This window comes from Herpailurus yagouaroundi, unplaced genomic scaffold (assembly GCF_014898765.1).
Source record: "Herpailurus yagouaroundi ecotype Mexico unplaced genomic scaffold, PumYag 29, whole genome shotgun sequence".
Taxonomy (NCBI): Eukaryota; Metazoa; Chordata; class Mammalia; order Carnivora; family Felidae; genus Herpailurus; species Herpailurus yagouaroundi.
Genome location: NW_024412377.1, coordinates 28,993,531 through 29,137,709, shown reverse-complemented (window position 1 = coordinate 29,137,709; position 144,179 = coordinate 28,993,531). Strand labels below are relative to the sequence as shown.

The 144,179-nt window shown below is 41.6% G+C and overlaps 1 protein-coding gene, 1 long non-coding RNA gene and 1 pseudogene across 3 annotated transcripts in view; 1 reads left to right on the top strand and 2 right to left on the bottom strand.

Moving 5' to 3' along the window:
• The window catches only part of LOC121043580 (uncharacterized), a 51,083-nt gene extending 40,747 nt beyond the window's left edge, over window positions 1-10,336 (top strand). For both annotated transcript variants that reach the window (XR_005796927.1, XR_005796926.1), the window contains exons 2-3: window positions 2,820-2,987; window positions 9,902-10,336. This is a non-coding gene — a long non-coding RNA (uncharacterized LOC121043580). The remainder of the gene's footprint in view (window positions 1-2,819; window positions 2,988-9,901) is intronic.
• Window positions 10,337-43,235: 32,899 nt separating this feature from the next.
• Window positions 43,236-122,084, bottom strand: SLC1A3 (solute carrier family 1 member 3). Its single transcript, XM_040495483.1, has 10 exons — window positions 121,913-122,084; window positions 120,021-120,293; window positions 101,672-101,809; window positions 61,129-61,333; window positions 58,235-58,277; window positions 54,748-55,040; window positions 51,794-52,027; window positions 51,034-51,228; window positions 47,733-47,867; window positions 43,236-45,478 (listed from the first exon to the last, which is right to left on the bottom strand). The coding sequence occupies exons 2-10, from the start codon at window positions 120,199-120,201 to the stop codon at window positions 45,274-45,276; spliced, it is 1,629 nt and encodes a 542-aa protein (XP_040351417.1). The 5' UTR covers window positions 120,202-120,293; window positions 121,913-122,084; the 3' UTR covers window positions 43,236-45,273.
• An 18,438-nt stretch (window positions 122,085-140,522) lies between these two features.
• LOC121040943 (L-lactate dehydrogenase B chain-like) lies at window positions 140,523-141,571 on the bottom strand (annotated as a pseudogene).
• Between the last annotated feature and the right edge of the window lie 2,608 nt (window positions 141,572-144,179).

Genomic DNA, 144,179 nt, shown 5'->3' with positions numbered 1-144,179 from the left:
GACTGAATCCACCTATGTTTTCCTATTTCAATAAGATACTCAGTGGCAATAAATATCCTTGAAATATTTGTTTAAAAGGGCTATAAAGAGCTCCAAAAAGAAAGACATCTCCATGTACCCTCTGAAACATTGCTGGTGCCTGATAAAATGACGTATCTGAAGCCCTGATTTAAACAAGCTCTTGTTGCCGATAAACAAAAACCAGCGGCCATGTGAATGTTAATAATTTGGAGATGTAGGTGGAGGTATCAATATTCTTGAATAACACATGTTCACACTTCATCTTTTTAATTAACAAAGTTCTTTTCCTTGTAATTTCAGCAGGAGGGATCCCAGGAAAAGAGAACAAAACTTGGATTTATGTGAATAGGATTTTTTTTTTATTTCATCACTGAATCCAAATAGTGTTTTCCTAGTGTGAAAACAGATGGCAGAGACTTTATTTGTGGTCAAAGGCATTATGCATGAGAGTGAACCTTTCTTCAACAGGCAGATTTGAATAAATTCAGGAAATGATTTAAGACATGATAGGTCTCCTGGAATCTGATCTATAGCAGGTGATTTTATTAACAAAATTTATACACTCAAACCCACTGAATCAGAGGAGCTAATTTTCATTCTGGCAAATCATCAGGTTTTTGTTTTTTTGTTTTTTTTTCTGTCATTGAGTACATGTCTGGACATTGATGTTGTCTTGGGAAACTCAGACTATGAGTCAGAGTTTGCATGTTTCTCCATCCTTGCTGAAGAATGTCTTCTCATCTTGTTTTCAAGACCTCATTGTGTTGAAAAGAAATTATTTGAGGGTCACCTGGGTGGCTCAGTCAGCTAAGCATCTGACTTTAACTCAGGTCATGATCTCGTGGTTCACAAGCTTGAGCCCCAAGTTGGGCTCTGTGCTGACAGCTCCAAGGCTGGAGCCTGCTTCAGATTCTGTGTCTCCCTCTCTCTCTTCCCCTTTTCTCTCTCTCTCTCTCTCTCAAAAATAAATATTTAAAAAAATAAAAAACTACTTGAGGAGACAACCAAATCCTGGCTTGCTGTTAACCTTATTAGTGTATACATTATAATTTGGGTATTTCTAACAATGCAAAGTTTAAGTGGGGTATTATCCTTAAAAGATGTAGAAACCATAAATTACTTTGCAATTGTAAATTGTAAAATGGTGTTATTATAACACATAGCTTGGAGATAAAGCCAAATTTCTCCTGCATTCCCAATGGAAATTAGACAATTGGGTTAACTCCTCCCTGCTTCCAGAGTATAAGTTGGATAACTACAGTTTTGGAGCCAAAAGGGGATACCTGCAGGAAGTTATTGAAGGCCATACACAGATGTGGGAAATAGTTGGAAATATGTGTTTTCTGTGACTTAACTGTCATGGTTTATTCTTGGGGCAATTTCCTCCTGAGTTCATCAGTGAATTTCTTGGATTGTAGTACCTTGATTTTTCTTCTCTTCTCAGTTTCTTTTCACCCCTACCAATTCATTGACTTAAATTCATGTAATGAAGGAAGATTAAGTGATACAGTGCCAGAACTTGCCTGAGGGCTCTGAACTGGACAAGGCATAGGTGATGTCCACTAATGAAATCTTTGTTTGGCCATGTAGGGCATGTAAGTCCTCATACATCTTGGGGGGGTCTTAAAGTTTAGTGTGATGAGAATATCCTGGTTAATAATAACCTGGTAAAAAACCAAAACCAAGTTCTGTTACATTAAGTCTGAGAAAGAGTCCAGGAATCTCTATTTATAATCATGGCAGGGAATTCTGATGCAGTTGGTCGAAGGGACTGCAGTTTGAGAAACACTGCATAGAGTCCTAACTCTGTGGCATCCTGGTGCTCAAGAAAATGGATTAAAGTCCCTACTTGTCTTTATTTTTAGACTTAAAAAATTTTTTTTTATTGTATTTTAAGTAGACTCCACACTCAGCGTGAGGCTTGAACTCACGACCCAGAGACTGAGTTGTATGCTCTACCAACTGAGTCAGCCACATGCCCCCCTACTTTTCTTTGTGTAGAAATAATGTATTCTGTCTCAATAAGTGAATGGATGAATGTGGCATTGTCTACTCTGGGAGGTTTAATGATTCTGATCTCTTCTTCACCAAGGTTGGGAAATGCTAGGTGAGTGGATATTCCCAGAGACGACATGGTCTCTGACCAAAGAAGCTGTGTAAGAATATAGATCCAAGCCTTCAATACTCTACACTTAAATCACTTTTTCTGAGTTGAATTGTAAATCAATAGGAAACAACTAGAGCCAGCCAATTAGTAAATAAACACAAAAACAGGAAGAGCACAGAGGATGGCACAAAGCAGTGGGATCTGGTTAATCCTGTATAAGCAATATAAACAGTGGCAGCTCAAAGAGCTGTGGGTTAAGAAGCTATGTGATCACAAAGGAGGCCGGCGGTTCTCAGTCTCAAAATGCTACTGTGTGACTTCGGTAAATGTGTTTAGATCCCTGTTATTCTGGGGTCTGGCATGTAAAAGGTACAAGTAGGGCTCGGTGTAGAGAGCATAGAGATGTATTACGTGGCCCCCAACAATTTACTTTTGGCAGGCACTTGGAGGGAAGCGGAGCCTTGGCTCTCAGAGCTCACGGGTAGTTTGGCAAATGTTTCTTGTGTACCTACTGTGTGCTCAGCATTGAGCCCCGAGCCATGATAGGTCTGACTCACGTTCTGTGTTCATTACTGGCCAGACAGGTGCCTTGCATTTCTCAGAGCCAAACTGAAGCCGGCTTTAAATCCCTGGGTGTAGCATACAGACATAAGCAGCTTTCTATGTTCTGAACTTTCTCTCTTGCTTAAAGGGACAACTCTATGCCACAACCTGGAGAGATTAAAATGCCACCTAATTGCTGCAGATCACTGATTTCGAGTTCCCAAACTGACAAAACTGAAAGATGAAGACCCCTGACGCTGTTGAGAAACAGGCACCTAACCCCAGGCATGAATTAGTACGTGGGAGAAAACATCAGGTAAGTGGGCAAAATATGGACTTGAGAGTCAGACTTGAATTCAAATCCTGATTCTGTCACTTCTTGCTTGCTGAGCAGTTTCCTCATTTCTTACAAAAAAAAAAAAAAAAAAGATTCTACCCACCTCATCAGGTTTATGTAACAGTTGATAAGATACAAACATATAGCACAGTAGTGGCACATAACGGGGACTTGGGAAATATAAAATACTCCCTTCTGCTCCTCGTCCTCATATCCTGGGCCTTTGGGAATTATAATCCTGGCTTTGGCAAAACCTCAGATGAAGCACACAGTGCATTTTGGTTTGAACCTTCCTGAGATGAGTGTGCTTGGGGGAGAAGGCCTGTGTCAGAGTTCCCTGCAAATTGAGCATAAAATATCAGGAACCAGAAACCATTATCTCTCTAGGAGATTGTTTATACCAGGGTTCCTATCAGAAATAGGGCATAAGACAAGGGTTTGTATGCAGGTGGTTTGGGAAATGAGGTCAGCGAATGGGAGTGGGGGATGGGGAAGAAGGAAAACCAGACAAGCGGCAAAGCCAGTTGGTAAAGAGTTTGTTATCAAGTGTGGTCACTGCTGTGAGAAACTGGGGCCTGTTCCTTCTGGGACTGAGAGCCATGAAAAATGCCTCTCAGAACTGTCCACTCAAGGGACACAAGTGGGACAGGCACCCGCAAGTTCTCAGCCCTGACATGTCGAGGATTGCCCCCAGGTGTCATCTCCCTCGCTTCACCAGTTTCGCACAAGTGCTGGGTGGTTCCCGTTGGTGTCCTAGCCCAGTGTCTGAGAAGTCGAGGCAAGCGTGTGGCAGAAGTGAGGTGCACTCTGGAAAATCAGAGTTAAATGTTAGGGTCCAGAGCATGTGAATGTGACCAAGTCCAATACTGGGATCAAAGGAAATGCCGACCGACAGAAAAATGACCAAGTGTGTTTCTCCTTTCACACCTCAGACGCCTCTACTGTTTACAAAAGTAGCTGCTAGAATATTCTTCAAGTGCCTCCATGTGGCACTCCACAGCCTCACTTGTCTCTTGGTTTCCTGAGCTCTAATTCAGGTACCTCCTCATTAACTTTGTACTTGATGACATATTTTCTTCCTTGTCCTCCAGTTTCTTTACATGTTTTAGTTGTGTCCCTCTTCTTCACAAGAGACACTTCTCTCCTTGGGTGGCTTCGGATGGAGTCTTCTAATTTTTTTTTTTTAAATTCCATCAGCACCTAACTGCGCTCAGCAAAAACCTGTTGACTTGAACTCACTTGATACAAGATGATAAATCCTTTCTCCAGTGAACACAGGCAGTAACTTCTTTGACATCAGCTGTAGCAACTTCTTTCTAGATATTTCTCCTGAGGCAAGGGAACAAAAGCAAAAATAAACTATTGGGACTACATTAAAATAAAAAGCTTCTGCACAGCAAAGGAAACAATCAACAAAACTAAAAGGCAACCTATGGAATGGGAGAAGTTATTGTCAAAGGACATATCCGATAAAGGGTTAGTGTCCAAAATAGACAAAGAATTTATAAAACTCAACACCCAAAAAACAAATAATCCAATTAAAAAATGGGCAGAAGACATGAATAGACATTTCTCCAAAGAAGACAGACACATGAAAAGATGCTCCACATCACTTATCATCAAAACTACAATGAGATATCACCTCACACCTGTCAGAATGGGTAAAATCAGCAACACAAGAAACAACAGGTGTTGGTGAGAATATGGAGGAAAAGGAAGCCTCTTACATGGTTGGTGGGAATGCAAACTGGTGCAGCCACCGTGTAAAACAGTATGTATGGAGTTTCCTCAAAAAGTTGAAAATAGAACTCCCCTACAATCCAGCCATCACACTACTAGGTGTTTATCCAAAGAATACAAAATTACTAATTCAAAGGGATACATGACCCTGATGTTTATAGCACCATTACTTACAATAGCCAAATTATGGAAACAGCCCAAGTGCCCATAGATAGATGAATGGAGAAAGAAAAGCAACTGGGTGGCTTGGTCCGTTAAGCATCCAACTTCAGCTCAGGTCATGATCTCATGGTTTGTAAGTTTAGGCCCTGCATCGGGCTGTCTGCTGTCAGCACAGAGCCCGCTTCAGATCCTTTTTCCCTCTCTCTCTGCCCCTCCCCCACACTCCCGGTGTCTCTCGAAAATAAATAAACTTAAAAAAAATTTAAGGGCGCCTGGGTGGCGCAGTCGGTTAAGCGTCCGACTTCAGCCAGGTCACGATCTCGCGGTCTGTGAGTTCGAGCCCCGCGTCGGGCTCTGGGCTGATGGCTCAGAGCTTGGAGCCTGTTTCCAATTCTGTGTCTCCCTCTCTCTCTGCCCCTCCCCCGTTCATGCTCTGTCTCTCTCTGTCCCAAAAATAAATAAACGTTGAAAAAAAAAATTAAATAAAAAAAAAAATAAAAAAAGAAGAGGTGGTGTATATACACAATGGGATATTATTTACCCATACAAAATAATGAAATCTTGCCATTTACAACGAGATGGGTGGAGCTAGAGAATATTATGCTGCGCAAAATAAGTTCGTCAAAAAAAATGCCACATGGTTTCACTTTTGTATGGGATTTAAGAAACAATACAAATGAGCAAAGGGGAAAAAAGAGAGGCAAACCAAGAAACAGATTCTTAACTATAGAGAACAAACTGATGGTTACCAGAGGGGAGGGGGGAATGGATTAACTAGGTGATGGGGATGAAGGCGTGCACAGGTGATGTATGGAAGTGTTGAATCACTATATTGTACACCCGAAACTAATATTACGCTGTATGTGAACTAATTGGAACTTGAATAAAAAATTTAAAAAATCCTTTCTCTAGAAGCACAATGATTTTTTTCAGGGGCTTGTGCATCTTTCTACTCCTTAAGTATATTGGGACCCTCACCAATTAATGGGGCTTCGAAAGCAACATCTATAATGAGGGGCAGGGAGGTGGGAGCGCAATGCTAGTGCCTCAGGGTGTTGTAGGGTTTTCACCAGCAATTCATTCTGTGCTCTTTGTATTTGCTTTCATTCCAATTGCTTCACAGCAGTAGCACTCAGAAGGGACATATATTTAGACTAGACTTCAAGCCTCTTGTTGAAGCTTATAATGAAACACAAATGCACTGGTCCTTTTTCTGCCTATCCTTTTCCCTCTCTGCTTTAGTCCTGCCCAACTGTAGACACCTTGTTAAGCATGAATAGTAACTAGGATCTGGGTGGATCAGCAGGGAACTCATATTTGTTGGATTCTTTGAGATGGCAAAAAAGGAACATATCTAAGTCACTCTCCGTATTTCTTAGTGTGAACTTAGAGCCACTTACATGAGGACTATTCATGGCCACCACATTTAGGTGGGCAGGTTGTGCACTGCACAACTCTCAGGAAGCATTCGCATTGTCGTCAGTATGAATGTGTTCCTGGAGGAGTACGGTGAATAACCTGTGAGGTCACAAATAGTGACCCTCCCTGTCTGAGGCTCCACTCCAGTTCTACTGAATCAGAATCTCTAGGGAACGGGCCCATGAGTCTACATTTTAACAAATTTTACAGGTTTCTATTAACACTGAAGGTTGAAAATCACCACTTAAGAGATAGGTTTTATTTATTTATTTATTTTTTAAGTTTTTTTTTTCAACGTTTATTTATTTTTGGGATAGAGAGAGACAGAGCATGAACGGGAGAGGGGCAGAGAGAGAGGGAGACTCAGAATCGGAAACAGGCTCCAGGCTCTGAGCCATCAGCCCAGAGCCTGACGCGGAGCTTGAACTCACGGACCGCGAGATCGTGACCTGGCTGAAGTCGGACGCTTAACCGACTGCGCCACCCAGGCGCCCCAAGAGATAGGTTTTAACACAAAGATGCACCAGAAAGATCCTAATCAATTGAATGGAGCCTACATGATCTGAATACAATATGCACGGTGTTGTCAGTCCTGGAAATAGTCTTTCTTTTTTCGTAAAATATGTGAATGAAGCGTTGGTGTCTTCACCAAGAGGTGGCACACCTAAGGGTTCTGAGGAAATAAATGTATAGACCCTATGTATAGACTTGTGTATAAACAATTTTGTATATACATACAGGATAGCTTTTTTGAATTTATACAGCTGTACTTAAAAGTAGCTGGTATTAGTTAATCCTATGTTAACAGTTTGGATATTTTTCACTTGTACATTTGGGACTTTTTCTTTTGGTTGATGAAAGTTGCATATGTTAAGTGTGTGAATGAAGTGAAAAAAAAATGTGGGAAATTATCTCACCACCTGTGCCATCACTGGATCCTCTGCTTCCCAGGCTTAAAGTTCTTCTGGCTTCGTGAATAACTCAGTGAATAATTGCCGTTCAGAATATGGTTGCCCTACTAGTGATCTGGCCATTTTTTCAATGTCTTTCAAACAGGCCTCTATTGTTTTCTTCCCTGTGTGCTTTTATATTCCAACTTTCCAAGAGAGAAATTCTGATCGGGCTGGGTTGTCACCACTCAATGTGGAGTGCTCCAATTAGGTAGCTTCTTAGGTCAAGTTGTCTCCTTGGCAATGTCTTGCTCACGTTTATCTTATGGACATGTGGTTGCCTCAGTCCTGGGCACTCATTTTTGGTTCAGTGACCATCAGTGATAGTATCTTAATAAAGAATAAAGAATATCCATGACCACTTCCTCTGAATGGAGATGTGGGCATAGCCAACATCTAGTACTTTACTGTTTGTTAGAACAGGAAGGAAATGTAATTACTCAATATGCCATCTAGATGCCACATCCTGTAACAATAAGAGCTGATATATATATTGAGTACCACCTTACGCCAGACATTTTTTCTGATCACTTGAATAGCATTCATAATTTAACCTTCAAAAGCAACTTTTTGTGGTAGATGCTATTATTTAAAAAATTTTTTTTTTCAACGTTTATTTTTGGGACAGAGAGAGAGCATGAACGGGGGAGGGGCAGAGAGAGAGGGAGACACAGAATCGGAAACAGGCTCCAGGCTCTGAGCCATCAGCCCAGAGCCTGACGCGGGGCTCGAACTCACGCACCGTGAGATCGTGACCTGGCTGAAGTCGGACGCTTAACCGACTGCGCCACCCAGGCGCCCCGGTAGATGCTATTATTAACTTCATTTTACAGATTAGAACATTGAGGAATAGAACTTGCCCAACAGTTTGTATATGGTGGAGCCACAATCAGAGCTGACACTATTTAGCTCTGAAGTCATAGCCTTTTATGACTATGTTGGGGTTGTGATAGAGGATCATGTGTGTGTGTGTGTGGCGGGGGTAAGACAATTAGGGAGAATGAAATGCACAAATTAGGTCTGGTAGGCAAAGCATAGGCAGAAGCCTCCATTGGTGCATGTTGGGGGAAGGAGTTGTAAGACAATGACAGGCAGATGCCACAAAGGGATGAGACACAGCTGGACTTGCCTTGAGGGCCAGACAGGATTCTAAAAAGATATCCTGAGAGGTTATTCTTACTCCTTCCTTGATTTCTTAAAAAGGAGTATAAACGACATTTAATTGCCCATGGTTCCTTTTAAAAATAAAGACATAGTAGCGCCTGGGTGGCTCAGTCGCTGACTTCAGCTCAGGTCATGATCTTGCGGCTTGTGAGTTCAAGCCCCGCGTCAGGCTCTGTGCTGACAGCTCAGAGCCTGGAGCCTGCTTCTGCTTCTGTGTCTCCCTCTCTCTCTGCCCCTAACCCACTCGCATTCTGTCTCTGTCTCTCTCAAAAATAAATAAACATTAAAAAAAAAATAATAATAAAAAGGCATAGTAAACACCTTCTTTTGGGGCCATTATCCTCCATCCTGGCCAGTTCCTCCAGGGGGCGCCTAGCATTCCTTGATAGAAAAGCCTTGAGAATTTAGGGTTAGACAGGAAAGTTTGGGTCTGACTGTCAAAAGAAAGTGAAGGGTATTATCCTGTATTGCTGAGGAGCACGAAGTTTGCAGCGGGGACGTGGAATGGAAGATCGTTCCACTCTGAAGAATGCTCTTAAGGTCCATGACCAGAGCAGCTACTAAGCTGTAATCAGTCTCCACCAAAGTTTGAGGCAAGGATTTTAGCATTTCAGGAGGAAAGGGGGCTATTGAATTACTACGATAATTATCTTCATTTTCTTTCTTTCCCTCTTTGTTTGCAGAGAGAGAGATCTGGTCTGCTCAAGTCAATGTGTTCTACATTGCTTGCTGTGGGCTGTCTCCCAAATCCTTAACTTTTTGAGTAAAACACAGTAATCATTGAAAAATCATTTTGAGGGTCCATATGGGTTTTGTCAAGGTCTTCTTGGTGCTTCTGAAGTGGCATCTTTTTTTGTTTTTTTTTAAAATTTTTTTTTCCAACGTTTATTTATTTTTGGGACAGAGAGAGACAGAGCATGAACGGGGGAGGGGCAGAGAGAGAGGGAGACACAGAATCGGAAACAGGCTCCAGGCTCTGAGCCATCAGCCCAGAGCCCGACGCGGGGCTCGAACCCACGGACCGCGAGATCGTGACCTGGCTGAAGCTGGACGCTTAACCGACTGCGCCACCCAGGTGCCCCTGAAGTGGAATCTTTTCACCTCTCATTAGCTACTTGTTTTTTTTCAATCAATGCCTTAAGAAGTAACACAGGAGACCAGAGAAGAAAATGGCTATTTTATGTCATTCCCAGGTTACAATCAGTTTCTTGTAGGTTGGGATTAATTTTGCATAGTCCTGACTGAAAACAGGATGACCTTTGCCCTCCCAAAATCTGAGCAGGCCAAGGGGCTGTGCAAGGTTTGGGTTCTGGCCAATACTAGGCACAATGAATGAATTGGGTATTTATATACCCAAAACCAGTACTCTGCTGAGAATAGAATTTGAAGGAAGGGCCTATAGTTCTCTGGGTCAGTTGTTCCTCTGAGAAACACTCACAAAGATGTTCTCTGTTTCAGGCAAAACAATTACTCTAGAGACTTTGGGAGTTTCAAGACAACTGAATGCACGATAAGAAAGGGGATATCTTGGAGAAGACAGACTGCTCATCTCTACTGGGATTCTTCTGTAAGTCACATTATTGACTTCAAGAGGCCATGAAAGTGTGTCTTTCCTTGAGACAGTAAACTCTCTGTTTTCTGAAGTGAATGGAAAATAAGGGGTGTATTGGTTAGCCATGTCAGTTTCCAGAAATGAGTATACTGTACAACGTACTTCATCTACAATGCTACCAAATATAATTTATTGTTACTCAGATGATTCAGAAGACCTTCTGGTATCTCATCAAGGTAAACAGCAAATATTTTGTGCTGCAGCTGTGTGGAGGAGACATTGCCCAGTGATTTCTAGAAATGAGTCAGAAAAATAAAAATAAATGCTTTTCTCTGTTATAACATATTCTAAACCAGTCATTCAATCAATTGGAACTTACAATTTATTTATAACTGTTGAGGAATTAAAAAATAGGTATGTGGGGAATATAAAGAAATGTAAGTAGTGGACCCACTGGTTGCAAACAGAGTTACATCTACAAAAGTTCTTTGTCAGAGCTTAAGACTAGAACTTAGTATTTGGGGTTTGTGATGGGTTTGCTAGATCTGCTCCTACTGTCTACGCCACCTGCCTTCTAATATGCCTTCTTGTACTGTAGTGGCTGAAGAGCCAAACACCACATTTTCCAGACTACCCTACCCACAGGGCTCTGGATGTCATTTAAGTTCTGCCATTATGTTGCACTGTGCAATGTTTAGAAGGTAGAAATGAGGCAGAGGCCATGCTTTCACTGCTTCTGTGTTTTCTTTAAAAAGTTTGGTCATAGAGGCATTAGAATTTTCTTGTTTTAAAAAAATTTTTTACTTGTTTATTTATTTTTGAGAGAGAGAGTGTGAGCAGGGGAGCGGCAGAGAGAGAGGGAGACACAGAATCCAAAGCAGGCTCCAGGTTCTGAGCTGTCAGCACAGAGCCCGATGTGGGGCTTGAACCCTCCAGTTGTAAGATCATGACCTGAGCCAAAGTCGGACACTTAACCGACTGAACCACCCAGGCGCCTCTCTCTCCCTCTCTCTCTTTTTTTTAATGTTTATTTGTTTTTGAGAGGGAGAGAGAGAGTGAGAGTGGGTGAGGGGCAGAGGGAGAGGGAGACACAGAATCCAAAGCAGGCTCCTGGCTCTGAGTTGTCAGCACAGAGCCCAATGTGGGGCTTGAACTCAAGAACCGTGAGATCATGACCTGAACCGAAGTCGGACACTTAACAGACTGAGCCACCAGGCGCCCTAAGGCATTTGAATTTTCTGCAGCAGCATTAGCAGAAGTGTGTGAATGTCAGGAGACAGTCACAGAAAACTCATTTGCAAGTGAGGATTAAAGCATGTCTGGTTTGGTGTGGTGTCAGCTTCCTGTCCATGAGGGCCGCTCCACTGTGATGGCTTCTGGACTTTGGTAGTTGTAACGTTTAAGAGGTGGCAGTTTCTTAATCTTGGGAGAACCAAGAGCTCCCCTGGTGACCCAGATCTACCATGTAGTTTGGGGAGCCGTTTCTGAAATGTCAACCTAAATCCTTGACTCTCCTAATGATGCAGTAAGCTTTAAAAATTTTTTTTAAATTATTTCTTTTTAAAGCTTATTTATCTATTTTGAGAGAGAGAGAGAGAGAGAGAGAGAGAGAGAAAATATGAGTGGGGGAGGGGCAGAGAGAGAGGGAGAGAGAGAATCCAAAGCAGGCTCCTCACTATCAATGCAGAGCCCAATGCAGGGCTCAAATTCACAAATCCCAAGATCATGACCTGAGCCAAAATCAAGAGTTGGACACTTAACCAACTGAGCCACCCAGGCGCCCTGATTCAATAAGCTTTCTAATGCCCTATAATAAGTTTTTTCATTCTTCATTTTCTTGCTAGAATTGCTTATGTTCCCTGGAGTTGAACCCTGTCCATGACTGTGATTGGTACCAGGAGGGTTATAGGCAACAGACTCTTAAAAAATTGGAAATTTGGATTTTTTTTCATTTGATTGGGTTTGATTTGAAAGTAGCAATGATTATGTTAGCATTAGAATATGGAATACTAGCAGTATATGACACGTAATGGTGAAGTAGTTTCTTCAAATATTGATCACTTAGAATGAAGCGCCCAGTGAAGGCAAAGACTTTGGTAGAGTGCCTGCTGACCACCATGGTGAGAATAAGGAATACAAGATCTGTGGAGTTGGGTGGCTGTTTATAATTACATCGGAGAACTTCAAGAAAGAAAATGATATGATCAGGATTTTAAGGTTATTGTCATGAGACATATCAGAGGACTAAGGAGCTTCCACAAGCTTTCTAGAAAAACCATTTATTTCATGTAGCTGCAGAGCTGATGCATTCTAACATCAAATGTCATTTGATCCTGTGGGCTGATGATTAAAAGATAATCTAAACTCATAGAACCACTAGTTCTTTTATGTAAAACTTTAAGTATTGATTGGGAAAGAGTAGGACCCTGTGAATTGGGACTATTTGGGTGGGTTCCGTTGAACCTGAGTACCAAGTTCCCCAAAACTCCATTGAACCTCATTGCCATAAAAGCATCTTGTCCTTCTCTGTTTGATAAGGCTGGTCAGGGCTTGCTTAGAGACTCTGTAATGACCTTACTGAGATAAGTTCCTTGCTAGGGGATTTCAGTTTTCTTCCTGCCCCTATTTCCCACCACTCATTGTTCCAGATCTGTAAGCAGAGTCAGACACCAGCATGTCCCCAGAAGGACAAGTACAATGTCTATCTTATGAAGCAAAGGTTTACACAACTGAGGAATTGCAAGAGCTTGCTCATTTATATTGGCAAAAACCTAGGGAACAGGTGTGGGAATGCATTATGAGAATCTAGGCCAGAGAGGAAGAAGCTTAATTTTAAATCTGGCTTAATTTGTTGGTGTGGGTGCATTTCCCAAAGATTCTGGACTCATTGTTCTAGTTGGTGCAACCGGTAATGGTTGTAACTCTTGGCCTGGCTGAATGACTGGAAATGGGACTCAAAGGTGGCCTACATGGAAGGAAATTCAGGCGTCAAAAATCCATGGTATAATGTAGGGGGAGGAATCCTGAGAGAAAGAACTATTGAAGTAGGTATTTCACATATGACGTATGACCCAGTAACTAACTAAAGAGGTCCAGAGGATGCTCTTTTCACCAATGCACTGAGAAACAAAATTGTGAGAAATATATCCTTGGCAAATATTGCAGTGTAATCCTCTCTAGGTCAGGGCAGGGGTAAAGGTGAGAGATGCTGCTATTGAAATGGGAATTTTGATTGCAGTGGGCTTGTTGAGATCCTGGAGTGGCAGAAGACAAGTAGCAATAGTTAAATGCACAATTCAAGGTGGAAGCTGCTTCTGGTAAGGGAGCTGGAATAGTTAATTGGGTAGTTGATTGATCATGAGTAGTTAAGGATCATGATGTTTCCAGGAATGGAATAGATGACTGGTCTGTCAGGATCCCACTTGATATACCTAATCAAAAATACTCCCTTTGGGAAATAGGCCTGGCTTGTTTTTAATGGAATACCAAGTGACCACGTGACCTGAGCTGTCCATGGGCTTGGTGTTATCTGATTAATCAAGCTATAAGAATGGGTCTTCTCATTCTTCATTCTTCAACACTTCATCATTAAGTGGTCTTGAAGGCACAGGTACATTGCCTGAACAAAGGGCTCACATTCCCAGGGTATCACCTATTGTTGCGTTGTCCTCTCCCTTAATCCCTACCTATAGATCCTTGGGTGTGGGCCCAATGAACGTGTTAACTGGGTAAAAAAAAAAAAAAAAAATCAAGCCTGGTTTATAGATGTGTTCCACATGACACGCTTATATCAGCTGGAAGTCAGCTTCTGTAGTATGATAGCCCCACTCGGTGGTAATTTTGAAGGACAGTAGGGAAAGAACAATCTCTTAGTGGGAAGCACTTGTCAATATTACCTGAAAGTAAAGATGTTCAGAGGTCGAGGCTGAATCACTGGTGATGGTTAATGGGCACTGGAATAGCTAGATGGTTAGACATACAGAGGGAAAAACATAGGGGGACTGATGTCAAGGACTGAGGAAGAGGTATGTGAATGGAACTGTTAGGATGGTCACACATATCTTCATGTTCAGGATAGGGCGTGTTTTGAGGATTAGTTGCTAAGAAATAATTTGGACACATTGACCTGTTTTGTGGATATCTGTAAGCCTCTTTCCACGATCTGACAGTGTTTCCTCATAATTAGATTCAGGTTATGCATTTTTTGGCAGGAATATCACGTAACTAATATTGGGTCCTCAGTGAAAATACCAGGAGGCACATGATATCAGTTCGTACCATTAAACTGAAATTTGAGATTGCCAGTCACCATTTGGGCACCTCATGCAAATGAACCAACAGACAGAAGAGGGGTCATCATTAGGTCAGCTGGGTGATTGAGCCCCGTTGTCAAGAGGAAATAGGATTGCCATTATACAATGGGAGCAGGGAGAAGTATTTTTGGACTGGAGGGGATTCTCTGGGGCATTTCATAGTAGTGCTGTGCCCAGTGGTAAAAGTTATATCAAATTATATTTTTAATGTGTATCTTAAATATATACCTTTAATGGAAGACTACAGAAATTGAATATAATCAGGATCCTCTAGTGTTCAGATTCACTAGGAATAAAGATCCGGGTGACCTCCATCAGCTAAATAAGTTGGCCCAGCCGTGATGCTGACTGAGGACAAAAGTAACCTACAATGGGCTGTGTAGGACAAGAGTTGTAAATACCAACTATAGACTTGCACCTGAAACTGGAACTATCATAACCACCACCGATTTCTTCCTTGCTCTGACATGTATATTTTATATAATTAACCATTTCTCTTCCTCCCTTATCCCTTTCATCACAACTTTACATATGGTCTACTGATAGTGGTTAATTTTATAAGTGAATTTATATATAATAAATAACCTGGTGGAATTGAAACTAAACTAGAGAAGGAATGAATATCACTCAAAGATAGATGCAGACTCATGGAACTTTGAGTTTCTTTTGAGGGGAGGTGAGTACATGTTTTTTTAAGTACAGGGGCAGTTATGTTATTATTGTTTGGAAGTTTAAATATGGAGAGAATGTAAGTATGGATGGATGTTGACGAGCCAGAGGAACAGTCTATGGCATTTATGGTGGATCGGTGCTCAATATCCATTCAGGATTTGTTCTGTGAACTTTCATGATCTGCACAAGTTAGAAAGTAAAATACTTGTTGACTCTCTTGCAGCTAACATTTTGGATATCATTTAGGCTGGGCCAATCAAACACACTTGGGTAAGATTTGGAAGGTGGACGTGGAGTGGAGGCTATACTCTGCTATGCTTGCTTTTTTCTGAAAAGCAGAGTCATGGGGCGGGGGCGGGGGATTTATTTTTTTCTGTGGCAGCTTCAAGATAGGTACCAGTGTCTAGTAACCTAGCTGGTTTGAGTACTAAGAGGCAGAGCGTTGGCTCCTCCCTTATGCTGGTATGTATGTAGGCATGATACAACTTTCTGATGTGGCAGCCTTCCCACTGTAGCAGCTTCCTGATCACAGCAGTGCAGCGTGGCTCTGGAGCCAGCTGCTTCCTGCAGCAGAGGCAGAAACTCCTTTGGTGACCTGTTTCTGCATTGTGGCTTTTTGTTCCTGAAAGCTTGAGTTGGAGGCTATATCTTCAGCTTTCCCAATGATTCAGTAAGCCTTTGCAGTGGCCTGTAATAAGTATTTTTCCTACTTAACACAGCTACGATGGATTCTGTTCTTTGCACGTACAATCTGATCTCTATATATACGGGTTTAGGAGACCACTATTCCTATGCCCATACTTTACATGAGGAGCAAGCAAAGTTCAGGTGTGGCTTCTCCACTACTGCTGGTTATGTTCCCTACTTATTCTGGAGAGAAGTCTGTCAAAAATGACATGTTAGCTTGTATCTTTTATTGCTTTTTATCTGCTTTTGATTCTAATAAGAAGCAGTGTGGTCTGAAGAATCTGAGACCAAAAACTGCAGAGACACAGAGGGGTTAATGAGAACATATGTCACACCCTTTATGACAGTGGTTCTCAAACTCACCTGCACATTAGAATCATGTGGGGAGTTTAAAAAATTCCTGACCTGGGCTGTCCCCAGATCAATTAAGTCAGAATTTCTGGTGTGAGTCCCAGGATTCAGTATTTTGAAAGCTCCCCAGATGATTCCAATTGGTGTTTTCAAGGTTGAAGAATCAGTTAAGTCTGGGAAGAAAGAGAGAGGTGAATTTTGGGATTATGTAGGAGTTGCAGCTGGGGAGAAATAAAATACTAGTAAAGTAGCAAATTTACCATCTCACAGTCAAAAATCCAAAATGGGTCTCACTGGGCTAAAATTAAGGTGACTGTAGGGCTGGGTTCCTTCCTGAAGACACTAAGGGAGACTCTGCTTTCTTGCTTTTTCCAGATTCTAGATACTGTCTGCATTCCTTGGTTCTTGCCCCCCTTCTATCTTCAAAGCATGCAAAGGCTGGTTGAATCTTTCTCATGATGCCATTTTCCTAGTTCTGACTGTCTCCCTCTTCCACTTTTACAGACCCTGTGATTCCATTGGGCTCACTACAATAATCTAGGGTCATCCTCCCCCTCAAGGTCAGTTAATTAGCAACTTAATTCCAACTCCAACCTTAATTCCTCCTTACTGTGTAACCTAACATATTCACAGGTTCTGCAGGTTAGGATGTGGATGTCTTTGGGGGAGCCATTCTGCTTATCATAGGAAATAATGGACAAGGACGCTGGAGAATAGACACCCATGGGATTCCTTCCTCATACTTTTGAATCAGAAAAGGTAATTGGAGGGGCCAAGTCACTCAAAAACTATTACAATAAAATAAGACAAAAACAGAGAGGGAGGCAAACCTTAAGAGACTCTTAAATACAGAGAACAGGGGCGCCTGGGTGGCTCAGTTGGTTGAGTGTCCGAATTTGGTTTAGGTCATGCTCTTGTGGTTTGTGAGTTTGAGCCCTGCATCAGGCTGCTATCAGCCTGTCAGTGCGGAGCCTCCCCACCCCCTTTGGATCCTCTCTTCCGCTCTCTTTCTGTCTCTCCCCCATGTGCGCTCTCTCTTTCTCTCTCTCTCTCTCTCTCTCTCTCTGTCAAAAACGAAACAAAACATTTTTAAAAAGTTTAAAAACAGAGAACAAACTGAGGGTTGCTGGAGGGAAGGTGGGTGGGGTGTTGGGCTACAGGGGTGATGGGCACTAGGAGGGCACTTGTTGCGATGAGCACTGGGTGGGTGTTATACGTAAGTGATGAATCACTAAAGTCTACTCCTAAAACCATTATTACACTACATGTTAACGAACTTGGATTTAAATAAAATTAAAAAAAAAGAAAAGATAAAAAAACCACAAAACTTATTGCAACTCAGTATGGGAGCTATCCATCTTAAAAAAACCTATTACAATATTAATTCGGATGTGATGGGAAGCCTGGTACACTGTATATTCATACTTCTGGAAGAAGCAGGGTTAGCCAGAATGGATTGTTAAGAAATTAGATAATAATTTGGGATTGTTTAGTTTGTCACTTTTCACCTATGTGCAAAATTATATTTCAATGATTTGAAACTTTTGTGCAATCACCTGGATACCTGGCTATAGATAATAGGGTAATACAAACATGCAAACCTTCCAGTTTACTGATCTGTGCCCTCTTGTAAGGAACCAGGAGGGGTCTGCCACAAACAGGTGGTCCTGCTAGCTAATTGTTTTTCTCTTTTTAAGAGCCATTTGACATTAACTATTCTAAAATGATAATTATTCTTTTGGCAGATGTCCTCCAAAATGTATTGCTCTGTATCTAGTAACGACTGCTGCAGGCTAATTCGTGTAGTTCCTCTAGGGGCACGTTGTGCAGCTAATTCATCCAGGCAGGTTCACTGGGAAGCTTTTGCACATGAGAGCATTTCTGATATTTTTTTTTTTTTTTTGACCTTGCTGAATGATTGGTAACACCTGTTTTAACTAGAGTCCATGCCAAGAGCATCAGAGCCACGATCCATGGTATAGAATGCCACAACCTTAGCATTTACTTGTTGCCATGCTGGAGTAGACCATGTCTCTTGAGAAAATTCCTGCCTTTGTGGCAGGTATTCAACAGATGCTTCCTTGAGCACTTATTCATCTGATCTTAAAAGCATCTGGAAGCACCCTTAACCAGCATGTCGGACTATCTACACACTGGGTCTTTGGAAACTAGTGATCTGTGTTTCCCTGGGGCCATACTAGATGGAGAGGTGGGTGGGGTTGGGTTGAAATAATGGAAATAAAGTTGGATATTTCTGGCCCACTGGCTGTCCCCAGTCCAGACTTGCAAGATCTTCAGCCTTGCCCTGCAATCCCATTTTTGATTCCAGTGGCTCCTGCTGTTTCCTCCTCTCTAGGCTTGAGGTTGGCCTCATGGGCCCTGGCTCCTGGGTTGCTGCTCTGGTTTCCTGGAAACTACTCTCTGTAGCTGAATTTGAGGCACACTCTAGCCTCTCTATTAGCTGCCTTGGGCTTTCCTTAGGCTTGATTTTCTATTTTTGTTTATTTTATCCCTGCTGTTGATTCCTTATTCTAATTTATATTATGTCATAATATTATTGTACAGGTTCTTGCTGAAAAGCTCTTCAAGTTTCCCGAGGACTAATACAGGACACAAATAAATATTCAGAACAGTGACACTGATGTCCTTCTCCCCATTGAGAGACTGGTGATGAACGTCATCTATGTATTTTATTCCTGTACATCAAAAGAGCCTTGGGGATGATGAAATATCACCCATTTCACTGTGTTGATCAAGGGAGGTCTTGGTTGCCTGGGTCAGGAGAGGGGAGCTTTACCTTATCAGGCACATTTTCCAAGTATTCCAGATAGGCAAATGGCCCATGAAATGATCACATACCAGGATTTAGTCTTAGGACTGAGTAGGTAGAAAAAATTATCACCTGGGTCTTTCATTTTTGTTAAAAAAAAAAAAAAAAAGGAAGGAAACTAAATATAGCTAACTGAATTTCCAATCTGGCATAAATTTAAAATATACAATTTTAGCTCAATTGGCAGCATCTAACAATCAGATTTTAAAAAATGTCATTTTGGACTGTGGTCTAGGGTAGAAGTTATCCTGGGGAAAACTCGCAAAACTTGTCTGTCCGATTCTTGGTCTCTCTTTTTCTCTCCTCTTTCTCCCCCGCCCCACCTCTTACTGTGCATTTCTCCTCATTTTTCCTCCTCCCTTTGCCTAATACTGTATGGAGTTTCCACACGGGCCCCACTGCTGTGCTTAATAATAGCGGTAGCTGCTATTTATCAAGCCTTTACCACTTGCCAGGCGTTGTGCGAAGCACCCCGGATACATTACCTCACTCGCTCCTCCCCACAGCCCTCCAGAAGGATGGGCATATTTGTGTAATGAGCCCAGTCAGACGTGCTGGTTAATAGCTGCATTATGCCCGTTGTCAGCACTCCAAATAACAGTTATTGGTATTCTTGACTTTTTCATGCTTGGCTTAAAATTTATTGGTAAATATGATGCTGGCTACAGAAAGGAACTAGCAGGTGGACTGTGGGGAGTTGGAGTTATGCTTTATATATACTTTTAATCCTTTCCCTGAGCAGTAATCACTGGTGGTAAATGAAAGTCCTGGGAGCTGTCGTTCTATGTTGAAATGGCATTGCTTCTTTCCCTGGAGTTGTTTTAACACTGGTAGGAATGTGTCAGAGCCCACAAGGTAGGAAAGTGTTAACTTTTGTACAATTTTTTTTTAATGTTTATTTTTGAGAGAGAGAGAGAGACAGCGCACAAGTTGGGGAGGGGTGGAGAGAGAGAGAGACACAGAATCCAAAGCAGGCTCCAGGTTCTGAGCTGGCAGCACAGAGCCCGATGCAGGGCTCGAACCCACAAACCGTGAGATCATGACTTGAGCCCAAGTCGGATGCTTAACTGACTGAGCCACCCAGGCACCCTGAAAGTGTTAAGTTTTAAATTAAACTTTCCTAGTAGGCTCAATAGTAACCAACATTTTCAGTACTTAACCCTAAGAGAAAATAAAAGTACCAAGTGTTTGTGCTAGGTATTTCATAGGCAAGATGTTCCAAGCTGTCTCTGGAAGGTTGGAGGCAATGAATCAGGAAAGTGTGGCAGGTCCATGCTGTGGATCCCCAGGCTGGGGTGTTTGTTTGTTTTCTCTTTTCTTGGCATGTACATCACCTTCTTACCTTCCTGACCGTCATAGCGAACCCACCTGTGTGCAGAGTTCTCCAGAGTTCTTCTGCTTCACATGTAAAGACCTAAGGTTGCTTTCAAAGTCAGAATCTGGAGCTCTGGGGACTGGTAGATGTTCCCCAGCCAGGCAGCCGGGTTCTCACACAGGGGACAGAGTCAGCTTGTTGGGTGAGAGGGCACCGAGGGAGCACTGTCTTGCATCAGACGCTGTAGGTCTTTCATCATGCTGTTCTGACAATGACAATGAGGCTGGAACAACCACAGCTGGAAACTGATGCAACAGGACGGAAGGGGCTGGTAGCACGGGGAGTTAGGTGGCCCTTGCAGGGGGGAAGATGGGAAGGGAAATTGAAAACAATGTCTTGAGGCACTGAACTTAAATTACTGGCTGCATACGACCTGTGACCATCCCACATCTTTTAAGATGAGCTTAAAGGGGGTATACAGTTAAGTCCCTCACAGGGCAAGTGATAGGGATGTTAGAGATTCATCAGAAAATCAGCCTTTCTTCATTTTGTTAACATGAATAAGTTCTGGGCAACAGTTGGGTTCTAGGTATCGTCATTAATTTATGAAAGGAAGCTGTAATGTTAACCGATCCACAACTTACTGGAGTGGTCTGAACAGAAGCCCCCAAAGATGATTGGTCCTAATACTTGGAACCTGAGACTATTTCTTTATTTTTGGAAGATTGTCTTCACAAGTGTGATTCAGTTAGGGATCCAGAGAAGGAAAGATAGTCTTGCATAATCATACTGTAATCCTTTCAAGAAGGACACAAGGGGAGATTTGACATACACAGAAGAGGAGAAAGTGATGTAACTATGAAGGCAGAGATTGGAGGGATGTGGCCACAAGCCATGGATTGCTGGTGGCCACCAGAAGCTGGAAGAGGTGAGGAGCAGAGTCTACCCTTGAGCCTATGGAGGGAGCTCAGGCTGTTGACACATTGATGTGACCCAGTGATGACAGTGGTTTCAGATCTCTTGCCTCCAGAACTGTGAGGGAATAAGTTTTGTTGTTTTAAGCCACCAAGTCTGTGGTCATTTATTATAGCAGTCATAGGAACCTAATACACTTACCTACCTTGAACCTCGAGTTAGAGTCTTAAGTCATAAATATAGTTCTCTCTACTGAAAAATATGTCAGAACCTGCATGTGCTTGTAGAGAAGGAGATACGAGAAATTGGCAGCCATGGTTGCTTCTGAGAAGGAGAACCAAGAGAATAGAATCTAAAATAAGAGGCAGACTTACTGTTACATTTTATATATTCTGGTTCTGTTTGAGACTTTTTTCAAATGCATGTATTCCTTTTTTTAAAACATCAACTTTTTATAGACATATAGATCAATGGAACAGAACAGAGAGCCCAGAAATAAACCCATGGTCTTATGGTCAATTAATCTTCCACAAAGGAGGCAGGAATATGCAATGGGAAAAAGACAGTCTTTTCAACAAATGGTGTTGAGTCAACTGTACAGCTACACGCAAAATGATGAAACCGGACCACTTTCTTACATCACACACAAAAGTAAACTCAAGATGGATTAAGGACCCAAATGTGAGGCCAAAACCATAAAAATCCTAGAAGAGAGCCCAGGCAATAATTTCTCTAACATTGGCTACAGCAGCATTTTTCTAGATATGCGTCCTGAGATTCGGCAAACAAAAGCAAAACAAAAACAAAAACAAACAGCCATAAACAAACAAATAACCCCCAAAACAAAACTATTGGGACGACTACATCAAAACAAAAAGCTTCTGCACAGCAAAGGAAGCAATCAATAAAACTAAAAGATAACCTACTAAATATGTCTGTAAATGACATATCCAATAAAGGGTTAGTATCCAAAATAGATAAATAACTTCTACAACTCAACACCAGAAAAACAAATAATCCAACTAGAAAAACCAGGCAGAAGACGTGAATAGGCACTTCTCTAAAGAAGACATCCAGATGGCCAACAGATACATGAAAAAATGCTCAACATCACTCATCAGGGAAATGCAAATCAAAACCACAATGAGATATCACCTCACACCTGTCAGAATGGCTAAAACCAAAAACACAAGAAACAACAAGTGTTGGTGAGGAAGTGGAGAAAAAGGAACCCTATTGCACTGTTGGTGGGAATGCAAACCAGTGCAGCCACTGTGTAAAACAGTATGGAGCTTCCTCAAAAAGTTAAAAATAGAATTACCATATGATCTAGGAAATGGCACTACTCGGTATTTACCCAGAGAATATGAAAACAGTAATTCAAAAGGATATATGCACCCCTATATTTATTGCAGCATTATTTATGATAGCCAAATTATGGAAGCAGCCTGAGTGTTCATCAGTAGATGAATGGATAAAGATGTGGCATATATACACAATGAAATATTAGCCAGAAAAATGAATGAAATCTTGCCATCTGCAACAGCATGGTTGGATCTAGAGAATATAATGGTAGGTGAAATAAGTCAGTCAGAGAAAGACAAACACCAATATGATTTCACTCATATGTGAAATTTAAGAAACAAAACAAAGGGAAAAAAAGAGACAAACCAAAACCCAGTCTCAGCCATAGAGAACAAACAGATGGTTACCAGGGGGGTGGTGGGTGGGGGACGGGCGTATAGGTGAAGGGGATGAAGAGTAAACTTATCATGATGAGCACTGAGTGATGTACAGAACTGTTGAATCACTATATTGTAAACCTGAAACTAATATAACACTGTATGTTAACTATACTGGAATTATAAATAAATAAGTAAATAACTAAATAAAATATAAAAAAACCCTTTTAGATTTAGGATAGTTTTAGATTTACAGAAAAATTACAAATATGGCTCAGAGGTTCCATATACCTACATCCACATCCTCCTATTACTAGCATCTTATATTATTAATATGGTACATTTTTCACAATTTGTCACAATGAACCAATATTGATACAGTATTTACGTACTTTATTTGAATTTCCTTCATTTTTACCTAATGTACTTTTTCTGTTCCAAGATCTCATCTAAGATTTCACATTACATTTAGTTGTCCTGTCTCCTTAGGCTCCTCTTTGCTGTGATAGTTTCTCAGACTTTCCTTGTTTTTGATGACCTTGACAGTTTCAGTAAGTACTAGTCAGTAGTGGCTACTAGACAGTATAATACCTCTGAATTGGGATTTATGATGTTTTTCTCATGATTAGATTGTGGCATGTTTTCCTTTTTCAATTAAAAACTAGTTAATAGAAAAGGGAATATATTATTAGTACAATAAAAATACTTGTGTAGATTATTGTCAGTATTAAAAGAGTACATATGTGTATGCAGATACAAATATTGTTTAGGACATTATTTAGCATTTAGTCTATACTGCATGGGTATTATGTATTACCAGAACTGCTATTTTATGAGGTAAAACGTTAAAAGCATACACTCAAATAAATGTTTGGATAAAAAGATGTTACGTAGGATAATGCGGTAAAGTCAGAAAGGTCGATATTACAATCTCAGCCCTATCACTTGGTAGTTCCATGATCTGGGGCAAATAAGCTCTCTGAGCTTCAGTTTCAAAATCTGTAAAATGGGGATAATAATACGTGCTTAGTAGGGTGGTGGTAAATATTAAGAAAAAAAATGTGCAAAACTTGAATGCAGCTACATTAATTTTGTGGTTGTTCTTAAGTTTAATATTGGAAGATAAACTAGATACAGCGGATTGTGACTAATTTGCTGGTAAGACAAGTAAAGTACAAATAAAGCAGCCAAGTTATTGCTTTAAGTTGGCTGTATTTATAAACATCGTAGCCCTTCTAATTGTGATTCATCCATCAAATACCTGTTGTCTATCAGAGGTGAAATTCCGAGCAGCACAAAGTTACAAAAGACAGGGTGCTTGCTTACAGTATAACAGAGCCAGGAATGAAATGACCCATGAGTGCGGAAGAGGAGGGGGTATTTCTGGCAGCTGGGGCAGTTTTGTCTTGAAATACAGGTGGCTAGAATTTTTATACCTTATCTTCTCTTGATTATCAACATATTGGATGCATACCGCAGAAAATTTGAAAAAGTATAGACAAGTAGAAGGAAAATATTCAAACATAAGTCTATTTTGGCATAGTTCTTTCTGGTGTGTTTAACCATGAATTTGTTAAAGAATTGCTGAGATCATATTATACATACAATTTAGTATCCAGTGTTTCCCCATTTACTGTATCATAAACATTCTTTTGTGACATTCAGATCGCTCCTCAAAGCATCATTTAAAATAGTTGCATAATATTTCTGTGTGCTAATAGCAAACACGTTTGGCTCTTGTGAAAGAGACACAAAATAAGAGTGGGCTCACCAAGGTAGAAATTTGCGTCTCTGTGGTGGCCCTCCAAGCCAGTGGCTCGAGGCTCAGCTCCTTTATTGTATAGTTCTGCCATCCCCTGGGGTGGCCCTCATCTGCATGACCCAAGCGGTCTCACCACCCCGTTTATGTGAACACAAGAAGGAAGGGAAAGCAGATAGGGAAGACACACCCCTAATCTTTAAGGACACAACCCAGAATGTAGGCCTATCACTCCTGCTTACATCCCATTGACGAGACTGGTCATTTGGCTCTAACTAGCTGCAAGGTAGGACGGGAAATGTATTTATTCTAGGTGATTCTCTGCCCTGCTAAAAACCAGTGTTTCTACTTCTTTAGGTTCTCCTTCTGTAGAAGGAAAAGACTGACACTGAGGGTCGACTAGCAGTTTCTGCCACCCTTCGTGTGGCCACATACTGCTTCTAGACACCACATGCTGTTGCTAGAGGTTTTTGCATTTTCTTTTGCTGTAATGATAACTCCTTAACATTTTTGTGTTTACCAAGTGTCAAGTGTTTCACATATTAGTTCATTTAAGCCTCACAGGAATCTTATGGATAATACTATTATCCCTATCTTCAAATGTGGCAAGTGACGTTCAGGAGTTTGCACAAGGTTATATTACTGGTAAGTAGAGTGGCCAGCATTTGAACCTAGACTCCATGTTCCATAACCGCCACTTTATGCTTCTCATCTTTGACCATTTACTGATGATTTCCTTGAAAAAGATTTCTAGCAGAGGAATTACCGAGTCAATGGCTATGGGTGTTTTTGGGGCTTTTGATATATCTTTCCCAGTTACTTTAACTTTTTTAATGTTTATTTATTTTTGAGAGACAGACAGACAGACAGTGAGTGGGGGAGGGGCAGCGAGAGAGGGAGACACAGAATCGGAAGCAGGCTCCAGGCTCTGAGCTGTCAGCACAGGGCCTGACGCAGGGCTCGAACGCACAAACCGTGAGATCATGACCTGAGCCGAAGTCGGACACTAAGTGACTGAGCTGCCCAGGTGCCCCAGAAGTGCATTCTTGAGTAGAGAAATGAGAGCCGATGGAAAACTGTACAATTCATTTCCAGGCAAGTCGTTGCTCACGCTTGTTCTTAGGTTGTCTCAAGTAAGTTATCATGCAGTCAATCCGTGGTCTACATGTGTAGACACACCTGTGGTATGTAGGGTGGCAGCTCCATGAAACTAACACTCTTAACTATAGGATAAATGGGGGAGATGTCTAAGTGACCTCTTATTGAATTGCCCTAAAGTCTCTTCAAAGGCATTGAGACACTAACTGGAAAAAAATTCTTTCTTTTTTCCTCCTCTTCATTTCTGTCAAATTTAATTTTTTTGTTTTCTTTTCCTGGAACTCTAGTAGCTATCAAGCATGTATTGCTGGGAGCCAAATTGGCCATTTTATCTTCGTCCGTTGCAGAACTTTGATTTTTCTTTCTAGGGGTAATGCATTTCCACTTAGAGGACAGCTAAGTGAAAATGCACTCCGGAAACAAGATTTGTTCTGTCGGCTTCTTTCAATTTGTCAGAAGGACAAAAATCTCCCCAGCCTCAGTCTGTAATAATGCCCTCAGATTACTTAGCATCATCTTCCACCTGCTTTTCTTATCTGGATTATCTACCACTTGTGGCAGGGAAGAAGAAAATGAACACGTTTAGAATGTAACGTTCTGTATATCCATGTATTGCCAAAGCTAATTGTTTTCAACAAGGTGTCTTATAGCTGATTAAAATGATCAGGGCCTATAAGTATAAAATAAACAATAGAGTTTTACAAGCCTTTTACATAACTCTTTCATGTGCTGACACTGATTTCTAAAACACAAGTCCTGAGGTAAGCCATGATTATCCTTCAAAATAGAAAGATGAATGGCCCATTCATTAAGGAAACTTTTTGAGGTTCCTCCATGCTCTATCCAGTTAGTGAGAGGCATTTTCCCCCCAAAATCCTCATTTGCAGAGGAGGAAACTGAGGCCGCTAATCGCTTAAGGATTTTTGCTTTTTCAATCCAACTGGGTATGAGCAATGTTGAATATTCAACACAACTTTTAAGTCTCCTCAATCCCAGCACCATCTTCAAAGCACATAAGGCTTTCCTCTTCAGGCTGGCCATTTGCTCTGACACAGACCTGATGTCTACTGCTTGTATATTTGATGTTAACCATGGATAATGGAAAAGCAGAAAGAGGTTTTATTGTCTTCACAGAGTAGGTCTAGTAAAAAAACAAGGATACTATCTCATGCTTGCCCTGGCCATGTAAGTAGCATTTTCTTTTCTCTGGGTTCCTCCTCCTCACCTCACCCTCCATCCCTATCCTGGGCAGACCCATGGTGACAATGCTATTGCTGGGCAGTTCCAGTTCACTATCATCTGAGAGGTTTCCTGGAGGTCGAAATCTATGTCTCCCTCTCTCCCTGCCCCTCCCCCCCCCCAATCGTGCTGTCTTTCTCTCTCAAAAATGAATAAACATTAAAAAAAAGGTGTTATGAAGCTCTCAAAAATTTTTTATGTTTATTTTTGAGAGAGAGATAGAGAGAACAAGCAGGAGAGGGGCAGAGAGAGACACAGAATCTGAAGTGGGCTCCAGGCTCTGAACTGTCAGCACAGAGCCCCATGTGGGGCTTGAACCCATAAACTGTGAGATTATGACCTGAGCCGAAGTTGGATGCTTAACTGACTGAGACACCCAGGTGCCTCTAAGTTCTCAATTTTTAAAAAAGTCATTGAATTGTTTTTGTGTTGTATATGTTTGTTTATATTACATATATACATATATATATGTATACATATAATATATGTATACAAATACATACACATCGTATCTGTGCTACTGAAAGTCCCAGAAGGTAGTGCAAAATTAAACGAATTTTGTTGTTTTTTTTTTAATTTCATAAAGGAAAACAGATGGAACACGGTGCCAGGCTGAAAGGAGCTTACCATGATAGGTAACTGACAAGCAATGGTGTTAGAGATAGAATATCAAAATTCCAGAAACATTGTGAATGCCTGATTCAGGGAAATTATACTCCATCTAGAGTAAAACCACCTCTTAGCTACATTGGTTCTTGACCCAGGGAAGGTTCTTCTTAGGGGACATTTAGAAAAGTGTGAGGGTATTTTTGGTTGCCACAGCAACAGGAAAGGGAGGGTGGGAAATGGGGAAGGGTGGTGGAGAAGGTAGAGGGGTGGGGGAACAAGCAACATTTGGTATCAGCAATCCGGGATGCCCCATGCCTATAGTTCTCAGGGCAGTCGTTGATGGCTTGTCTCACCGAAATAATAGTAACCTGTCTACGAGAGACACCAAAAGGGAAGAGGATAGTACTCAAACAGATGCTAACACTGGTCGTTTGGAATTCATCAAGTTAAAGATGCTGCCATTGAATTGAGAACTTGCTTAGTGTTCGTTCTACACTCCCCTTGCCTTCAGACACTGGACAGGAAACACACTGAGAGTCTCCTGGGCTTTCTCTGTTTATCTCTCTCCTGGGGTTGCACTGTGATAAGTCACACAGGCTGGACCAGCCTCCCTTACCCCCTTGGCCATGATCACCACCACCATCATCAACCACCTGGAGAGGGAGTAGGTCCTGCAGACAGAGACCGCTCTGCCTTTGAGATCACAAGCTAGTTTGGGAGGCTGGAATTGTATGAAAGTCTGAAGGAGAAGTGTGTTCAAGACCAAGGGCTCTAGGGGCGCCTGGGTGGCTCAGCAGGTTGAGCATCCGACTTCGGCTCAGGTCATGATCTCGAGGTTCGTGAGTTCGGACCCCCCATCGGGCTCTGTGCTGACAGCTCAGAGCCTGGAGCCTGCTTCTGATTCTGTGTCTCCCACTCTCTCTCTGCCCCTCCCCCACATGCACTCTGTCTCTCTCTGCCTCTCAAAAATGAAGAAAACTAAAAAAAAAAAAAAAAAAAAAAACCAAAGGCTCTAGAATCAAATCATCTTAGTTGGAATTCCAACTTTACCATTTATTAGTTTTGTGACCCCAGGCAAGTTATTTAACCTAGTTTTCTCCTCTGTAGAATGGGGATAATGATAATAATTATCTTCAGAGTTTTCATAAAGATTAAATGAGACAATGTGTATAAAGAGCCCAGCACATAATAAGCATTCACTGAGTGTTTGCTCTTTTTATAAGGGAGGTGAAGAGCTAAATTTGGCTGAAGGGTTAAGAGTGCGCCTGCTGGACCCACACTGTTGAATTAAAAATGTTAGTCCCACAGCTTGTGGCCTTGGGAAACCTAGTTAAACTCACCGTACTTCATTTTCCTCATCAGTAAAATGGGGGATTATAATAGTCTCCACTTCAAAGGGCTGAAGTGACTTGATTTTAACCATGTAGATCTCTTAGAACAATGCTTGGCACATAGTAAGCTGTCCAAGAATCTTTACTATAATTTTAATGGAGTAAGGCAGGCAAGCAATGATAGGAATGAAATAGGAATCTAGATTTTAAAGGACAATTAATGAGTGCTTTATATAAAATGATGAAAGGGACAAGAGAAGCAATTTTGTTTGAATGCTTAATAAAGTACTTGTAACTTAACATCAAAGGAGTTGTTTTGAGCATTGAATAAAATAAGATACCCCCATGCCCACTGTCAGTGGTTGTTTTCTTATCCCAATTTTGCAGCCGAGTCTTACAGAGTTTTACCCAGGGTCTCATGATGAGCGATGGGCCCTTGGCTATATTTGCCTGTAAGCCCCTGTTGTTTTCCTCCTCCTTTCTGTCTCCAGCCACAGAAGGGAGGTGACGCAGGGGGTGTGGGCACATGAGGCATTAATTCAGCTGCAGTTAGAATTGGTACCTAGTTCCCAGGTTAATGCTTTCAAGTTCAAGATACTGCAGTGCCAGCCTCTTGATGACCACCAGATGTCAGTGCTAACAAGGAATTTCTCCCCTTCCTTCTGTTTCTAGAGCTAAGTGCCAGAGTAGACTTAAATCTTCACTTGGCAAGAAGCACCATCAGATACGTCTCTCTAAGAGAAATTTAACCTTGCCATGGAATCCACCTTCAAATTTATCCATGTGTAGAGTGATTTTGGAGGGCTGGGTCAGAGGCACATTTATTAGCAGAACCCAGAACTGAATTTGGAAAATGGGTAGTGGTTGAACACTTGGATCTTGAAGATAGAAGTCCAAATCATCACTTCCTAAGGAAAAACTTGTATTTCAAAGATAAAAGTTCCTTGAGGGTGGTCAGTTGTGGAAACCAAAAGGCATTTAAAACCTTGAATTCGTGAGTTACTGATTGGCTATTATTCAGCAAAGTCTTTGAAATGTAGCTTTAAACTTTTAAATCATGGAGTGCAATTTATTCAGGATGCAGGCCTATACACATACATACATGATTAGAATAAAAATTTCCTGAACCAATCCAACATGTAGGACGCTCTGATATTTTCTATTTTATTCTTTTATTAAAAAATGCTAGTGGGAATGCAAGCTGGTGCAGCTACTCTGGAAAACAGTATGGAGGTTCCTCAAAAAACTAAAAATAGAACTACCCTACAACCCAGCAATTGCACTACTAGGCATTTATCCAAGGGATACAGGTGTGCTGTTTCGAAGGGACACATGCATCCCCATGTTTATAGCAGCACTATCTACAATAGCCAAGGCATGGAAAGAGCCCAAATGTCCATCAATGGATGAATGGATAAAGAAGATGTGGTATATATATACAATGGAGTATTACTTGGCAATCAAAAAGAATGAAATCTTGCCACTTGCAACTGCGTGGATGGAACTGGAGGGTATTATGCTAAGTTAAATTAGTCAGAGAAAGACAAAAACTATATGACTTCACTCATATGAGGACTTTAAGAGACAAAACAGATGAACATAAGGGAAAGGACACAAAAATAATATAAAAACCGGGAGAGGGACAAAACAGAAGAGACTCATAAATATGGAGAACAAACAGAGGGTTACAGGAGGGCTTGTGGGAGGGTGGATGGGCTAAATGGGTAAGGGGCACTAAGGAATCTACTCCTGAAATCATTGTTGCACTATATGCTAACTAACTTGGATGTAAATTTTAAAAAATAAAAAATAAAATTGGGGTGCCTGGGTAGCTTAGTCAGTTAAGCATCTGACTTCGGCTCAAGTCATGATCCCACAGCTTGTGGGTTAGAGCCCCACATCAGGCTCTGTGCTGACAGCTCAGAGCCTGGAGCCTGCTTCAGATTCTGAGTCTCCCTCTCACTCTGCCCTTCCCCTGCTCACTCTCTTTCTCTCTCTCTCTCACACACACACACAAATAAATAAACATTAAAAATAATAATAATAAAAAATAAAATTAAAAAAATGTACATTTTTTGCATTGTTATATTGGCTAGACATCCAAGACAATGTTGAATAAAAGAAGTGAAAATAGGAAAAAAAAATGCTAGTGGGGGTGGCTGGGTGGCTCAGTTGGATTCTTGATTTTGGCTCAGGTCATGATCTCATAATTCGCGGGTTCAAGCTCTGCATCTGGCTCTGTGCTGACAGTATGGGGCCTGCTTGAGGTGGTCTCTCTCTGCCCCTCCTGCCCCCTCTTTTCTCTCTCTCTCTCTTTCTAAATAAATAAATAAATAAATAAACATTTTAAAAATGCTAGTTGGGACCCACAAAACTATGACCCATAGTTTGAAAAACAGTGACCTAGGAGATTATCCCACAGTGTGTTTCAGATGAAGTCCTGGGTTTGCAATGCTTGACCAGAATTAATTTCCAGGATTAGAGCATTCTAACAGAGAAAGCCACTGCTTGACCTGGACTCCAACTACAACTATTTTTAAGTTACTTATTCTCTGAAGCTCACCTTTCTTGTATATAAAATGGATGTAATAATGCCACCTCACAGAACTGTTGTGAGCTGCCTGGCACATAGCAGGTTTTGAACATATGCCTTCCCCGTCTGTACTGGAAGGGTTTTTATCTTCTACCTGGTTAGAGTCCCTTACTGTTAAAGTAAATGAGGGCATTCTGAAGTGGAAGGGGATTATTGCTAAGAGCACTGATTTAGGACTAGAGTAATCCTGCACGTGGAGTTCAGGCACAATTGCATTCAGAGGCCGAGTGCAGGAAACCTCTCGGAGGTTTGGGGAGAGGAAGACGTGTCCAGTTTACAGTGATGCTTTCACTGGAATTCCTCTCTCTGACCTTCTCCTAGTGCTTATTGCATGCATGTTATTACTCATTTAATGATTTTCCCTGCTAGGAACTGTGCTTGGCTGGTAAACAGTAGGTGCCCAAAATATTGCTGAATTAATGCAGATTATGGGTCAGACTTCTCATCTGAAGAATTTAGCCAAGAATCCCTGTGAGGTACTGAGGGAGGAGCTAGAAAGACTGAATTTTTAATTTTCAAGGTAATGAATAGTAATCACTAGGATGCTGTGATTTGCTTTATAATGGAGCTACTTAGACAGGTTTGTTTTCTGTTTTGTTGTTGTTGTTGTTGTTGTTGTTGTTATTGTTGTTTTTCAGTCTGTGAGAGCCTCCTACTTCTGTTACCTGAGGAATAGACCCAGAACATCTGGCATAAGAATCCATACCACCATTGGCATTGTTTTCTTGTGATGTATTTCTATCTCTCCTCCCCCATTAGACTGTAAATTCCTTGAACCTGTTTTATGATGATGCCTGTTGTTGTGTGATTACCTGTTCTATGTATGCATGATCATTTACCTTCAAAGCTACCATAGCAACGTAGAGGTTGTTATATCTCCATTTTACAGATGACAGGACTGACACACAGAGAGGGTATAACAATTCCTCAAGGTCACACAGTTAGGAAATAGCAGAGCCAGGATTCAAACTCATCCCTGTAAGGCCAGAGCTGGGCACATACCCACAGCACTCATGGCACCTCCCTTCTTCATGGCCTCCACATGCTTGCACTCGATAAATACAAATTGATGGTTAGTTGGTAGACCCAGGAATTTGTGATCTGATTCCTTACAGACAAGCGGGAGACTAACTTGTCCAGCTCCGGGTTGGAATAGAGCATTTCAGGATCCTGAGCCTGGTCGGTGGGGGCATTGCTTCGGAGCATAGAGCCTGAGGAATGGTGGTGTGAGAGATGATGCTTTAGGGGGACTAGAAATGGAAAACCAGGCAGCCTTTTGAGGCTAGGTGAGAGGACTAGGCAGAGGGAGAGAGGATGAGAGAGAGAGGAAAAGAAAGACAGTGATTACATGCAGTCACGGTGATGAGGTTTTGGGGTGATGGGGTTCAGAGCCGACGGCCAAGAAAGAATTCTTGAAGTCATCTTTGGTGCAAAAAGGTGATTTTATTAAAGCACAGGGACAGGACCCGTGGGCAGAAAGAGCTGCCCTGGGACCATGAGGAGAGACTGGTTACATACTTGGGAGTTGAGGGAGATAAATCCCAGGGGAAGTTTCCAAAGTGAGTTTCATATGCTAAAGAAGACTCACAGGATCCCGGAGGCCTGGCTATTGTCAAACTAAGGTTGTTTTTCCCTCTAGCAAAGCATTAACATTAAGACAGGAGGGAGTTCCTGGAGAAACATTTTACTCTGCCAGCCTCAAGTATTTGTCAGTGGGCTGTAGGTTATAAGGAAATTTAATTTCATCTGCCATTTTCTTCTTGCTTTTGTTTCTCATATCACAATGGAGGGGAAGGTGATGTTGGGGCTCCAGGAAACTGAGTCTATAGGCTTCTGGAGATTAGACTATTGATAAGATTGCCCTTTTCCTTGTAATTTACTAAGATATTGTAAACTGATGGAGACTCACGTCCTGCATGACTATGATCCCTATCAGTTAACCATTTGTTTCCTTTCCTTTGTCTTTGGGCAGCCAGGGGTGCCTGAGGAATATCACACATACCCCATGGAGGTGGGGGGTGGTATGCTAGTTTGTACTTTGCCCTCAGCCTGCCTTATGCTCCCTCATCAAAGGGAGAGCAGAGGATTAAAGAGAAGTAAGACAGGGAGGTGGAGAAACCCTCTGAGCCTCAGGAACAGAGCCCCAGACTCACTTAAAGACACCTGTGGATTCCTGCCTTGATGGGAAGGAGCAGAGACCAATGCTTCTGGCTCTGAGAACAGACTTGTGTTACAACCCAATCCTCTTTGGCCTGACTCCATTCCAGCTACAGAGAGAGCATTTTCACAGACCCATGAAACTTTAGAGCTGGAAAAGACAGCAAAGACTTTGGAGATTATTTGCTGCCATCATGTGGCAAGATTCTCTCTCTCTCTCTCTCTCTCTCTCTCTCTCTCGATAAAGCCACCCTACACACACTGTATGAAACAAAAGTAATAATAACATCAGTACTAACAGTAGCCAAGGGTGAAAGTAAAACTACTTTACCATTGCTAAAGCATGGATGCTGACTAATCAGAAGTAAAAACAGCAGTAAATAGCTGGAGTGGCTGTCCTGGTGCACTGATTTTCAGCTGTATTTCAGCCCCAGAAATTGCTACAGTGTAGTAAGCACACGTATGTGCTGGGCATCAGCTGGGTATTACCTAATTAAATACCCATAAAACTCCATGATGCCGATGATACTGATGAGGGAGCATGGGGCAAGCTGAAGGCAAAGTACAGCCTAACAGCAACCTGCTCCCCGCCACCAGGTGGGATATGTGTGATATTCCTTGGATGCTCCTGGCTGCCCAAGAACAGAGGAAAGGAAAGGAAGCAAATGGTTGGCTGATAGAGATCACAGTCATGCAGGACAGGAGTCTCCTTCAATTTACAGATAACTTAGTAAACGGCAAGAAAAAGGCAATCTTATCCATAGCCTAATCTCCAGAAACCCATAGACTCTGTTTCCTGGAGCCCTAATATCACCCTCATCAAGATGTAAGGGGATTTAAGTGCTTGCCATGGTGATGTGGGAAACAAAGACAAATGAAAAATTAAATTCCCTTACTGCCCACAGCCCATTGCCAAGTCCTTGAAAGAGACAGAGTGACTTCCCTCTAGGAGCTCAGCTGCCTTGATGATGACACTTTGCTAGGGGAAAAAGGGAAACTTGGCTTAACATTATCCCAACCTCCAGGATCCCGTAAATCTACTTTAAAATATAAAAATTCCTTTGGAAACTTCCATTATCTCAACTTCCCCAAGATATATGCTGGCAATCATACTCCAAGCTTATGGCCCCCTGATATACATCTGAAGGGTCTCATGACTGAGGCTTTTCTAAGTGGTAATAAATGGTGTTTTCCTAATAGCAGCTAGCCCCTCGAGGTCCTGGAAACCTTGCTTCCAAAATTCCTTAGAGATTTACACTGTCCCTGATCCCCTCCCAACCTGAGGGTATATAATCAGTTACATGTCAGGACCCCAGTGCAGCTTTTTCTGCCCATGGGTCCTGTCCCTGTGCTTTAATAAAAATCACCTTTTTGTACCAAAGGCGTCTTCAAGAATTCTTTCTAGGTGGTCAGGGCCAGACCCCACCAACACCCCAAAACCCCACAATACTTCACTAGAGGAGGAGAAGTTAGGCTTAGAGAAGTGACATTACTGTCCCAAGGGCACATGACACTTAGGTGAAGGAGTCTGGTTTGAATTGGCAGGTCATGGTCAGGCTCAACCACTCTGGGGTGGGGTGGGGGCAGGGGTGGGGGGTGGGGGAGGTGGTTTGCTGTCTCATAAGCACAGAGCTGGGACAAGGCAGGAACAAGGGGGCATCTGCTTGGAGTCTGAGAGTTTGAGATGAGTGGGTAAGGGAGCCTTTTCTGTTCTTGGAATGACTCCTTGATTTTTTTCCAACAAGGGCCTCTGAGAGATGGTATTGCTCTCTTGGTCTCTGATTTCCATTAGCGCAGGAAACACATAGTAAATGGTGACTTCTTCCCTACGTCAAGGTTTTCCTTGATTTTGGTGGGGGTGGGTGGTGGATTAGATTTGAAAAACATTTCCATTATTTATACTTCAAGTCTTCTTTCCACCTCAAGAGGGCTCTTGCCTGAGGGAAATGTCTGGACTTGATCCAGGCCAACCCTGCAGGGGCCAGAAGGCATAAGGTGAGTTCCTTTACAGTGGCAGAGCCCTACAACTCCTCAGCTTTTCTCCAAGTGTGGAGCCCTACAACTCCTCAGCTTTTCTCCAAGTCTTTCTCCCATGGGACCTCAGGGGACCTCTAAAGTGCAGTGAAGAGGTCCAGGGTGACCTGGGAGTGTGACCTGTGTCTCTCATGAGAGAGACAAATGGAGGAAATGAGGAGAAAATGGAAGAAAAACCAAGGCCAGACATAAGGGCCCAAACTAATTTTCATTTCATAAGTGAATAAATCTCAGAGGGATAAAGACTTCTTCTTAAGTAGAAGTAAAAAAATCAGTCTTTGAAAAGGCAGTGGAAAAATCCATCAAATGATAAAGAACCCCAGTGAAGATTTCCTTGCCCCTGCCTCATTTTTTATAATAATAATAATAATAATTTTTTGTTATTACATAATATTTTGATGGGAAAAATTGACATGATTTTCTCTTTTGCTTTTCTAAGTATATTTCTGTCACTCCAGCCAAGGGCCCTTATCTGCCTTAAGAAATTAGGGAAGTTACTGCAGAAAGAAATTGATAGTATTCAGATTCTGATTTCCAAAATAGGGTCTTATTTCAAGGTAATAGACTTGAGAACAGGCACCATGAAGAGAGATTTTCTAAATTCCCTCATTTCCTTCCTCATCTTATCGAGACCAGCGAACAAGGCCAGCAAACAAGACCATAGCATTTTCATTTGGGAGGTTCATGCAGGAAGAGAAGTGGGTGGCAGAAAACCCATCCTTTCCATCCATGGTGTGGCTGGAATAAGAAGGGAGGACATGAGGGCAGGTGTTGCATAAGCTGATGAGAACACCATGGGCAGAGAGCTCTGAGCCCCCTCCTTCATTGTGCTGGGCTGCTCTGCACCAACAGAAGGTGTGGGCTGCACCTAAGACCTCTCTCATTTCCTGTGTGGTGTGCATGTCAGGTTGAGAGCCATTAGGTCTGATGGGGACCCTACCTTAGTGGGAATTACAGAATTGGGTGAAGAATGTGGAGAAGAGGGGAGAGAATGGGAGGTCTAGAGGACTGCCCTGAAAGATACCAAGCATTTAAATTGAAGGTAGCTGAGTTACCCAAAGGAGACTATTTAGATGGGCAAGCACTAGGATTGTTAATCTGAGAGGACAAAGAAGGATCTCCTGCCTCTGAAACTCCCAGAGGCATCCCACCCCGCCTAGAATAAAATTTACAGTCCTCACATGGGCTGCAAGACCCAACCAGAGGGCTTTCCCTCAGTCCCTCTCTGACCCCTCCCCTTTGTCCAGCCCTCCTGGCCTCCTGGCTGTTTCTGCCACACAGCTTTGGAGTACACACTGGAGGTCTTTGGAGATCCCCAGTCTTGCTCTCTCACTCCATTCACGTCTTTCCGAAAACAGAGGCTCCTCAGGAAGCCTTCCCTGACCATCCTATTTAAATAGTGGTCCGATCCCTCTCCAGGCTCTTCCCAGCTTTTTCATTCTTCATAACAGTGATTGCAACTTGACCCAATGTCTTTTTTTTTTTTAAGTTTATTCATTTTGAGAGAGAGAGAGATAGAGAGACAGAGTATGTGAGCTGGGGAGGGAGAGAGAGAGAGGGAGAGAGAGATTCCCAAGCAGGCTCAGCACTATCAGCATGGAGCCTAATGTGGGGCTCAAACTCATGAACCACGAGATCATGACCTGAGCTTAAACCAAGCATTTGGAAGCTTAACCAACTGAGTCACCAAGACGCTCCAACTTGACCCTATGTCTTCGTCAGCTTGGGCTACCATAACAAAATACCACAGACTGAGCGGTTTAAACAACAGAGATTTGTTTTATCACAGTTCTGGAGCCTGGAAGTCCAAGCTCAGGGTGCCCACATGGTTGGCTCTTTTCCTGGCTTAGACATGGCAGCCTTCTCCCTGTGTCTCCATGGGGTCTTTTCTCGGTGTATGTGCATGGAGAGAGAAGGCCACCAATCCTATCGAATTAAGTCCCTACTCTTATGACCTCATTTAACCTTAATTACCTCCTAAAAGCCCCATCTCCAAATATGTCATATTGGAAGTTAGGGTTTCAACACATGAATTTTGGAGGGTACACTCTTTAGTCCATAGTGCATGTTTATTGGAATATAACTCTATGAATGGAGGGACTTTCTTTGTACATCCCTGTGACTATATTACCCATTACTATGGCTGGTGCTCTATAAATATATGTTAAATAGAGGAAAGAACTTCATTTTCTCTGTGTATTCTAGTGGTACTGTGAATACATGTATTCCCATTATAATAACACCCCAAACTAGCACCATTTATCAAGCATGTGTATATGTCAGTGACTTTACCTTTGTTTCTTATCTAGCCTTCAACAATCCTAGAAAATAGGATTGATTATTGGGCAAATTGAAGCGTGGAGAGGTTAAGTAACTCGCCCAAGGTCACACAGCTCAGAGGCACAGCCAGGATTAGGACAGTCTGTCAACGCCAAAGTCTGTTTCTTTTTGGACTCTAGACCAGTGGTTCTCAAACTTTGGTGCGCAGCAGAACGACCTGGAAGGCTTATTAAGACCGATGGCAGGGCTCGGTCTTAAACCCTCTGAGTTTCTGATTAGGTAGGCCTAGGGTGGGAATCTGAGAATGTGCATTTCTAGTAAGTTCCCAAGGGATGTTGATATTTCTGGTCTGGGGACCACACCTTGGGCATCACTGCTGTAGACACAGAATGCTTCAATTTCCTTTTTTGCTTCAGCTTTCTGAACTATTTTCTGTCTTTGTGGCCTTTGCTTTCGTCACTGAGTAATGAGTTTCAGGCAAGTGCTGTTTCCACGTAGCCTGGTCTGGAGTGGCCACGAGGAGCCCGGAGAGAGACCTTTGCCACGGGGTGGCAGCAGCACCGCAGGTACTTGCTGGGGCCAGCTCATTAGCACAGCATCCCCTGGGTTCCCACAGAGCCAGGGCCTGACCGCCTCTCTGGTTCCCCTTGGCAGGGAGGCAGAGGATGGAAGGGAGCCTAGCAGAAGGGGAGGTCACTGGCACACAGAGGGGCAGTTTTGTTCTCTGAGAGACTCAGGAGGAAGCTGGGTGGTCTCCTCAGAGTGTCAAATTGTGCCATGCACAAAACCGCCATGCAGTGCGGTGCTCCCGGGAGCCCAGCCTAACAAAAGCCCTCGGAGGAGACTGGCAGAGCTGCTGGTCCGCCCGGGCGCAGAGGCCCCGGCCCCTCCGTGAGGAGGCCCGAGGGTTTCTCATGATGCCGGTTTCCAGGGGCGACAGCCCCCCTCCCAGAAGATGTAGGTCTGCGGCCTCCTGGCCTCCTGGCCTCCGTCCTGCCCACAGATGGAGCTGGAAAACACTCCCCCCTTCTGCAGTGTCACCCCCACTCTCTTCCTCCTTCACTGAGCCGGTTTTGTTCTAAACATTTTAAGAATCTTTCTAAGTGCCAGAAACCGTGCTGGGGGTTTTCTGTTATCATCTGTTTCATTTTCCTTACATCCTCATGAAGACAGTATTCTCATATTCATTGAGGATGAGGAAGCTGAAGGTTAATCTCTCGTGCGTCAAGTTTAGTTGACCCCAGAAGCCCGCTGTGACACCTCTGCCAACGTGTAGAAGCCTGATACCAACATTGCTTTGAAGACTGCAGTCCCCCACATGTACAGATGAGGGCGCTGGACGACCAGGTCAAGGAACCACAGGTGGTTAAAACCAAGTGAGAGACTAAACCTCCTTTTCCCCTAAGTCTGCTTTCCACTTGACCTGTCCAGTGAAGCTGTTCTAGAACTGCCATTACCACGAAGTCAATGGATTACGTTCCAGGGTTGACGAAGACGATCCTGGGACCCTGGGGAAACTGCTCGAGGATTCAGGTGTAACAAGTGTGGATTCAGCCCAGTGCTGCGGACAAGTTTAGGTTCCACCACCACTCTGAAGCCGAAGGCCTTGGGTTTTAGGACACACGCAGCTAGTTTTAGTCTACTTGTGTTAGTTTTCTAATTCCCACATGGACTTTCTCCAGTTTGTTTTCTACCTCTTTGGCAAATAGCTCATCATCAACTTAAATGAAACAATGCTTCACAGAGGCCCTGTGGTGCCAAGGCAGTGGGATTTGGTGACAGAATCTTTAAGTGCTAAGTTCTCCCCAGGGCAGACTCATCATCAGTTCCTTTAGTGGCTTAGCTGACTTCCTGGATGGTCTTTATTTTCTCCTGCAGTGTCTGTAAACTCCAGGCTGGCTGCCTTCAGGCCTTCTTAGGATCCCCTGAACCTGCAGAGTTGAAAAAGTCATCTGACACCATCTTCTCTGAGGCTCACTGCTATCTTTAACATGCGCATGTGCAATTATTGGGAAACAGTTTATGATTTTTAGGGGCATATTTTGTCCTTCTGCAGTATCAGTTGGGCCCTGCTTTTCATATGCTTCAGCCTGGGTTTAAAGAAGGGGCTTTTGTAGGAATGATGCCCATCCACAGATGGGGAAGTTCCCTGAAAAAACCTTTGAGAAATGCCTCATTCCCAAGTTTACAATGACTGCAAAGTGATGGCCTTTGAATAGCTCAATATGAAAAAAATATGGGTGCTTTCCTAAAAGGAGCACCCCAAATGAAAAAAATGTGTTCACCAGTGGAAAACAGTATGTGGATGCCAAATTTTTCAGCCCTGTAATGGATTACAGAAAATATTTTGTTGGGGGGGGGGGGGGAGCGGGTGGTGGTCAGGAGGAAGGATTGAGAAAAAGAAAGGAGAGAAAAAAGGAATGAGAAGAAAAGAAAAACAGATGTGAATCTTAAAATATTTCAAGCATGGATAGCTGAAGTACTGTTTAATTTATTTAAGACTATTCTGTGAAGTCTAAAAGGTGATTGATCAGGCTTTTAAAATGCAGCCACAAGATTTACAATCATGTAATGAGTGATAATGTCCCCAAAGCAAATAAATAGTGGGAAATATCCCAGGTCTGGACTGCCTTTTAAAGCGTGTTGTTTGTAGAGAGAAATTAAAGTTAGGATGATTATTTTTAGTAATCACACAAACTTTTATCTGTAGTATCACTTCATTGAGGCAAACATAAACTGTCTTGAATTCTTCATTTCATTTGTATGTAGGGTTATTAGATTCACAAATAAAATTACAGGTTACCCCATGCAATATTTGTGATGTACCCCCACTAAAACATTGTTATTTAATACTTCTACTAAGACATTGTTACTTTTAATTGGGCGTCTTTTATTTTATCCGACCACCCTACTTGTGTGTGCAGATTCAGTAGAAGTGACTTTCCAAATTGAAGGTTGAGACAAAGAGTTCTGTGGTCATGATGAGGAAAGATCAGCTGGAAAATGTTACCATCACGCTTTCCGAGTTCCTTTCTGTGCCTGGGAAGCATAAGTGACGGAAAAGGAAGATGAGAATTCAGAACAGGATGGCAAAAAAGGCGTTGGGAGGGGAGAGAGGCAGGACACACGGAGACCAAAAGGAGAATACCCAGAAAGGAAGGGGTCCCTGGGGGAGAGGCTATTGGAGAAGCAGAAAGACTAGAGCGAAAACAGAAATGGGGGCATTGAAAACTTTTAAGCAGCTGGATGACTTTCTTATACTTATCCTCCCTCTGCTCTGTAGACCTTGGAATTCCTTAGGTGCTTATCCAAGCAAGTTCTAAGAGGAAGTTCAGTCCTTACCCCCCACCCCCCGCCGTCCCGCAAAGAGCTCCGGGCTCCCCCTGTTGGCTGTCTTGGGTATCGCTCCCCCCAGCCCGGGCCTCTTATAACCCAGAGATTTCTCATCTCCCACTTTCCCTCTTAACAAGCTCCCCATCAGCTTCCTTCGCTCTTCCTGCCTTGCTCTTTTTATGTCGGTTTATTTATTCATTCGGAGCCTGCTTTCGACGTGACACCTCCCAACTGTTCTGGCGCCCGGGAACAGGCCACACAGAGCTGGTCATTGTTGCCCCAGCTCGGGGGACCACCCGGGTGGGAGCTGAGGCTGCGAGCCCGTGGCGGAGGCCGGATGATTGACAGCAGCCTCGGGTCAAGTGCCCCGAGGCGGCCCGGAAAGAGGGCTCCCGGCCCCCAACGCCCCCCCCCCTTCCTCCACCCTCCCCCCCACCCTCCCCACCGCCCCGCAGGACGCTCCTCACTCGGCTCCCAAGGAAATGAACCCTTCCTCTAAGCTCCCTTCAGACCCACGCAATTAGCAGCACGAAAATCCCTGTTTTCAACGTGGTGCCTATGAATAAAGACAACAAAAAAGGATTTTACTTGGAGAGTGAGACTTTTTTAACTTGGGAAAGGGAATCCTGCTTGGGGCAAGACAGTGGTGCTGAAAGGATAAATATGAGAAAGGGAACACACAGCCCCCCCCCCCCCCCCAGCTTCTCAAAGTGTAGGATTTAAAAACTTTGTTAGAAATGTATTTACTTATCAGAAACATTTTTAAGAAGTTCACCTGAAAAATGTTCAGTTATATTGTGAACAGATCTGTGACGACCACGCCTAACGATCTATGTTTTCCTTCCCCATCATCTTCTGCATCCCCACCCCACCCCGCCCCCCAAAACGGGCCATACAGTCACACCTTGACCGAGCTGCTATGTCTCCACAGACCTCCCACAGGAGGATGACCAGCTTCTCAGGCTTGCACTCTGGAAAGGGTGCAAAACCCAGCTTAGACTGCAGAAGTGAGAAAAAGCCTGGTGATTGCAGCAGGAAGCATTTCCTAGTACTGGATTGATCTTTTGTGGCACTTCCCTGAATGCTTCTGTGCCCAGAATGTCCTCACACATGTCCAGATATGGGTCCCCTCAAGGTGGCCAGCGCTGGTTTGGTTCCCTGGGGCTGTGAACCTCCCAAATCAGCTATGTGAATACCACAGATGCCTTGAAATAAGTTAGGATGTATTATTGATCAAACGCTGATTTGTAAATTTTTTGGTCAAAAGAGGCTTCAGAGAAACAGATGGAAATTAAAGTTTCTACCCCAGAAAAAAGAAAATGCACAAAGCCTTCCCTACAATTTCAAGGGCTATGCAAACCCACTGAGGTCTTCACATGGAAACCCATGACCCAAGGGTTTCCAGACCCTACTTAAGAGCCTCTCCTCTGACTGTTACCTACAGGTAGAGGGTCACATTTAAGAGTCTCCAGACACAACCTCAACCTGGGCATTCCATAATACTGTCTGCCAATTTTTTTTTTTTTTTTTATTAAAAAGCCCGAGGGGGAAAATGCAGTAGTCCACAAGCTGTTCTTTATGAAAAGAAGGGTTTACTAGCACGGGGGCTGCTTCTGAAACATCCCTTGAGATCTTATTCAGCTCTTTTCACAAATGGCAGCAGTAATCACATAGATAAATCTACCTAATTTGAAGGCCAGGCAGGAAATTACTTTTTGGGGAGAATCAACGGTGGCATTACACTTTTCTAATCCCCACGTGGAAATGATTCAATTTCTCTGAGAAATTTATGTGGACAAGTAAGGGCGGGCTGTTACTGCAAAATGCTTCCCTCACCAAGCCTAGTTCTAGGACTTGGGCGGGAGAGCAGGCGTCCTTCCTCATTTTCTTGTGACTGGCTCCCCCAGCTGGTCCTCCCAAGCTTTTGCCTAGTAAAAACCTACAGAGATCTGGAGGGGATCCCTTCCCGGCATTGGCCTGAGCTTACTGCAATACTTCCATGAATGGGAACTTTATGGGAATAACAACAACATACAAAATTATAATGTAAAACTATTTTTTTTTTCTTTATTGAAAATACATCTACAAAGTAATGTTTCTCAGTCCACACAGGGTGCATGTTATATGCAGAGCCTGTGATGGGCTGGCGAGAGGATCGTCCTAGAGGATTGACTTTCCATAAGAAATGGTTAGTATTAAAAAAAAAAGATCACACGGCGTAACAGAATTAATTTGACATGATTAATTTTTGCTCTACTGGTGTCGTGAGACGACAGCCATGTACATTAACCTTCAGAGTGTATCTCCCAAATAAGGCCTTGGCATTAAATGGTTATTCCACCACAGCCTAACGTTAACTTTTGTACACACGTGATGCTCACGATCTCTAGAAAAAATGTCTCTAACTGTATATCAGAGGGTGTATGTCTAGATATCCAGTCTGTTAGCATAATTAAACCCATTCTTCACCATTTTCGGTCAGAGACTCAAACACAGCTGGTATTGTCTGACAGTTCCCACTTCATGTCTTTGACTGAATGAATACTCCTTAGGGGGTAAAAAATTAATCTCCTCTAAACCTGGGAGCTGCCTCGCCTGAAACTAATGCCCCTGCTGTTTTTTTCTTGGAACCCCATTGACCGTGTCTTTATACTGATTCATCTTCTACCATTTCTCTCAGGGACACAAACAAAATAAAACCAAACCCCACTCCGGCCGAAGGGTTTGAATGACTTGGTATGTGGAATTCTTACACAAAGAAATATCTTGTTTCTCTTATTCTAAGAACTTCTGATTATAGGCAAAAACAAATAAGAGACCACCCACCCAGCTCACGGACCTCTATTAGAGAGAGAGCTCATTCATTTGACTTCTTTATATATAAGAAGTGACCTCATATTTTCATATGTGGACCTCCTTGGGGGATGATTTTGAACTGAAGAGACAAAGTGTTTCAGGTTAAAAAAAAAAAAAAAGAACCTCTCCTTTTAAATTCTTCCTTAAAGATCATCTATAAATCTTGGTGTCTCAAAATCCCCTGTGTAACGTCAACCATGCTCCATTCTTTCCTACCTGGCTCTTTAGTGTTCCATAGTAAGACTATGAGCATGCCTGCTAGTTGCTAGTCTTACATTTTACTTCCTAAAAGTCCATAGTCAGTTGAGGAGTGGTGGGAGACATCCTGCCCAGAGAAGTACCTTCGGTTTGGGAAGAATAGGAAAGAAGGGCCTATTTCCCGTACTGGGAAGGACCGAGCAGAGTTTCGTGAATAATTCCGCTCCCGAAATGGCCTCCAGCCTGGTGACTTGCATGACTGATATTCTGGCCACAGGACCTGGTTAAACCGCACAGCCATCCGTCCCCTACTTAGAAATGTTCATTCCTAGTAAACGTCCTTTCTGAAAGTCCCATGGTCCATGGAATCATACCTGCTTGGGACAGGATGTTCCAAGGGAAAATAGAGGGGAGGCTCTTCGTGATGTCACAGGATGTTTGGGCTAGAAGAGACCATAAAGGCATCTGGGGAACTCATTTGATTTTACGGATGAGAACACTGAGGCCTAGAGGAGATGTAATGTGCCCATGGCCACATGGAAATTTCACTTTTATGTGCCTCCTCACAGGTGCACTAGGTGAGTATTCATATTGTCTTGCGATTAATAAAATCAAAACACAAATCGGCAGAGAAAGGGGAACAAACCCTTCTACTGTCCCATTTGATAACCGATTGTGGTTTATCAAGTTGTTTTGTTTTGATACTAAAACTGAATTGTATTCTGAAGGATTTTTAAACTTTGCAGGTTGATTTAAAAGCATGTTTTAGCCTACTATTTGTTTGACTCTCTACCTTATAAAAGAACCACATTTACAGTTTTGTGTGCCACATAAACTTGTAAGATCTGATCCGACTCGCAAAATCCTCCCTTGTTTTTGGATGAATACTTCCCAATCCTATCAGTGTATTAACGCAGGACAAGGGAGGTAAGGGGCTTACTGGACAGAATGAGTTGTAACGAGATGGAAACATTTTACAATGGTTTGCAAACACCTGCTGCTCAAGAAAGCATTTTGTGTGTTAGTCTACATCTTGGTTTCACTGTCCATGGGTTTCTCACTTTCGCTTTCCTGGGCAATCAGCTGATAGGGTTTCTTCATTTCATTCTCTTCGATGACCGAGTTACCCATTTCTACGTCTCGGTTCTTCAGTTCGTGTCTTGACAAGTGCTCCACAATGCCGGCTCCAAGAGAATCTCCCAGCACGTTGGTGGTGGTGCGTAGGCGGTCCCTGGGGGTGTGGGTGTGGGGGAGGAAAAATGGGGCTCCTGTGAACATCATGTGATCTCAGCTCATATTGTGAACTGGCTGCTAAGTCTTTAGAGGCATCTTTTTAAAATTCTGCTTGGTGTATCCACCAATTGCAACATCACATAATACACATAATATTTATAATAGTAGTTACTAAAAGTTATAAGGATATATAGATTACCAATCTTCAGTTACTAGTTCCAGTCCTAACGGTGGGTAATGACCCTTCCTATTCCCCTTTTATTTAAAACTTCTCGTTGCCTCTCTTTCCTACAATTCACCTTCCTTTATATCTGCAGTTCTCAAAGTGTGATCCAGAGACCCCTGGGGGTGCCTGTGGTCAAAACTATTTTATTTTATTTTTTAATGTTTATTTATTTTTGAGAGAGACAGAGAGAGAGGAGAGCACAAACAGGGAGGGGCAGAGACAGAGGGGGACAGAGGATCCGAAAACAGGCTCTGTGCTGACAGCAGTGAGCCCGATTTGGGGCTCAAACTCACCCACCATGAAATCATGACCTGAGCCCACCCAGATGCTTAACCAACTGAGCCACCCAGATGCTCCAAAACTATTTTCGTGATAATGCTAGATGTTATTTGCCCTTTTTTGTTCCATTTTTTCATGAAAGCCTAGTGGGGTTTTGTAAAGACTACAACATAACACAAAAGATACCACAGCAGATTCAATGCAGAAGCAGTTAGGAGACCTCAGCTGTCTTGCATTAAGCCAGACACTAAGGAGATTTCCAAAAATAAAATAAAAGGGTATCATTCTTTTCCCAAAATTTTTAGTTTGGTAAATGACATTTTTTTGCAAAAATATTATTTATGTTAAGATGTAATGAGTTTATTATTATAACCTTTAAATGAATTTAGCACTTAAAAATGTCTGTTTTCGGGGCGCCCGGGGGGCTCAGTCAGTTAAGCATCCAACTTCAGCTCAGGTCATGATCTCATGGTCTATGACTTCAAGCCCCGAGTCAGGCTCTGTGCGGACAGCTCAGGGCCTGGAGGCTGCTTTGGATTCTATGTCTCCCTCTCTCTCCGCCCCTCCTCCGCTCGCACTCTGTCTCTCTCTCTCAAAAATAAAATAAAAGCATAAAAAATTAAAAAACTGTCTGTTTTCCTAATATGATTAATATTGATAGAATCCATATAGATAAAAACTTTTGGGATCCTCAGTAGTTTTTAAGTATGAAGGGGTCCTGAGGCTAAAGCTTTGAGAATCACAGTTTTACACTATAAAAGTCCTCAAGGAGTTGAGTGCCAACCGTGGGCCCAACAGTGGGCTGAATGCTTTCCGTGCGTCATTGCAGTTAATCCTCGCAGCCCCAGGGGGTGGTGGATGGCCTTATCATCTCCATTTTATAGAGGTGGAAACTGGGGTGGCTGGTGAGGCTGCCCAATGTCACACCGGGCTGGGATGCAAACAGATCCAAGGGACTGTGGGACTCATGCTCTCAACTGTCTACCCTGCTGCCACCTATCGTGCCTTGAGCACACCCGTCAGCTCCTCGTGACCCTTCTAGTGAAGACAACATACAGTTGACTCCAGCATCTACTGTGTCCTTCTAGGCATCGGCTTTGGGCAGCCTGTGAAAAGATGTTTTTGCAACGGAAAGGGAATTTATGAGAGAAAAGAGGCAGATAATGTCAGCTGGAAGGGTGAGGGGAACATGAGAGAGGGCTGGGCCCCCCAAATTAGGGTCTGAGGGGATGGGGGGTGCCTTTTCCCCAGAGCCAAAAGTCATTTCTGCTTCACTAGTTCTCCCACTGCACGGCTGCCCCTCTCCCCGCTGGGTTCAGGCGCGCACATCTGTGCTGCATTACGCCATTGGAATGGGAAGCACAAGGAAAAGGGCCTGAGCCAGTGTGTGGGGCCTGTAGTTCTGTTCTCACCACCACGAGGACGTGTTGTGCAATTCAGAAAATGCCTTGCTGATTTATGTCGGCTTTCAGACAGCCGGTTTCCCAATCGCCGGATGGCTTTATGGAGTGAGAAGTGTAGTTGCCAGATGTGCCCCCTGGGCTGATAAGGGAGCGAGAGCGCTTGGCGTCTGGGACTTGGCCTCCAGATAAGGGCAGGGACCAGGCGGTGAGGACAATTCAATTACACGCCAAGCTGCCCCTGCTCTTGGAGCCCTTTTGGCGGGAGTGCCCAGCTGCCAGGTTCCTAAGGAAGACAGAGGGGGTCCCTGCGACAGCAAGCCGGGAGGCAGTCGGAGCATACTCACAGAAACCAGTCCACGGCGATGATGAGCGTGATGTCGTCGGTGGGCAGGCCCACGGATGTCAGCACGATGACCATGGTGACCAGGCCCGCCTGAGGAATCCCAGCTGCCCCGATACTGGCGGCTGTGGCTGTGATGCTGTTAAAAGAATTCCCCAAACGTAAAACATTTGTACACATCTCCCCAAATGATAGGCCCCGGAAAAACCATGCACAGCGGCGATGTCTGACTTGCCAAGTTAACAGAAGAGGACGTGCTTTAGAAAACTTTAGATGAGAGTGTAAAAAACCCGCGGAGCTAACAATAACGTTAACCAGTATTTATGAAGAGGTTCTTTTTTTTTTAAATTTTATTTTACTTTTAACATTTATTTATTTTTGAGACAGAGAGAGACAGAGCATGAACGGGGAGGGTCAGAGAGAGAGGGAGTCACAGAATCCGAAGCAGGCTCCAGGCTCCGAGCTGTCAGCACAGAGCCCGACACGGGGCTTGAACTCACAGACGGTGAGATCATGACCTGAGCCGAAGTTGGACGCTTAACCGACTGAGCCACCCAGGCGCCCCTACTACAGCCATTTTTAAATGAAGAAATTGGTAGCTATGTACTTTTGCACATACCTGAAAACATTTTCCAAGGTCTAAAAGACTGCATAGTTACAATAACAATTTGTTTCCAATAATTCTGTCCAAGTAGAGGATTGTAAAGCTACTGAACTTGTAAGGTTAATGTGGTCAGAAAAAACAAATCAAAGTTATTAATGCAAAAGCAAATGATTTATGAACAAAGTTCTGTATGACTATAAATCTTTTTTATGGAGGCAGCGTAGACCTGATTTGTAAGGCATACAACCTGTCTAGGACTCTGTTAAATACCTATTTGATTCAGGCTGATGTGACACTATGGAAAATGTTTTATAAATAGTAAAGTATTACCTAGATATAAAGTGGAATTAATGAAGCAGTACGTCTGTGGAGGAGACTATATGGTTCCCTCATATTGTCCCTCTTCTGTGGTACTAGAGTATTTAGTTGGTAAATGGCTGTTCAGAATGAAGACTACGTTTCCCAGCCTCCCTTGGAGCTTAAGTTCTGGCCAATGAAATATGGATGAAAGTGACCAAGTACCTTGCATGCTATGCCCTCCTCCTCTTCCCAGTGGCTAAGATTTGGAGGTGATGATAAGCCATCCTGGACCACTTGGATGAGGGTGACACCCCAGAGACGATGGAAACGACACCCCAGTCCCTTACACTGTAAAACACCTACCAGCCTTGAGGGCTTTGTGGAACAGAGCTGTTCCACATGAGGAAAAAATGCAGTTCTGTCTTGAAGTCACTCTTATTGTTATTATTATTTTTTTACTCTGCCACATGCAACTGAACCTTTGTTTATAACTCAGGGATTTTCAACAAGTATACCAGAGTATGCCCAAGAATAGGTTATGGTGAGCTGAGATACTGACCTCCCAGTCCCAGTGTGGTCAGACTGTGCTCAGGCCTCCCAGAACACCCAGGCCACTCACTTCTGGCCATGATCGGCCTCATTTTTTAATCATCACGCATCCTACGACTATTATTATTTTCCAGTAACTCAAAACATATATATGGAGTCTAACATAACTTATTTCCAAATAAACATATGTGTACACACACACAAAAGGTGGGGGAATTGAGAGATTGAAAACAGACTAAAATGACATAAAAACCAAATGCAAGCCATAGATATGGATTATATTGTGGTCTAGGGGAAAAAGCTACACAAGATATTTTTGGGGCAACTGGGGAAATTTGGATACAGAGTGGGTATTCTGGAAGTATTTTAAAGATTCCTACTATTGTGGTTATGTAGAAAATGACTCTTATTCTCAGGAGATCTATGTTGGACTCTGTATATGTGAAATGTAATGAAGGCAGAGAAAGAGGCAAAAAATGGTAAAATGTTAATCGTTGGATTTGGGTAGATGTCTGTCATCATTTTATTTCAACTTTCCCATTTGTAAGAGAGTTTTTATAATGAAAAGTGAAAAAAACTATTTTGATATCCAAAACAAATTGCTGATAATAATTCACACACGCACACACACACACACACACACACACACACACACACTGAAGAGGAGGGTCTGATCTGGATTGTGAGTCTCTCTTGCAGTCACTTATTGGTCTGTTGTGCATAACTGACTGTCAATGAGTAAAAATGGGGGGTTACAATCACATATGCACGTGGATATGCATGGGCTAGTGCCAGAAGAATATAAAAGAAATTAGCAAGCCACAGTGGTTGCCTCTGGAGAAGGAAGCTAAAAAATTAGGGGAAGGCACGGAAAGGAAAATTACCTTTCACCAGATACCTCAAATGCAATAGTTAAAAAATAGTCCACGGAAATAAAATTCTCAATCTATTTGTCCATGTGGCCTCTCCTCTATTTTATAGTGCCTAAAAATTAACCCAAGAGAAAATGTTAATCCAGTTTTTCAAGTGTATTTTTTTAATACTGTCAGTAAAAGCTAATGCATTTTAATGCTATTTAAAACTGAAGTATAATCTAACATTTTTAAAAAAGAAATATCCATACTATGTATTCTGTAGATTTTATTTTTATTTTTTTTATTAAAAAAAATTTTTTTTAATGTTTTGATTTATTTTTGGGAGAGAGAGAGAGATAGAATGAGACTGAGCACGAGCAGGGGAGGGGCAGAGAGAGAGGTAGACACAGAATCCAAAGCAGGCTCCAGGCTCTGAGCTGTCAGCACAGAGCCCGACATGGGGCTTGAACTCACGGACCGTGAGATCATGACCTGACCTGAAGTCGGCCACTTAACCCACGGAGCCACCCAGGCACCCCATATTCTGTAGATTTTAAAAGAGTTAGATGTTTTATTGATGGTACATTGATAAATAAATCAATCCAGTGGCAAGCAGTATGCATGGTATGAGTCCATCAATTACAAAAAAAGTGTGTGTGTGTGTGTGTGTGTCTAGGCACTAGAAATGGGTTTTGTACCCCAAACATTAACAGTGGTCACCTATGGAAAGATGGGGGGGGTGAGAGTGGCAGGTAAGTTACACTTCTTTCTATCTACATTTCTATATTATTAGAATTTCATTATTAATAAATGTGTACATCTGCAATTTAAAAAAACTAATAAAAATATCTAAATATCAAAAGTAAAGCTATTGCCACAAACCCCAACCTCCGGTTTATGTATGATCTGCTTTCCAACAAGTTTCTTCATCCAATCCCTGATCACCGTCTCATCATGTAAAGTCATTCTTAAGCAAGTGTGTAGAACTTTCCTCATACCTGATTGTAATAATCTGTCCAAAGTTCAGCTCAAAGTTGTTAACTTGAGCGATGAAAATGGCAGCCAAAGCCTCATAGAGTGCAGTCCCATCCATGTTAATGGTTGCCCCCACTGGGAGCACAAATCTGGTGACTCGTTTGTCCACACCATTGTTCTCTTCCAAGCACTTGAAGGTGATGGGTAGGGTAGCAGAACTGAGAATGGTAAAAAAAAAAAAAAAAAAAAAAAGGTGTGTCAGCTGATCGTCCAGATGGTTTAGACCATGACCCTGTGTTTGGTACTTTGGACAGAGTTCCTTCCTCTCCCATGTCCTAATTTAAAGGGAACTAAGTCAGCACTTGTATAAATAGGGGATTAGGGTTAGCAACAGTGTGGGTCCCCTCACTGGGTTATTTGCAGCTCTCCTGCTCCTGGGTTCTTCTGTGAGGCATCACTTGTGATTATCCCCTATCCTCATGGCCTGTGCCGAGTGACTCTGCCATCTTTCCCTCAGGCAAAGGTCAACTGGAAGAGAGAGATGACAGTGGGCAGGAAGGGAATAGCTGATATGTGTGTCTCCCCAAAGGAGAGCCAACCATTCCCTCAATCCCAACTAGGTCTGATTAGCACCTGAGTGAAAAGGCCAATTCATATGCCTGGAAGTGTAAAACCCAGAACCGCACCCCCTGCCCCCCCATCTGCCTCCCAGGGTTCTGGATTAAAGTTAAGTTTGAGCTACATTTCTTGATAGGAATAAGCCACACATATATCCATACATACCTGGACGAGGTTCCTAGAGCTGTGATGAGTGCCTGCAGCAACCCTCCAATAAAAACCCAAGGGTTTTTCCGAGTTACCAAGAAGTAGAGGAGGGGCAGGACAATGACTGCGTGAATGAGCAGGCCGACGATGACCGTCACCGTGTACATGGCAAGCTGCCCCCCAATCACTCCCATGTCTTCCATCTCAACAATTTTCCCTGCAATCAGGAAGAGGATGCCCAGAGGGGCGTACCTATGTAGAAGCAACATACGCACAGTCGGAAGCCTGATCTCCAATGAGCTATTCCAAAGAAACTACCACGTGACAAGAAAATGTGAGGGTTATTTCCACACTTTTTGTGCCCAGGAGACTATTAGAACTTGCAGAAACTGTGAACTTCTTTTCTTTAAAATAAATTTTTTTATTTTTGAGAGAGAGAGAGAGAGAGAGAAAGGGGGGGGGAGACACGGCGTGAGTGGGGGAGGGGCAGAGAGAGAGAGAGAGGGAGACACAGAATCAAAAGCAGGCTCCAGGCTCTGACCTGTCAGCAAGGAGCTGGATGTGGGGCTCCAACTCATGGACCAGGAGATCAGGACCTGAGCTGAAATCGGATGCTCAAATGACTGAGCCACCCAGGTGCCCCTTTTCTTTTCTTTTTTAAATATAAATTTAAATATAAATAGCGCATAATCAGGCTTTCCTCTCAGAATTTCGCTAGGCCACAATTTTTTTTTTTCTCCTTAGCCTATGATAAAAGACAGGTACAGAGGTTTTGTGGGGTTTTTATTGTTTTTTGTTTTTTGGTTTTTTTCTCACCTCTTTTTCTAGATCATTCTCCTTTCACCTCATCTGAGTCACTTTTTCGGTCCTCAGATGCCACCCAACTCCCCTGCCTTTTCTCTAAGTACCCTGCACAGCCAGAATCCACTGAACCAATATCCAGACTTTGGGAGGGTTTCCCACATCAGAGCCTGCGTTCCAACTTAAAGCAAGACACACACAATGCCATTTCAGTGTTTTAGATTTGCAGTCATCTCTCTTAATCGAAGTCCGTTTTTGTTACTTTTTCCCCATATTACATACCACTTACACTATCACTCAGTATTAGTCTTCAAATCAACTTTTATATAAATTTACTGAGTAAATTTCATGTTATCGTGGCAATGGAAAACTAGTACCATTTCCCACAGATCGAAGGCAACCATATAATCAATCCAAAGCTATTCAAATTAACAATGTGTATGCAGGTACCGCCACGATCAGGTTACAGATGTTCTAGTTAAGTAATTGTCACCCACCCGCTGCTACTGACATTTGTGATCTTCCCCTGTAGCCTGGCAAGAATGAACAAACGAGACACAAAACAACTTGTATGTATAGCAACCCCTGTTGCATCAAGATCCCTCTGCCCTGCTTTCAACTCCCTTTGATGTATGCAGTGAACTATGCCCAAACTCACGTTACCAAAAACAGAGGGGCCAATCACCCTGAAGGACAAGGGTCTGCTGGGAGCTGTGGAGGTCTTATTTCAAGTTGAAAAATACAATGCTTCTTTTAAACGTCCTTTAAAAACACAGGCCAGGAAATTATTAGAGTACCTGTTTTCAGAAATGTAATAACTCAAGGCTGAATGTGCAGGCAAATGTACAGCTAGAAAAGCTACATGTGAGGTTCATTCAGCAGCCTTGAATGGGCTTCTTTCATAAAAGAGGTGAAAGGTGGAGGCATTTTCATAATATGAAGATAAATGTCCACTTTCAGCTCTGCCAGGATTTCAAAGGAGGGGCCCCAGGATTTCAATCAAGGGCTCCTGTGGAGACCACATTCTGATCAGTCTTCGTGCCCAAGTTCACATCCACCTCGTACAAGCTCCTGAAAAATGGATTTCTCTGGGCTTTGGAGGCAATAAAGACAAAGGATATTTTTAATCATGTTGGCGAGGGCTTTTCTTAGAAATGGATGCCTCCGTCCCTCCAGTGCCAAGAAGGAGTCTGGATTAAAAATAAAGGCCAAAGGGAAAGTAACCCCTACATGAGGCCTAAACCAATCAAACGGTTCTCTCCCAGCTGGCAAGAATTTACTTTCCAAGGTCAATGTTCCTTTGCAGATTTAGTGTTTTCATTTGTACCCTACTCTCAACTTTATTTGAAGGAAGTTTTGTTATAAACTGTGGATTGGCATTCTATAATGCTTCCCATGAGTCCTTCAGGCGGTCCACCAAATTGCCATTTGATGTCTCTTTCTTAGGGCTGAAACGGAGGAGAGGCAATCTCACTTTTTCTGAAGGTCAAGGGGCCTCTATGTTTGCTTTTCCCTCCACTGGGAATGCTCTTCCCCTGGCACTTTGAATGGCTAGCTTCTCCTAGTCAGTCAGATCTTAGCAACAAACTCACCTCCTCAGAGGCCTTTGTGAACCATTCAAACCATCCAAGGCAAATTTTATGCTTCTTCCCCAGTTGCCTTTTATCATATCAGATCACACAAAAGAAAATCTGCTGTTTTATTTATTTTTTCACAGTATTTGTTACTAAAGCACATGGTGGATTTGTGTGTTTATTTTCTATGTCCCTTAAAAGAATACAAGCTCTAGGACATCCTCGTCTGTTTTCTTCATTGCTATGTCCAGAGTACCTGGCATTATATGCTTGGCATATAGTAGACACTTAATGAACATATATTGAATAGATATAGACTAAATAGATATAAAATGAAGGAATGAGGAATGGGATCCCATCAGCACCGGAGTGAAGAAGTAGACACCTTTCAAAAACAAGGAAGCAAATTATTAAGAGAGGCTTGCAGACAGGTTCAAGGCCACTACAGGCCCAGAAAATCATTGATTTTCTTGTGTTTACCCACGTGGAATTGTTGCAATTGGCTATCCTGCCTGGTGGCATCTTCCTCAGTACAGAACACATGTTGATGGTAATAAGCATCTGGATACAGCATATGTAGCCAATGGAAATACGTACCACATTATCACTGCTACCAATCTCATGATGGCTTCGTTAAGAGAATCAAAGAACTCTCTCAGGGCTTGCCCCTGCTCTTTCATGTTTCCAATCACAAATCCAAAGCACATGGAGAAGACAACTAGTCCAAGGGCATTGACCCCATTCACAGACCCTGGAACTGGGACCAGCTCCTCTGTGATCCTTGTAAGAGTCTCCATGGCCTCCGACACATTGTTTATCACGGCGCTCACGAGTGTTTCGTTGGACTGGATGGGCACTTTAAAGCTTCTCTTCTCATAGTTGGTTTTAAACTTTAAAAGAAAAGGCACAACAGGGATTAAAGGTGATTTTTGTTTTCTGTTTTTAACTTTTCTGTTGTCCAAATTTTCTATAATCATATACAATACCTTGCACTCAGAGAATAGTGTTATAGAAGGTATCTATCATCTATCCATCTAATCTGTGACGAACCCCTACCAGTTCCTCAGCACAGACAGACACACACGCACTCAAATATAAAGCATATCTTAACAGGAAAGAGGTATGTGGCTGAAGACGTTGAAGTAGGGTTTTTTTTTTTTTGAAACCCTAATAAAATGACTATAATGGGCTTTTAAGAACTATAAATCCAAACATTCACAATAGTCCCTTTACTGTCTATAGGATCATGCTATGGGATCATGGACAAATCACTGAACATCCTTCAGCTCATGTTCTGCAGCTGTGAAACAGAAAGAACTGTGGTGGTTCTACCTCACAGGGTTGTTGTGATGATCAAATCGAGCAGAATATATGAGAATATCTTGTAAATTTTAAAGTACTACACTACTATTGGTTAATGGTGCTTAATAACAAAACCCTTTAGGGACTAGACTTAGCTGGGGATTTCATTGAATAGTAAAAATTTTAAATCCCATATGCACCCCAATGTTTATAGCAGCATTATTTACAATAGCCAAATTATAAAAGCAGCCCATGTGACTGTTTACTGATGAATGGATAAAGAAGATGTGGGGTACATATATACAATGGAATATTACTCAACCATAAAAAGAATGAAATCTTGCTATTTGCAACAACATGGATGGAGCTAGAGGGTATAATGCTAGGTGACATAAGTCAGTCAGAGAAAGGCAAATACTATATGATTTTATTCATATGTGGAATTTAAGAAACAAAATAAATGAACAAAGGGAAAAGAGAGAGAGAGAGAGAGAGAAACCAAGAGACAGACTCTTAACTATGGAGAACAAACTGGTGGTTACCAGAGGGGAGGTAGGTGGGAGGATGGATTAAATAGGTGATGGGAATTAAAGAGAGAATTTATCATGATGAGCATTGAATAATGTATAGAATTGTTGAATCACTATATTGTATACCTGAAACTAATAAACACTGTATGTTAACTAAACTGGAATTAACTTAAAAACTTAACAAAATTTAAAACAATTTAAAAATTCCCCAACAAAGGTCTTCTAGGCACTTCTGATAATATTATTCTTAAGAATAGATGTTTCATTAATAGCTGAGGATGACAACCTAACTCTCAGGTCAATAAAGGAATTTCTCTTCGTATTCAAGATATGGTGTTTTCCTAATAGCTTCTGCATAGATGCCCCAGACAGAAGATGTGAGCATATGATTGTGACCATATAAAACAATTAAGCCCATCCATCTATGATTTTAATGAGAGCAGAATTCCTGGCCTTTGTGTTGATGGTAGTCAAGGATCAGGGAGAGTAATAATGTAAGGATGTTGACTGGTTCTCACAGCTGTACATGAAGTGCTGGGCCATTTCTCTACCAAGAGTGAATGGGAGAGTTTTTTGTCCAATAGGAAACCACTGTTCTCAAACAACGACGGCCAGCTGTCAATACTGTGGACACATCTCTGAACAACCAGTGATACTGCTTGTAATTCTAAGTAACAAAGAAACTGGCCCTTTTTGGTGTCCTATTCCCGTCAACTCTCAAATCTTTATTTCATCAGGATGCTTATGCATTTTATGGATTGTCTAGGGTAGATTTCCAATCCTGGTTAGCCTTTCCTAAGCCTCCAACTCTTTCCCCTTAGACACAGTTTGTAGCCTACAGAAATAGCAACCTCGTTTGCATTCTGGCCTAAGACAAATAGATCTGGGAAGATACTTTTGCTTCCCTTTCAAAATCCTGTAAATGCAATCCCAAACCAAATACAATAAATCTGCTTAAGTCTGCACTTTTTCTGGTGCTGCTAGAAATCAGCATTTTTGATGTTGTCCAGTGCCAGCTGACTAACTGGAATAGTCAGCCCCATGGTGCTGGGGTTGGCTTGTTGGATTGAAAGGGGTTTATTATTTATGGTTATTGTTGGTTTTGAATAAAGAAAGTTCAATTTGGGCTTCTTAAACTTTTTTTTAAAGAAAGGATTCTGTTTGAATCCTGCAGCGTGTGCACACATTACCTATTAAAAATAGTCAACAAAAATTTTAAAAAGTGGGGGGACAAAGGGTTACTTGTATGTGTAAAATTTAGTCCTCCACAAGGCTGGGGTTTTATTTTGTTTGTTTTACAGATAGGGTTAGGGAATTACAACTAGGGTCAAGTAACACCATCTGGAGAAATGTTTTGGAACTATTATTTAACCCAGAATGTCTAAGTGTTTTCCTTTTAATGTTTTGGGCCACAAAGCTTTTTTTATTCAGGTGAAGTTAGAATGAACTTTAATCCCTAGCAGCAAAGTATATTTGTATCCACAACACAGACAGCCAAGAACTGTTTGGATATGGGCAAAAAGGAAAAGGAACTGGACCTCACTATAGCCTCCAGGGAGGTGTCTCAAACCTTTCCAGGAAGCAGAATGTAGGAGCAGAAAGAGGATAGAATTTGGAGTCAGCACAGTAGGTTTGGATTCTGGATCTACCATTTATTACTTGTAAGATCTTGTGCCTATTAGACAATCCTGAATTATCATAGACGAGTTTCCTCATCAATGAAATGAAGACAATGATACCCATCATATTCATGTGAGGACTGAATATAACATTAGTGCTTGGCACATAGAATCCATAAGGCTCTTAGGAGACTTTAAAAAAAACAACCCATTCACTTTTTACATTAAACCCAGAAACTTGAATAATCTCTCTAATGTTTAAAGCAAATTGTAAATGTATCTTCTACTAGAATTTGTTTGCTTGGTGGGCTTTTGTGTGTGGAATGTGGGGACAAGAAGAGGGAGGGAGTCTCCTGATTGGCCTTTTTAACAATTAACAGAGACTGGATGAGCTATTCGTATGCGACACATTTAGTACCTGGTAACTAATAAGCCTTTAGTACAGGGTAAGACCTCCCCACACCCTACAAATCCCCCAGAAAACCCTAGTGCTTTCCGTCTGGTTGGCAAAAGAGTGTTTCTTACTGCAGAGAAATGGAAAAAAAATAAAACAAAATGGATAAGGAGGTCCCACTCTGTTTGGTATGCCAAAGAGGAATTTCAAAAGCGAATTAGTGGCTATAGAGTGTTTACCTGTTTAAAGCAGGCTTCCACCAGATTTGGAGGGAACATATTCCTGCAAAGAAAATAATGGTCACTTGAAAAAGTTCTCAAATAATAAGTTTGTTTCTTAAACACTTTTTCATTGTGTCTAAGGTAAAGATTGTATTGAGCTAAGTAGCATATGGGAAAAAAAGAAAGGTGTTGGTGGATTTTATGTCTTGTAATGGGACATATGGTTATCCCTAAGTGGGGCCCATGTAGTTCATATTTTCCAGGGAAATCTCAAATTCAACTCCTCTGTCCTTTTGTCAGACAATGGGATTTTTCACTTCATCATTGTATCTTCAAATCCCGCTCCCAGGAAGAACTAAAGTGAGAATGGAAACAGCTTTGGCTACACATGTTCTGGTAAACTGAGGTATTATTGAATAGTGGCCATTTTGGTTTTGTGCCATGTGTCCAGGGACTGAATGTTCTGAATCATATGCCATGGTCAGACTGCTGAATTTTGTTCTCTACAGAGTCCTCCCAAAGGCCCTCTGGGGGATGGGATATTTACTCTGAATTACTGGAGCTTCTGAGACTCCTTGGTAACCAACAGGGAGACGGCCCACAAAACTTAAACTTGTGGTACATGTAGCAAAGTTTGTCACTTTCTCAGAGCAGTGTTTGAGTTCATGGTAGAGTTCAAGGGACAACAATCTAGCCGGAGAGTCTCTAACCAGCTGTGTGACCTTGGCCAAGTCACTGCACCTATTCAGGTTTTAGTTGATTTATCTGTTGAAGAGGAGACTGGATTAAGCTATCATTCGGACTCCAAGGTTGAAGACTGTGGGAGGAGACATGGCCCAGGCAGTAGCAGAGCCCGAGATCCCAGCAGTTGTGTGCTATCAAAGTCATATTTTAAGGTTAAAAACTCTAGTCCCTTTCTTCTTACTGCCTAGACCATCCTATTTGCTTTTCCTTCCTATCTATGCTCTGTGAGTCTGTTTTTATAAATCTTGATAGAAATGTGGGTTTGGGAGATTTCAGGAAAAGTGCTCAAGCCAAGTGACTGGGTGGGGATAGGTTAGTCATACACCTGCCTACCAGTGGGGCGGGCAAGGAGAGGCAAAAACACACAGCATTCAGATGGATCAACCAGAATTGAGATGACAAGATCCCAATTCTTTAAACAAGGAGTAGAAATTATACAGAAAGAGAATACAATAAAATACTCCTAACCTACCTAATGGTAAAGTTCATGAAAAAATGGTGAAAAGCCTTAATTAATTTTCTGAACTAAATAAAATCATAGCTATCAGGTAACAACTTTGTATAAAATAATGTTATATAGGATGGCTTCTTACCTTCAGATAATTGTGATTAACTCCTAGAAAGGGCTTTTAAGAAGAGGATCTATGGGGCTGGGTTGTTCTTACAAACAGATGGTACAAAGTCATTCATGGTAGAAATTCAGAAGTGCTGCTGAAGAGAGCCTTTGTTGCTCAAATCTCTGCTAAATCTACCTGCCACAGAGCCATCCCTTGAGATGGCATGTGAAATCAAGTCCCTAGGAAGACTTTCTTTCAGATGATCAACGGGCGACCCTTTGGGGTAGGCATCTAGGATTGGTAAACCAGTCACTTTGTAAGAAAGTTGTATAGTAGGGAGGAAAGGGCCAGGTTTGGGGAGGATAGGTTGGGAAGGCTACATGGTGGAGGAATGCCAAGCAGGTGGGAAATATAGAGGCCTGTGCTGGGGTATCTTCCATTTGTCTTTCTAGACGCACTCTCCATCCTGCTCTGTACTCTGGGAGTCTGGCCCCTTGGGTTGTAGCATGTGGGCTCTCTTGCCTTCCGGCTTCCTTTTGGGTTTGTACAGTGGGATGTGCCGACAGATGACAGGGTAGTGGGACATGGAAGTGGATATGCACATTCTTCAGCTCTCTCTTTGACAGGTTGGGCAGCAGTGCTCTCCCTCTAAATTAGAGCTATCATTCTTGTCACAGGGCCTTTTCCCAAGACCACAGCTCTTCCTGAATTCCTCCCTTTGCCCCTCAGAGCTGGGGTGGCAACAAAACACCTTCCTATTGCCTTCGGTCCCCTGGTGCCTTACCACCCCTTGTAGGCTCCCTTAACCCTGTCTGTACCTTTGCAAAGCCCTCTCAGGGATCCTTTTGAATATGCAATATGCTTCCAGCCAGGATCTGACTGATGCAAGCGAAGGTGTGTAGAGAGAACAAACAGGAAGGTGTCAGGATCAAACCTTGGTTTACTTCACAGTTCTGTGTGAGATGACTCTGCCATCAAGTCCCTTTCAAGAATCAGATAAGACTCATTTGCAATCGGTGTATGGTCTATATACAAAACAATGCCAAAGAAGCCACCCTTTAATCTTTTCTTGCTGCTCTGCCAAATCCTTTCTTCATAAATGGTATAAAAGGAAAACCTTAGAACAAGTATGACCAGATGATCTTTAAAGTCCCTTCTGGACAGAAATTGTTGTGTATAATGGATGATGATACAGATGACAAATTCTAAATTAGAAGAGTCCAATCCACAGGCTATACTTGAACACAAGCTAACCTTAAACAGCAAAACTAGAAAAAAGTAGGTTAAGGCTTATTAATATTCCAAGGTAAGCGGCACAGCTGAAAGGAGAACCGAGGGATCAGAGAACAGAGTGATCAGTGATCAGTGAATCCTCAAAACAGGGCACTCAAAATCTATATCCTGTCTCTGTTCTTCTCACCTCTTTCCCATTAGATCAGAAAATAGAAATTTACTTTAATTTCTATTAGAAAGAAGTAAAGATGTGACCTTCATTGCAAAGCCCAGCAAGGCTGGTTCAGTTAGACACCTGTTTTGTGGTTTGATTAGCTCCCCCAAATGAGGGGTTGGGTGGTCAAAACATACCCAAAGGATGGGCTTGCAAGGACGTACCTGATCAGGTCCAGGAAGGCGTCCGCAGCTGTCACTTGTACAATTTTGCCTTCTCTGTGCATATTTTCCTTTGTGCCCTTCCCGGGGTGGATGATGATGACAATGATTATGCCAATCACCACAGCAATGATGGTCGTAGTCATGTAATAGACTACAGCTCGCATTCCCATCTTCCCTGACGCCTTACTATCTAGGGCCGCCATTCCTGGTGAAGGCAAACAGAAGGAGATTTTCAGGAAGTCAGTCCAAGGAATTCTCCAGTGGAGGGTAACGGAAACAGTATTTCCTTCTACACCCCCCTGCCCTCATTCCACCCGGCAATGGAATTTTACATAAGTTATGAGAACTTGGCATCATTTTTAGTCAAAGCATCATAAAAGGTGAAAAAAAAAGCGCCATAGAATAGCTAGTCATCAGCTGTGTCAGCAAACACCTGATCACCCTTTTCTTGCCTCAAGAGTTGATTTCACATGGCTCTCTAATAATATGAAAGGGACATTAAATTGTCTCCTACGTTATTACTGGATGGGGAGGCTATGAGTGTACATAGCGAGTAGCGTGTGTGTATCTGTAGATGAAGAGTTACTTAGAACAATTTTCTGGCAGGATAACTTGAGCATATTTCAACTCACTGTGGTGTCTCGCAAGGATTAACTGGCACTAAATATTCTTCCAAGAATTATTATTTTATATAAGTACTTGGGAGCTCTTTTTTGATGTCTTTATGCAAAATTGAAGCCATTATTATGATCACCTACTAACTTAGCTTCAACTTGCATTTAAATTAGACATTATGTTATAAAGCCAAAGTTCTCAAACAGTTTCTCTGTGGTTTCATTTTATTTCATCTCATCAAAATTACAAAAAAAAATTTTTTTTTTTTTATTTTGGTAGGGTTCTTCTCATGTTTCCACCTCATCCCCTGGGCATGGAGTACCTCATCTCATGTTAAACATCTTCACCCCCTTGTTTTCAGAACATTCTTCAAAGTCTACCTCAGGCGAGGTGTTATCCTAGGTAAAAAAGGAGGCGTGACTTTCAAGATTTCCCTTACTACTCTAACAAATGGAACACATCTTAATGCCTCTTGGATGGAAAAAAATGGAAATGATACAAACCCCTCAGAAGATTAGATTATAATAATATGAGCTCTTCTGTTTCACTAGTTATTTCCCCACTTTTCTTCTTTCTTTCCCCTCCTGAATCACACTAAAACTCTAAAATCCAATTATAGTACAATCCAATTATAATGAATTGGGCCTATTTTCTTTACTATTTAAAATTGTGTTTTTATAAATTGTACTAAAAGGTTATACTGTATCCCAATGATCAGTATCAGATTCTAATAGTGGTTCAATCTTTAGGTAGTGACCCTGTTCATACCAACATATTTAGAGTAAGGTAAAGTATTGGAAAAAATAGTATCCACAGTTGCCAGATAACTGGCTGGGTTTGCCCAAAAAAACATGATAGAATGGTAATGAGCTGATGTGGGGATTGAGGCCAGAGCTTTCAATTTATAATTTCATTTGTATTTGAACCCTGTTGTTCATAATAAACACTTATTATTATGCTTATGATACATTCTTATTTTTAACAACCACCTGTAACACAGATTTAAAAACACTTAAGTGACTGTCTCAGGTCTTAGTTAACAACAAATAAAATGGAGTGGGAACTTGAACTTTGCTTTTATGTAAATAATCTTCCTGTACCTTCTGCCTCTGAGAAAACCACTTGCAGCTCCCACAAACAACAAGGCCAACTTTGGCTTTAATGCATGAATTTAACTTCTCCTCCCCATGCATTTCAAGAAACCCAGGGCTGAGTATCCATTTATTGAGATGATGCCACTTCAACACATTCACCAACCTTCAAAATGGGCCAATCTGTTCTCAAAGTGTCCCGTCCCACCATTTTCATCCTCAGGTCTGAATCACATCTCAAATATTGTGGCTTCCTGTGCCTGAAATAATTTCTCTCAGAAGGGGCCTGCTCTCTTGCCCATTATAGCCTGAGCTTGTCACCACTGAAGCCTGAAATTCTTCTGCAGCAAGTGGTGTGGGCACAATAGGCCGGATATCTCTGCTAGGGGGTACCAGGCAGCAGTATTTTCTTCCTCTGAGATGCTTTCTTTCCCTCTTGCCTTCTATTCTGTAGTGCTGTTCCGTTCTCACGCCAACGCTTCTCTGACGTTCCTGCCCACTATTCCCGACCTATAGCTATTCAGAGAGAGCGCTAAGTGGTCAAGGCAGAGCACTGGAAACCAAAGTGGCAAACAAAGGAGGGGGCTTAAATCTCCCTCCCTCCCACCATGGGGTAGGGGTTGAAGTTATCCCGGAATCCACAGCTACAAGGCTATCAACTCAAAGAAATGAGTATTATTTATAGGATTTTATTTTTTAATTTAAAAATGAAAACCAATATAAAAGTATTTTCTCCATACTTTTAAATTCTGAAATAGACAACCACCAAGGCATTTTTTTTTAGCAGTGAGCCCAGAAGGAGAATCCACAGTCAAATGAGAGGGCTCACCCTCCTCTGTATATTGGCCCTTTTCCTTTGAAAGAGGATAAAGCAACAGCTGCTATTATTTCAGCCAAGGAAAGAGGGTTGTGTATGTGTTGGGGTGAGGGGAGTGTCTTCATTAGCCGATTCTCCAGGTAGGTCCTTTCCCAAAAGGGGGCTTGGCCTTCCCACCTCTGCCCCTGGTCCTCCATCTCCTCCTCACCACCCACCAGCCCTGACCATTCCCCTTCCCCTGAGACAGGCTTGTAAAACTAAAGGGGACTGGGGACAAGGCCACACACCGTCAGGAGGGCAAAAGCAGGACGGATGTGGACAGTGTGCCACATGCAGGGAATAGCCCGGATACTGGTGGAACCAGGAAAATGGAGGACGAGCTCTGGAAGACAAAACCCAATATGGGCAGTGTCACTCTTCCTCTCCCTTACCCAAACTCTGTGACCATCTCTGTTCCCCAGCCTCCTGAAATCTGAGACAAAGCTCTACATCAGAGACTATACACACATGTCAGATCATCTGGGGGCGAGGGTAAAGTACTAAATCACTTTGTAGAAAAGGAAACTCTGGCAGGAAGTGCCCTACATGTTTGGAAAGGGAAAGTTTTAACTGAACCTTGTCACTTCAAAATATGTGGAAGTAAAAGGCACCAGGGCAAGGGAGACAGGAGGTCACTCGGGTATGTAGGTACTGATGGGACTGTGTTACAACAACTATGCGTTTGTCTAAACATACATCTGAGAAACACATTCCTGAGCAAGTAGTAAAGATAATGATCTCAACTGCTCTCTTTTTCTTCATTAGAGCTGGGTTTAGCTAAACCAGACCCATTCAAGACATCTTTACATCTTTATTATGAATGGCAATTCTGCCATCAGAATTGAGACCTTCTTGAAACCCAAGAAATACTATATCGTACAATTGCTACAAGCACCATGACTGGTCTTCTAATGATAAAGACGTGTTTGTTATGTTTATATGCTTTATATATTTTGAATTAACTTTGGTGCTAGTTCACTAACTTACTCACAAAACCCCACCCCCAATCAATGGCAGACATTCATCTAATTTCATGTCAACTCTATGTTGTAGATGTCGTTGATATCATTCTGAAGGTAAAGATACAGGAGGTCAGAGAAGTTAAGTAACTTGTCCAGTGTTGCATAGCTAGTAAACGGCAGTGGCAGAATTCAAACCCACACTCCCAAGGGATCACTCTTTCCACTATACCTCTCTTCTTTTTTTTTTTTCAATGTTTATTTATTTTTGGGACAGAGAGAGACAGAGCATGAACGGGCGAGGGGCAGAGAGAGAGGGAGACACAGAATCGGAAACAGGCTCCAGGCTCTGAGCCATCAGCCCAGAGCCCGACGCGGGGCTCGAACTCACGGACCGCGAGATCGTGACCTGGCTGAAGTCGGACGCTTAACCGACTGCGCCACCCAGGCGCCCCAACTATACCTCTCTTCTTATGGACAAGCTAGGAGTCACCCACATTTCGTTTGCTTGTTATCCATGCTAGCTTTCTCTAACTCTCTTGCATCTGGGTTCAATGTTGAGATGAGCCAACTGGCTGGAGGAAAATTCTGTAGAGGTAGGTAACTGTGGAGAAACTCTGGCACGTTACTCGGCATTCCCTACCTTAAGAGGAAGTGGGTGACACTGATCACGGAAGGACTAGCTAGAGAATTAATCCATTAGTACACATTTCTCACCATTCCTAGAAAAGCAGCCAAGAGCATGTTCTAATGGAATGTAAAGGGTCATGGATACTTGCTGGCTGTGGGTATGTGAATCTTATTTTCCTTTCTAAAAACCAACCCATCAAGAATCAGCCATCAAGATAGCAATCCATTGATCATTTCTGCCTATTACATGTTCACCAATGAGGTAAGCATCTAAAAGGGATCAAACGAGGGGCTCCTGGGTGGCTCAGTCAGTTGGGGGTCCTACTCTTGATTTCAGCTCTGGTTGTGATATCACGGCTCAGTTCGTGAGTTTGAGCCCTGCACTGCACTCTGCACTGATGGCTCAGGGCCTGCTTGGGATTCTCTCTCACCTCTCTCTCTGCCCCTCCTCCTGCTCGAGCTGTCTCTCAAAATAAATAAATGAACACTTAAGAAAATAAAAGAGATCAAATGAGATGTTTTTCAGAATGTAGAAGATTAAGACTTTGCTTCAGATACCTGAGTATTTTAGGCAGCAGTCACTTTGAACAGAGAGGAAGGAAGAAAAGAGTTTCTTAATGCAAATAGGTAAATACGCATTTACCTCTTTGTTTATAAAGACAGTCTTTTGGTAATCAGTTAACAAACATGCACCAAAATTCATGGTTTTGGGGGATGGAGGGGGGAGGGAGTGTTTCATAAATATGTATGTGGAACTCTATACGTCTATGTTGTAAATTAGATTTCTTTTGGTATATTATTTGGTATGACATCTTGGATAAATGAAGTATGTATAAAGCCAAGTATAAAGGATAACATATAAATAATGTCAATTCTCAAGGCTCTATTATTTGCATGGATTTTATTCTCCCATCTGCTAAAAATCTGTGTCTTATCCATTCATGTGTCTTTTTATACTGCCCCCAATAACTCCTGTCTCTGCTTTTAAAAACTGAAATTTAAGGAAGAAGACTTCTGTGATGAATTGTCTTACTACTCATTCTCATGGTGTTTCATTGTTCTTCCAGGGCTGCTGGATCAGGCCCAGAAAGAACGGAAGAGGCTGGGGGATGGTAAGTGCTGATTCAGGAATATTGTCTGTTTCAGTTTTTATTTCATTTTAGATGCACTCCTTCTCCACAGTGGGCTTCTCAAATACTCATCTAATGAAAGCCGCCTGTTCTCCATCCTCCTAGAATTTCAAAATGGGCACACTTACAACAAGGAAACCAAGGATGAGCTCCAGCATGTACCATAGTCATTAGACTAAAGGTGATGAATTGTTAATAAGAAAGTTAAATTCTAAGAGTACAATATACTTCATATTTATAGATTGAAAAATGATCTCTTGTGTCATAAAGCAGCCACCCACTGCTGGAGCAGGGGCACGCTGGAACCCTCTGAAAGGAGAGTGAGCAAAAGGGTCCAAAAGCTCAGAGGAAAGGCAGGGAGGAGGTTGGCGGGGGCGGGGACTAAGGATAAAGTAAATCATTTTAAATCTAAAACTATGTTAAATTTTTCTTCCCTAAAGTATTTCCTTCTGGCCCCTTTACAGACTAGTTTGTTGAAAAAAAAAGTAAAGTTCTACATTCTATAGGTTCTGGGACAAAAGAATCTTTAAAAGAATCTTTAAAGAATCTTTAAAAAGTAAAAAGTTAAAAGTAAAGTTCTATGATTCTATAGGTTCTGGGACAAAGAGTCTTTAAAAAGTTTTTTTTTTTTTTCCAATAAAAGCTTAGAAAAGGTTGGTAATGATTGTATCACAGTTTTTGAATCACAACGAGTAAGTAACTAAACAATAGTTCAAACTGCTTAAGGCCAACCTCAGGTATTTTGGAAACATATTCTTTTTAAAAAAAAAATTATAGCTCAGTGATTAAGAGTTTAGGCTTTCACATGAGAAGACCTGGATTTCACTTCTGGCTCTGGTAGCATATGACCTCTGTAAGCCTCAGTTTCCTCAACTGTAGTATGGGAATAACGAAAGCTCCCTTACTGGGTTTTCATTGGCATTAAAGGGACTTCCATATTGAAAGCACTTAGCATAGTGCCTGGCACATAGTAAGGACTCAACAAATGTTAGCTGCTATTATTAAGCTTATAAGTAATAAGCAATCTATTCCCTAAGTATTATTTGCCCTCTCTAAGTCTCTTTCATCTAGACAAGAAGCTAATAATATTTGTAAAATTTGCAAGCTTAGGGAAAACTTATATAAAGAATCCAGACAAAGCAGCTTCTTGATAAATGCTAGTTATGATCATTATGTGTCTTTCTCTACAAGAATTTTAGTACCAAGAAGGCAGAACCATCTGTTTTATTCACTGATGTAGCCTCAGTGCCTAGAACAGTGCCTGCACCGGAAGGTATCCCATAAATACTCGAAATTGTTGTTATGCTGGGTAGCGGCCACACACATTTTTTTTTTTTAACATTTAGGTTAGGTTACTGTGACTTACAAGTACTAAAGTTGCTTTTTGTTTAAAATACTCTGTAATTCTGATTCATCAATTTTAGTTTCTCTTCCCCCAACTAATCCAAAATAGTGAGGTTCATTCTATCTTGAAGAGGGAGAGACAGATCTGGTGGGGAAAGAGTGGCTGAGTGTTACCTGGGAGCTTCATTTCCAGAACCGGGGGGTCATTCACAGCAAGGTGTCCCTGGGATGGTCAGGAAGGTGGAAGGCTGGCACACCTCTACTATTCACTACCAGGAGCACCCTTCCTCTTTCCCTTCCTCTCCCACTCCTATATAATTTTCCATCTTTTACTAACATGATGCAGTCTTGCAGATGAGCATAGATAAGTAACTGCTGAAGTCCTATCTGTCCACATGTTAACAGAACGAGTGAATAAGTGAAAACATAAACATAGAAAAGGGAACGGAAGAGAGAGATGGGGTCTGACAAGTGCTAATGATGCAGGTCATGAAATCAATTCAGTGGGTTATGACTATTTTTTTTTCCAATAGTGAAAGAGGACAGAATAGAAAATATTAAAGGTGTCGCCTGTGATAAAGTTAAGTATTATTTTGTGGATCTTTTTTCAGCTGTGTGTGTGTGTGTGTGTATGTGGCCAGGTCCCAATATAAAATACATTTGTATCTTTTCTTCCTGTTTTTTTGAAGGGGGCACCCAAATAGGAATAGATTTGTATTTTATTTGTAGGTTCTAGTAAAAAAAAAAAAGTAGCTTCCAAACATTGGTAGATGCCCCCATTCAGTTAATAGTAGACGTTTAAAAAAGGAGTCAGGACTCTGTCGTTGTCATCTTCACTTCCTATGACCTTGGGCTGCCCACAGCACCCAAAAATGTATGTCATCTTGCTAGTGGAGACGAAGGAGATGAGGGTGCTGATCTCTGACATATGGTCAGTTGAAATGAACAGAAATTCTGCAGACGTTGGTAAGAAGGGGACATTTTTGAGAAGAGATTTAGCTTCATGCAACTTTGAGCAAAGAGGCATTTACTTTCATCGGTGATTCTTAGTGAAGAAGAGTCAAACCACCTGTATAAGCAGCTGAGAACAATTTTGTGAAATTCACAGTCAAGTAAATCACAAGTATCTTCCCAGGGGTTTCCACCTTGGCCAAAGTTTCCTTCCCATGTAGCTGTTCATAATATCACAAAACTTCATATTTCATTCACCTATAATACCACTTCATTTTATGAGGTTATATTGCATGAGAATGACAAGGAAGCTTCTTTACAAATTTATTGCTTGTGATGGCATATAATTTGTCAGGCAAATTGATTTTTAATTCGACCCTTAAAACTGTCAACGAAAGTCTTTCTTCGAGTTCTACAGTGTACTAGTAAAATGAAGTGTGGAAAGGCAAAAGGGAAACGTTCTATTCTGAAAGATGGGTAAAGAGTAAACTCAAAGGAACAGACAATATTATTTAGTGGAAGAAAAAGTCACACAAATCACCTTTTATCCCTAGTCTTCTAGGACTAAGCAGCCATCCCTTTCCTCTGGCTATAGCCATCCTCTGAAAATGAACTTTCTTTTTTTTTTTTTTTTTTAATTTTTTTTTTTCCAACGTTTATTTTATTTTTGGGACAGAGAGAGACAGAGCATGAACGGGGGAGGGGCAGAGAGAGAGGGAGACACAGAATCGGAAACAGGCTCCAGGTTCCGAGCCATCAGCCCAGAGCCCGATGCGGGGCTCGAACTCACGGACCGCGAGATCGTGACCTGGCTGAAGTCAGACGCTTAACCGACTGCGCCACCCAGGCGCCCCTGAAAATGAACTTTCATACGGGGAAGCAGCGAGGGGAAATTGAGACCCAGCTTTCACTGCTGCTACCTCCAATATCAAAGGCCTTCCAGTGGCCTCCTTGACCTCTGGTTGGGAATACTTCTCCTGGATTACCAGCTGGTGAGGTCCTCTGAGTGGTCAAGGTCGCTCTTCTCTACACTAGTCTTAACCATCCACCAGACTCTCAGTACAGCCTAGCACAGCCCTGTGATCATTCCAGTGACATGGTCTGCCGGGGAACCTGCCATGGGGACTTCCTCTCTCTCTCAGCAAGGTTTCAAGAGAACCTCTGAAGAGCCAGCTCTGAGATTCACTTCTCACAGGCCCACAAGCTGCCGGCACAAGACCCACTGAGAGGTGATTTAGATACCCATTTACCCTTCACATTAGCCCATCCTTTGCTCACGATATTGGAATGTGCTGCACAATATGGTTTTCTGAAGAGGAACCAGGGAGTAATTCATCTTCTTTATGTGTGCTAAGCAGAGCAAGAGGGAGAGGCGAGCAGGACCCATGATGAGCTGGGGAGTAGTGATTAGTAACAGCTGACAGCCTCAGACCAAGACCCTTTCTTTGGTTACCTCATTGTAACAGCCGAGCACAAAGGAATGATTGTCTTCTCGCCAAGATTTAGAAACCCAGGACCACAGAAAATAGCAGCTAAAAGAAAAAGCGTGGGTTGGGCCATGGAGACAAGGAGCTGATCAGACCAACTCCTGGTTATACCTGTGAAGCTAGGCTTTGAAAAGAAACCCCTATCATGTACAAAGATGTGCCAACATGCAGTCAGCCATCAACAGCACCCACCAGGACCACTTATGTGACCAGGGAAAGTAGGTGACTTCCCTCACAGTAGAAAGAGTGTGTGGAGAGCAGCAAATTACTTCAGCTTAATGACAGGAAGTTCTTTGAGGGCCAGAGCTCCAGCCCCTTCTGCCTTTTCCCCAAAAGAATCATGATTTACAACCAATCACTAGATGAGTAGCTTGCAATTTCCAAAGCAGCCTCTTTACTTTGAATTACTGGCTGTGGAAAAGACCTTTATGTCCTGTGTCCCATGCGACTTTCTTCGGAAGATGGTGGTCAAGACAGCATGTTTCCCTGCTGGCAGAATGCTGAGTGGGACTAAATTCCACAACTGGGCCAGACTCGTTCAAAGTTAATCAAAAGGCATCTCAAGCTGACTGCAGAACATGTCAGGCTCAAGGGGTTCCCTTTCTTCCCACGGAAGGCCTGTCCCTCACAGAAGAAAAGGAATTGAAAGCCGCATGGAAATTGAAAGCAACATATGGACATTAAAAACCAGTTCGACCTGGCCCAGCTTCCCAGAACAGTTGAGGCAGGAGTGTGTCTCCACCTGCTGAAATGAGGTTGGGAAGCAGCAGAGATTCCTGGGGCCAAAGGAGCCATACCCACAGTTGCAACTCGACATCCATCCCATTCCTTGCCATCAAAAGATTCTGGAATCATCACCACGCTGAGAACTTGGAAATGGACCGAGGTTAAGTTTGTTTATTGAAACGGAAATGAACATATTCTAAAAAGATACATTTCTTATATATAAAAAAAGAAATAAGAATAAAATGTGTTCACTTTAGCTATTCTCGAAATTAAATCTAGGATGTAGGACCTTATATACTATATACAAGAATAAATTTTCAAAAATTTCAGTCCATGTTCTGGCCAGTTAAAAGAATGTGACAGTTAAGTCTTTGGGGACAGAGCTGGGGTTGAACAGAGAAGGAAGAGAAAATTATGGAGACAAGGGGTTGAGAGAATGACAGAAGGAGAGAAGAGAGAAAGACGAGAAGGGAGACCACCAAGCAGAGAAGCGTGGGATGGAGAAAAAGTTCAGTAGGTGCTTTATCTCAGTCAGCATATTTCTTGGGCAGTGGCCAACACACCCCTTTTCAGTTCTGATTAATTTTCTCAGCATTTAAAACTTCATCAGTTGTTCTTATCTAATCTATAAAGGAATAGTCGCACCCAAGGAGGGGGAGATTATGCTCCCGGCTACCTGACCTAAACAATAAAGCAGTATCACTTCACCCAGTGAAAAAGACTGTGGCAAACTCTAGAATGGGTTGGCTTCCCTTACATCTGCCTTAAGTATAGTAAGAGAACAGTCTCTCCTTGAAACAGGAAAAGCTGCATTTTTGCCCCCAGGGCCAAGGGCGACAATGGAACTGAATTATTCCTGATATATTCCACCAGCAGTGGTGCAAGACTTTTGCAGCTTTTCCCTTCTACAAAAGGGAGTTGTTTCTGCATATTCTACCTTAGTTTTGCAACCTTTGTACATAGTTTCTGTGTGCTTCTCAGTTTCATACTTTGATGTTTTTTAAAGAGGTATTTAGAAATTCCCACATGTTCTCCAAAGAAAATTAGGGGCAGCCCCTTCCAACTCCACTTATCCTGAATAGACTTCAGGGATATCCAGGAGGGTGCAGAGACAGGGAGTGGAGATGGTGTGTGGTTGATTTGGCACTGATGTTGCATGGATTGGATTGTAAAAATTATTCTTTAACTTGGAAAATGAGGATAGGGTGGGTAACAATGCAGTTGCCAGTGTTTGGAAAAAACAACTACTGGATGGGTCATTGAGTAAAATCTGGTAACATTAGATGGCAAAAAACAAAACACAAAAACAAAAACAAACGAACAAAAAACACAGAGAGAGGGGAGAGTGAACTGGCAACATTGTTAAAAAGGGGGATGAGATAAAATATTTATAAATAAGGTAAGCGAAAGCAAAGTGAAAAACTGAATTCAATATGGGAAGTCTGGGTGGCTCAATTGGTTAAGCACCCAACTCCTGATTTCGGCTCAGGTCATGATCTCATGGTTCGTGATTTCAAGCCCCATGTTGGGCTCTGCTTGGACAGTGTGGAGACTGTTTGGGATTCTCTCTCTTTCTCTCTCTCTCTCTCTCTCTCTCTCTCTCTCTCCCTCTCTCTCTCTCTCTCTCCCACTGCCTCTCTCCCTCCCTCCCTCTCAAAATAAATAAATAAACTTAAAAAAAAAAGCTGAATTCAAATGAATGATTTCAAATGAATGATTCAAATAGCTACCATGGCCCCATCGCAAATAATGGAAAGAGGTAGCAAGGCAGTGAAGTTATAGTAAGGATAGTAAGGGTATGGTAAGGATAACTTGACCTTACCACCAGGACCATGGTGATCATGCCTGAGAGACCAAGACCTGAGCTGAGGTCAAGAGTTGGATGCTTAACTGACTGAGCCACCCATGCGCCCCATCTTGCTTCTTTTAAAAGTGGCTATAGTCATTGCTTCTACAATTAAAAAAATTTCACTTATTCATGCATTTATTCAACTTTTATGAAGGACCTTCTCAATACTCTGGCCAAAGACATGATTGATAGGGTCCTCATGCATTTTAGTAGATGTAAAATTTTAAAATAGATTTTTGTGAAACAGCCCTGCACAAGTAAAATGCATAAATTATCCAGCAGAATGATTTGGAATGGAACTGGGAGGAAAACGGGGAAATCTGTTGGTACGTATTAGAAGGAAATGGTTGTAATAAATTCCGGAGTTTGTTTGCTTTGAATCCTGGCTCCATCACTTGTGACTGGTCAAGATATGTAACCTCTCAGTGTCTTAGTAAATGAAGGATAATAATGGTATTTACTTCCCAGGGTCATTCCAAGGAATAAATGAGTTTGATGTACGATGCCTTAGAAAGATATCTGACACATATAAGTTAGCCACGATGATGATGACGCATATGTTTTTGTTTTATAAAAATATTTTTAACTCTGAAGGGTTCCTTGGAACATGACTATAAAATGCGAGAACTCCATCAGTAAAATCAGACCCCATCCTGCTAGGCACCTGCTAAGTGCTTTATCTCATTAAATCCTCCCAAACCCGCAAGGTTAATAATGGTCATAATAATGGTCAACCCCATTTACAGATTAGGACACAGGGAGGTTAAATCTCTTGCTCAGGATCACACAGTTAGTAAAAGTGGCATTGCTGGCATGTGAACTCAAGTTTCCTTGCCTCCAGAACTCTCTCTTTAATCCCTACATTGACAGCCCTGGAGATTCTTTGTGAGATAAAGTCTTTGCACTGGATTTGTATCAATTGTTGACTTGCATTTGATTCACCTAAATGGGGAGCTCTGGCAAAAATCTGTTAAATTCATATTTGAATGGATGCTCTACATCACAACAAAAAAGGATCACGCACATGTTGAAAAGTCAAGCAATGGTGATGAATGGCTACTGTCCAAGCACTGAGCAGCCTTCACTAGAATTAGTCTGAGATCTCACTGAACTGGGGAGTCCTAACATGCAGGCTTTATTCAGAAGTCGATACACCATTGTACATTTTAAATCAAAGGAGAAAGGAGGAACACTCAACCATGGATAATTTCACACTGCAAAGGCCTTAGGAAGTTCCTAGAACTCTCATGTCTCTTGGTGAAGCTGCACCGCCCCCCCCCCCCGACCCCCCGCCCATTCCCTTTAGAGTATCAGTTATGGAACTTTCTCTGAGTCTATCCATGATGGCGCTCACCATCTCCTTGGCTAGCTCTTCTCTATTGGGTAGGTTTGAATTTTAAAAAATGGTGGTTAGGAAGAAGCAAAATCTGGTTCCTTATAACCCTTTTCTCTTGAGATAAATTTTCCTTCTGGAGGAATACAGCGCAAGTCTGGTTCACATTTATCAGAGGGACATTGGGGTTTTTTCTCCAGACTAAATACTCATCATTTCTCCAACGGATCCTCATGTACCATTATTTCCAGATGATTGCCAACCTGTAATCCCTCTCACTGCTTACCAGTCAATGCCCTCATGCTCTGGTCCAAACCTTCTTGGCCCAGCTTTGTTGCCTGCCCAGGCCTACCCCATTCTTCCAGGCAACTTAGAATTCTCAGTGTTCCTTAGCTGAGCCTTAAGTTTCATAGTCGATTTTGTTTTACAGTCATGCATGGGGCCTTGAACTCATGACACTGAGATCAAGACCTGAACTGAGATCAAGAGTTGGACCAACTGAGCCACCCAGGCACCCCTACGCTCTCCATTTAAATGTTCAACTCCTTGAGGCTAGAGACTGGCAATGTCTCTTCATACCTTTATTCCCCACATTGGTTAGCACAGTGCCTGCCCAAAACAGGAGCCCAATAAATGTGTCTTGGAATGGATTCAGCACCCTCTTAATAGCTACTTTGCTTTGTCAAAGTCACTCCTGAATGTGCTCAGAATTAACAAATTACTCCTGATGCAGTGTGACCAGCGCAGAGTACAGTGAACTATTAATAATTATTACTGAGTAAACACGACTATATTCATTCTTTTTTCGCCACCACATCCTACTGTTGGTTCATATTAAGCTTTTAGTCACATGAACTGGTGCCAAGCTCAGTCTCTCCCCATCCTGTAATTGCACAATTGCCTTTTGAATCTGAAAGCAGAAATATACATTTATCCCCTGCTCAACTTCATTTTGTTGGTTTCCATCCAGCCCTGCAGCCAATTGAAGTCATTTTGAATCATGATCTTAGGCATATGTGGTAGAAGCCATTCTTCTGGGGCTTATGTCATCTGAAAACCCAGTGTAGGTGCCTTCTAGGTCTCTAAGTTGTTGATAAAAATGTGAACAGGAGAGGGCTTTTAAAAAGTACAACACTGCACTTCACTAGGTTTTTCCAGCTTGATATGGGGTCCTAAACACTCTTTAGGTGTAAATGTTCAGCCAGTTTCAAACTGATTTCACTGTCTTACTAGGTCCTGTTTTATTGTCAAAAGTAGTACTAGAGATTCAAAAAATTTGAGAACAACCCAAACAAATTGTGACAGGAATTCCACACTAAACGTTATTATAGGAAGAGAGTAATTTCACAATATATTCCTTGTAGAACATGCAACTATTACAAACTGTTTTCTGGGAATCCAGTAAGCCTGACTTCGTAGCTTTAGGAAATCACTCTCTTTTCCTGAAAGGGTCAGTGGTATCAATCTAGAAAGGTATACACTGATAAATATCTTTCTCTACTAAATGGGAATGTAATATTATTTGGGGAGAGATACAAACACACCAAGAATTAATACAAACATGAGTTGTTCATATGAGAAAGATATAATAATTATTTTAAGCTTCAGGAAAGTTTATTGGATAGTTCATCGGGAAAAAAACTCTGGATGTGCTCTACTGACCATCGAAAGGTTCATTATCTGAGTGCCTTTAATTCATCTTTGCTTTTACTTCTTCCATGATAACATATCAGCTTGTGATTTTCCAGGTTATCATCTTTCAATTATAAATATATACACAATGGCCCCCCATTTATTGCTATATGCCCTGTGGCTACCAGAGTTGAGACTCGATAGATATTTGGTGAATGAATGATGAATGACATAGCTGCAAATTCAGTAGGTGAGAATAAGCAACTGTACTCCATCCACAAATCAAGAAGTTATTTATGTAGCATCTACTATAACAGGAGCTCATCACTGCAATGGGTCCTGGGATGCAGATGTATAAACAGTAGTTCCTAAGCCCAAGGAGATCTTCTGTTGAGTAAACAAGTCATATTCTCACCAAATAATCAAATGTTCAACCATATATGACATAAAGAATTAAATGCACAAGAATGGGAAAATTGTGGAAAATGTTCAGTTCATGTAGAGAAAAGACTTTATCGTAAGCAGTGAAATTAAGGCAACAGAAACACTTTAGCATTATAAATTGATCCAGTACAAATGTAGAGGCCACCCTGCAATAGGGGCCACAAGGCACTACAGAGAGGGGGCTTTCGTGACAAATGGATCTGAGTTTGAACACAGGTTCAGCTACTTCCTAGCAGGGGAACCTTGGGAAGTTTCCTCGTCCATACAGTAGAGATAGTAGTAACGACCTTGCAGAAGGGATAACAAATAATGTGTGTTCAATGCCTGCTGTGTCCTTCATAATCAATAACTGCTAGTCATTATTATGGCAGGTATAATAAAAATTGTCACTGATGAATCAAAGAATAAATCTGCAATGCAGACAATCATTTTATCACTTTAAGGTGAGAGTAAACACAATTTGAAAGATGATGCCAATGTTCTCAGATATTTTCAGCTTAGCGTGTAAACCACACATTATTTAGCTAATTATTGAGGAGTTACCATGTGCCCGGCTCTGTCCCAGGCTAAGTAAACCATGTAGCATTGCCTCTAATTTACACACATCTTAATGCTATGGAAACTTGATTGTAGAGAATGTAATCCCACAGGGGATCTGCAAACAACCTTGGAAACCAAGTCTGTTATCAAAAAGCCAAAATTAAATGCCTAAAACTGGGGCTTAAGTCATAGCTGAGGACCTCCAGGTTTGGTGAGTGAGGCCAAGAAACCAAGATTTATACATGTGAGGTACAAAATGCCATTACTGGTTAGTGGTGAGGCCAGCGCAGAATGACAGTTTCACCAGGCCTTCTGTTAATGCGACATGGCTTAAAGCTTTGCCATACAGCACACCAACTTGAAACTCCGTTTATAACACGTCACATTTTCCCCATCTTGGAAGGTCATGACCTTTCTTGGCAAGTGGGTTTTTTATTTTAACATAGAAAATAGAGGGATTTCAATTGCTCACTCAGGCTCACCCACAGGCAGTTTTCTCATTCAGAAACGCAGAGAAGCGCTTCTGAGGGCATGATGTAGGAAGCAGCCAGTCAGCTGAAAAGAGGTGAGGTCACATGTGACAGGAGCTCCGAAACTGGTTACCGTTTAGTGACAAAGCCAAGGTGTCGTGGATGAGGATGTCTCAGATGACCTGGGCCAACACTGAGGAACCGATCCTCTCTGGGCAGACCCTATAAGCACAAGCAAGGAAGGGCTTTGCACCTGACACTCCCCAGCAAGGAAGCCAAAAGGGCCTTCGAAGTTGATGTTGATAGTAGTGAAGCCGAATCTGAGGGGTGGTGCTCACTAACAGGACCCTAGTGCCTACAATTCACATAAAGCATGCTCACAGCCACCACCTGAGCCGAGCTCTCCTGGGGTCCCCTGGGTGGCACAGATAGCAAATATTTCTATTACTATCACTACTACGATTTCCACTCCACAGACGAGCCGTGAGCGCCAAAGCAACTTCCCCGCAGCGAGTTAGTACCGTGACTGGTATAGAAATGAGTCGGGTAGCCCCAAGGTTTGTGTTCTTGAGAACCACACAGGGATCACCACAAATACATAAAGGCAGAGCGAGGCTCCTCTTCTCTGATCAGACGCTCTGCCCTACTCAGCTGGCCCCTCTTCAACTTCTCAGTGTAAACATTTCGTCCTTGCAGAGAAGGAGATCCAGGGCCCGGGGTCTGAGTGTAACAGCTCTGCGACTGCCTTCGCTGGCACCTAGCACGGCTGACTGAGGGAGCTCAACACTGAATGAATCAACAACCTCAATTCGACAATAGCGGCTGTGCATGACTCGGGAGCACAAATGCCGTGTGGACGAGGGAGGGAATGAAGCATGAAAACATATGGCAGAGGCTGTCAGCACTATTTAATGCATACGCAGTGAAAGCACAGAGCTGTACAAGGCTTGACAAGGGAAATAAAAGACACGGTGCAGTCTGTGCCCCTGTGTATCGATGGTCTTACAGAGGCCACAGCACACGTAAATGCCTCATGAATACTTGCGGAGTAACTCTCCAATGTGTAGAGGTGTAAAATGTTTCAAGTAGGGAGATAAACTCTGCAAAGACATGAGGTGCATGGGAGAACCATCCACGGGGAGTTGGGGAGTCAGTATGGAAGAAACACAAACACACCCCTTCCCCTACCCCTGAGTGTTTTGAGGCATGAGAACATTTTCACCGGCTTTTCCAGCTCATTGTGGATTTTCTATATGCGCAAACAATTTTCTGTGTGCTCCCTAGCAGCCCCGGCAGGGCCGTAAGAACCCCCTCAGAGCTGGAGGCTGACATCAAAGCAGATTAAAAAGAAAATAATGAACATTTTCCTTTCTCTTAGCTAACCATGCTTGGCCAACTTGAGATAAATTTATTGAACACTTAGTAAATGCCAGGCACAGAACTACAGAGGGAAATACAACCTCGTGCTTGCTCTCAGTGCTCACGGGGCAGGCAGGGCAGTGTTGGGTGAGCCTCAGACCGGGGGCTGGGAAAGAAGGGATGGGTGTGAGGCACAAGAAGAGAGGGACCCTGGAGAAAAAGGATTTGGGAAATAGTAATAACCTATAAGCCAGAGTTCTGGCAACACTTAATTTTGCTGTCGGGGACAACTTGAAAAGCACATTTAGGGAGAAGGAGCAATTTTACTGCCAAATCAAATCTGCCTGTGCATGTTTACTGGTTCGGACTCCGAGAGCCAAGGATTTAGTAGTGATGTTGTCAGAACCAATGAATGGGTTAGGAGAACTCGCGAGGGGTAAATGTGGAGTCAGAGGTTAGGTATTTATGTGAACACTGGAACACATCGAAGGCATAAAGGCTGTTGAAATTCTAATTATGAGACATGAAATAACCCGAATTTTGAAAACGAGTACCCCTCACAAGGCTGCCAAACACCTAGCATCTGTTCAAATCTATTATGAGCCATTCCCTCAGGGAGGGAACGTGAAAGAATTGCAAGAAGCTGCCAAGAAGTGTGCTTGCAAGGGATGCCACGTTCGTGCCGTAAATTTATGTGTGACCTTCTTCATTAAGTAACACCACTGCTGACCACAGACATGCCACAGAACGGACGATGCACTCACTCACAAAGCACATGTGAGGTCAATGCTTCTAAGAGGTGGTAAAACAATTAGAGAAGTACATCTTACAAAAGGTACTAAATGCACTAAAAAGCCAACAAGGACATCAGCCTGACTTGTCACATTTGGTTTATGGAGCTGAACTTTGCTCAATTTTCAGTACCCTCTCCCTATCCATTTCAAAGCCTGCAATTTACAGTAGCTTTGTCAGTTTCCCTAATCCAGCTTTTAGAGGTTTTAACTTCGTTCGCTGGTTCCTAAGAATCATTTTTGGTGACATTTTCTTCCACTGTGCATCTACTCGTAGAGTCACTATGGGAGGAGAATTAAAAAACCATGTGATGCAGCAGTGTTAGTAACACACAGCTATATTGGGTTACTTTCTTTTTACTGAACGTTTTAGGCCCAGTTTTACTCCCTGGGTAACTCTGGGAATTCTCCGGAGGCGTGCAGAAGACGTGAATCTAGCTCTTTGTGTCTGTAACTGTACACCTGTTATTGATGCAGAGGATGAAAAGAAAACACCAAACACACATTGTTCTATTTTTAAGCTGTTGTACTCAGTTCCAGGGGAGGAAAGTGCCCTTTCTCCCCTTGAAAGTTACCAAGAGCCAACTATCCTGCTGTAGTGTAAACTCTATTTCCCAACTTCCAAGATAGAGGAGAGAGAGGGAATATGCAGTGTGTGTGTGTGTGTGTGTGTGTGTGTGTATGCGCGTGCATACTAGTGGGGGCTGGAGGTGCCAAAATAAATCTTTCCTCACATCCGGAAATGCCTATCAGGGGAGCGAACTAGCTGGCAACCAGAAAAGTCTCATGTAATGTTCACTGTCTCAGCCGGCACACGCTCTCGTGTCCTAGGGCAGAACCGCATGCCATGGCGTTAGCAGGCTCTCCACCAAATGTTAACTGAAAGATAGAATCAGTGAATCTTTCCAGGAATAGCATGGCAAAGAACTCTGCCTTTTTAGAAAGAAAGAAAGAAAGAAAGAAAGAAAGAAAGAAAGAAGAAAGAAAAGAAAGCCAACTTCATAAATTGGCAGTTGGGTGCAATATTTCTCTGTCAAGAGTCCAAATGTTGGCTTTTCTGTCCTGACGCTACTCAAGAAAGCAGCGTAATGAGTTTCCGGAACAGCTAGGTCACCTGGGAATTTTGACCCTTCTTCCCTTCTATGTTGACATCTCCAAAAAACATACAATGCATAACCCTCTTTCACATGAAAATGGAGACTTTCATGACACTTTCTAACACAACTGAAAAAACTCTTGGGATCTCTGAAAATGATTGTTGCCAGCCTCCCGGGGGATGAGGACCAAACAAAATGATTCCTTGCTTCCATAAAACTTACAGTTGGCTGGAGGAAGTGGGGAATGACAGTGGGGCCAGCTGGTCACACTGCAAGGGTAGGAAAGGTTTCTGGAGGAAGTGACATCCCAGGTAAGTCCTGAGAGTAAGGAGGGTGAAGAGGTTGGAGACGATTTGACACGGGAGGTGAGAAATGAGATGGAAAGGGATAGGCAGAAGCCATAGAAGACATACGCACAACTGACCTTTATTCCAAAAGCAATGTGAGGGGTAAGCTCAGAGTTACTCAACTCTTTAGTTAGACCCTATAGTCTTCATGCAAAAAAGCAGGCAGGGGGACAGAGCAGGGGAATTGATACTGTAGATTAGGACTGAGCCGGTTTTGTCTGGGCTAGGGCGGGGGCGGAGGCCCGAGGCAGAAGTCAGAGTTAAGGAGGTAGAATCCACAAGCCTGGAGATGGGGAGGAACCAGAGGAGACTAAGTTTCTGCCGTAGCTTCTGGTTCTACATTTCACTTTGATAAAACAACAACAGCAAAACCCCTTTATAATAGTTTTCATTCTCTTTCTTTCTAAATTGAAAATTGCTGAATTCTCCCTCCAATATTTACATTCTTCCCCCAGGAATAAATTTATTCTACATGAACTCACCATCTTCATAATAATGAACCAGCAGTTTTAAAATCTTAGTAACCTGGAAGGGACCTGTGGGTCCTTTCTAGGCAGAGAGGAGAGCTTAGAATTATGAGGTCTTTACTGGGCCTTTAAGTTTATTTTGTATACAATTCTAGTTATGCACATACCTGGTAACTCATTCTGTAGCCTATGCCCATTTTTTTTTTTTAAGTTTTATTTATTTAGTTTTGAGAGAGAGAGAGGAGAGAGAGCACATGCACACGTTTGTGTGCAGGCGGGGGAGGGGCAGAGGGAGGCAGAGAGAGAGAGATCCCAAGCAGTCTCTTCGCAGTCAGCACAGAGCCCCATGAGGGGCTTGAACTCACAAACTGTGAGGTTATGACCTTAGCCACCCAGGTGGCTGAGCCCCATCTCATGCCCACTTTGAAACAAATGAAAGAATCGCATTCTCAAAGGGTAGCCCTGCCTAACTCAATATTGTCTGGCCAACTGAGTTCTACCAGCTCCTAAGAGCTATGGTCACTAAGGCTCTTCAAGGCCTCTATTGTGTTATAGACTTCTAGTGCTTGTACCTGTTTGTGAATCTCTTGACCTAAAATCATGGTCTGAGAGACAGAGAAAGAAGTCAAAAACACTAGACAGATATGATCAGCAAAATTCAGATGTGGGAAGCTAATGTTACATGACAAACAATCTAGTCTCTTCAACAAACAAATTGCAAAAGAAAAGAGTGGGAGAGAGTGAGAGAGAGTGGTGAAGAGAGAGAGAGAGAAACTATAGATCAAGAGATTTAAAAGATACAAAACAGGGGAGCCTGGGTGGCTCAGTCGGTTAAATGTCCAACTTCAGCTCAGGTCATGATCTCCGGGCTCCCGGGTTCGAACCCTGCATCAGGCTCTCTACTGTCAGCACAGAGCCCACTTTGGATCCTCTGTTTCCCTCTCTCTGTCCCTACCCCACTCATGCGCATGTGCATGCACACGCGCGCGCGCGCGCTCTCTCTCTCTCTCTCTCTCTCTCAAAAACAAATAAACATAAAAAACAAATCTAAAGGATACAAAACATTTCCAACATAAGATGTGGCTTGATTCAAATTAATAAACTGGAAAAAGAAAGGGAGAAAAGAAATGGGGCTATTTGAAAATGGACTAGATAATATTATTAAGAGATTATTGTTAATTTCTAAACAAATGATAATGGGCATTATTATGTTTTGGGCAAAGAATTCTCTTTAAAAAAAATTTTTTTTTCAACGTTTATTTATTTTTGGGACAGAGAGAGACAGAGCATGAACGGGGGAGGGGCAGAGAGAGAGGGAGACACAGAATCGGAAACAGGCTCCAGGCTCTGAGCCATCAGCCCAGAGCCCGACGCGGGGCTCGAACTCCCGGACCGCGAGATGGTGACCTGGCTGAAGTCGGACGCCTAACTGACTGCGCCACCCAGGCGCCCCAGAATTCTCTTTTTAGACGTAAGTGATTCTACCGGAAACTACTTTCCCTCACACTATAGAAAGTCCCTATCCTGTATCAAGGAGAAAAGTCTTTCGTTCTCATCCCAGAGCTAGAGGTCAAGGTAGAAAAAGTGAACAAGTTCATCTAACATTTAATCTTATTTCCCCACCTGTCTCTGCACTAAGACTTGCATGCCCCATATAAAAACAGTGAGGTAGGCTGACATTCCTAGACTTGACTTTCAGTTTACCCAGTAGTTTATTCCTGAAAAGAAACTGAAAGTGAAATCAATAACCCTAAAGGTTTTGAAGTAAATTTTAAATGCACTACAGTAATCCATGATGGAGCATTTTATAATTCATTAGTTTTGAAAAATGCAGTTATTCTCAATTGGGAAGGCACATCTTTCTCAAGGGTCGGGAAGAGGAGAAAATGAATATCAGGTATCAGAAAAATCTTTAGGGCCCTTTTAAACTACACAAGTTTACATAGCTCCTTCTGCTCCCCCCACACCAAAAACAGACACAACAAAACAAACAAATATATTAGCTACTATTAATCACTAAGAAGAGCGAGTTTTATCCCTCAAGTAGGTTGGAACTGGACAGATTTTGAGAACCATTCATCTGGACTTTCCTTTAGGATATTTTTTCCAAGTGAACTCTACCTTGATCTTTCAACAGTCGGAAATTGTTTTAGAACAAATCAGTCTCGATCTTAGGAATCAACAGAAGATAGGATTGTTTTTTTCTTCGAGAATCCTTAAAATAGGAATTTAAGCCAATTGTCCATTTTTCCTGATAGAGATAAAAAATACAGAGACTCTTTTACCCATGAGCTCATTAGATAAGTTCATTCAGCTAGGATTCACTTGGTGACTTTTATAATTCAACACACATAAAGACTATAATAACTGAACTGTACAATTAGGGCTGTTCATTATATGTATGTAAAAGTGTGTATTTGCGGTGTTTCTTTTGAATGGTTTTTTGTTTTCATATTTTTTCCTTCTGTTGAAATCTTAGTAACCCTTGAACCACAGGTCATTTATGCAGCTGGAGTCATGAGAGATCAAATCCTGCACTTTCGACATTGAGTCTTTCGACAATGTATGTGGTTGAAAGGAAGAAGAGAGAGAATACTCGTCTGTAAAGACCAGTAACACAGTGGGCCTGCTCATGCTTAAAGAAGTTCTTTTCAAGCCCCTTTCCTGATGAGGTCGCACTTTTTGAATGTGGATTTCAGCTATCTGTACATGTGGGAGGCTGGTATCAGTAGCTCAGTGTCACAAGAAAGCCAAAGGGTTTATCCTCCAAGAATGCCATGATTGTGAACAAAGCCCATAGAAACCATGAATACCTTCTCAGGGGAACCAAACACTGTAAAAGCCAAACACTCAGATTGCACAGAGGGGGAGACAGTATGAGATTCAGTACAGAATACATTGGGAAGTTGTTCTAAGATCTGATTAATTATGGGGAGCAAAAATGGTAGATTTTGCAGGCTCAAATTAATTTAATGTGTTCCAAATTATATTAGTCATCAGTAAAAATCTCTTATTGACACAAAACTCAAAATTCCTTGAAAAGTTTCAAAATTAAATTTTTGAAACTTAAATTTGTTGCTCAGAGTGGCTAGTCTCGTCTGTATATAAAATGATCAAATATACAGATCTTTTAAAATTTCAACATGGAGACAGTGCATTAATTTTTAAAAACTTAATGATGGAAAGGTATTTAGAGGAATAAAATACTATTTCCTACATATCTATGTGTTTGATCCTCAAAATAAAAAAGGATAAATACAAACCAAATGGTAAGTCTGAAGTTGATTAATGCCTTAATTGAAAGAAAATTCTAAGCGATCACACAGAAATGCAGAATATCATACATTAATCCTAATTTTATAACGCTATAGAAAATAATAGACAATTCAAATAGCAGGATTCTAAATGCTCACCATAAACCCATAGCTCTCAGAGCCCATTTTAGCCTTCTCCACATAAAGGCTGGCATAAATTAAAAACAAGAAACAAAAAAAGCCATGAAGTTACTGTGATACATTGTGATAAAAGAAACCACTCTCTTGTACCGCATAATAATGGTTATGACTGCTGCCTTTTCTCAAAAACGGATTTCAGTTGTAAAAATAAAATAAAATGGATAATTGGAGTCTGGATGTTTGTTAAGAAAATAGCCTTTCGGTCAAAATTGGACCACAATCTGCCTTTTTCTGGTGCTGACCAAAAATCTCTTTCCATGAAAGAAGCACTGATTTCACCTTAACTTTTATATACTCTTCAGTGTAAGTGGACCAATGGGTAGATTGGCAGGAATACTGTACCAAAGTAAAATTGATTACATTTGCCTTAATGGATTTGATCTCTGTTCCTCTCTCTCTCATCTCTCTCTCTCTTTGCTGAGCAAAGTTTGGAATTCTGAATGCCAAAGAAAATGTTTACTTAACAAAAGATACGTTTGAATTTGAGTATATCTTGGTTGAATGTCAAAAATGAAAACATTTATTTGGAAGGATTGAGTATGCTTCGCTCCAGAGAAATTCATGGCAGCTAATTTTGCCTTTTGGGCATTAAAATTAATTAAATTATTTCATTCAAGTCCCCTTACAAAGTTGTATTATGACTGGCATGTGGCTGAAAATGGAAATTGGTTAACAGTGAGTGTTTGCTGAGTACTCACAGGATTCATAAAATATTTTAAGAGGAAAATGATCAAATTAGATTCTTACTTGAAACTACCACGGAAGAACTACATTTTTCCAATAGGCTAATTAAAGAAAGCAAATGAAAGTTAAACCTTAGCCATGCAGAATCATGCAGCTTTCTTTGCATCTCTTGTGTGAGTATGATGTGGGCAGAGTCTAATTCCATCACAATTCTTGACGAATACGTATTTTATAACATGATGTCATCTGGGATGTATAGTTTATCAGAATAGATGCATTTTTGGGCTGTGGACAGAGATGATTTCAGTGAGAAACACCCCATGGGACCAGTACTATCCCTAAGTCTTTTATCCCAATAGCACAATGAACACGGGGTGATCTGTGGTTCTTTAAAATTTTTGCCTTTGCCTCTGCTTCCCTCGCGGACACTATTTGTACTCCCCTTTGCAGGAATTACTTGTACCTGCAGAGTTTCAAGAGATCTTTTTTTTCCCTCAAAAATTCCTTTTTTGAGCAGTATTCATGAGTAAAGTGAGTAATTTCTATTTCTTGAAATAAAAAATTTTGAAGTAGAAAGTTTTCGAAGACTTAGGAACCACTCGGTGGAATTTTCTCCTTAAAGAGACCACAAATATGATGCCACAAATTGTTTTCCTTCTAATATTCAATCCCGCTTTCCCAGTAGGCAGGTTAGATTGTCATTGTCAACGTGGACAACTGCTCCACAGCACTGTGTGGGGGAGTGGGGCCGGGGATACCTACAGAGGAGGCTGACTACGCAGCTTAATCAAAGTGGAGGCACACTGTCTGCCTTCATGAAGCTTGCATTTGGTGGCTCTGAGCCACCAAAAGCAAATCACAGGGCAGGAGAATAAAGCCAACACACATACCAGAGTGTGGTTTTGTCCAACCACAGGGGGCAGACACTACTGAACAATGTCTAACGTTTAGATTTCCAAAAAGCTTGGGATATTTTGTTTATTTTTCGAGGGTTTTAATCTTATGCCCCTTGTGTGGATTTCAACACAGAAAGGATAATCTGAAACAGCAAAATAAACAGAGGAAACCCAATTGTTAGTGAAAAAAAACCAGCCCTTGTTATCAAGGATCGTTCATGTAATACTCTATCGGTGTTCTTTACAATTCCAGAGTTCCTTTGGTCGGACCAAAAATCCACCCTGTGTCCAGCAGCAGCACCCATGTTGCCCTTCTTGCTGGTAACTTCAAAAGACCCAACCATCTTTCATTTTCCTTGAAAAATATCGTTTTATTCTTTTGTAAAAAGTGTTCAGTGGCTTAAATTTAACTTATACCAAAGAGTCTTCAGGGGGTTTCTTTAATGAAACACAAAGGAATGACTTACAACTAACTCATACATTATGTCTACATCTGGAAAAGGATGTCAACATCAACACAAGAAGTTGCTTGGGCTGTAACCCTATTCAGGCATAAAAGTTAGCAATAATCAGGATCATGACAAATCAGCTCATCAAGCAAAAGTAAAACTCACTTCTGGGAGTTCAAGAAATTAGGTGGAAGCTGAATGAAACAATCCTCCAAGTGACTGAGAACGGCCAGTTGCAAACTTCATTCTGGCTCTTCCAGGTCAAGAGGTAGGAGAAGTAATTCTTCAAAGATGCAGAGTTAAGATTTGGATTTGAGATCTCACTAGTGCTTGACAAAGGGGGGTGTCCCCAAAACACAATTACAGGGACTCTTGTTGCATCCCCCAAGTGCAGACACCTCAGGAGAGCAAACATTTACTTTCTGAATGGAAAACAATTCACCTGGAATTATAGCTCACAGTCAAAAGAATGATAAGAAATATGTAATTCAATAGTATTGTAAAAGATCTAAACAGAATTCTCACCACCGGGGCAGGAGGCCATTCTGTAAATCAAGATGTACCAGGCCACTGACACTAGGGGGTTGTGTCAGCACCTCCGTCTTGGCGTCTGCACTCCTTGAGTCGGTGGGGAGAGGGGTGTGGGGGGGTTGGGGCTCGACTCTGTCATCCAGAGGTTCTCTTGCTTCAGTCTGTGTCTTCCTCAACCTCACCCCCAACCACGTCTTCAGCATAACCACTGGGGCGGCTGAGGAATGTGTCTATTTAGAGAGATTATCTGATCACTGCCTTGGAGAACTTACATTGTGCTCACCCAAGTATCTATACTCCGTATCTCCAAAAGTGAAAATTAGGCATGGGGAGAAAGTTCTCTGACCCAAGCAGTCTGTTCAAAGCTTTGTGTTAAAACTCTAGCCGTGGTAGGTTAGAACAAGGAGCAAACAACCGTTTAGAGTGCGTCTTCCAAAAGAATTGACATTAAGAGGTTACACCTGATTTAAGAAAAAATTTAAATTGTGTTAAAAATCATATAGAATTTACCATCTTAACTCTTTGAAAATGTATAGTTCAGTCGTGTTAAGTATATTCACATTGTTGTGTCACCTGACATTTTAAAAATTAACTTTATTTTTATTCACTATAACTCAAGAAATTAACACATTGTATTTTAATGTAGCCAACTGATTAGTCTACATACATTTTAAGGGATTTCAATAATATTTTAACATAGCCAAAGACTTAATATTTGAATTTTTCTCTTTTTGAAATGAAAATGCATAATTATAATGCCCAGACTACATATCTTATGACTTCAGAAGTTTTAGCTAAAATATGAATCTTTACAGGTAAAAGCAAAAAACAACAACAAAAACAACAACAAAAAAACAAAAAACAAAAAAACCCACCCCCTCAACCCAAGGAATAGCAAATGCTGACAAGAATGTGGAGTAATTAGAACTCTCATATACTGTTGGCGGGGATGTGAAACAGTGCAACTACTACAGAAAACAGTCTGACAGTGTTTCAAAAGATCATGCAGAGTTACCATATGATTTAGCAATTCTGCTTCAAGGTATATACCCAAGAGAAATAAAAACATATGCCCATAAATGTCGTTAGCAACATTATTCATTATAGCAAAAGAAAAAAAAAAAAGTGAACAACTCAAATGTCCACCAACTAATAAATGGATAAAGACACTGTGGTATGTCCATATAATGGGATATTATGTGGCCATAAAAGGGAATGAAATACTAATACATGTGACAACATGGACGAACTTTGAAGATGTACTAAGTGAAAGAAGCCAGTCACAGAGGACCATATACTGTAAAATTCCATGTAAACGAAATGTCTTGAATACACAGATCTGTAGAGAAAGAAAATAGATTGGTGTTTCCTAGGGCTGGGGAAATGGGATAATTAGGGGATGATGGCTAGGGAGTGTGGGGTTTCTTTTTGGGGTGATGAAATGTTCTAAAATGGATTATGGTGATAGATGCACAACTCTGAATACACTAAAAGCCATTGAATTACACACACAAAGTGCATGCATATGAACTGCATCTCAATAAAACTATTAAAAAAAAATAGCGCCATCTTAAAAGGGGCACTAGGCTGGTTCAGTCAGAAGAGCACACGACTACTGATCTTGGAGTCATGAGTTCAAGCCCCATGTTGGGTGTAGAGATTACTTAAAAATAAAATCTTAAAAAAAAAAACAAACCAGTAAGTGTCACTTTGAAATAAGATAAGCATAAATCTACCAATACCAATAAGTAATTTTAGGGGCTTCATAGAAATAAAAGAACCCCCTTCATAAAATGGCTTCTATCATTTTATGTATATAAGTACCCATATATGTATGTAATCTCTACACCCAACATGGGGCTCAGACTCATGACCCCCACATCAAGAGTTACATGCTCCTCCAACTTAGCCAGCCAGATGCCCCTAGCTCCTCTCATTCTAAGGAACAAGGAGAAGGTTAGTGGTGGGTGGTAATGTTTTGCAGCAAGAGTCTCTAGCAGTTGAAAGTCTGATAACACGTTGTGATGTAACCGTCTTTCACATAAGCAAAGTGTGCCTACGTGTATATGCAGCACTTCTCAGGCACCTAACCTCCCTTGGTAGTTGTTAAATTACTGTTCAGATGTTTATTTGATAGGAAATTATATAGAGACTTCAAGCCATGTTCCCATTGGGTACCTGTGTTGTAAGCTAAACCCGAATGTTTTCTCCTAAAATCAAATGCTGCTGGGTGCTCAATTCAAAGGGAAAAGCAATGAACAGGTTAAAGTCCATAGATTGAATTCTCTCAGTTTTAAGATTTTCCGCCAAAAAGTTTTCTTAAGCCTTTCTTAACTTCTACTGATCTGAATGCTAGCAGATAAAAGGGCTTGAAAACCATAAACTATTATATCTATATGGTATTAGAGGATTTAAAATTGCCAATCATGCTTAGGTTTAATAGCTTATACTGTACATGGAAATATGTTGTTAGTTTTTTATTTTTATTTTTTATTAAAAAAATTTTTTTAAGTTTATTTATTTATTTTGAGGGTGACAGAGATAGCACAAGTGGGAGAGGGGCAGAGAGAGAGGGAAAGAGACAATCCCAAGCAGGCTCTGCACTGCCAGCACAGAGCCCAACGTGGGGCTCGAACCGTGAGTTCATGACCTGAGCTGAAACCAAGAGTCAGACCCTTAACCAACTGAGCCACCCAGGCGCCCCATGCAGTTTTGCCCTTATACTGCATAAGAGTCACACTATCTCATAGTAAATGTGTTCCTATATCATATAGAATTTAATATGTAAACATTTTTCACATGCCCATAAAAGCGTTATGAATTTTCGTTTTGTTATTTCTAAATGTGATTAAGAACCACTACATTGCCTGGCTCTAAAACTATGTTCAGAGTCCATGCCAAAAAGGAATGCTTGCAGATATGTCATTAAGCATATGTCTCAAGAGAAGACTCCTGAAGTTGATTCTAAAACAAACAAAAAAACATGGCAAGAGTCCAGGATGGAAGCTACTAATGTTTCCATTTTTTCTTAAATATTCAGTGTGTACACTGATATTAAGGATTTTTTTCTTGTTATGTATCCCTATATTATAATTTGGGAAAGTTTTGTGACATACTTTTAGGTAAATGGCTTTAAAATAATGAAACTTCACCTCTTAGCACAAACACCTTTAAGAACACTGCATTCATATTACAGCTTACTTACAAATAATCTAGTAGAAAAACAAATTCTGGAAAAGTTGTAAATTAAAAGAATTACCAACAGTTGAGGCACTGTAAGACTACAGTACTTTTTTGAGTTAGAAGGACTTTGGAAAAAAGAACAAACATACAAAGCTATGTGTGCATGTATACATATTGTGTTCATATTGTGCTCTAAGGAAAAATTGTGCCCCCAAATTTCATAGCATAAACATCTACTGCATCATCCCCTACTAAAGACGTGTCACGCTCTGGCTGCAGAAGGGTTTTGGTGATTCATGTAAAACACCGGTAGAGAAGTCTGTACCACGAATGGAAGGAAAGTACAGAGCTTGGTTGGCAAAACTGTCTTCAAGTGATTGACAGCTCTTGGGGTATATGTGTGTATGTTGGGGGATGGCATAGGACATTAAAGAAACATAAAATATGTATCATCTTAAAATATTATACTTGTCTTATGTCTTCTTTGCTTTCAGAAATGTAATGAAATTTCTGGCATGTGCTTCAAAATAATCCAGTAGTGGGACAGAGTGTAGATCGGGGAGGGGATCCAGGGATATTACAGATGAAACGAGATTGTGTGTGTATATATACAGATATTTTTTCTGGAAAGTACTGACAAGTTCTGGTAATATGGATGCTGTCTTAGCAGACTGGATCTAGGAGACCTATCTTGCTCTTCCTGTAGAATTCTTCCTAAGACATTAGCCAACAGCTCCTTCTGATTTGTTTACTCATCTCTAGAATCAAAGAACTCAGACACTGGCCACCTTTCCTGCAGTACCCTGTGAAAGGAAACCCCCTTAGTAATTTAGGGGAATTTTCTTTCCTCTGAAGAAAACTTGGGTAGAAACTCAAGCAATTGTTTAAAATACATACATACATACACACACAGATGGGAAAACCTCTTTCCCCACATGAGGAAGTCCTGTATACAAACATTTGAAAACAGTGTTACACAGATATTGTAGATATGATGGGTTAGTAAGACAAGTGTGATCATGGTTGTGTGCTGCTTTGCAACCTGGGGATCTGAGACTATTGCAAACATTTTCTCCATGAGGCAGCTAAAAAGTTTTAAAAAGGTTTTAAAATGTAAAAACAAATTCTGGAAAAGTCATAAAACTAGATTCCAGCCAGAAACAAAATTGGCTAGATAATTCCGGCAGATCAATCCTCCAGCAGAGAGTAATCCCATCACAAAATCTTCTTTCTGCTTATCAGGAGATGCTCTCTAAACACTGAACAGAGAGATGACAGGATACTTAACGTGCCCTGGAGACATACAATCCATGACATTGTCACAGAAAGTCTTGTCTGGCTGTAGAAAGTCTGTGTGTGTGTGTGTGTGTGTGTGTGTGTGTGTGTGTCTGTTGATAGACATTCCAGCATCTTTTTACTTGGCTTTCTGGGACACAGACAAGTCTTTCATAATGGAACACAGGTACCCAAACATTTTCAGGGTATGCGGTTCTCCTAGCAGAAGTCTATTCAAATGAGAATCAATAGACTGAGTGTCTTTGTGTTTGGGAGTACTTTCATGTTTTGCTCTGTATATTTCTATATTGTTTTGCTCATACAAATGGTAAGCATTCATTTTATTTAAATGAGTTTAACTAAAATCATATGGAATAAATAATGAACCTATGTCTTTGGGAGCATGTATTAGTAGGGGTGAGGGAAAAACCAGAAAGAGCTTCCTGGAAGATGGGGTATCTGAACTAATAAGGTATAGCCTCAGTGGTCATACCTGCAAAGAACGATTCTAGAAAAACTGTAAAGCGGTGGTCCTCAACCCTGGGTGCCCAGTAAAATCACCTGGAGCACTATAGAGAAACATCAATTCTCAAGCCCCATTTCAGACCAATTAATTGAAGAATTTGCGGGGAGGGTACGGGTGGGTGATGGCCAGGGGACTACGTCCCGTGTAGTGTAATTAACCTGGATGGGACAGTACAGACTCTCAGAATGTGAACTGCAGAAGTGAGAGGTGCATAAGACGGCATGTCGCTGTGGAAACACCCCTGCCCCCAGCCCCCACCCATGACTTCCAGTCCTTGACCATAAATCTCCAGTCAGCATTTATCTGGTAACTTACTCTCTTGGAAGCCATTATTGATTGCATGAGCAGAAGAAAAACATCTATTCCCAACGCCTCCCACAGATCTATAGTTCTACAGTGGTTTGAGGAAATCATTAGATTGGTAATATAAGGGGGAAAAATCTTATTTTTCTTAGAGAATGGTTCAATTTTAAAGGAAGCTTTTAAAATTTCCTTCTTTTTAATTTTTTTTAAAAGAGACTTTCAAAAATTTCCGACAACACAGAACTGATCAAAACCACAGGTTAAGTTGAAAATGCTGCAATTTATAGATAAGAGCTCCCATCTCATGCAGACCCAAGCCTTCTGGAAAGTTGCATCTGACACAGAGCCTTGAGCCTGTGGCCTCTGATCTTTCAGCTCAAGAACTGTTCCATTTTTACCACAAACATATTTTCACAGGCATTCATTTCTGAGGGGTTAGGTGATCACAGGCTGAACTCTTCTGGGCCAGTGGTTTGATACAACAGCTGAACAAAACCCAGCCAGTATGATCAGAGGGTTAGGTCCATGTCCCTGTCCCTACCCAGTCATATGACATGTGGAGCACTGAGTTCAATTCTGGGAGTGGGTGGGGTCCAAGGGAGGGCAACCAGAGTGGTGAAGAATTGTGACACTTGGCCTGTGTTTAGGGGTCCTTTGACTGGAAGAACTCTTATCCTTCATTGTTCCATGTGGCACAATCAGGACTAGTGGGCAGACCTCACAGGAGACAGATTTTAGTTCAACAGTTTGGACCATCTGAGAGTGGAATGTTTAGGTGGCAGCTGACAGCCACCTTCTGGAGGTGTGGAGGGGGGATTCCCGCCCTGGATGCCAGGCTGTGTGGTGTCCCCTCTGCCTGCCTTCCAGCTAGGACAGCTTCAGGTCTCCTGGCTCGCCTCCTGTAAGCTGAATGGCTCCCCTCTGAAAGGGAAAGTTTTTGTGGTCAAAACCCTGTCAGGAGACTCTTCTCTCAGACTTCCCATCTGTGAGGCCACATTCCCAGGGGGTGATTTTTACTGGGAAAAACAGGGCCCCACCCCTGGCTCTTACTGCATTTAATGGTGCAAGAGTCAGGTGTGAGGAAAACAATGAGGAACAACAATTAACAAATGCTCCTTCTCTCCGGCTGACAGAGTTGTTTCCTGCCAGGGAGCACTGGTTTCCTGCTAGGGAGCACTCATTTCTGGAACACCGGAGAGTCTGGAACAGGGATGCTCCCATTGCTCCCTGCATACTTTGGGCTCATCCTGCCTGGGTCACCACTGCCTCCTCATATTGCAGTCACAAGTCTATCTCCCAACCAGACTTTGAACTTCTTGAAGTCAGGGGCCTTGTCGTCTTCATTTTGGTATCTTTAGGTCCTAGAAAAGTGGCTGGCACATAAAAAGCCTCTACAAATGCTTACTGGATGAAGCTGTCTGTAATAGAAAGGTAGACTTTTTCTGAGGTAGCCAGACTTAAATGATTTGGTCTACATCTCAACAAAACCCCAAATCCACTAACATTTTTTAAAATAAGTTTTTAAAAACAATTACTTAGATTTCTTTTCAATATGGTGCCAAAAAAACAAACAAACAAAAAAAGGCCAGGTGATCTCTACCCCATGGATGGGTCTTCCCATTATATTCTACCACTTTCTTTTCTAGATGGACATTACTTGCCTACTTTCCAATGTTTCTAAGCAGCTCTAGACAGAAAATAAAGCAGGACAAGCCTATTGGCTTCAGATGAGCTGGGCTGAAGCTTCTTTCTGGCTGGCTTGTTTCAAGGCCACCACAAAGACTTTTCACGTGTTGAGACTGAGACTCAGTTTGTCTAAAGGTCTAGTTTGCAGGAAAAGCTCTGCTTACTGCGTGTGGAATTCGCTGCCTTGTGGATTCCAGGGTGCCACACACTGGGCCCCAGTGTCTCAGGAAAGACTGGGATGGAGAGTTGTATAACCAATGAAAATATTTAGAATTATGCAGCTGTGATAAGGTAATCACATCCCATGCTGCAGGGCAGAAAGTAATCCCCTCCAGCGGTGAGGAAGGAATTCTCTCTGGCTCCCATGTTGTTACTCGATTAACTTCATGGTTTCTTCCATTTACCTTTATTTATTTATTTATTTATTTATTTATTTATTTATTTAAAATATTTTTTTAATGTTTATTTTTGGAAGAGAGAGACAGAGTGTGAGTGGGGGAGGATCAGAGAGAGAGGAGACACAGAATCCGAAGTAGGCTCTAGGCTCTGAGCTGTCAGCACACAGCCCGATGCAGGGTTTGAACTCAAAAGAGGTGAGATCATAACCTGAGCCGAAAGTCAGACGCCTAACTGACTGAGCCACCCATGTGCCCCTCTTCAATTTACCTTTAATAGGAAAGTGATGGCTGCAAGGATCACAGATGAGGCATGTGCAATCTGGAGGCTTAGTTACCTGCCTCTGAACTGGAACTGTCTCTTCTTGCCCTAGAATTTTGATTTATACAAAGCAGACCACCAGGACAGCTCTCACTGATGCTATTACTGCCAAAAGCTTCCACTAATTGAGCACATGCTATGTGCCAGGCATAAATGCTCACAACATAGGTACCCATGACATAGGTGCTATTATCACCTTCATTTTACAGAGAATGAAAGGGAGGGAGGCCCCAAGAACCTCCTCCCCACCCAAGACAGACACTTTTGTTTCTTCTACAAAATGTACGTATGGGGGAAAAGGGAGACATCTACAGTGGCTTTTCTCACACATTAATGCCTGGGGTATTTCAAACAGGCGTCATCTCTACCCAGAGCCATGACAATCAGTAGTTTAAAATGTTGAATTTTCCTTAAGTGATTTTGGCTTTCATTTTTGCAAGCCCTTGACAAATCCTTCATATGCCCAAGTAACTGATGAGGCATTGTCTAGCTCAGTTTTTGCCCTCTCATGTTCAAAGAAATGATAAAACTTTAGGTTATTCTTATTGTACCTGCCATTTGTCTGAAACCGAAAGGATATACTTTGAGGTACATTTATCGTTCTTTTATTCTCTCAGGCAAAAGAGTCCTTTGCTGGTGATGGCAGCTTCTTGGCCTTAACTATAGTTAAGTCCCATGTTCCACCAAGTACATTGGTCAACAGATTTGGAAGGATGCTGCCTAAGGAATATGTGACAGAGTTATGTCACAGAGCTTATCACACAGATGAGGAATTACAGGCAGGCAGGTGATGTTTTGTTTTTTTTCTGGATTTAAAACTATTTGTTTGGGGGGTGGTGGTGACTGGGTAGCTCAGTCAGTTGAATGTCCAATTCTTAACTCTTGATTTGGGGTCAGGTCATGATTCCAGGGTCGTGTGATTGAGTCTGCGTCAGGCTCCATGTTGAGCATGGAGTCTGCTTAGGATTCTCATTCTCCCTCTCTCTGTCTCTGTCTGCCCCTCTCCCTGCTCGCACTCTCTCTCTTTCTCAAAAAAAAAAAAAAAAAAAAAGTTTGATTTTGCATACAAAAAGAATTGTTAGTTTTCCAAGGACAAATGGGTTCCAAAGATCTTTTGTCCTTGGAAAAGTTAAAAAAAAATTTTTTTACATGTATTTATTTTTGAGAGACAGAGCACAAGTCAGGAGGGGGCAGAGAAAGAAGGAGACACAGAATCCAAAGCAGGCTTCCGGCTCTGAGCTGTCAGCACAGAGCCCAACACGGGGCTCAAACTCACAAACTGTGAGATCATGACCTGAGCCGAAGTTGGATGCTTACCCAAATGAGCTACCCAGGCACCCCTGTCCTTGGGAATGTCTAGGCAGAAGGTAGACAATAAATTGGAGGAGATACTGTGAGGCTAGACGGACCAGAGCAGTGTTTTCCAAAGTGGGGTAAATACAGTGGTGTTTATTTGTTCTGGTGGGATAGAAACCCCTCCTTAATTAATATTAAATCACATAGTGAGAAAGTCATTCTTTCAATTCTCTCTTAGTCTTTGTGTTACAGGAAAGACAAGTCTTATTGTGGTGCTAAAATGCATTTAACACCTCATTAACACCCGCCCTCCCCCCCCTCCAAAACACACACCTTTTTAAACAATGAGAGCACAGATCTCAGGTTCCCAAGACCTTTGGCAGGCACAGAAGCAATCCAGAACTTTATTACATTGTAATTTATTATCTCCTTCACTAGACTAGTAACAGGTTTCCACTTTCTGTAATGATTAGAAACATTGGAAGAAAAGTACGCATGTGGATTTCAAGAACATTCTAAGTAAATGAGAATAGGAGTGGTACCCATGTAACTTTGGGATGGAGATGCCATGACTTGAAATATCAGATTTGGAATCATGTTCCTAAAATCAGTCAAATGTCTTTCTCATTGCCCTGGCTGCCCTCCCTTGTTATTCCACTCCCAGAATTGCACCCAGTGCTCCAGAGGTCACATGACTAATTAGGGACAGTGACCTGGAGCCAACCCTCTGCTAATACGGACGGGCTGGGTTTGGGTCAGGCGTTGTATCAGCTGCAGCAAACTGGTGGCTCAGAGTGCAGCCTGTGGCCACCTAACAAGAGGTCACCTAACAGAGGACCAGCCTTACCCCCTCACAGTTGGAATTAGGATTTGCTTACGTATATTGTGTGATTTAAGAGATGCAGGGAAGCTCTCCCTCTCCACCCAACATACATCCTCTTGGGGACCATATCTTTGTATTCATGTATCTCTTGTGCCTAGCTCAGTGTCTGACATAGCAAGAACTCAAAAAATCGCTGTTAATGGACGAATGAGTGTGAAAAGATAAACTTCACCTGTTTTATAATCTCAAATCCAGGGTGTCCTACCACAGGCCCCAGACCCTGCTGCTACTGTTGTTGACATTCCCCTACCACTCCCCTTTACTTACACTCTTACCCAACTCACAGAGATCGTTTGTCAAGTGGTGCTCCCGGCTTCCAGAAAACTGGAGACACAAAAGATTCCCTCCGAGGTAAGTGATTGAGGAGGAAAAGAAGAGATGAGAAAAAGAAAGCACTAGGTTTCTGATAGTTATGTCTACAAAGTACAACCTGAAATGGAGTTTAATTACTATCTAGTGAATTTAATCAGGCTAAGGCAGCCAAACCAACTCATATTTCTGGCATGAAATATCTAGTTTGGCTGCCTCTGCTGACCAAATCAATAGAAATTGGTGCCAACCCCCCATTTTATTGTGTGGTGTGTTGGCACAGACTTACTCTTCCTCTTCAAAAACACAGGTACTTGAGTACAAATCTATCCATTAGGCTTGCTCCCAGCTTCTCTCTGGCAGCTTCTGGAATTGCTAATACACACCAAGGATATTTGGAACGATTGGAATTTCGAATTTGGGAAAGGAGAACATGGCTTATGGGAGCTTGAGAGCCACAATTCACAAACGCAAATGTTTCAAATACGAAAACCTAACTTAGATTTTGGAATTTAATTTTTTTTGATGTTTATTTATTTCTGAGGGGGAGAGAGAGAGAGAGAGGGAGGGGCAGAGAGAGAGAGAGGGAGACACAGAATCTGAAGCAGGCTGTCAGCACAGAGCCCAATGTGGGGTTCAAACTCACAAGCTGTGAGATCATGACCTGAGCCGAAGTCAGACACTTAACTGACTGAGCCACCCAGCCACCCCTAGATTTCTGAGTTTAAATGTGACTTTAGCACAATAAAATGCACAGAGTCTTCTAAAACAGAATACCTAATCCAACACATGTAGTAAGGGCTTCATGCATTTCTATCTCTGTCTGTCAAGACCCTGGGACTTGTTGACTTAAAAACATTAAGTCTGTCAAACATTTTCCCGTTGGGAAATACTTTCTGTGGGAGCATCACCCCCGAGTTCTTATTCTGGTGTTCCTATCAGGTGCAGGAAAGATCAGCACAACTGTGACACAGAAGATGGAGAGGACAGGTTTTCCAATAGCTATTTGTTTAAGTGTCAATAAATGTGGTGTTTTGTGGACAGCACACTGACTCCAGCTCTGGTGTGAACTGTCAACACTTGAATAAGGCCGTAAGGGAAACCCAGTGAGAGCTCCATGGGTGCCCCAGCTCAGCAGTGCATTTCTTACAATGAATGACACCGACATTCACACCTGAGTTCTTATATTGGTAGCCCAAGAGTTGGACTTGGCCTGCAGGGGAGCTTTGTTTGGCTTGCAGTGTTTTGTTCTGTGAATTGTATCAACATTGAAAAATTAGGAGGTTCTTAAGTTTTTTTAGATTTCTGGACCCTCTTAAAAAAATCAGAAGATTTGGCCCTTGTTGACACAGAGCAACAATCGGCTGAAGCAGATACTTTTCAGGTCACCACAGTCTCCTTGCCTCCCATTGTCTATCTGATTGTGCAGCTGGATCACTTTCCACTCGTCATCACACTTGTCCCTGTTACTTCCCCTGTCACACACACAAGATATTTCTCTCTATCATAGAAAGAAAATAAAAAGTACCCTGAAAGGGCAGCTTCATATATAATCATCACCTGCTTGGCCATAGGAGGCATTTGAGTATGCCTTTCCATTCTAAAATAATGGACCTGACTCTGTTTCCTCCCTAGACAACACATTCTCCAGGAGCTTCTCCCAACACACACAGAGGTCCTCCAGGGATGTATGTAATTTTTAGAGGCTCCTCCTCCTCCTCATTCCCAATGGGTCATACCCCCTGCTCCCTTTTTGGTTTGGAATCACCGTATTTAAAACCCTAAAGGAAAGTCTTATTGAATCAATCGTTCATTGTAATTGATCATAAGTATCCAAAATATTATGTAGCTTCGAAATTAATCTTTAAGATTAATACCTTACAAAGATCTTTGGCAAACTAAATTATATCCCCCCCCTTTTTTTCTCTTTTTTGAGAGAGAGAGAGAGAGAGTACACACATTGGGGAGAAGGATGAGGTGGAGGGGGCGGGGAGAGAATCTCAAGCAGTCTCCACACTCACCGTGGCTTGATCCCAAGACCCTGGGATGACGGCCTGAACCGATATCAAAACTCGGATGCGCAAACAACTGAGCCACCCAGTGCCCATGTATCCCTTGCCTTAACATAGTCCTGGAAAAGGGCTGAGACTCTCTTATTGGTCCCAAGCGGCAGCATCCCCAATGTACAAGTAGGTTACATTTTAAAAGTTTATTTTATATTGGTTGCTTGCAGCTTATAATTCCTTTCAATGTTATAAATGTTGCTAGTTTTTCCAAGGTTTTCCCACAAATTTCTTTTTAACCATGTAAAGAGACGCATCATGGTTTTTTTTCCTGCACAATTATTCAGTGAAAGCTTGTATTCCTTCAGTGAAGCTGACGTACTAAGTATTAGAAATATCAGGAAATTCCACTTCGAGGTAATAGTCGAACAAGATCGCTATTAAGGGGAAATAATATTTTCTCTAATTGTGCCAAATGAGGGCTTTCCTCTTGGAAGGGTAACATGTGGGTTTTCAGCACAAATATCAGAAAGCAGAAACCTCTAAATACTGGTCCCAATATTTAGATACTGGGACTTAGATACTATACTGAAAGACAGTATAAAGGAATCCAGAACCCCTCAAGTTTGCATCCAGGAAGACTGTAGGGACTCGAGTCAGACACTGGCCAGTAGGGATGGTGAAGAGGGACACTTGCCCACCGAATAAATAGGCACATGTGAGTTCTGTCCTCTAAGAACTACTGCAAGAACTTGCTTCGCAGAAAAATGTCAACACGTGGATAATAAAATGAGAATGTAAGGTCCTGTCAGCATGAATCTAGCTTTGGTGATAAGAATTGGGACTGCTAGGATTACCCCCTGGTCAGCAATGGACCAGGTTGTTTCAGAAACAAGCATCCCAATCATCCTGCCTACATGATTGCTTTATGGGCAGTTCACCCTCCAATGGGAGCCTCCTGTACATGCAATCACTTGTTTAAAGACCTGAACAAGTGGAAGCCAGTAGAGATCCGCAAGGCATTGGGGGAAGAGCTGATATAGTTCCTGTCCAAGTTAGGCCAGCCCTCGCAGGCATGCAGCAGTCAGAATCTTGCCCTATGACTTTTGAGTTGTGCTATGAAATTCTTACTACACAGAGATCTTGAGAAGAGATTATAAATATCCTTGAGGACTCCCTGGGAGGGGAAAGATGCTTGGAGCCAGCTCACATAGAGGTGGAGAGATGTACCCATGGAGGGACAGTGAGCCACGGGTGGAGAAGAGAACAGGGTCAGTAATACCTGAGTTCTGGGCTTTAGCTACAAACCTAGAAACCATCCTGCCGGGACGGTGTCTATGGACATTCTTTCTTCATGTCAGAGGTGTGCTGCGGGGAAAGAGAAGAGTGGGCAGGAAGGAATGTATAGTAACCTTGTTTTTTTTTTTTTTTCTTTTTGGCTCCATTTGTATTCGCCAGTCACGTGTACAAATGACTCTTGAAGCATTTCCCATGGAGGAGTCGATTGTTATCTTACTGTCACAGAAAATAGATCCTACCCTGCAAAGCTTCCACTCCTTGAGAATCCAAGTGTCAGCTGACAAAAATATCCAGATGGGGAAATCCCCTGCCCCCTCCCCATTCTCCCACCAGCCTCATAGGTAACGGGGGTGGGGGACAACTGGAGAAGGAAACGAAATCATGCGGGTTCACCAGGAAAAGATAAAGTGTTGGTGGCAGCAGAATTGGTGAGTGCGTTGTGGGTATTACCTCTTGATGAGGCTTCCAAGAAGGCTCCCGCTCAAGTCCTGGTGGCTCTGAGAACAAGCATTCTTGCATCAATAGCTAATAGGCTGTCCAACCAGATGTTATCTGGGTGGGATAAGAGGGTGAGAAAACAGACCTGTTGTACGCTGTTGTCAACTATAATGCTGTGGTCAGAGAAGGCTGGTTGTGTAGGGTTTAGCAGGGTGCCTCTTTTGTAGTGAGGCAGACTAGATTACGTGGTTGTTTAAATCCGTTTCCTCTTGTGATTGGTAAAATACGAGAGTTATAATCATTCATGCATTACTAAAGCCTCCTTTCCATCATTTTTGAAGGGACTTTTTTTTTTTTCTAGAACAGAGCATGCATCCAGCAGAAACCTAAAGCATTTGCTTTTCTAAGTGATCTTTTGCAATAAGCACACTTAAAAAAAAAAAAAAAAACCAGACAAACAAACAAACAAAAAAACAACACTGCATATGGTACCTGTGACAAGACTGGAGATTATAAGTGGTAACACCAGCATCTGTAACATCCTCATCAGAAGTTCCCCAGGGAAAGAGAAGTACTTGACTTCTCGGTAGCTCATTTTGTATGGTCGGAGGGTAAATCCCAGGATTGTACCTGAAGGGGGAAAGAAAAGATGGAGAAAATTTGAGCCCTTTTAAAAACTGAAGTAACAGTCCTAGGAAAATGAAGAAGTATTTGGCTGGTGGTCACTCCTGTCTGACGAGAGTACATTTATTTAAGCAGCAAATATTGGTGCTGCTTTAGGAGCAAGGGGTGTGCCTGTCTCTTCCGTCTGCCAGGGTCTGGCTGAATCCAGGGCTTCGAGTAAGACTGAGAGAAAAAACGTCTCTGGCTTTAGCAAATGAAAAATGTCTTTGTCGAACTTAAATGCAGTAGAACCAAGTTTGACATGGCTCGGTACAGAGTTACAAAGATAGGGGCATAACTGGGAGACAAATCATGTATCCATGAACCAGGCAATGTAGAAAAAAAAAACCCCTTATTATAATGAATTTCCTTTGTAACAACGGATATTAGGACGGCTAGCACAAGCACTTATTAAAGGGCAGTATGATTTTATTTTTTCCAATTAAAAAAATTCCTCTTGTTCACATTGTTAATCCATTTCCATCACCTCCCTGTCTGTACACCATGCTTTCTGTCTACGTGGTCTCGATATTGCCTTGGCAACTGTATTGTACAGACTTGTTACTTGCCGGCAAGAGAAGACTCCAAAATGAGCAGAGACCTTTTTCCAAAAATTTTCCCTGAACACTAACGGGGGCGGGGGGGGGGGGGCGGGGGGGAATAAGAGAAAGAGAAAGCAATTTTCCCCTTCATTTTCCTTCTGCTCCTGGGACTTTAAAATATATTTTAAAAATAACTTTATATGTAAATTGAATTACACACAGTGGCTTTCGAAGTGTTTGGAAATCAACAGACTGACTGAATCAATGTACTCCCCCCCGCCTCTCCCGAATTTACTTTCCTTGTCCAGGAAAATTTATTTATTCCATTATTGTAAATATTTTCTAAATTGTTGCCTTGCTGTTACTAAAACATGTGCCTTATAGAGAAATCCTGAGTTATCTAGAAGCTGGAGGTCGGTGTAGGGGGAGAGAACACTGGGTGAACCTACGTTTTTCCAAAGGAAGCAAGCAGTCCTTTAAGGAAACAGGCTCATCCTAACTTCTTATGAAATGGGCTCCTTCTCTTAGGAAATGAGACACAAAGTTCATTTCAAGTATTACAGCAACCCCAATTTCATTTCTTGGGTCTCAGCAACTGTGAAGTATCCATTCTTTGATTATATACTGTGATACTGCAATTAAGAGTCTGAATCTACGTGACTAGAAAATCTGGCTGATCCAGTTTTCAGGGCCTTTAGGAAAATAGTTATCGCTTTTCTCCCAAATGTAACAGTAATATGTTCAAGACAGAAAAAGGTGATTTGGAAGATATGCAAAAGAAAAGGCAGAAGCCTGCCTCTATTGAGTCTCTCACTTAAATAGCAAATAGCTAATGCTTACTGAGCTCTTACCACATGCCAGCCATTGTCAGTGCTTTACTTGCGTTATTATATTTAATCCTCACAAAAACCCCTGGAGGTAGGTACTATTTTACCACCAGTGTACTGATGGGGAAATCTAATTATGGTGAACTTTAAACTTGCTGGACTCCAATAGCCACTCAGTGTCAAAGTCAAAAAGTTACTCAAGTGACAGAGCTGGGATTTAAACCCAGGCATTCGGACTCAGAGCTCACATTTGTGACCTTCACACGTACTTCCTACGTCTCCAATAGAGCAAAGACAAGCGCTGTTGGTGCTTCTGTGAGTTTCTTTCCAGAATGTTCTCACACAGAGTTAAATATATGGAAATCACACAGAATATACTTTTCCATATGTAGTTATCATAAGCATCACTTTTAGGGTTCATGATACCAGATCTAATGATTGTACCATAATTTACTTAATACTTCCTTTGTTGTTGAACAGTTAGGTCGGTTAGCATTTTTTTGCTTTTATGAAGAGCACTATGATAAATATATGAAGGCTGTTTTATAACTAGAAATATTTTTTAGTGTAGTTTAGAGAAAGGAAACCAGTGCATTAAAGAATATCACTACCTTGATTCATGTTATCAAATTGTTTTTCTAGTGGGTTGGCCCAACAGTTTAATGTTCTGTTAGTGGATGAGAGGCTTTAATATTATCTATATGGGGAGAATTATCATAACAACTATTAAAACAAATAACATTTGTGAATGTGATGAGTATATAGTATGTATTTTTTATTTCCTTTCAATTTACTTAATATCTAATGATGTTGACCATTTCTCCTAATTGTATTTTCTCCAAGCTTTTAAAAATTCTAGTAGTTTAAGAATTTATGTGTGCATGTGTGTGTGTTGTGTGTGTATGTATGTATCTGATATAAATTCTTTACATAATAAAGATAACTATCCTTTGCCTATGTGTAACATATTTGCTATAACTATTTTTCTAATACTCTAAAATATACAGGTATTTTGCATTTTTATAAAATATGGTCCACATACCTTTTTTATTAGGTAATTTTTTCGAGAGTTATAAACTTTAATTTCCCTCCTCCCAAATTTGATAAATATTTAATTCCTTTTTCCTTCTTTGGTCGCTTGCTTTGTTTGAAAATATTGAACCTTTAATCTTCCTGGAACTTGGTTTGAGGTAAGGCATTTAGTTCCAATTTTTAGTGTGCATTATTCAACACAGTATCCTCACCAGCACATAGGAATTATAAAAGGCTCTGGTAATATCTGGTGCTTTCCTGCCTGTTCACATAAAGGCCAAATCACACTGAAATAAGTGCTTCATCTTATAATAAGTAAATAAATAAATATTTATAAATCTTACTTTACTTCCAATCAAATGTAATTTCACTGGAATTGATTGTTTTCTGATCTTTTTTAAAACACATTTAAACATTTGTCATTCAATTATAACATAAAATGGGTGCAATAAACACAAGATACTCATTTTCGTCACCTGGAATTTGACCATATCAAGCTATTAGGAATTTTAGACATCTCCCAAATGACAAGACCAGACTTGGTTTTACAAGTTTCACTTCTAAGTTGGCTGTTATTAGAAATGCATTAACTCAAAAACAACAATATTTCCATAGATGGGTAGGATCCTGGCTAGTCCAAAAGTTATTTATTAATTAAATTATTAAGTTGTTTAAGAAATTTACATTATTTATCATTTAGGAAAAAACCGGTAGAGCAGCTGCTCTATCAACAATACAGGTAGACACAAGCCAGTGTAGATGAAGGAAGGGATTATTCTTTCTAAACCTATGTGCGTTAGACCCCATTTCCCAAAGTCTAAGTCTTGCCAACCTGACTATATTCTCTCTTACAGCCACACCAGCTGTATCCAGACAGTGTCTCCTTGGGAGTTCCATGTACCTCCTCCCCTTTGTCCCCGTCAAATCCCACATTTACTCAGTGCCACCAATTTTCATCTAGGTGCTAGGAGGGAAAGTAAGCCAGCTCAGTGAGTGAGTCTTGGGCAGTGGGCGAATGACATCTCTTAACTCCAGTCTACCAGGGAGATACATGCCTAACAGAGCAGCAGAAAAATAGCCAGGAGGCAAAGTCTCAGAAGGCTTTTCTAGTCAATAAGCTGATCTTGCTTGGAAGTGTAGATCTGGCATCAGCTCCTCTAGAACGTCTCAGTTTCTTTGCATTCTCTAATACGGAACCCACATTTTCTAAAAGTTCTTCTTTATAGGGGGAAAGCACACAGGAGTCACCATTTATATGTTGAAAAGGGATAGTTTCAGGTCAAAAGCTTTGAAGAGAAGGGTTGTGTAGAGGGATAGCACACTGCAAATACTCTTTGAGTCAGTGATGCTCCTGACTATGTTTTGGTATGTTTACTATCTCGGGGTTTACCAAGTGAGCCATTTCTACTCCTAGGAAAGAAGAGGTTATGTTGGGAGGGGCAATACTGATTGAACCCTTAATGGGCTCAAGGTGGCATGATCCTCATCACAACTTTATGAGGGTAGATATGATCATGTCTATTTTCTTTTTAAAAAAAAATTTTTTTTTTCCCAACGTTTATTTATTTTTGGGACAGAGAGAGACAGAGCATGAGCGGGGGAGGGGCAGAGAGAGAGGGAGACACAGAATCGGAAACAGGCTCCAGGCTCTGAGCCATCAGCCCAGAGCCTGACGCGGGGCTCGAACTCACGGACCGCGAGATCGTGACCTGGCTGAAGTCGGACGCTTAACCGACTGCGCCACCCAGGCGCCCCGATCATGTCTGTTTTCAAAAATGAATACACTGATGCTCAAAGCTAGTGAACTTGCTCAAGTCTACAGAGTTAGTAAGTGATTGATTTGGGAATTCTAAAGAAAACCCACTTCTCTTTCTACTACACTTTAATGCCTCTCAAACACAGATATACCCTTGTAGTCAAGGCCTGACCCTGGCTCCCGGGTCTTCAGCATCTCTAATCCCTAAACTCTAGAAGCACTTGAGTAATAATCTCGGATCTGCTAGAAATGTCCCAGAAGCACCCAGTACATGTTGGAACCCTTCACAGGTCCCTTTACAATATGGTTACCATAGTGCTAAGTCACTGTTTAAAATGGTAACACTGAATCCCTTTCTTTGGAATGATTTAACTAAACTTATATAAAACTTTTAATTAAAATAGCTTGCCTCTTTTGCCCCACTGCACACATTTTAATCCTTGGAAACCATCAGTAACAAAGCTGGAGAGGACATTAAATGAAAACATGCTTCAGGGTCCCACGCTTAATGACAACAGCCAGCAGTCATTGGGTACATGCAAGATGCCAAGCCCTCCAAGCACACTGCCTCACAGGACCATGGAAGCCAGGACTGATAGAGCCTACACCTCACTTCTCATGAAGAACTGGAGTCATCGAGAGGGTAGGTAAACTGCCGAAACCTCGCAGCTAGTAGAGGTTGGGGCCACAGTCAATGCAGGGAGCAGTCAAGCCGCTTCCCCAATGTCAGGGGGATGGCTGAGGTGGACTTCATACCCAGGCTGTTCAGCTCCAAGCCCAGACTCTTACCTACTATGCTGTACTCATGGCCTCTCAACAGTCATGGTACTAATTCAAAGAGCCTAAGTTAGTACACAATATTTTGCCTATCTTTTCATTCCATTTTGAGTTAGTTTAATTGAGATAGAGCCTAAGTTGGGCAAAGGTTTTGTTGATTTTGCTTAATGAAGTCAACATCTAGCTTTTTGCAGTTCATTTGTTGAATAAATAAACAGAAGACATTTTTCTTCAGCTTTTGCTCTGCTGGGCAATATTAGAGGTGAGGCCAGTGTGATAAGGTCAGCCAGCTCTCAGTGTCAAACACAGAGGAAATGCTCTGAACGTGAAGATTGCTTTTTTGGGTAAGCAGTTCAGGTTTCCGATTACACAGCCCAGCAACGATAAAAAGCCTTCCCTGAACCATCCTCACATCCTGAAGAACAGACTTCTCAGAGCCCTCTACTCTCTGCCCTTCTGACCAATTAGAGGTAGCAGGGCGGGGTGGTTTTCTTCACTTTGGTAAAGCCACTCACTGCCTTTACAGAGCTGAGGACTCTGCCTTACTTGAAGCCCATTGATTGATGTTCCCAGAGTTAATCAAAACCTTTATGGCCTCCAGACCTTTAATGCAAAAGAATAGATTCTTTATTATTGATTACTCTGCAAAAATGACCATAAAAATCAGAATAACTTCCCAATGGGTTTGTTACAGCTGAAGCAAACTTTGCAATCTGCATCTTGGTGACATTAAAGAAAACACAGATGTCACAATTCAATTCAGATTGCTCATTCTCAGTCAAGAGTCTTCTAGCATTCCTGTTTTGGTATTTTACAAGATTTCTGGAATCTAGGGAATATCTTAACTGGAATGTTTAAGGTGATCAAAATTAACAGTGCTGGTTGAATGCTATAAACCAAGATGCATTTTTATTTAAATACTTTCTTCTAACACAGAAAGCTCAAGAAGTGAGTTCTTCAGGGGTTCACTGTTTCCCCTAGAGAGCCTATACAACAAACACTTCTTTGGAAGATTAAATACCACTTCACTTTTCTAAAGACACAAGGTCCACACTAGAGCCTCAGAAAGAACACCACCACAGGCTTCCTTTTGAAGGCCAAACACGCACAGCACATTAAAAGCTAAAGACCTATTTTAAAGAATTTGGTCCATATTTAATCTGATAAAATTACAGAAAATATTAAGCCAGAAAATATTTAAGAGTAGAAAAACGTGGCACAAGTTGAAGTAAAATTCGGACCAATTCACCCAATTTAACTTTTGGTAAATGTTGCAGTTTGAAATAGTAAAATTTTACTCGAGTTTCTACCCTGTTTCCAAACTGTCATGAACAGATTGGCAGACCACAGCTTTCTAGAATTACTACTCACACTACTAAATTCTTCAGAAGATATGATGCCCCCAAAGAGCTCAGATGACAAAAGGGTATCTAAAAGTAACAGTGGCACTGATTTTAGAGGAAGACTTTATATTCTGAGGCCACCATATGAAGACCACCAAATGCCCACCCGGGATGAGCTAACTAGCTCTTCTAACATTGACACTGCAAACCAGTCAGAGGGCATTCAACCCCCCCTCCAGAATAAGTGTGGCCTGCAGATCTTTAGCCAGAACGAGAACGTTTGCCTCCTTGTTGTCACTCCACCACCTCGGACATGATCCCACTTTCTGGCCCTGGTGCTGGCTCTTCTTTCTGCCTGGAGTGCTCTTCTCAGAGATTCCCAGGTTTGCGTCCAGACTTAGTGCAAATGTCATCTTCTTATCGGAACCGACCCTGAATTTCTCCCTCAGCCGCCTTAATTTGTTTCAGTAGTTCTTATTACCTTCCAAAACACAGTATAATTTTCTAACTTATTATGCTTGTTGTTCATTGTTGTCTCTGCCTCCTAGAATATAAGTTCTGAGAGATCAAGATTGGTTTTCCTGCTGTATGTTTGTTCACACAGTTCCTGGCACACAGTAGGTGCTCGGTATATTGATGAATGAATAAACAAAGAGCATGACTTAATTCTCTTTCAGATGACCAGTGCCCAGCAGCGCTGGGCCTGGCTCGCGTTGAACCGTGTTGAACACATTTCTGAACGGAGGAATCGCTTTGCTCTGTGCTTTGCAGCAAATGCCACTCCCCACTGCATTCTGTGAGCAGAGAAGCCTACCCTCAGGAACATCCCCTCCTCCAAACTGTGATTACTCTGTCGTGATCTGTGGAACTGGATCTCAACGGAGCTACGATTTCTCATATGGCTTAGGTTTTTAGATTCACAAACCAGGAGCGATAGCTCCTGATTCCTGTTTCTCTCACAAGGCTTGTTTTTTTGAATATAAAAGACAGTGGGTGTGAGGCAGTAGAAAGTTCATGGACTGAGAATCTGGGATGAGGTTCTGGGCCTGACGCTGCCAGCAAATTATGTCAGTCGGGACTTTAAAGATTTAATCTTCATATCAAAGCTACAGGATTTAATATCACCATCTTACAGATGTGGAGACTGAACCCGAGAAAGAGTAAGCCACTTGTTCCAGGCGACATGACCAGTAACTGATGTTGGCAGAATGGGGTTTGAAACTTAGGCCTGCCTATTTCCACAGCCCACATCTTCAAATCATATAATCTCTTTGGACCTCTTTTTTTTTTTTTTTTTTTTTTTTGTCACAAAACGGGAGGGATAGGTCAGAAAAGGCAATATCTAAAATCCTCTTGGGGTGTCTGGGTGGCTCAGTCAGCTGAGCATCTGACTTCGGCTCAGGTCATGATCTTGCAGTCTGTAAGTTCAAGCCCCATGTCGGGCTCTGTGCTGACAGCTCACAGCCTGGAGCCTGTTTGGATTCTGTGTCTCCCTCTCTCTCTGCCCCTCCCCCACTCGTGCTCTCGCGCGCGCTCTCTCTCTCTCTGTCAAAAACAAACATTAAAAAAAAAAAAAAAAAATAAAAAAATAAAATTCTCGTGACCTTTAATATTCTCGTCTAAAGGTTCTGATTTTACAAGAACCATGTAAACCAAAAGCATTATAAATCTTAACTGCTTTACTATGAATTCATCTCGTTTCTCCTAACGAATTCAAACGTCCTGGATAATGCACATGACAGCATTTTTTAATACATCAAAAAATGCTTTGTCAACTTGGCCATTACAGTTATTGCGGCAGGTAGACAATAAATAATTCTTAAAGATCAAATAAAAGTTTCTATTTTAGAACTTGGCTAGCGTGTAGCCCAAGCTGGAGAAGTCGTGAGTCCGTCTCGTGCAAACCTGCCGAAGCTGGTGGACATAAAGTCCCATTAGTTTATTTTTAACAAGAAGGGCAAGGGCATAATGGTGAATTTACCTGCCCAAGAGGTCTGCTGGTCTTGGTCTTCCGTTTCACCCCAAACTTCCAGGCATTTCCTGGTGAGAAGCTACTGGGTTTGAGGCAACCTTTCGACCCTCCCCCACCCCTCTGTTCCCACATCCTTCAGAGAGTTGGGCCCTGGCTTCCTTCAGTCTTTTGTCCTTTGGTATTTCCTGTTGCTGGAGGTGGAAATACCTGCTCCAGCCTTGTTCTGCCAGCGGAGCCCAGGCGAACCAGCTCTGGGTAACTAACGCAGACCCAAGTCCATGCGGCATACAACTCTGGCAGACAACTGTATCAGAAGAACCTGAGGAGCTCTGAAAAGCCTGGTGCTTTCTTCCTAAAAGCGCACTGACATAGGCTATGCGAAATGCTAACTAAACTTGCAAATAATCCTACAGGTCTTTTAAATGTCCACCCCATGGTCGTTGGAAAAATATCCCACTGAAATCATTAACACCCGTTGCTTTCCTTTCTGGTAAAAAATAAAATATTGTTATGAGTAAATAGAAACCATGAATGCAATTTCAATTCTGGGCATATACCCCACAGATACACTATACCTGGGGGAAATCACTTTTGTACAGGATTATTCTTTATACCATTTAACAAAAATCTAAAAGTTGGAAACAATCTAAGTGGCCATCAATTGGGAATTGCTTCAATAAATGAGGGTACATGCATAGAGTGCGCCCCCAAGAGAGAAGGAGGAGGTTCTTTTTGTGCTAATAAGGAATGATGTCCAAGGCATATTGTAAAGTCAAAAAAGTAAGGCATAAAGCAGGCTATATAATCTATGCCAGCATTTGTATACAAAAGCCAAAAAAAAAAAAAAAACAAAACAAAACGGGATATGTATTTATTTTTATACTCATAATTCTAAAGGCACACAAGAAACTGATAGCAAGGTATTTATATCCTTTTGTAATTTTTTATTTTGGGCAATGTAAGTGTATTTCATAAGTAAAATAACAAAATAAATAAGCAAAAAAAGTTGGCTCACATTTTTTATCTTTAAATCTGACTGAATTCAGGGCACCCGGCTGGCTCAGTTGGAAGGGCATGTGACTCTTGAACTTGCAATCATGAGTTCAAGTCCCATGTTGGGCGTACAGATTGCTTAAATAAATAAAAATAAGACTTGAAAAAATTTTTTTGACTGAATTCTAAACTACATCATTTCTGCTGGATGCCTGGATGTTTCTAAAAATTCACTTTGGGTCTGGGTTGGTTTCTCCTCAACCTTGCTTTAATTTGCTCTAACAGTGAATGTATTTCATTTGGGCCACGGAGAGGAAAGTCGCTAGTTGCGTTCAGATTTCTAGTGAGTGGATCATTTTCTGACCAAACAGTTCTTTTTTTCCTGGAGACAAGGAAGTGAATCTGAAAAAACTTTGAACTCCACCATTATAGGATCATGTCTGCTTCAACGCATTAGCCCTTGGAGTGACAAGTACACCAAAGCGGCAAAGTCACGTTGGAAACTACCAGACAAAGGTAACATCCATCATACTGTGTAAAGCTCTTTCACATCATACTCTTTCATCATCCAACATACTGTGTGAAGCATCGCGGTGTCAGAATTTACAAAGTTCACTGAATCTCGGCTTTTTTATATGACTATGTCATTTGCCTTAAAAAAGCAAATTCGAGGAGACAAAAGTAAATAAACAAAAAGATAACTTTGGTCATAGGCAGTCTGTTAAAAGACTCACAGTTTTCTTTTTGATGCCTTTACCTTCACGTTCATCAACAAGCTGAAGGTGCCAGCAAGCACACGTATCCCTGGGGTTTTGCCTTACTTGCTTTAAAGATGAAATTTCAAGGGATGCAATGTGTCTAAAGGCAGGGGCCTTCTTTTCAGTATGTGAAGGGCAGCAATTGTCCATTTCTACTCTCATTAGGGACAAATGAGCTTCATCTTACAAGATTCTGAATAGAAAATCTTTCGCTAATAGCCCATTGTTTTCTCTCTGGGAAGCAGAAGCAGTTTATGGCCTGGAATCATTGTTGGAGAACTGGAGAAGTCACTTTGGGTACAAGAAGAATGGAGTTGTCCCTTCTGGAGACAGAAACTCAGTCTTGAAATTCAAAACTTAAGTGTGCCTTTTAACTAGCTGCTCCTTAATTTACCTTTGAATCTTTGATATGATACACAGAGTGAAAAAGGAGTGCCTTTTCCCCGCTTGTCTTAATTCAAAGGGAATATCTTCCTTTATCTAGTCTTGGGGGTTTTGTTCTTCTCTTTTTGTTTTCAAAACCACTCCAGGACCTCTCTTGATTGGGCATAGTGATGGAAATATTCTTGGGTTAGGGAGTAAGCTCTGGGCAACATTGACAGCACTGAAGCTTGACCTAAAACGCTTAATTTTTATACTTGGTAAGGACAATGGCTAAACTCTGTGCCCTGAAGTGCTCTGTGTGTTTCCTCATCTCGTAGCAATGATACAGCTCACCTGGCTGCCAGACCAAATAGTTGATGAATGATAGCACCCCAGTGTTCCATAAATAAATATCAAGTACTCTAACACCTGGAATGTACAACTTGGAAAAGACAGTGCTTTCATTCCAGTTGCCTTTTCCAGATACCGCAGGCTCTTCATAGCTCTGCTGTCTCTGTAGCAAGGACAGGGACTCACAGCTCTCCTCCTCTGATTTATGAGAGACGGTCAGAAGAGTGCTGGGCAGAGGTGGCTTCTGCAGCGGCATGCCTCATTTGTGTGCTCCAACACGGGTGTATCACACCCAGAGTTCAGGAACTCCAGGGTCCTCAAGAATTTAGCTGCTTGTTGATGGGAAAGGCTGACTGGCGAGGATGGGTTGGGAGGTCAACAGTAGAGGAAAAAGGTCTCTGCCATTGTACGGCATCAAGGAGTAGAAAGGGAACAGGGAACACTGATGTATCTTATTCCCTTCATTCTGCTTTAGAGAAGGGCAAATCAGATGTTCAGTGATAGAACTGTGGAGCTGGAAGCAGACATTAGTCCCAATGTAATTTGCTGATGAGGAAATACGAGGCCCAGCGATTTGTCCTAAATCACAAAGTGAGTGAGTGGATGGCAGAGCTGGCTCTGTCACCAGGACTTTGAGACTCTCCGTGCTTTCTCAGCTGCATCACAGACCTGTGCAGACACTACTCAGAAGGAGGATGGACTGGCCCTGGATTGCAGTGCTAGAGAGAGCACCCTGGAAGCGCTTTGTAAACCGTAACACTGCCGCGGTGGAAGGTGTTATTACTGCAGGTAATTGTTCCGAGCACACCCGCTTATTTGATCACCTACTTGAAAGAGAAACAAATTTGAAATTGCCTGCTCAGTTTCCTCATTATCTGAATGAACAGGAAGAAGACAGCAAAGTAAAAATCCAGAGACAATCTTAGAACAAATCAAGCCCTCTGCCCCATACTTCAGAAGAATGTTGACCAACTCTGTTAGAAACCAGCAACACTCCTCCCAGGTTTCCAGAAGACTTCATCTGGCCTGCCCAACTCTGGTAGGGGTGGCAGTTAAGGAGTGGCAGACACCAAAATGCTGGAAAAAAGGAGAAACCAGGAAGGTGCCTGACTCTCAGATTGGTCCCAAGTGGCATGAACAAAGTGCGCTACCGAGAAGGTTCAAACATTGACTGAGAACATTTTCTCAGCAAGTTTACTTTCCTGAGAAAGACATCTACTGCCAGGTACTCCCTCCATCGAGCAGTCGGTATTATGATAAGGGCTGTGCCAGGGGATTACTTTCTGCTTCAGCTCGGAGGCCAGGTGGGTAAGGGACAGATAATGACAGTATTACTTACTCTGAGGCTTTCAGCTCTGCCTCTCAAAGCCCTTTACAACTGCTAAATCTCTTCCTACAACTCTGCTTGGCTCTCTTCTCTAGCCAAGGAAATAGAAGCCGCTTCTCCTACCCATAAACCAGGTGACCATCTTCTCCCCTTCCTAGTCCCTGTCCCCCCACCCCCACCCCCACCGCTGGGTCTCAGTCCTGTAGCAGAAAGCATCAGCGAATCGGTGTGCATTTCCACTTGGTGCCTGAGCAAAGGCACAGGCAAAAGATGAGGGGTTTACAGTTTGTGTGGATACTCTACCTGCCAAGCCCTTAGGGAAATTATTAAAAGTTACATGGTTGTAAGCGGCAGAATTGGAGCATAAATCCTGGCAGAGAGGGGTTACAATTATTCTATTTTATACATGAAGGAACGGAGGCTCAGTTCCAGAACTGGGACATAAACCTCAAAGTGTCTGACTCCAGAGTCCATAGCTCTGATCCACTCCCCTATACTGTGCCAGACTTAAACCCCAGGATAGGAGGCAGCTCCTTGGAATGCTTTTTGAGAATGAAACTGAGGGCTGGGATCCAAGTGAGCTGTAAGCACATGTCAGGTAGTTGTTATAGCTGCCCCTGACAATTTTTCTGTGTTTCTGCTCCCTGGGGGAGAAGACAAAGCAGAGGAACATCACTAGTCCCTACACCCTATCCTTGTGTCCCTTCTCCAGAGCATGGCACTGTGAATCCACTGCTTCTGAGCTCCTTAGGCCTAACACTTCCCTCCCAGCTCTCTGTCCCCAGGGGCCTCTGAGAGGAGCTCAGCACCCTGGGAGCGCCTGCCTCAGGAGCCACCCTTTCTAGAAGCTTCCTGAAGCTCCCTCTCTCTCTTCTTACTTCCAGGAAATGTGGAAGGAACCATAAATCTCAGCCCGGGAATCATTCACCGTTCTTTGGGTTCCTGTTGTTCAACTGTGTGGAGACTCCCTTCTTTTGGTGAGCCGGGAGGCTGCCCGCACGGGTGCATGGGTGCCGCTCTACACCCACAGCACCCATTCAAACCCTTGGCTCGTTTGGTCCCATCACCGATCACTTGAGTGCAGCAGCAGATGGCTAACCACATGGGTAAACTTGTCTGACTGAACTGGCTGACTCGGCCAGATACTGTGTACGTGTGGAAGGTACAAAACACCTGGTCTTGCTGGGAGGTTACTGCTTTACTCATAAAGAAGAGTTAACTGTGTTCTGAGAATGGTCTCACTTACAGAGTAGCTGATGCAGGAGGATAACCCGATTCATGGATCATTATCCATTTAACCTTCAAAGACAGAACTGTCCTTGTTCAGTCTCGACATCAAAAGAATACCTTCAAAATCTCTACGTACCCTGAGCCTCTTGCACTGTATTCCTGTTGTAACGTTTACATCCCCAAATCAACATGTCCAAAAAATTGAAATCATCCTTCCCACTCCCCCTCAATCTTCTTCCTGTATTCTACCTTTACTGGGAGCACCGGCACCCTCAGTCACCCGAGTCAGCAACTGGACCAACCCAACAGGCTGCAGTCCGGCTCTTCTGTCAATGCTCACGTGCCATCAATCAATTGTCAAGATGCAGGGTGCCCCTGGGACTGAGGTCTCAATTCCATGTGTCCTTTCCATCGCTTCTGTTGTTGGGTCAGTGCACACCCTCAGCTAACTGATGTCATAAAACAAGAATGGACATGCCCCAAGGGCAGGGACCAGCACTCAGAAGAGTGTGGTGGGTAAGAGTATAAACTTCCAGCCAGAACAGTGGATTTGCATCCCAGTTGGTGAGCTGTTTCCTTATCTGTGAAATAAGAATAAGAATACCTCCCTGCCTTATTTGTTCTGAGAATTAAATAAAGCCAATGTATTAACAGCACGTACAACAGTGCTTGGTACAGTGTTAGTGTTTGCAATGCATATTATATGTGTAATGATAGATGAGGAAACCGAGGCACAGAGCAGTTAAACGCCTTCTCTAGGATCATACAGCTATTAAATGATACAGTTCACATATAAATCCAGTCGATGCTTCATCAACAGCCATATTCTTTTTTCCCACATGGTACATCTAGGTTGTTAACAAGAAAAGTACAACCTCTAAAGTATCAACACAAAGATCATATATTATATACAACAGTATGGATAATATGATCTCACTTAAAAAATGTTGACATAATTTGGTGACATAACCTCACCAAAACAAAAACCTTCTTATTACTACCTCTGAAATTTGTCTACTCCTTTGTCATCCCATTTTTATCTCTTCTACTAAACTACCCGAGGGCAAAGATTCTCTATTGCATAGCACAGACCAGATACCCAACATATAGTATGTGTTAAATTGCTGAATAGCACTGAATCTTTCTTTAAAAAAAAAAAAAAATATTCAGCAGATAATAGATAATAGATAATATACGAATGTGGTGAAAAGCCTTCAAACCATACAAAAACTTAGAGGAAAGTAATATTCCTTCCATCCCATTACCAGACACCCAGCTCTCATCCCAGAAGCAGCCACAATGACCAGTTTCTTGTATATCTTTCAGAGATAGTATTGAATTGCGCTGAATTGTAGTGCCATTTACATTCATTGCCAAAGACTATAAGGTAATGATGAGCAATGCTTTATACACATGTAGCCAGTATGTTTTCTTTTCTGAAAAGTCACCAATTTTTCTCAAACCCATATAGAGGACAACCCAAACATAAAAGGTGCGTGCGTGCATGTGTGTGTGTGTGTGTGTGTGTGTGTGTGTGTGTAGAGAAAGATGCTAGTTGCTGTTTGTGAACTCCCTCAGGTAAAACCACCATCCAGTTCTATGCAGTTCTATTTAGTTTCCTTCCCCTCGTAGCTGATGTTATGACCCATTTCCTCAAAAATTTTTAGCCTGAGATTTCATTTTTATTGTGCTTTTTGCTCCCTGGATGTGGAAAGATGGGCATTCTATGACTTAAACATGACAAAGGACTTTCCCTTTCTTTCAGCAAGATGTCTAAGGTCACTCTCATACCACTTACCACAGTTTGAAACGAGAAAGTGCTTCCTGGAGGAAGAAAGATAGTAACCACTCTTCTCAGTGTGGTTTTTGTTAGACAGATGTCTGCAACAGCCCTGGGAGACACTTTATCTAATGCTTTAGTAATGAACCCCCTTAAAGAGACTTAACACTTGGCATTGCCTTCTCTCAGGTTGCTAATTTGCTTTCATTACGTGGCTTTGACATAGCATGGCATATTCGGACTGTGACATCACTTAGAAATGGCATTAGGAATGTCACTTCTTAGAACTGACATCAAACTGCACACATGGTTCTAGGCCTGTGCTTGTAGAGGAATTAATACTGAAATATTTACAATTCTCTACTTTAATCTGACTATATGGTTTCACATGTATCTACTCCTCCTCTGTAATACTTTTCTAGTTTCCACTTCAACATACTAAATGCACATTTATTTTTTTCCAAAAAGACAAAACAGATGGAATTTACCCAATATATAGGGCTTTTTTTTGTATTAACAATTATTAAAACCTAAGAATTTGGTTCTTCTCATCTCTTCTTTGGGGAAAAGAACTTTTCTTCTTCCTTGCGAGCATCTTTCCATTTTTTGTCCAATGCTGCAGCAAATGAATTAGACAGCTGAAGTCCAGACATGCTCTTATTCTTTTAGGGCTGATGTAGACATGGTACCCAGTGACAAGCTAAATGGAGCCTTTGTTTCCATTGGGCCCTCAATGGAAGACACACCAAGAGATAACTGAAGGGTTCTTCCTTCTCTCCTAAGTCTGTTGGCTACCAAGTGGTCTATTGGCCATTCCAAGTCTTTGGTGTAGACTCAGTGGTCTCTCTGACTGTCAATGAGCTCTTTTTATTTGTTTCTTTGTTAGTGCCTTCTTCTTATTACTTCTACCTCTTCAGTTTCCATTAGTAAAGCCAACCATGAGGACATCCTGCCAAGTTATCTACCCCAGCTCAGCCAACTCACTGCAATTCTCACAAATCTTAGGAAAGTCCTCGCTGGGCTAGGAAATGATCCCAGAACTCATAGAGAAAATGGACCATTAAGTCCTGGCATTATCTTCCTTCTATTAGAGATATGTCTTTGTAATCACTTAGGAACTTGCTTCTCCATCAATCTGCTTTCCATGTGCAGGTTTTATTACTTTCCATTCCTTTATTCTTTAACTGAAACATTTCTGTTCTAGAAATTGAACTCTTCTTGTGTTTGGAACACCATGTTGAATAAATGTTTCTGCATCTTTTCCAAACATACTCCAGTATCACTGAGCTCTATTATGATGTGTACAGGATTGTAGAATAAATGAGTATTTGTTAAATGCATGACAGGGATGTGGCTTAATCATTTATTGGAGAATTATAAGTTTTCTGTGGGTCTGACTGGGTAAATCATATAGTAAAATGACAATGCTATGTGAATGCATGTAGCACTGCTTGCTAATTGGCCTCTACCAAGACATAGCAGCATTTCTCTTCCTGGAATCTCTCACAAGATGCCAACTAGTTTGCAGAGCACAAAGGCAGGATGGCAAAGTGTTTAAGAGAATGGCCCCGGGCCTAGATAGCTTGAGTCTGACTTTGAGCTCTAGCGTTTACTATCTGCATGACTTTGGGCAAGTTGTTTGATCTCTCCATGCTCAGTATTCTCATCTCTAAAATAAGGATCATACTAATCATTCCTGCCCATTCACTCATAGGCTTGTTTGAGGATGAAGTAAGCTAATCTAGGCAAAACACTACTTAAGCAGCTGTAACAGTACTCCATCAGTGTTCACTATTATTATTATTTGGCAGCTATTGTTTGGCTTGGCAACGACTGTAATTCAAAGCAAAAAATGAATTGAGCTTGCCGAGTGTTACATCAACTTCCAAGACAACGACAAAGCACTGAAATACTTCCTTCAGGGATGTATTTAAACCTGGGAACCTACTAAAGAAAGCCATTATGTCCCTGAGTCAATCAGGACATTTTCTCTTTGAACATCTCTAAAATGAATTGAACGGTCATTGATGACCAACAATTTCTAAAAGGAGCAAAAGATATTGAGATGGAATATATTGAAAGTCTTGCGACAAACTATTCTGTCGTATTCCTATTTGCAATTTAAGAATCCTATCTTTTTGAATACAGTTATATTTACATGCCACAAAATTGTCTTAGTTTTTATTGTCGTTACCTCTTTATATTTGATAGAGACCTTGGCAAACTCCAAGACAGCGATTAAAATTGTACACTAATGCCCCCTCGCCCTTTTGGGTCGGATTAGTAGAAATTTAATTTTTTATAACATGGCATTAGCTTGCATGTTTACCAGCCTAAAGATTTCTGTATTTGTTCAGTCAAAATTTCCCAGTAAGTAGTTTTTTCAGCTATCTGCCACCCATAAATAATAAACAATAATTTCAGATTCCAATAAATCAAACAAAACAATGTTTTATTAGTACAGGTTGCTGTTAACAATGCTAAGTTTGTAAGAGGCTGCAACGTTGCAGAGAAGGGATAGTTATTTATGGCAAGAAATGAATGAAAAAGATCTGTGTTAACATTTGTCTCAATTTACCTTTTCCAGTCACTGGATGGGAGATGCAAACACGTAAAAGTCTCTACCTCTAGGCATGATACACAGTTTCAAGTCAGCACCCATTAGAATGGTTAGAATATAATTACTATTAGGAACCTGTATCTCATGTACTAATTGCATAAATTAGCTTTAAGTGAAAGCGACATTGTATGATTACATTTGGGCCAAATCTAGCATATGTTTGCTTGTTTTTATTGTTATTTAACTGCTCAGGCCTAATGATTAAATTGTCACTCTTTTATGCTTCCATGAGATGGGAAAGCATTTGATTTGTTTCTCTTCTCCACACAATCGATTGATTTGCATAATGCCAAATGATGCTTCTTTCAGATTCTGGTGTGTTTACCATATATTGCTTCAAACATGCCAACAGACTGTCATTTAGTGGGAGAAAAAAGCCTAGACTATTATTTTGAATACCTACAATCAATCAGTCCATCTGATAATACGCCCAGGGAGCCAGATGCCCCAGAGAAACAAGATCCTTTTTTTTTTTTTTTTTTTTCCGGTTGTTATCAAATGACTTACCCACAATGACTGCAGTGACAGTGAGCAGTACAAAAGCATTCCGAAAAAGGTAACTTTTAACATCCTCCTTTGTGATGCTCTGCACTTTCCTCTTGGCCAAGAGTGTGCGCTTACGAACTCCTCGCTGGAATCTCTCCATCCTGCCCCCCATCCTGGGCTCTTCTCCGTTGGTTTTAGTCATATTGTACTTCTGTAGGAATGTCTTTTCTTTGCACTTCAACGTCTCGGAATCACCCCCGGAAAGCCAGACCTCTTTGGTGTTAGAGAACACAACTAGAACAAGGAGAGGAGAGACAAGAGTTACAGCCTGCAGGGGTGAGAAATCAGGGTTGCCCCACAGCAGGGCAAGCTGTTGGCACGCTGCATAATCTCAGTAGCAATCAAGAGCTAGAGAGCCGCAATGCCAGGTTTCAAGGCTGGGTGGGAGGTGCATATTTTACAGGACCACGTGTGAGAAATGTGCATCAATTCAGAATCTACCAGCAGAAATGTGTGTTCTATTTTTAAAAATTTGCCCTTCCTATTCCAATGAGGCTGTAAAAGGGTTCATCGGAGCCGAGTGTGACTAAGCAGCCCCCACCCCCTCAGTCTCCCCCAGAACCAGCCAAGTGCTTTTTGCACAATGTGCACCCTCAATAAATGTCTAATTGAATTGAATGCACAGGAAGCGCTCAATAATTACTTGCTGGCTTATGTTGTGTACCCGGTGAAGGCGTAACCAGGTCAATAAAATGAATTAAGATATTGATATTTCATCCTCAGGGCTTTCTGTTTTAAATGATAAAGATTTTCTTCATTAAGGAAAAAAACCCACGATAATATCAGCTAATAAATATGGTCATGAAAAGAATGCAATGAAAAGAACATATGCACAGGACTTGGGAAATATATTTGACTATTTTGCAGGGTAACTTTTTAATTTTTTCTCTGAAACAAGCAAAGTTCTCTGAGCCTATCTATGCATTATCTGTAATCGTAATTCATTTATTTCCATTTTTATCACAAGTATAAGTACAAAATAGCATTTGTCTTTGTGGCAATCATATCGGAGTCTCCTGAGGAAACCATCACCGACTTCTGGGTATTTCAAAATTTTAGAATTTCTAGAACAGATGAGGCGAATCCAATTTTCATTCCAAACATTACAGCGTGTGGTTTCTAGTTTCTTTAAAGCGCTCCTAGGTTATTCAAAGATCTAAGTCAATCTCTCCCGGGTGGAAATCGGTTCTTTTGAAAAAAATCAAAGGATTCCTCCGGTTGTATAAGGTTTGTAATCCACAATCTTTCCCGAGATCAATCCAAGTAAAAATCAGTGGTGCCTGTGGACGTGTGTATATGGCAACGCCAACAGCCAGCGTGTGCGTCCGCGGGGGAGGTAACTGGAAAGCAAAAGACTCCTCCGGAGCTTTTGGCAAATCCAAGTGTGGAAAAAGAGACTCGTCTTAACAGTTTTGACTTTTAAATAAAATTGCAGCTTGGGGACAGTGATAATAAGACCTACGGCTTATTGAAGACGTCACGGCAGATTAGAAGTTTAGGGAGAAGTGAGGAAGGGGACAGACGAGAGACCAGTTTTTTTTTTTTTTTTTAAACTAGTCTCTGGTTCCCTTTCCAGTCACTTTTAAACAGACCAGCTCAGCCTTGATTCTTTTCTAGCTCCCGAACCACAATCTACCCCCAGTCCACCCTGAATGACTCAACTCCGAGTTAAGAGCGGACACGGCATAAGCGGACACCATGCGCTCATTACATTAAATTACTAACGTGGACTTTATCTACCAAAATGGCTAGCTTTTCACTCTCGCTGCTCCTCTGCTCGCGAAGCAAAATCCATCGGCGGAGAAGTGCATGGAGAGGGGAAGCCCGGCGGCAAGACAGGACGTCAGACTTACCTTTTCGGATTTTGTAACGGGTGGAAGGTACCCCAGGCAATGACAAGGTGAATTCCGCAGCAGGTACGGAAGAGTAACGAACGCCACGAGCCCGGCATGCATGCGCTCTGAAACTGCAAGTTACTATCGGGGCAACTTAAGAAAAGGGGAGGAGTCTGCGCCCGGGACAGGGGGAGTGGGGAAAAATGAAAACACCACAGGGAAGGAGGGCGCAAACCCGAGGTTTCTGGAATACTGATTAATCTTGGTTCACCAGAAGCATGCTTGCTGGCTCTGTTTTGCTCCTTAGACCACTTTCACGCTTTGTCAGTTCACTTTCATTAGGAATGCAGAACCGGGACCAGGAAGAATTGCAAAATAAAGCTCACACACACTCAGAAAGCTGGAAGTCTTGATTAGAACGTTTCAAAGAAGACTCTTCTAAGACGAAATTTAATTATCTCGCATTATTACAGGTTTCCTCCCCCTGAAGGAAACACGAGAGTGCTCTTTTGCCTGGTTGTACACTGTTGTGAAAGAGTCCCTCTTTTCAGAATTGGGGGAAATAACTGACATTTCTTGGGAAGACCCAGAACGCAACAAGTATGGAGGGGAAAGAGTGCTTGCTACTATTCTCTAAAGTTGCCTAAAGTTACTCAAAACACAAGATGAGACATGCCTCTATGTTAGCAGTTTAAATTCTGTTATAACAAATCTAATTTAGCTCCAACTTTGCATTGCAAAGACTGAAAAAGCAACGCACAGAGACCAGGGTCTTTTCTGAACTATAAAGTAAAAAGCATTTTAGGACCAAGAGTGTAAATGCACACTTGAAGGTTTGTGATTTCAAAAGATAAGTTCCTGTGCATATTGATGCTTCAGTTTTAAAGGAAGCTAAACATCCTCCTTGCCCCCCCACCTCCCCCCACTCCCCCCACCCCCGTCCCTGCAAGTGCCATTATTTTTAGGAATTAGAAAATTCTCATTGCAGTTTTAGTTCACTTTTCTTAGAAAGAAAAATATATTGTGAAAATAGATCTAAACAAGGAAAAAGCTCAACTCAGCTCCAAAACTTAGAAGTTGTTTAGCATGAAGAAAAAAAGTTTAATAGACACAAAAATGCATACCAAAAATTGCAGCCAGAGTTCTGTATTCCTGCCCATTGAATCGCATATTCTCCATGCAAGATCTGCTTAGTTCTTGTGTCTGTTATCCAACAGGAAGGTATGTTTTTCCCTCATTGGCAAATCCAGGAGATTTGCTAAAGATACGTCTCCTGCCAACATCAACTGTTTCTTTTAAGCCCTTTCGAACAGCTACTGGTTGGAAAGCAATGGTGAATCATGCAAATGATTTAAAATTACAAATGAGCAGCAATCATAACAACTTCTAAACGTGGCATAATTTTAAGAGTTTATGGAAAATATATACTCTTGACAGTCCCAGCCCACAGCCATCTTTCTCTTCCTCTGATCTCCTAGGTCACTTAGCATCTGTACCACATTGTTTAACGCTTAATTACACTCTGTTTTCTGCTAATCCTTTCTTTTTAAAATCATGTTAAGCTTTGGCTTCTCAACTGAATTATAAGTTCTTTGAGGGCAAGAACCAGTCCTATGCTTGATACATAGTAAACATGAAATAGCTCTTATAAATGCAGAACGTAACATAAAAGTATGAAACAAAATGCTTTTCAACCTTCTGTGTTAAAACAAAAGTATTTGTTTTTATGCTGGCGCTTCCGACCTAGGTGCGTGGAACAGACATCATTTCTTAACACCATGACCACATTTGAAAGCATGTATTCACTACCTTAAGTCCTATCTGAGCCATGGGTTTAAGACTAATTTGTCCATATTTCTTGCGGAAGTGACTTGTCTTTTAAGGGAACTTAAAAGAGAAATCTTTAAATGATTTTAAATGGTGTTTCAAGCCAAGTGGCATTTCCATTTTTTAATTCTGTTTTTTCAATAGGCAAGTAAAAGGACTAGAAAAACCACACTTAGGTTAGCATAGAGATAAAAAGGCCCTACTGCCCTTTCTTTTTTTTTTTTCCTTTTTCTTCTCCCCCCCCCCCCCCCCAAGGCTTGGTTATAAACCATTTCATTATTTTAGTTTGTGCAGACATGATGGGAGTCTGGTATACCCCTGAGAAGGAAGTAATTCACCACTGAAAGTTTTGTTGGCTGTAATAAAACCTAATGAGAAAATGAGATGCAAAGAGTCTCAGTTCAGAGTTCATCTGAATTACAAGGTTTTAAGTCTGGGGGAAATATTGAGAATTGCTTCTTTTAAGTCCCACTTTCTCTTTGGGAAATCTGCAGCAATAATGCCCTTGGGGCAACTTGGGTCCCCTCAGCACATATTTCTACCTTTTCCCATATTTCATAAATAAGACCCTTAAGTGTTAAAACAGCTTTTTCCTTCATAGAAATATGCAATAAGTGAAAGATCAAGAAGTTATGAATAAACCTCTATAAGCCAGACTTCGTTTAAAGCTACTCTGGGTAGGAGACACAGAACCAGGGAATCATATTAATTTTGGTATTCCAGAGTGAAAAACAAACAAACAAACCACATGTAGCAACACCACTCCTTTTGAAAAATCTTCCAGGAATCCTCTTTGAACATACGATTAACAAAGTATGCTATACGTATTATTATTATTATTTTTTTTTTTTTTTTGAGAAAAATGTCACTGTAACGACCACCAAATCTAACTTATTCTTAAATGGACTGTTTCCATTCATTAGTTTGATGTATGAAGGATCATGACTAACAAGTAAGTGCTGTAACATAGTACAGAACGGTTAAATTTCAGCACTCAAGGAAAGGATATTCTGGAATTTGGAAAAGGAAATGGATTAGAAAATCTTTTAACCTTTATCAAATGTTTTCCACCTTTATTTATTTATTTATTTATTTATTTATTTATTTATTTTGTTAACGTTTATTTATTATTGAAAGACAGAGAGAGACAGAGCGTGAGCAGGGAAGGGGCAGAGAGAGAGAGAGGGAGACACAGAATCTGAAGCAGACAGTCTCTGAACTGTCAACCCCAGCTGACATGGGGCTCGAACCCACAAACCGCGAGATCACGACCTGAGCCGAAGTCGGCCACTTAACCAACCGACCCACCCAGGCGCCCCTCCACTTTTATTTCTAATTTCATGTTTCATAAGAGATTTTATCATCCTTTATTCAAACAGCTTATGTTTTAAGGATCCTCATAAAGAGTGTCAGTTCTCCTACAATTTGGAAATTATAGAATGTTAAGACAATGAATGGGACCTGATTTAACCCTGGTAGAAATACCAGAGATATAGTAACAGTAGAGGTAGAACTGGTATTTGGTCTTTTGTTTTGTCTTGAATTTTTTTCTTTCTTAGGTTTGAATGTAAAAAGCAAAACAACAACAACAAAAAAAAAACTGGTGTGAAGTGTGGTTACTTGGATATTATTTTTAAAGAAATTTTTTAAAGTTTATTTTATTTATTTTTGAGAGAGAGAGACAGAGACAGAGGAAAAACATGGGAGGGGCAGAGAGAGAATGGGAGAGAGAGAGAATCCCGAGCAGGCTATGTGCTGTCAGCATGGAGCCTGATGTGGGGCTTGAACCCACGAACTGTGACATCATGACCTGAGCCGAAATCAAGAGTCAGATGATTAACTGACTGAGCCACCCAGGCACCCCTGACTGGATTTATTTTAAACCCAGATGAAGCCTGAAAAACCCAACTCTAGGGGTGGCTTATAATTAACCTTTATCATACTCATTCATTCATTCAGCAAATCTTGAGCAAGTATTGTGCTCCAAACACCAGTCCCTTTCCTCAAGGAGTCCACCAACACACATGTCTGCAATCTTTATGCAGTGGGCAAGGGGAGAACCCCACAGGCAGCTTTGGGAATTCTGTGCTGGGGCCTGTTTCTACCAGGTTCTCCCAAAGAGACTGAGAGCTTCTTGAAGGAGCTGTGCCTGGCTAGTGGTCTGGACATTGTATGTCCAGAAGATCCAAGATGTCAAATTAAAGAACTTGAACTCTATTCCTAGGCAAGAGGGAGGCACAGGATTTAAGCACAAGAGTGATTTTAAATTTTGAGTTGATCCAAATCCTTTAAGTGAAAAAGACTTGAGTTAGGAAGTGGAGGAAAGGTGGAGCATTTACAAACTGGGATAATTCACACCCACATCAAAAAAAAATTAGATTCCATTGAAAAATACAGACGATCTCATGATACCAAGGCCCTTCAAGGGAAGGCTGGCATTGAGCAAGACCTCCTGCATCAGGTGAGGTATGTACTCCCCCTTCACTGGCCTGCCCACTTCACTTGTTTTAGTTATTTTTAATGTATTCTGATGTTTTGACCTTTGGTGGGGTTTGAGCAAGGGCAGAGGTCTGGAGAACCCCAACATAAAAGGAAGGAAGAACACGAGGAACCCTCTAAATAGACCCACAAACAGTGAGAAGTTATGCCAACCATTTGATCATAAGTTAGCCAAGAGTTGGATATAATGGTGGTTGAAAGAAATCGAACACATTTTCTTTGTACTAAAACTCAAGACGATCTGCTTTTAGTGAAGATTTCAAAAGTGTTATTGCTATTAATTGTGACATATTGTGAAATGGCATTTTCCCCAGTTGCTCACCATGAGCCAAATCTCTGAAGGACCAGAATCTTGGTTTAGTGGAGAAAGATCATGTAGGTTAATTGGAATTAAAGCCTTCAGCCAAGTGCTAGCAACAATAACAGTCAACATTTTTATGGTGCTTTATGGTTTTATAAGTGCTGTTTCTTTTTTTTTTTTAATTTTTTTTTTCAACGTTTATTTATTTTTGGGACAGAGAGAGACACAGCATGAACGGGGGAGGGGCAGAGAGAGAGGGAGAAACAGGCTCCAGGCTCTGAGCCATCAGCCCAGAGCCTGACGCGGGGCTCGAACTTCTGGACCGCGAGATCGTGACCTGGCTGAAGTCGGACGCTGAACCGACTGCGCCACCCAGGCGCCCCTAAGTGCTGTTTCATACATCATCTAATTTAATCTTTGTGACAATGCTTTGAGGTACATTCTATTATTACTAGTCTTGTATATCCAGATATTGGCGTGGAGTTTCATACGGATTATGCAGTTTGCTTAGGGTTACAGTCAGCGAGTGACAAGAGTTTGTAACAATTTTCTGAGAACTTTAGTTTCTTGGGGTGCCTAGCTGGCTCAGTGGGTAGAGCATGCGACTCTTGATCTTGGGGTTGTGAGTTTAAGCTCCATGATGGGTAAGGAGCCTATTTTTTTAAAAATAGATAAAGTATTAAAAAAAATCTTTAGTTTCTCATCTTTTTCTAAAAGAAGTTCCTGGTAGCTTTTATTAAAGACAGAAAAGAAAGTAAAGAACATTAAAAGGAAGGCCTACCCTCTCTTCCTCCTCCAATCTCTGACAGGTTGATTGCCCCTCCTATCTGTTCCCAGGGCTCCCTGGGCTTAACTCTCCAGAGTGATCACCACTCTCTTCTGCAACAGACTGTGGGCTCTTTGAGTGCAGAGCCTGTGTTTATAACCACTGCATACTCAGTAACCAGCACAGAAGGTGCTCAGTGAAGAGTTGCTGCATGAAAAAAGGGACACAGCAAGCCGCAGATAAGAGATTTCATCAATTCACTCCAATCCTAAGACTTGGAGAGAGGACATCAGTAAACATTAAACTTTAAAAAGTGGGGGAACAAAGCCAATGAATTCCCTTTTAAATCATTACCAGATTCAAGTAGAACTGCTCTAATTGAATGGGTAGGAGGTGGGTGTCATGGTCTATCTTTGTGTCCCTCTTTTCTCCTCCTTAGGTAGGCCCCTGAGGCACCTCAGCAAACCCTGGATTCCGTCCATCATCCTTGAAAACAAGGATGCATGAGGAAGTCAGGTTGGTTTGCGCCATTGTTCTTTAGGGCCAGGTTCAGGATTAGAACTTGGTCCCCCATTCGTGTTCCCATTGTGTCTTCAATCACTAAGCCACATGTTACTCCCCTCGCAATTTTGAATGTCATCTGTAAGATGAGGTTGGACTACATTATTTTTCTTAAGTTGCTTTCCCTATTAAGATTCTGTGATTCTAAATCATGTCATGCCAATAATGGGCTTGCCTTATCCACTTCTGCCTATTTAAAGACACAGATTTTTATATGCACTCAATGATTAATGGCTTCTCATTAGATTTCTCTGCCACAAATTAAACACAAACACATAAACAGTCGCCAAAGGAAGCTTATTGAAGGGCACGGGTTTTATGAAGCACAGTGATGACATGAATCTTTTATAACTGTTTGCTGGTATAGAATCATAATTACAGCAATCAAGACAGATACACATCTTTTGTAAGGAAAAAAAAAGTAATTATAATTTAAAAGCACAAGCTCAAAGTTGCCATCACAAAAACGACTATTATAGCAACTATTTCGCATTTGGACATTTTTTTGGCAGGAGGTCTGGGCATTGTTTATTGTGAGTCAGAAACAGGCACTGAGAAAATATGCAAATTTTTTAAGCAAGAGAAAATGCAGCTTTGAGTTGAGAAAACAGGGTGAATGGTGGAAACTGTCTGGGCCTTGAACACAAATCAACCTTAGCTGCTGAAATCATTTTTGGTCATTGGATGCTGTTCTAGCCATCTGGGGTAAGGTCAGAATAAAGTTATTTTATGCTTTAAAACAGACATTCAAGATTGGTGCTGTGCGCCTGAGTGAATATCTGTCTTCTGCTAATGCTGTGTTTATGGATTGATTCTGAGTAGAAAGACTAGGGAGGAAAGCCACCAGAATGCTCATGGATCCCATTTTTCTCGGCTGGGCAGGGAACTGCTGTCACCTGGTGACTTCTATTCACCTGTGGGTCACAGAAGAGGCAAAGGCAAACCTCCTTTCTTGCCCAGCTGCTTCCCCTCACAAGATCGCAGCTGCTGAAGTGAAATGAACTCAGGGTGACCAGTTCATTCCCGTCAACAGGCCTCAGTTGTGAAAAGGTGTTTCTATGAGAACGGCATAAATCCACTAAGTTCTTCCAAAAAAGAAGAAAAAAAAAAAAAAAAACCAACCAAAACTCTTAACATCAATAGGTGAAACTAGGGGAGATAATATGGCATTGGTGAAAAATACACTAAAACTGGGGTTGGGCTGTGAAACCTTGGGCAAATATTGTAGTCCTCCCCTCCACATGAAAGGCAAGAGGAGAGCTGGGTTTCAAACTTTTTTTTAACCCTTTGTTCAAGTAAAATCTCAACCATGAAACCAACAGCAATGTGGCCCATCAAGAATAAGCCTAATGTGGGGTTGCCAGAGCCACTAGATTAGCCCTTCCTCTTGCTTTCCCTCCCCTTTCCTTGTGCCCACTGCCGGCCTCTGGACCCTGAGTTGGTTCCCAGGGCAAGATATGTAAACAACTAAATCAGGTGTTACTCAAATTCTAAGAATAACACTCTGATAAGCAGGCCTAAACTCTGAGGAAAAGACCAAAGGCATAAAGTAAACTCTAAGAACCCAAGTTTTAGTAATGCCTCAGTTAATAAATTTTATAGAGGCTGACTTGATCTAGTAAATTCCACCATAGGTAAGATGTGTAGGTGTATGTGTTTCAGGTCTCAGGCTTAGGTCTAGGGGTTTTGGTGATGATGAGATTGAACTGACTGAGGGACTGGTCACATTTTTTATGGCCTTGTGACCTAGCTAAGCCCCAGGACAGATGTGAGAAATAAAGCACAGCAAAATGAATGGTTTGCCCAAATCAACCAGGTGAATGTCAAAGTCAAGACCAGAACCCAGTGTTCACTCTTAGCTCTAAGCATTTCCAGAAAAGCATATTGTCCTGTTATACCAATTACATTCAGTGAAAGCCTTGTGTGATATGACTCACTAGTAAGACCAATGTTTTAAAATCCAGTGTTATAAATCTGAGTTTTCCAGTATGGTAGCCACCAGAGACATATAGCTATTGAGCACTTGAATGAGGCTAGTGCAAACTGAGATGTGCTGCAAGGGTAAAGTACACATTGAGCTTTGAAAACTTGATCCAAAAAATGTTAAAAGTTCTCATTAATAAATATTTATATTGACTTATGCTATAACAATATTTTAGGTATTGGGTTAAATAAAATATATTAAAATATATTAAAATCAATTTATCTGTTCTTTTTGCTTCTTTTAATGTGACTAGTAGAACATTTTAAATTACATATGGGACTCACATTGTATTTCTACTGGACAGCACTGTTATAAAATGATTATTCTTTATAGAGGAGTCCTTGCTGTTTATGGAGGAGTCCTTGGAATTGGCAGGGCTGGCTGGCAAAATCTCCTCTCTAGCCCATTTCCTCCCAATTTATTTAAATAGATTAACAGGGGCGCCTGGGTGGCTCAGTCAGTTGGGTGTCCTACTTCAGCTCAGGTCATGATCTCACAGTTCGTGAGTTTGAGCCCTGCATCGGGCTCCGTGCTGACAGCTCAGAGCCTGGAGCCTGCTTCGGATTCTGTGTGTCCCTCTCTCTCTGCCCCTCTCCTGTTGTGCTCTGTCTCTCTCAAAAATAAATAAACATTAAAAAAAATTTTAAATAGATTAACATAAGATGAGAATATTGGTTTCTGCACAAAGGTTTCGTGCTAGTGGTAATACTACTACTAATAAAAACAGCTACCATTAGTTGAGTCTTTTCTATGTGCTGGGCACTGTGCCACGTGCTTTACATTTGCCTCATTTGCTTGTCACAACCACTCTATTGTTACTAAGTGTTATTATTCCCACTTTAAAAATGAAGGAATCGAGGTTCAGAGAGAATTAGCAACCAGCCAAGGTCACAAGCTGGTTAAGTGGTTGGACTGGGATTCCACCCCAGGCCACTTGCATTCAAAGTTTAGGCACTTAAAAGCCACACAATTCTTGTTGCTGGAACTTACACTCCCAATGAAAATACTGCCCTCAGAATTCTACAAATTCCCACCATGTTTAAAGGCGCTGGAGGGAAAGTGGAATATACAGAAAGGGGCAAAATGGCTGCAGTCCTCAAGGAGGTTACAACACAGTGGAGAAAATAAATGCACAATGAAATAGATGACAAAATAAAACCTGAAAAGATTAAAAATAAATTTCTGTAGACATGAGAGAGATTAATTCCAGTTGTGGGGAAAAAGAGTTTCATGGAAGAGACAGTATTTTACAAGGAACTCTAAAGATGAGGAAGTTTTTTTCCACAGTTAAGAATATCTTAGGAGAGTCATTCTAGATGGAGGAATGGAGGTGTCTAGGTGAAAGACATGGAGTGGTGTGGGGGTCATGAGCAAGGACCTTAGATGGGCGTTCCATGCATGGCTAATGGATGGAGAAAAGACCAAAGAGATACGGTATACCATGTTTTGGACAAGCAGAAAAGTGGGAAGAAGGTAGAAACAACGTGTATACCTTGTGTTCTTGACGATGCACTCAGAGCATGTCTTAGGTTGAGAAAGTCTTTAGGTGCAATGTTCAATATCAAAGGTAACTTTGTACTAATGCACTTTGCAGAATGCTAGTCTTTTTTTTTTTTTCTTTCTAGAATCTGGCATAACAAGCAGTAACACCACCAACAACAAAATCAGTCCCTAAAACCTTCCAAGAACTATGTAATCTTCATGAGCCAAAAAGAATATATCCAACCATAACAAGACCCTGTGGGAGTTACTCCCTGGTGGCCAACACTCTTCCATATTCCAGGATCTCCATCACCAGAAATAGTGGCTTCTCACCCTCCACCCTCACCCCAATCCACATTCTTGTTAAAATCTTGGTTTTCTTCTATTCCATTAGAGGAAGGCCTGTCTCAGTGACAATAGATTCACCAAGAAATAGTAGTTGCTAACATTTACAAGGCAGACAGAAAAGATTAGAGGGGTGCCTGGGTGGTTCAAGCATCTGACTCTCGGTTTTGGCTCAGGTCAAGATCTCATGGTTTGTGAGTTCGAGCCCTGAGTCAGGCTCTGCACTGACAGCATAGAGCCTGCTTGGGATTCTCTCTCTTTCTGCCCCTCCCCCACTCACGCACATGTGCACATGCGTGCTCTCTCTCAAAAATAAATAAGCTTCAAAAAAAAAAGATTAGAAAAAAAGCAACTTTCACCAGATGTAGAGAAAATGAATGATTTTATTAGGTAATCTGCTGGAATCCCTTTTAAGGTGTCTGCTATGTTTTTCCCATGTGATGTTTAAGACAGAACTCATTCCTCATGGCCTTGACATGGCAGTAGGTGGAGTCCTCCCTCCTCTAGTGCTGCTTATACTTGCATCTTTCCTCCACCAAATCCAACAGGACTCAGAATTTTAGTTCCATTTTCAAATTCTTCCAGGACATTGGAGCCATGAAGCCTCTTGTTCTAGAACAGTTTAGTGATTAAAATGTGGTCCCAGTCTAAGCCTAGTCTCATGGGTTAAAGTGTGTGGAGATGGGATTAAGGAAAGGAGGCGTGTTTACCCTAGGTTGACTACCCTTTGTACTTTTCACTATAATCTCATCACTATGGTCCAGCACTAGCAAATCTTACTCCTCCTGGGACTGGCCCTATTCCAGGAGGCAATCCTGTCAATCCTGGAGCTACCCCTCTGGCATTCCTTTTATCTACCAGGAATATCTGGTTTTCCCAACTTCTTCTTTTTTTTAAAGAAGGTATGCCTGGTAATTAGAATTTTAACATAGCAATTTCATCATCATATCTTTGAAATCTGCTTTTTTTTTTTTTTTGAGAGAGAGAGAATGAGTGGGAGGGGCAGAGAGGGAGGGGGACAGAGGATCTGAAGCAGGCTCCAGGCTCCAGGATCCACACTGAGAGCTGAGAGCCTGATGCAGGGCTCAAATTCACACACTGTGAGATCACGACCTGAGCTGAAGTCAGAGGCTTAACCAACTGAGCCACCCAGGTGTCCCGCCCAATTCATTGCTTCCTTGCTGACCTTTTAGAGCTGTTTTCTTGGGTCTTCTTGATGAGATTTCAGGCTTTGAGATATTGGGCTTTATGAAAGAAGATCCTTCCTATAGACATGTCTTGAGTTGATGAGAGCTGCCTGGAGGTTTAAAAATGCACATTGACTGCATGATGTGATTTGTGTGGTTAGGGTGAGAAAGAGGAAAAGAACAAATGAGAGAATGGACAAGGGCACAGATAATCTTCAAAAGGAATGAGACAGGCTATGGCCAAAGCTGGGATTTTGATTCTCATTATAAAGGGAGTGTAGACTAAAGGAAGGCTCTCTTCTGATCTTTCTCTTGATGTTGACTTAACATTTTCAGATTCCTCAGCTCCACCAGCATGGGCCCTACAGATTTTCCCCTTATTCTAGTGCCCCTTCAGTCTTTATATTTAAAAAGTGTTTACTTATTTGTTTTGAGAGAGAAAGAGAGCAGGGGGAGGGGCAGAGAGAGAAAAGAGACAGAGAATTCTAAGCAGACTCTGCACTGAGGGCTTAACCAACTGAGCCACCAAGGCGCCCTTGACACATTTAAGTAAATGTTGACACATATAAGTAAATATTTTCCTTTTAAAATTTTTGAAGACTTGAGTATTCAAAAATATCTTCTCTTCACAAAAGAGTAAAATATACAAAGTTGTTAGTGTTGCCTTTCTACACTGCTTCACACTCTCAATTTTCACTCCCATTTGTTCACTCTTTATGCAACAAATATTGAGTCCCTGCTCTGTGCCCAGCCCTGGAAAGTCATGAAAAAAAAAGAGAGAAGGTTTTCACTCTCATGGAGCTTTACATTCCGGTTGGGAGGAGACAGACCCTATACAAATAAATGCTCGCTGCTTCTGGAAAGGGCTTTGGACCTCACTGTGAGTGGATAGGAAGGCATTTTAGGGCTTAGCCCCATGCAGAAGAGTGATGGCCTTTTAAAAGGCTAACACTGGTTGCTGCATGGAGAATGGTTAGCTGTATGGAGATTAGTTAGAAAGCTACTGGAATAGTCCAGTGAGAAATGATGGTGGCTTAGATTAAGGTCACTAACAGAGACGTGGTGAGAAGTGGCCCTTTTGGGGTTGTATTTTGAAAGAAAAACTGTCAGGATTTAATGATAATTTGGACAAAGGTATGAAAGAAAGAGAGTAGTGAAGGATGGAGGTAAGGTTTTAGGATTGAACAACCAGGTAAATCAAGTTTAATTGAAATGGAGTGGAGAGCCTAAGGTTCAGGTTGGGTGTAAGTGAATGAAGAGTCCTGTTTTGGATCCTCTCAGATCTCCAGATGGAGATGTCTAGGTGGCAATGGCATCCAAGAGAGTGAAAGCTAGAATTCCATTTGGAACTTGTCAGACACATGGAATTAAGAGCTGCAGTGCAGCATAAGCACGCCCAGGGAGTGCGTGAGAGTACATGAAGACAAGAAGATTCATAACAAATGGAATTGAATAACTAAAAATTAAATAGTTGAGGTTATTTTATTTAACATTATACATGCTAGTACACCAAACACTATCACAAAGGCTAGAGTTACATCTAAATGAATCTCTATTATGCTCCCTCATATTGTTAGCCAAATTTGTATAAGCATTTATTGGCTCAAAAAGATGACACCAAGGTTTTTGGCCTGAGAAACTGGACGACTGTAGTTGTAACGTACTGACTGGGGGGAATGATCCAGAACAGATTTGTGTGGGGTGTGGTCAGGGCAAGCTATCAAAACTTCAGATAATCAAATGGAGATGTTGAATGGGCTATTAGATAAAAAAGAAGGAATTCAGGGGAAAGGCCTGGTTTGAGATTAAATTTGGTGTTATCAACATCTAGATAGGGTCTGAAGCTATTTCAGCAGTAAAGGAATGGATGTTGTCTACGAGGGGGTGAGTGTAGCTAGAGAAAAGATAATCAAGGACTGTTCCTGTGGGCTCTCCAATGTCTAGAAATGGAAAATATATGGAGGAATTGGAAGAGAGACAGTAAGGTAAGGGAGGAGAAAGCAGAAGTAATATCTAATATACCAAATTACATTAAATATTACAAGTACTTAACCCATCACATAGTCACAGGTTCTTTTAAAACTTAACACAAGTATAGAGTCCCATGGGTTCGATTTCCATTGTCTCTGAATTTAATTCTAAATCTCTCCAGGATTATAGACACTTGCCTTTGGAAATAATTATGTCATGCAAATAATTTTAAGGTTGCTTTCCCAAAGGACTATTTTGGAATTATGCTTGCTGTTATATGTTTCCAGCTAATTAGTGTTGCCCACCGACCAAAGATTTTGGCAGGGTATGATGTAGAAGCTGCAGACACCTATGCTCCTCACTTCAAAATTGTGTAGTTATTAGACCTGATGCTGTATCTTTTTTACTGTTAGTAATGAAGCACAAATACATGCAATTGTATTTCAATATAATTGGCTCCCCTTGTAATTTTTTTGGTTTTTATTTTATGTACTTATGTTTTTTTATTTTATTTTGAGGAGGGACTTTATGAGAACGCCAAAGGGGACCATAGTGCAGAAAAGTGGAGAATCTCTGGTGTCTGGATCTGTGGTGCATTCCTTGCATATACTTCCCGCTTCTCAGCACCACACAACTCTTAAAGATGGTGTGATCATATGCTACTGGTTATCTTGGGGATTTGACCAATGCCAGTATCTTCGTTCACAGTGTCTTTTTTCATCTGAGATTTTATTTTTATTTATTTTTCATTTTTGTGTCATATATATGGAGAGAATGCATGTGGGGGGGGTGAAGGGAGGGGCAGAGGGAGAAGGAGAGAGACAGAATCTTAAGCGGGCTCCACACTGAGCATGGAGCCCGATGGGGGGCTCGATCTCACAATTGTGAGATCATGACCTGAACTGAAATCAAGAGTTCTTCACTTTAGGTAGTGAAGTCTGCTATTGTTACTTCTGTCTCCATGGCTTTTGAGGTTTTTCTAGGTTTTGAGTATTTCTTGGAGACACTTTCCCCACTCCAAAGTTATAAAAGTATTGTACTTTCCAACATTTTCTTAAAAGATTATTTATTTATTTTGAAAGAGACTGAGAGAGCAAGCAAAGGATAGAGAGAGAGAGAGAGAGAATCCCAAGCAAGCTCAGCACTGTCAATGCAGAGCCCAACGTGGGCTCGAACCTGAGCTGAGATCAATAGTCCAATGCTCGCTCAACTGACTGAGCCACCCAGGCACCCCTTCTTCCAACATTTTTATAGGGTTTTGTTTTGTTTTTCATCTAGCACTTCAATCCAATTGGAATTCATTTTTATGTCTGTTGTGATGTGTGAAACTGAATAAAGGGAAATCTCACTGAAAATGGAGTAGGGAGGTTGGAGGAGGGAACTCTCATGCCCTGCAACTTGTTGCCAATTGCAGACCCCAACAGGAAGAGGCCTACTTTCCTGCTCCAGCAGGAGGGAGAAAAAATTTCTCCTTGCCTGGTAACAAGTTTGGCCAATAAGAAAATACTACAACTTAGCCAACGAGAAACTGTCACCACCTGGACTATCTCTTTTTTCCCAATGGACTTTCATCCAAAGCAGCCTCTTCCAATGTCCTCCTTTTCTCTCTAACATAACTTTCTTCTCTTTTGACCTCTAGACTCACATATGGTTTGCCATGGCCTATAAGTCTTGTATCGCAATTCCTCTGCTATGCCCAAAATAAATCCATTTTGCTGGTAAAAATAACTGGCTGTTTTACTTTTAAGGTTGACAGATACAAGGATCTAACTTTTTCAAAAAAATTTTTGACGTTTTAATTCATTTTTGAAAGACAGAGAGTGTGAGCGGGGGTAGGGCAGAGAGACAGAGGGAGACAGAGAATCTGAAGCAGGTTCCAAGCTCTGAGCTGTCAGCACAGAGCTTGATGCAGGGCTTGGTGCAAAGCTCAAACTCACAAACCACAAGATCAATGACCTGAGCCAAAGTCGGATGCTTAACTGACTGAGCCACCCAGGAGCCCCTATAAGGATCTAACTTTTTAATTTGTTCTCCTACAATGATAGCTAAATGTTTCAAAACCATTTATTGAATAGTCAATCTCTTTCTCATTTACCATCTTGTAGAAGCTTTACTGAGATATAATTTATATACAATAAACTTATTAAAAATATACAATTGGATACATTTTGACATATGTGTATACCCATGAAACCATCACCACAATCAAGATAGTGAACTACTCTTATTTCTTAATATCTTCAATTTTATTTATTTATCTTTTGAATAGTTAGCACATTCACATAGTTGAAAATTTAAAGACATAAAATGTTTTATTATAAAAAGTTTCATTACTCATACCTAATTCCAGCCTTAAGTGCTTATCTCCCTCTCTAGAGGCAATCAATGTCTTTAGTTTCTTTTGTATCCTTATAGAGATGTTTATTTATACCTATATTTATTATTTTTTTAATTTAACTTATTTTTTAAGTAAACTCTACCCCCAATGTAGAGCTTGAACTCACAACTCTGAGATCAAGAGTCCGCATGTTCTACCAACCGAGCCAGCCAGGCGCTCTGTCCGGTATGTTTATTATTAAACAGCGATTATACCTTAGTAAAGTTGCTGAAAATATGGTAAGTGAGGAAAAGATTTACTATTCAAAAATAGTAGTATTTATGCATATATAAGCAAATGTGAGTATTGTACACACACACACAAAATAGTATATAATACACATTGTTTTTCATATTCCTATTTTTGCCTTACTAATATATTTTGGACATAATTCCATACCTATGTGTATTTACTTATTTTATATATCTGTTAACGTTTGTTTATTTATTTTGAGAGACAGAGTAAGAGAAGGAGCATGTGCTCACACGTGGGAGGAGCAAAGATAGAGGGAGAGAGAGAATCCCAAGCAGCCTCCATGCTGTCAGTTCAGTGCCCGAGGTGAGGTGGGGCTTGAACTCATTAACCATGAGATCATGACCTGAGCTGAAATCAAGAGTCAGACGCATCAAGGACTGAGCCACCCAGGTGCCCTCTATACCTATATTAAAAAAAAAAATTCTTCATTCTCTTTTGCTTCTTAGAATTCTATTGTATGGATATACTCAACAAATATTTATTGAAAACATGAAGTACTTTTCTAAGCTGTGATATATAGTGAAAAAACAAACAAAAATTCTTTCCCTCACAGAGGTTATATTCTAATGAGATCTTATCATAATTTATACAATGAGTTTCTTGATAATGGACATTTAGATGGTTTTCAATCTTTTACCACTATAAACAGTGCTGCAGTGAATACTGTATATATGTCATCTTACGCATGTGCAATCAACTGGTAGAATACAATTCTAGAAGAGGAATTGCTGGATAAGAGTATATGTACATTGGTAATTGATATGATCACATTATTCTTAGTAGAAGATTATCAATTTACACTCCCACCAATAATGTATTGATTGTGCTGGTTCCTCCATGTATTGTTCTATGTGGATTTTTATTTTCGGCAATTTAATAGGTAAAATAATGACAAGTCATTGTAGAGTTATTTACATGTTTCTTCTGATTAATGATACTGGGCATTTTCTCATATCTTTAAGAGCCATTTCTACTTTTCCTCTTCATCTATTGAGTTGTTAGATTTTTCTCGCTGATTTATAGAATGCATATATTGGGACATTTTGGCTTTTCTTCTGCGATTTAACTGTCTAAAATTTTGACCAGTTTGTCATTTATGTTTTGATTAAGGCTATTATGGGTTTTGTTGTACATAAATTCTGATATTTATAAAATTGAAATGATCAATATTTCCTTTTATAATGTAGGGGAGGTTTTTATGGTACTTATAAAAGTTTTCCCAGGGCGCCTGGGTGGTTCAGTCGGTTGAGCGTCTCACTTCCGCTCGGGTCATGATCTCGAGGTCTATGAGTTCGAGCCCCACGTTGGGCCCTGCGCTGACAGCTTGGAGCCTGGAGCCTGCTTTGGATTCTTTGTCTCCCCCTCTCTCTGCCCCTCCCCCGCTCATGCTCTCTCTCTCTCTCTCTCTCTCTCTCTCTCTCTCTCTCTCTCTGTCAAAAATAAATAAACATAAAAATTTTTTTTTTAAGTTTTTCCCACTGCAGGATTATAAAAAACTGCAATGATTTCTTCTTGGTTTTTTATGATTTCATTCTTTGAATTTAAATATTTAATCTACCTGAAATTATCTTGCAATAAAGTAAGGATTCAACCTAATTTTTTTTTTCCGTTTGGCTGCCCCAACACTATTTATTAAATAATCTTTCTTTTCTCCATTGATTTAAAATGCTGTCTTTATAACTATTAAATTTTCACATATATTTTTTGCCTTTTTACTCTGCTCCATTGATATGTCTGCATATCCAATGTGTCAATACCACAGTTTTAACTACTGTAGCTTTATAATATAAAGACCTTTTTTTCCCACTGCTCTTGTTTTTCATGATTGTCTCAGCTATTCTTGCATGCTTGTTTCCGTATATTCTTTAAAATTAGCTTACACATTCCAATATCTAATTATTTTGTTGGGATTTCTGAGGAGACCAACATATAGCATTTTCCCCCCTCTGTCCATGTTTTGAACAAATTGAGAAAAAAATGTAAAGAGTTAGGCGTATGGGAAATAAAAGTATAACTTTTATTAGAGACCAAGGCTGAGTTGGATAGCTAAGAATACTTCCAAATAGGCTTGTGAACTGAAACTTAGAATTAGACAGATATGTCCCCCTCGAATCAGAGGTAACCTCTTAAGGTGGGAGCTGTCCCGGTAAGACTTTGGAACCAATGCTCCTGAAGTCTGTTCACTTCAAAAAAAAAACCAAAACCAAAACCAAAACCAAAAACAAAAGCAAAAGCAAACCCCCCCCCCCCCAAAAAAAAGGAAGGAAAGAAGCAGCCAAGAAGGTCGATTTTATTCTTCTTAAACTTGTCAGAGGACAAGAAGGAGGAGTGACTAAGGGGTTGGAGCAAGACCTTAAAAGTTACCCCTCCATAGAAAAGGAAACTGAAGATTTCCTTTCTAACAATTTGATGCTGGTATGAGCAAATTATTATCCCACTTTTTAAGATGAAAGGCATAATAAGATGTTAAGAAGTCACACAGACATCTTTATCTTCTACCTCAGTTCATTCCATAGGCAAAGCCCTTCTTGCCTTCGACAAATCCCCTACACTAATTATTTTGGAATATTCTCTCACCCCAACATAAATATGAGAGAAACTATAAAGATAAATTTCTCCATTGCTTTGGGTGTATTTTCCTTCATTGAAATGATTTAGAAATAATCTTTAATATAATCTCATGAATAATCCTTAATTCAAACTTCAATTGCTTCCAGTAGCAATTTCAACACTAAATTCAGCTTTTTCCGGTGGTACTTGTTTCAAGATAGCATCTTTCTTGGCAGCTATCCCACAGTTTGGGCTCTGTCTGACTCACCTCAAATTAACTAACCCAAAGTGATGCCAACCTGCATGCATAGTTCCCTCTCCATCGTGCTTTTCTTTTTAAATTTTTTTTGGGATAGTTAATTTTATTTGTTCAAGGGCTCATATTGCAACCACTAAACCAAGCATGGCTTCAAAGCTGTGAGCCCAGATTCACATATTTAGGAGGATAAAAGCAAACTGTGATCCATGTATATGGATGAAAAACTAAAAGCTCACGGTTAATCACATTGTAGTTTTACATTTCTATGGCTTAGAAGCCAGAAGTCACAGGTCTTTTAGGTCTTTCTGGATGTCTCACAAAGTATTTGCACTTTTCTTGAGCTGAGCAACCTCATCATTTGTCAGCTCCTGGTTGATAACACTGGTTAGTCCCCGAGCGTTCAGGATGCGTGGAAGGCTCAGGAAGACTTTCTTCTCAGTGCCATCCATTCCCTTCACCATGGCTGACACTGGATGAATCCTGGATAGATTTTTCAACATGGATTCAGTGAGATCAGCCACACTTAATCCAATAGCCCAGCTGGTATATCCTTTTTAGCTTGATGACTTTGTAGGCACCATCTTAAGCACTTCCTTCCCCAATTTTCACTGTCATTGTCTGTTGCCATGTCTGGATTCAGTTCCTGGAGAGAAATGCCTGCCCCATTCACGCCACTCTGCACAGCCACACTTGAGTCGCCATGTTCTCCCAAAATCCATCCATGGAGCTGCTGGGATGAATGCCAAGTTTTTCAGCCATAAGGTAGAGAAATCTAGCAGAATCCAGATTACATCCTTTCCAATCACATGGTGGTTGGGTAGTCCACTTAGCTTCCAGGTAACATATGTAAGAATATCTACTGGGTTGGAGACCACAGCTCTGATACAATCAGGCCTGCACTTGACTATCTGAGAAATAATGAATTTGAAGCTGTTAACATTCCTCTGCACCAGGTTGAGCCGGCTCTCTCCCTCCTGCTGGCGGACTCCTGCAGTTACCACCACAATCTTAGAATTGGCGGTCATGGAGTAATCTTTATCTGCCACAATTTTAGGTGTCTGAAGAAATAAGCTCCCATGTTGCAGATCCATCCTTTCTCCTTTGAGTTTATTTTCCAAAACATCCACAAGGGCAAGTTCATCAGCCAGAGACTTTCCCAGAATGCTGATGGCACATGCTATACCAACTTGTCCAACACCCACTATAGTGATCTTATTGTTTGGGACAGTTGCCTCTTCTGTGACTGGTGCAATCAGTTTTTTCTTAAGAGTTGCCATTGTGCCCAGAGAGAAACGGCTGTAAGAGTCGCGTGAAGGAGACAATGTCAGCTGTGTTGTGACTCTCCATAGAGTGTTTTTCTTTTTTTTTTAAAAAAAAATTTTTTTTTTCAACGTTTATTTATTTTTGGGACAGAGAGAGACAGAGCATGAACGGGGGAGGGGCAGAGAGAGAGGGAGACACAGAATCAGAAACAGGCTCCAGGCTCTGAGCCATCAGCCCAGAGCCCGACGCGGGGCTCGAACTCGCGGGCCGCGAGATCGTGACCTGGCTGAAGTCGGACGCTTAACTGACTGCGCCACCCAGGCGCCCCTAGAGTGTTTTTCTTATTCTTGATGGTGTCTATGGGATTATTGCTGTGGACCCTAAAACTGGGAGAGGAAGACTGGCACCTCTTCTGGTTTGCTGAACTTGAAGTTGGAATTATCCAGGGCCATTCATCTACCCTACACCTGTTCTACAACCCCATGAGATCTGGCTGCACTAAAACTGACCTGCCTTTTGGATGGAACATGTCTCTTCAAGGATCACTGAGCTCCTCCTAATCCACATGTTCTTCTAGGTGGTAGATCCCCCTTAGCCCTCCAACTCTTGTGCCCCACCCTGAGACACATGATTCCATGGAATTCCAGAGCAGGGGCTTTCTTCCCAAACATATGTTCTGAAACAAAATACTGCTTACTTTTAAATCACTATGTTAATATGGTAGGTACCCATAGGAAGAGAAAGAATCATCTTAAGTGTACGTCATTACTGGAATCAGAAGAGTGAATTTATTTTTGAATGTGCTGCTGAAAAAGAATTCAGCTTTACTGCATAACCTCCTAAAGAACTAATGCAAGTCATGATTACAAAAAGCTTTCATGGCCTTTGTGTGTGTGTGTGTGTGGGGGGGGGTTTCTTTCCTTGCCTTTCTTCTCTTTCCTTTTCTTTCTTTCTTTCTTTCTTTCTTTCTTTCTTTCTTTCTTTCTTTCTTTCATTTTAAAACTCATTCTCTATCTTTGTGCTACTGAGTTCAAGCACACTCCACTTAAGAGCTTGTTAATGTTCATCACAGTATCTGTGTTGAAGTTTGGGAGGTCCATGGAACTTAATTAGAAAGAAAGTTGGCTCTAATTTTGTCTTTTAGTACCATACCCCCACTTGAAAAAATAAAGACTGGCTGTTTGAAGACCCTTAAAAAACTATTCTTTAGTTTCCTCTTGATTTGTGTTTACTGCTCAAAGTTTTCCCAGGGGAGGGTGGGAGGCAACCATAGGAAAGTTCAGGCGTTCTGTTCTACTCCTTTTCTATCGAAGGGCTCCAGATAACAGCCCCAAAGAAGGGAACATATCCAGGCCTCACAGCAGGATGTCAGTACTTTATAATAACCTCTCCCACAGCCTGAAGCTCCCAGCACTATTCACTTTGTACTAGTACCCTTGACCCAGCACAAAGGAAGACTTTGAAAGTCACTGGACCCCACATCCATGCTGAGAACCCAGGACGCAGGATGCTACACAGCAGTCTTCAAAAAGCCCCCTAATTTTATTTCCATCTCTGATTTCTGGGCCAGAGTCTTCTGCTTGAACAAGGGGGAGAACAGCTGTGTAAATAAATACAGATAACTGCAATGAGCTGAATGCTTTCCCCCAACTGCCTGCTAAGCTCTCAGCTGATTGTGTAGATGGATAAAGACATGGACCAAATGTGCTGCAATATATGATATTCTTCAGGGAGGAAAGTGGTATTAAGCACCCAGAAGTGTTCTGTATAAAATAGGGCTGCTGGGCAACCAGAAGCAGTTAACTGAATCCTATTACACTAGTTAGGAAGCTTCAAAAAGCCTGTTTTCCTAACACCTATCAATCATCCGTCCAGCAAACATTTATCGAGTATCTACTACATACAAAGCATGTTTCTAAGTGTTTATGAGGTCACTTGGAAAACCTCAGGGAGGTCTGTCTGTGCCTTTAGGCATGTGGATCAGAGCAAAGGGATAAGTAGTGATTGAAAGTACAGTTTCTGAAGTCAACTGTCTTCAGAATGAAGTCAACATTCCCTACTAGCTGTGTGGCCTTGGGCAAGTTGCAAACCCTTTCTGAACTTCAGTTTCCTCACCTCTAACATTTGTTTCCTCATGTGCTGCACAAAGTCTGCCACATAACAAACTTCCAGTGCAAAGATCAGCTGCCTTATAGGGCATAGATTAAGCCGATGCAGAAAACAAACCCCACCCCAAATTCAGTAGCACAGCATAGTAGAGGTTATTTCTCTGTCCAGAGCTGGGAGGTGCAGGGCTGTAAGGGTATTTCTATCACTTTCAACATGTAGCTTCATCTCCAAGACCAAGATGGTTGCTCTGGCTCTTACCACGTCCCTACCAGCAAGAGAAGGAGAAGGTCAGAGGAGAGTATGCTTATTGCTTTTAAAGGTATAACCCAGAAGTGGCACATACTATTTCTTGTTACATTCCATTTGCCAGAACTTAGTCATGTGATTGTGTCAAGCTGCATTAGAAGGGTGGGAACTGTAATGTCTAGCTGGCCATGTGTTTAGCTAAAACTCGTAACTTCTGTTGTGTGAGATGGTGGGCCACAAACCATCCCAGCCACAGCTATCATTATGACCTACTCACAGGGCTCATGACAGTCACTGCTGGAG

What these genes read in the sequence shown, in the direction of transcription:
- SLC1A3 (XM_040495483.1), bottom strand. Translation starts at nt 120,201, where the DNA reads ATGACTAAAACCAACGGAGAAGAGCCCAGGATGGGGGGCAGGATGGAG. An exon ending in AATCTCCAGTCTTGTCACAG is followed by an intron (nt 61,334 to 101,671) that starts GTACCATATGCA and finishes TGCCTTCACCAG; the next exon opens with GAATGGCGGCCCTAGATAGT. An exon ending in GGACAGATTATTACAATCAG is followed by an intron (nt 47,868 to 51,033) that starts GTATGAGGAAAG and finishes TTCTTTTAACAG; the next exon opens with CATCACAGCCACAGCCGCCA.